Here is a 144,179-nt window from a genome sequence, read left to right on the forward strand (position 1 = left end):
TCATGGAACATCCATGTGCCAGATGAGGCATTTGAATTAACACCTCCAGGGGCTGATCTGTGTACTTACTATCCCACCAGCTGAGGCACTGATGATCCAAGATGGTCTTTCCCACCAATGTCATTCTGCTTTGAATAATTAAACCTATACCAAAGCATGAACCTCACCTGTACATCAGGGCCACAGAAACAATCAGCCAGCTCCCTGCTATTTTTGTCCCAGTAGCTGCTTTTTGAAAGAACGGTGTCACCATGGGATATAAGTGAGAGAAGCCAACAGTAAAAAAGCCAGTTTGTGCACTGATCAGTGTAGGTATAGAGACTTGAAAACTGCTCATCTATGCTCCAGGTGAGGTTTACAAATAACAATACAAATGTACAAAGAGTACTTATTTTCTGGGCAGCAGAATTTAAAGTCCTCATCAGGGTAAAGAAGGATTGACAGATGCCCACTTCTGCACTGTTGGTCAGTCTTCCTAGAGAAGGAAGGAAATTTTCTTCTATTATTAAAGTTTTGCAAAACACTCCTCTAAAACATAAAGGATATCTAAGCTATATTCTCTACTGCAGAAAAAGCAGTCTAAGAGGCTTACTGCAGAGGAGAACAAAGATGAACAGAGATGCTAAAAAATCAATGGTTATAAAAAACTCTCATATCAGAGCATGGGAACTACCAAATATATCCTTAGTGAATAATTCAGCACTCAGTGAAAACTTAGCTTAATTAGTCAGTCAGAGCCAAATTATATAGAATATTCTGAGTTAGAATGGACCCACAAGGATCACTGAGTCCAAAACCTGATTTCACACAACCGAAAAACATGTATCTAAGAGTGTATGTAGCCCATTTAGCTATGTGGCTTCCTGCTTGGCATCAATCCTGGGCAGCAAGGAAAGGTTCTTGTGGAAAATATAATGATTTCCGAGGCATATATGAACGAAGAACATACAGCTGTTGCATCATTTTAAAACTGCTGCTTACACATTGTTTTATTTGGGGGTTTACTAAAAAATAACAAGTCAAACTATAGATATACTACAAAAAATCACTCCTGATTGTGGTTCATGCAATTGCTCACCTTGACCCTGCATTCCAATGATTGGACCTCCAACTTCTGGTAAGCACTAAAATTACAGTGACCTAAGCCATTTAGGAGAAATTAAATGTGTTCACCTCAGCAAAGCCCTAGTAAGGATATTTAAACTTCTTATTTCATCCAAGAGAAGGAAATCAAAAGATATTTTACACTGATAGTTCCTGATATGTTTCTGTTTCTTCCGAGAGCTCTCGCTCAGGATTTGACTCCAGGGCAGACGGGCTGACGCAGAAGCCCACATTTTCATTTGTACCACCTTTTTAATGAGGACAAAAGTGATTCAGCTTCAACATATATGGTGACAAACCCCTTAGCAAGTTTTAAACGGAACTAAGCAAGACAGCATGGTCAATAAAGAACAGTGTTAAATTTTGTTTTAAATCTTATTTCCTTTAATATACAGATAAACAAGGAAGCTGAATACCACACAGTCAATATTTAAAATGTAAATTCTATCATTCTTCTAAAACCGTATACACAGGCTTTCTCTAAACTCACACAATGATGCTCAGTACCCTTCTGAAGAGGAAATCAGGCCACAGAAAAGAAACTATGATGACTCCATGGGGCAGCTTTCTGTCACTACATTACTGTTGACACTCCCTAGCTCCTGGTTCCCTCATGTATGAATTAAAGTAAGATGGCAAGTAGGAATCCCAAACTGAGAATTCAGCATGTTGTACACACCAGTGGATTGCAGCCTATGTTATTTATTTTACCTTTTAGCTCAAAGTTTCCTTTAAAATGGTCTGAGAGCACTCCAAAAAGTTGATTGTGTAATAAAAAATAAAATTCCTGAAACTTTACATACTGAAAGCCATAGGTAAATCTGAAAATTTAAGTGAGGTCGTGTTGCTCTGACTAATTGATTTCTAGGGCACATATGCAGTCAAGCCATTTTACTTTGTTGAATAGCACTCAGGATGTCCACAGCAGAACAGCAAACAGGAAGATTATCTTCATATCAATCCAAAACATCAGTCAGAAAAACATTATTCCAATTCCCTGACATTATTACTGACATTTTGCATTGTTGAATTGGAAAAATAACGTCTCACAAACAAATCATATTAGCATACAATGTTTATTACCTTCTATTAATCTGAAGTCAATAATTTTGATGACTAAATTAATTCTGAAATAAACAGACATTTTTAAATATGTATGAAGATGATGGGCTTTAACATGAGAGTACTTAGTTGATCTGCACTCTTAATCCACATGCAGGACACATCAATCAAATTATTATACATAGCCTTTCAATTTACACTGGTCTATAATACAGCACAATTTCTGAAGGTGAAAGCAGGGAGGAAAGAAATCATATTTTCAAGTAGCCCTTTTATTTAAAAAGAGCATCAATGATATATTAAGCCAATGTGTTTCTCTCTGATTTTTACTTACAGTATACATTTTTGCAAAACATACAGTTCATCAATGATACACAGTGGCCCTTTACTAAGGGCAAGTGATCAAAAAATAAGAAAAAAAGAAATACAACAGAAAAACATTCTACAGATTAGAAAAGCCATATTTTCAGAACACTGTCACTTCAGAGTGCCTCCAACGTTGCTAAGAAAGGTCATGCACAACATTTCTAATGTTGTCATTAGTCCATGAGAGAAATGTCTGCGTGCTTCACATAAACAGAGAAAAGTAAAGTCAGAAAGAAAGCAGCTTTCCCCAGTTATCTCTTAGGCCTGTCTATGTCATCAATGGTAGCTAGCAGCTTCTGTCTTGCCTTTTTGTTGATGTAGGTGCCCAGACAAATATTCACCAGATTGGTCAACTGCTTAGTGGAATATTCCTGCCAAACAAAAGCAGATCATGTTAGGGCAGAATAAAACACCAGACAAAGATAGAAAATTTAAAAAAAACCAGACATACTCAGTGTGGAATTTACAATTGATAGAAGCATCAGTACACAGGGGGTATTTAAAGCTGTAGTTCTGTCATGTCTGGATAGTTTTAATAGATGAGGCAGAGAACAAAACTATATTTTGCTACATGGTGGCTTAAAATGGTAAATGCTTATGACTTTAAATGTACTGGACAGAGTTCACAGAAAGTAACTCTGTGAATATGTATATAAATCAACTTCTAATGCATTTTCCATTCTTTGGGAAGCTTGGTAGGAAATACATATGCAAATGGTTAAGCTTTCAAGACAAAACCTTTTTTTTTAACAAACTGTGATAAGTGTTGGTCATCCTTTTAATTTTTATTTCTCATTTCCAATAAGCTTCTAAATGCTTCTGTCTGCAGAGTCTCCAAATGATTTTGATTTCAATACATGATAAAGGAGAAAAAAAAAGTCAAAAATGTGAAGAAAAGAATTCTTAACACCTGTGAAAACACCATATTTGTCACTATTACCTTTATGTCTTAACAATATCTAAAACACAGCTTCCACCAGTGTGTTTTAAAAAGGGTTTTTCCCTGTAGGTCATCAAACTCCGTAGCTCACAATCTCTCTTGGAGCTCCAGGCAATACAAGGAAAACTCAAGCAAAGACATATTTCTTTCCTCCATTTCTAGTGGGATTTTAAAGTAATCCCAAAATACACATTTCAAGTGCTTCACTTTAAGACTTTTTACTTCAAAGACGGATATCTCCAATAGCATGTGACTATTACACAGATCTATTACAACTGTTAGTTCATGCTAGAGTGAAAGCATCTGAATGTTTTCCAAACATAAATACAGACTTATCTCAGCAAGAAATGCTGATTAAGCATTATCAAATGAAGAAAGAAAAAGCAATGACTCTTCTCCATTGTGCCTTATAACTTGGTTTAAGCAATCTACTACTAAAGGCAACACAGAAGCTAATGGTGTGGTCTCAAACTGTAATTCTTGATGATCAAGTTGTGATCTTTGGCATATTCTGAACAGCTCACAAATGTTTTCAATTTCCCTTTGCTCTAGTTCTCTACACTCTCTGATACAACAGGCAGATGTGACTGGCTTAGTCATCCTCCCCAACTGTCAGATGTTGAACCAGTTCAAACATATACTAACTTCATATGATGAAAAATGAACATGTACATGCATACATTCATTTATATTTATACTGCTTTGTATATAAGTGTTATTACAATAAATGAAAATATACGTATATATGCCTATATTAATTTTTAACATATAGAAAGATTGATTATTTATAGTTGTTAGCATGTTTTTATCATTGGGGTGAATTTTCTCAATAGAAAGGAAATAATGAAAATTTAACTCTTACCCTATGTTCTTTTATCCAGGATTCCATGTCATTTTCTGTCAGGTAGTATGCTTTAATGTAGGTCTCCACAAATTCTTTATCAGGAATAGGCCTAATGTCTGTTAACTTTTCCAGTTTCATTAAGAACTGTTGAAAATCCAGTTGCATCAAGGCACGTCCTTCATTGCTGCACTTCTTTACATTGGCATAACTAAAAAAACAGTGGAAAGCAAGACTTAGAAGTAAATAAAAATTAATTTTGCTTCTCAAAGTTAACTCAGTCTTTTGAAACTTGAGGAGGAGCAAAATTATGGTTTTAAGTCCAAAGCAGACAAGAACTTCTCTTAGGATGCAGAGCTCTTATATGCATTAGTATAACACATTTTAGCCCAATCAAACAGAATCCCACTGTTCCCAGTGATACACAGAAAAATCACACCCTCCTCTCCCAGAAGCCACAAAAAATCTGACATTGAACAATTCACTATAAGTTAGAAGAAAAAAAACCCAATGCTAATTAGCACACTAGACAGCAGCTTCAAGTGATCACAAGCACTGGAGTCTGAAAGGTACCACAGCAGCTTTAGGAATGGCCACCAGGAGCTTGCTGAACCAAGTGGGAGCATCAAAGACACAAAGCTACTTGTTCAAAAACAGCCACGGCAACCAGAGGATGAAGGGTGGCTCATCTCTGTGAGAAGCTGATGATTTAATGGCAACAGACTGACAGCAAACTGGTGACAGGTTAGAGGAGACCGCAGATGAGTTTAAGGCCAGCAATACTAGCAAGGATCACAGTGTGATCACAAACAATCTTTGCAGTTTTTCAAAGGAATAAGGAACTGCATTTTTCAAGATCAAAGGTAATGACACTGCAATGCCCTTAAGAATGCCAGTTTCAACTGTGTACAGAGTATACAGTGACTTGAGAGACTTAATCCAGCTCATCCACCAGTTGCTCCCACAAGTGACAACCCTGTCTCACTCCTCCCCCTCTACCAAATCTAAAACAAGCTCAGTTTTTAACTGGTTCATAAAGTTGACCCTAATTATTATAGACTTCCTAGATTATTACATTTGATGCAAAAGAGGCAGCAGTAACATGCAGCTGGAAGCTGGATACACAGCAAGGTCAGGTTGGAATATGAAGAAATCTCACACTTAGAGGTGGTACATGGAAAGAATTTGCAGAATGCAAAACTAACAGAGGCAGAAACCAGAGAGGACCAAGGCAAAATCCTCTGGAGCTTCACAGAAGACTAGCAGGAAGACTAGCAGATGATTTTCAATAGGCTCAAAAAGCCAGTTGGGAAACAGGAGAGAACACAGAACTAGGAGATAGGGAAGGACAAATTTAAAGAAAGATACAAGCTGACTGCAATGGAGGTAATTCTTCATTCAGTGAAGAGCCTGATGAAAGCAATTTAAGTTCAGCCAGTTTCATCAAGTGGATGACTGGATGAGAAACATCTCCTTCGTGGCTTTTAATTCCATACATTTATTTAAATCAGAGATAAAATAAGTTACGAAGGTATTCAGAGTCAGCTATTCAGAACACCTTCCTTCACTTTACACAGTGGGAAAAGAACCTACAAGATATGTAAAAATTACAGAACTGGCTGAGAACAAGAAATTACAGGCAAATATTTGGGGGATAATAATGAAACTCTTTACACTCTCAGAAACAGTACAAGACAAATTACATCAGGAAAGTATTCCTAGTCCAATCTGCTTAGGCAAAAGTAAAGGTCAAAATTTTATGGTATGTTACAAGCATGAACCTAAACTGCAGCATGGAGCAAGACATACAAATTATGATCTTCAGAGCTAAGGATTAAATGATTCATGAACACTGAACCACAAAAGATGAATGAGATGCAAGAAAAGGAAACAAGCTGAAAACAAACACAAAGGCTGAGGTAGAGGAAGTTGATAGTGACTGACAGGGTTATTGACTTGAAAGGTAAGGGGAATGGGCAGGAGAAGAGATAGGCCTTTGTTTCACTTCCTTTTATTTGAGGCATGGTAAGTAGAAAATAAAATTTCAAAAAGGAAAGCTAGTTGTATAGGCCATATGTCATATGAAAGAACTGAAAAGCCAGAGACAGGTCATGGATGGATTTAGTAACCCTAAACATGAAACTGATCTTTCTAGAGACTGCAAAAAGATGATGGCATGAAATAAAAGGGCATGAGATAAGAAAAATGATGGCTTTATGGAAGCAGTGGAAGCTTATGATCCTCAATAGGCAGCTAACACTTGGAGAAGAAGGGTGTTTTGTTGAGGTCCTAATTTAGAGCGGACAGCAGGGGAGTGGGATGGAAAAAAGTAAAATAGGTAGTAGCGAGTGAATAAGGGAAAGATAACCAGGAAAGAAGTATGGAAACACATGTAGAAGGAGTGGAAAACAGTACATATTCTATGATGCAGAAGTGCTGGTAAGAGCTCCATCATATGTAGCAGGGGGACAAAACCATAAAAATAAATGCAGGGGATGAAAAGTCTACAATACTTAGGCTACAAAACTGAATCCAAAAAGATTGACTGAGGCACTGAGTACAAGAGCAAGGGATGAGCAAGGTGCTAACTAAGGTCCTGACTAAGGTGCTCAAGCACACCAACTAAGACATGTCTGTTCTTGATGAATTTGGAAAAATCATGTTCCATGGCTACTTTAAAAAAACTGATAGTGTTTATAACTTCATCTTTCTTCCTGGCAAAGATAAATGGCATCACCATGGAAGTTCTGACTATTATAATTTAACTTCCTTCTTTGCTCTGCTGGGAAATTATAATTTTCATAGAGAAGTTTCTTTGAAAGAGTACTGCATTTTCAAATGCTTCATTAAAACATTCAGTGTCATTCTTCAGCAGTATCTAGGAACAAGACCACCCTCTTTAGGCTTAATGCTGCACCAGACTGAAACAACCACTAAGGAATGTGTTAAGCACTGATAATTTTTAGGGGCCCTAAAAGCACATGAACTCACAAGGACGCTATAAAATTAGAACTTTTAACTCTATAAAATGAACATTCTTACTACAGACATACCCAAAAGCAAGGCTTTCATGAATACTTACCCTTCCACAAGAGTTCTATTGGCCAAGCGTATGCAGTGCTCCCAAAGGATGTTGGAGACCGGCAATGGAATACGGACTCTCTTAGACACATCATTCAACCTCCTGTTAAATTCTTCAAATTCCTAATAAAACATAAAAGATGTTTATTCCTTTAGGATGAAATGGATCATACCCTATACCTCCAAAAACAGCAACAACTAATTAGAAATGCACATGAAAGAGAACACTGAAAAGAGCAAAGAAGAGAGGCTTAACAGGCACAAACTGTAGACAACTCAATGTGTAAAATAGAAAACATATCACTTTCTAGTATATCACTCACAGCATTACCTCAGTGGTTTTTTTTTTAAGGAACTGCTGCTCTGTTCCCCAGAGCTGAAGTTCTCTGTGAAACTGACACTCTGAAAATGAACTAAGTAGTTTATCCTTCAGATGCCATTTTCATTTCCTCACCCCCTAAACTCATATTTAACTTCTTTAAGTCAAAATACAGCCACTGAAGAAAATCCAGTGATGATCTCTTTATCCCTCTAAACACCCAGCCCACCAGCTTTCAAAGAGAAGCTCAGAAATATTGTAACCACTTCTCATTCTTCAACTTTTCACATTAGATAATTCCTCAGTGATTTAGAAGGAGCTGAGAGAACCCATTGAAAGAGGTCAAATCTAACAGCTTAGGACCACACTGCAGCACTAGATAACAATTCAGGTTCAAGGAAGGCACCTGTCTGCACATGAATCATCAATGGCCTGGATGGATTTCAGCTGATACTTTGAGTGAGAAATTAGTCATAACTGAATGCAATTACTGCTACAATGATTTTGTGACTTAAGGGGAAACAGAAGTCCTCTGCTAATGATTAAAGCCTTTATCACACAAAAAGTATAAAATGACTTCACTATCAAGCAGATAATGAACTCCTCTGTATAACCAGCAAAATTCGTTTGCAGTGCAGTCTTTTAAGACCATACTTGCCCAGCAGAGACTTTATTTCCAAGGCTGTTAATCTAGGGTCTTTTGCTTTTTTCTCACATTTCCTCTCAAAAATTCAGTAAGTGAAGAAATTCTGAAGAGAACCTCAGTAACCAAGTGGCATTTAACACAAATTTTCTGAAAGATGAATCTGGCAACAAGATGCAGGATGTCACAATGTCATGCTTTAAGTGGCATACAACTCATTCTTCTGAAGATGAAGATGCCTAACGCTCCATAATCTATTTCTTCAACAATCCTCTTTCCCCACTTTACCTGCTTCCAGCATACTATGACTGAATACAGAACTTTATGTATACGTGCACACAGCTGAAAGTAGCTGATTATTACTTTAAAAACTGCTCACATCTGATGTTCCTGGAGTCCCAGTGTACACAGAAAATCACTCATTGCTTAGCATCCATTTAAAAGCTTTCGTAGCAATTAGTAATAGCTACAGGATAGAGAGACTAAAACTGGTTTCAAATTATATTAGCTCTGATTGTCCTGAAGAAAATTCATCAGCAGTTGCAGATGGAAGGAAAGGAAGGAAACTCACAGAAGGAAAATGTTTTGCCCCAGAAATCAACTATTTTAAGCACAAACTGATATCAAAAAGTCACAGCAGGTTAAACAAGGATAATCACAAAGATTCCATCAAATCCAGTGCAATGATATATCCTCTGTCAAAATCTTCCTCCTTTGCCTTGATTTTTTTTAGCAGAGAAGAGCTACAAAGTATGAAGGTGTTATCTCAACTGTTATTCCACACAGATGTGTAGCTTTTTTTGGGATTCACACTTTAGACATCTTTAAAATAAAATTTTCAGTTTCTCTGAAAAGAATTAGTAATTAATGTAGTAAAAATAATTAGGATAATTCTACCACTGCCAGAACTTCCCTCTGAAGACCTTTAGAAACATTATTTAGGCATAAATAAAAGGATGAGAAAAGGCTTGTCCCAAGAACTAGTTCTGTATGCCATAAAACATGGGAATTGTACAGTGACATCTACTGAATGCAATTGACAAGCTGGGTGAATAATTTCCCTTTAGTTTCCTTTTCACATGTTAACTTTTAAATATAGCAACTTCAGTTAGATACTGCAGGATTATTGGTGCTGATTTGATCTACAGCTCCCATGATACATCTCAAAGACAATCAGCATAATTATTCAAAACAGCAAATAGTGTGCTTTGGGTTTCTTTTAAAAATGTTATCTCTGGCCACTGAATTTCCCTCAGTGTTACTCGGTTTACTACACATTTCTCTGCCATTCAAGACTTAGACATGAGACTTATTAAACTTTTTTGGTCACTTTCAGACACCATATAGTCAAAAAATCATCACTGAAAACAATCCTTTAAAACCAAGAACAATGACACTTCTGGACAGATCTCATAGTAACTTCCCATTTGTCAGGATGATATATTGTCCTAGCCATGCCACTTGAACAGCTTTAGTGAAGTATTACAGCAATTTAGTGTTTATATAAACTCTAGCACACCATTTCCCATAAAGTATTCACCTTTAAAAGAGCATCTACATATACGTTGTGCTGTGACATGATTTCCTTCACATCCCATTTCACATTAGCCATGAGAAGAAGCATTTGTTCATAATCAATGGCTTTAGCAGCAACAATCCAATAAACTGGTTTACGTAGTTCACTGGCAGTTGACACTGTCTGAAATAGAAAATAAATTAAATTCACTTCAGCAAATATCTGGCCAGCAGGAGCAATACATAACTACGATGCAGAAGTATGTGCAACATAATGTACAAGTTTCAAATCTCCTGTATGAAAATCAGCTGTGAATTACACAATTCTGACCTGAGAATAGAACTGCTGAAGAAAAGGCTTCTTGGCAGCTGGCATCACTGCATCAAGATGAGGCTGAAGAAATTCAAACTGCTCAGCCAGAAATACCCTTTAAAAGCAAAGAAAATTTACTGTGAACTAAGTGCAACGTTTGGCATGTCTCTACAATTTTTACTCTACAGTTGACATATCTGGCAATACCAATATGCAGCCTTGGAAAATTTAGTCCCAAGAAGAACCGTATCAGTTGCGTTCCAGCATATCAACTAGCATTCTCAATTCTGACAATTTTAAAATGCATTTGCAAGAAAATACTTGATTAAAGAGGCTAAGGCGTAAATATCAAGAATTTGTATTTCTGTTTTACTGAGGATACACTGCAAAAGTCTGAGTCAAGGTCTAGTAAAGTCAGTGACCAAGAGTCACACAATTTCCATTGCAGGACAGTCAACATCAATATTAATAAATCCTTCTTAGAATTTCAAAATAACATTCCTAATAATTTTATACTAGTAAATCTATGAAATAGACTTTCAACTCATATTCCTTCTCAGGGGTAGAATTTGTTAATAACAACATAATAAGGAAATATATTTCTAACTAAGCATAAATGAAAAAATATTTTTAAAATTAACTCCTAATATTTAAGTGTCATCTTGTGTGAGGAAAAAAATAATTCCTATCTGACTCTTACTATTATTCTTATCAAGTAAAAATCACTTTGTAACATTTGCATTAATTGGTTATAATTTCTTCTTCTCCTGTGTCATAGGTACACTTCTACCCATTGCAAAGAACATGGTAATTCAAGCCAAACTGATATGAACTAAGCAGTTCTGAGTCAAATATTTAATATAAGGTGAAAATGAACCATACAGATTAAACATTCCCATTAGCTTCTTTGAAATTAAACTTTTCTCCTGTTAGAGTTGGCCATGTATTGTCATAAATTACTGGATCATCTGCAGTAAAAGGTCATTTCTCGTGTTTGCATGTTGCTAGACCAAAGAATTAGACTCCAGTACCATTAATAAAGAAATTACCTTTATGGCTCATATTTAAAATCACACAGAGGTAGGAATTTTTGACCTGTCAAGAAGGCTTTGGGTTGTAACCACAATTTCTTAAACAATCAATAGCTTTCAGTGATCACAAACACAGTGTGTACAGTAAACAACCTACAAGGATTCTGTGGCCACCACTCTCTCTGCCAAACCATACAGCGAATTGCCAGATGTCAAAACTACAAGATGGCTGAGATGTGGGCTTGGCACCTTCTCTTTCCTCTCTTCAGCAGCTGTGAGAGTTCCCGAAGGATCAGAAGACACCTCCTGAAACAAAGAATTAAACAAATTAAACCCCACAAAACCAGCAAGGATGGCTCCAGCTGAACAGTTTCAGATGCCAGATAAGATGAAGGAATGTCAAATTCTAAGGTGTAATTTAAATCAAGCCTATTTCTATTTGAACAGCATAGTGAAGTGGGTGAAAAAAAATCCTATCATGTAAATCAGCAGCCAAGCAAAAAATAAATCAAAAGAAAAAAGCAGCGAACAATCTTCTCACTACCCTTTTAACACCCAAACAGGCTTTAGCCCAATTGCCTTTTGGGAGACTGACTTCTCCTCCTTGGAGACAGTATCTTCAATCTGACAGCAACCAAATAAAGAGACATATCGAAGGAATGTTACTTCTGCATGGGCTTTACTGCTTATATGAGCTGTGGCTAACTCAGGTAAACAAAAAATTGATGTTCTCAATTACACAATCAGTATGTTGGAAGAGACCTTTAAGATCATCAAGTCCAACCCATGCCCCAACACCTCAACTAAACCATTCCATGAGAATTTCTATCCTGCAGACATCTTGATGCTACAAAGCAATGAAATATTCACAGCAAAGGAATAGAATCTGTAGTGACAAACAAGTTATACCAGTGCCTTGTTCCAAAATTAAAGGAAAAAAATAGAGGAAAAATTCTACCCCCACACTTAAGGAATCTAAGTACAGGGTACAGCTAGAAGAGCAATCACAGAAGGAAAAAGTTCCCAGAGCAGGTGTACAAAGGGACACCCTCTGAAGCCTGGCTATTTCCCAGAGGTTTTCAGGGCATGAAAACATGAAAATATAAAGGTAGTTCTGGCTGGCTTGGATTAATTATTCATACCATGCTTATACACAGGCCACAAGACGATGAGAAGTGTTACAAAGTAAAGGTAATACAGCACCCAGAACAGGTAAGAAGACAGGCAGGATATGGCACTCATTTTTGTAAGAGTCTTTCAATAGCTTGGGGACAGAAACCCTGGCCAGAGTCTACCATCTATAGGATGCTACAACATATCAGCCTGTATGTATGGTATGAAGACAAGTAACAGTAACACAGTGACAAAGTAGTGGAAAAAATAACTTTTACAAAAGTAAAATCAGTGGCCCAACATCACTGCTGTAAACAACCAACCAATATGACAACAATAATGCTTAAATATAACATTTATGTTTGGACTCAAAAAAACAAATTAGTATAATTCTGAAATTGCAGTTAAAAAGGGAAAAAGATAAAGCCAAAAACAACATAATAAAAAAAGCACCTTTCAAGTTTGTGAATTGTTTGCTTGTTTGTTTCAACAAGAGATAGAAATAAAAACAGAAGAAATTGCAGTAGTAACTAAGGAATGAGGGAGAAAAATAAACTCAAGCTAACCCCAAGAGTAGCCATTAATTTCTTCTGGGCTTCACAGCAGAGAACAACAGTGAGAAGTGACCCGAAATAGAGAACTTGCTAATCAAATAGGTTTTGTTAAGACACTTTTGCTTAAGGAGAAGAGGAGAGCAGTGAGCACCTGAAACACTGGTGGAAATTAGCAGTGGTGCCACTCATTCTGATGTCAGGGCTGAGACAAAGAGGAATATTTCATTGCAGCCCCTGAAATGCCAAGAGAAAAAGTACTGCACATATGATCAGGTGAAAACTGGAAAACCAACAGGGTGGTTTTTCTGGGGCAAAATATCTGACAGACCCTAGTGCTAGGATTGCAGCAATTAAAGGTAGGCAGGTGAAAATTGATTATGTCAAAATGTGCAAGGACCTGCTGAGAATTTAAGTGATACAGGATGAGCAGAAAGATCAAAACTTTTCTGCTATAGACAAATCAGCACCAGAAATGTGTTTACTGCTTGGATGAATGCCAAACCAAAAGCCACATTAAGAATATAAGACAACTGAGAAGATAATAGCATCTAAGCTGTTAAAAGTGGTTGAGGTGTGGAGGAAAAAAATTCACAAGTTCCACTTTAACTCCCTTGGATTTTATTTGGCAGTTTCCTCCTGTGGTGTGACAGCCCAAGGCAATAGGAGGTGGATTTGCTAAATCAGAAAGGTTCTTTCAGTTCTGCATCTCCAGAGACATCAAACACAAACATAAAAATGGGCTACAGCAGATGGAACAATGCACAGTCTGGGAAAGCAGTTCTCACTAACAAGGGTGAGGAAGTACCTTCAGACTTATTAAAAAATACTGTAATAAGGTTACAGACATAAAAAAGCCAACAAAGCAGGGAATGTTGATGGTTCCCCACAGAAATTCTGACACTGAAAACAAGGACTGCTGACTGAGCAACTCCATCAACACTAAAAGATCTCACAGAAATACATCAATATGCAGAGATAAAACTTCTAAAAGCAGCTTACTGCAAATGTGATCAGATACAGTTGCACTGACCATAGGAACAGTTATAAAGGCTAGCTACAATGTTATGTTATTTGAAAAATTAATTTTCTTTGCTCTTATCTGTGTTCACATTCAGCCAGATAAATCTGGAATTAAAGTGACTAGATGCTTCACAATACTATGAAGTTTGCATTCTGCTGAGTTTATCAGAATGGATGAGCAAGCCAAAAGGCCTGGATATTTGCTGAAGCTCATGTACCCTCTTTCAGAGAGCTCTAAGGTCCTGCTCACATCCACGTTTACTGTGGATAGGCAATGACATCCAACCATCTAGACACAACAATCAATTCTTTAAAAACATTAACTAAGGCAAAGACAATATTAATTATTAGAATTCCCTCTTTATCTGCCCGCTCTTTTACTTTTTTCACTTAATTCCATTCTCAAAAACCCAGATAAAAATAAAAAACCAGAATACAAAACAAAAACAAACTAACTAACTATCAGTTTTAAAGTGTTTACACAGGACAAAAGTAGCCAAACCCGCAGCTCACCAAGCAATGCGGTATCCTTAGGAGAGACAATGAGTGACAGAGCTGCGGGAAGAGTATCATTAGCAAACATTTAAGAAGCTTCCTTTCATTCAAAGACTAATTACAAATTATGTAAAAACCAAATATTATGAAGATTTCATCTTTTATTTATCTCACTTCAAAGTTGCCTGCCACTTCAGACACATTTCAAACATTTTTCTTCTTCCTTTTTGCTTCCCATGAAGGTAAGCAACATCTTTTAAATGCCAAAATTGTGTTGAATCTGAAGAACACACAAGGTACGTGAGAACTGGCTAAGTCAAAGATATGCTACCTTCAGCTAAAGAGTCAAACTCCCCCTCAAATATCGTGGCCAAACAGCATGAGCATTTCATTCTCCTAATTTGCTCTAAAAAGCAGGCACTGCAAAAGCATGTTGATAGCAAAAAAGCAAACAGCCAGTATGCCAATATTCCAAAGAAGCACAGGATCACTCTGAAGGGCCTCAGGGATGCATGTTTTTTTTCCTCCTGCCTTCATTAACAGAAATGATCAAATGACTGAAAGCAGCAAATAAAGGGGCAAAATACACAGGCTGGCACAGGAAAAAAGGCTACAGACTATTTAAAGAAATCAGATGTTTTTCAGTGTACCGGACTTGTTAAAGTTAACCCTTCCAGTAATGAAGAAAATCTGCAAGAAAATGTGTAGCCAGAGATTCCCTTTGTGTACTATAGAAAACAAGCAGAGTCCTGTAAAACTGCCAGCCTCAAGAGGGAAAGGAGAGGAGGGGAGTAGAAGCCAGAAAACTAAATAGCAGCCAGCTGAACTTTAATTTTAAGAAATGTCAAGTTACACTGAGAACATATTGTAGCACCCAGCATTAAGCACGCGGAGAGCAATACCAAAGCAGAATAAACTTGCTTAGCTCCTCCCTGCATCAGAGTAGCAGGTCTTCCTGATCCAGCAGAGCTGGGATATGTCAAAGACATATCACAGCCCACACAACATCTTCGTAAGAAAACTGCATGAAATAGATTTGATAAAATAATTTTAAGGTATATATGGAACTGATGCCAACTGCAAGATGCTCTTCTCCTTCCTCATCAAAAAAGAAAAAACTCAAAGTGTTAAAAAATAAGAAAAAAATTTTAAAGCACCAGACTTATCTGAACAATAACCAAATGACCTGTAGCAGGCAGCAGGACAGGTTAACCTGCAGATACCTATTAATTTTCTTTACCTATTAAATTTTCACTTTATTTCACTTCATCATTTAATTATTTACTCCCATGAAGAAAATTTTTAATAAACAGGTAGAAAAATAAAATCTATCTGTGTAAGGAACAAGCCTCTCCTTTAATCTCTTAGTCTAAAAATGTCATCTGTAACAAGAGAACATTTTCATTTCAAGTTTGGCTGAACCCAGTGGCAAGCCTCTCCTAAGCCTTCCGTCTCAATGGAGAAGAGGAGTCTATAAACTAATTACCTAAATCAGAAGTATAAACTATATAAGCTAATTATCTAAGTTTAAAATGTGACATTCAATTTGCAAGAGTGACATTTTTACAGAGCTGATCTCGCTGTGAGAACAGAAACACTTTTATTTCAGTTATCCAAAGAGTTTATGACTGAAACAACTGATTATCTGCCAATAATGGTGAAATAGCTGACAGTTAATTACAATCATCCACTTCCACTAACTTTAAACAAAAAACAGTAAATTCCATTAATTGTCCCCAGCACATGAAATTCTGCAGATCACACTCATAACCAATAATCTTTTAAAACTGCTCCTCTTCTGGCCTAATAGTTTTTGCACAAGATTTCAGTTTTAGAATTGTTTTGATTTAATATAAATACACAATAGCAAAAATTTTAGGTTTGATTTTGCAGTAACTCTAAATGTTAATGAAGAAATCCCAATCTTAAAGGAGTAAATGGTGTTCAAAAAGCATGGACAAAACTGTACTATCTGAAATGGTTCTGGCAGTAGAACAGTCTACAGCAGCTGTGACACACCAACACTTCTACCAAGAACTTGATGTGTGCTGATGGATGAGGAAAAGCAGATGAACCCCAGATGTTTACATAGGGCAGGATAGCTCTATCATCTCTGTTTATAAAACTGTAATTAATAGTTTCTGTTAATATCATGAGCATCAATTACAAAAAAAACTGATCCAAGAAAGCATAACTTCTTATTGTATTCAAAAGCTGTCTGAAAATAGTTCAACTAACTCCAAGTAGATACTTAATATACAAGAATTTTTTATCACAAAAAATGTACTGAAAGCAACCAATCAAGCTTTTTTTCTCCCATTTGAGCTTACACATCCCTAACTGTTCTTGAAACTGAATGCTGAAAATGATAGGTAGGGCCAATGGCAAAAGCACGTTGCTTTCAAGGTAAAAGTTCTTCTTGAGTATGTTGCAAACGTGTTAAGGTTTTTAAATGGTATTTTACAGTACTCCTACTAGGTTTTAAGTTGCAAGATTAGTCTTTTCTTGCTGAGGGGCACAAAACTTACCAAGCAGGTAATCTTGTCTTAACCCTCAACAAAGTAAATCAAACATAAACAATGTAAACTACTACAATGATCACCACTCTGTAGGCTTTAAGAAAGCAGACCTTTAAAAACCAATCTATAAACCACCTTGAAAATCATGCTATTAATTTTCTACTATTTACAATCTTTTTCATGCAAGTGATATAGCGTTATTGAAGAGCCATAAAAGGGATCCCCAAACTTCCCAACACTTACAGTGCACACGTTTCACATTGTCCCCAGGGCTGACTTGATCAGCATTGCCTCACAGAGGCATGAGGTTGTGATTTCAGGAGTGTGGATGCTCTTTGTCACAGAACAAGCATGTCACAAACCTCAGCTGGGTCAGTCCTTCTGACTCCAGTAAAAGAGTTCAATAAAGTTTGCACCAGAACATCGGGGATCTTTGCATTTCTTTTATTTTTTTAATGTTCAAAGTTAAATGGCAGGCTTTTTGCATAAAAAATTACAAGAAGTTGGAAGGTTTATTTACTATCTTGTCTCAACCAAAGCAACAATGCCCCTATGAAGAACCACTGTGTTCGGACAGCGTGCTGACAGATAACTGAAAAAAATGAGTCATTAACTATGCCCTAAAAAAACAAATGTCAAATGAGACTCCACAGAAAAACACACACACAGGCAGTATTAGAACCTGAACCACAACCTTGCAAAAAAACCATGTAAGCTGATCTGGTCTGCTCATACAGATTTTTACTGCAGCACTTTCTTGCACAAAGAAATTTTCTCAGAAAGAGCTGTTGCTGGTTCCCAGGTGCCCAGCTGTGACTCTGAGGACACCTGCACTCGTCTGGAATGAGCCCATTTTTGGTGCCCAGCAAGAAGAGTCTGAAGTGAAAAAAATGAGATGTCCCAGAGACTGCTTAAAGAGAGACCAAGCACTTGCCAAAACCCAGAAATTGTATCCAATTAAATAAGCTCAAAAACTTCAGTAAATTATTCCAGTCTACTTGGTGATGTAGTCAAATAAACAAAAAAAGCTGTATGAAGAACGCTAAATGAATAACATGAAGAAAGAAAACACCTTGGAAGCCCTAGCATCATTTCAAAGTGCTTGTTGTGTCAGGACTTTGTATACACAGAGTTCTCTTCCCTTGACAAATAATTCATACAACACCTTAAAAATTGTCATTATGCACACTTAGGAATCTCTTTTAAAGAGAGGAAAGAGAAAACACACAAACTGTTTTCTTTTTTTTTTTCAGTTTTTTTTTTTTCCCTTTTAAGCAGCAGGAGACCAAGCATGGATTAGAAATGTTGCACAAGATATATTCAGCCAAATAAAACCTCACCAAGAATCACAGCTACCATTTCACTGAGGACCTTAGCCATGCCCTTTAGGAGCTGCATTCTGTGCTAGGCACAGCCATGTGAGGTAAACAATTCTACAGCCAAGACTCTCCAGAGTTTGTCATTAGTATTTTACCAAACCATATCCCCAATAGGGCACACTACGGAACACAGGCCTGTGATGTGACATTTTAGGTAAAACCAAATTACTTGTTTCCAGCATTGGGACTAATGTAACTCAATTGTACCATTCCACAAGATAAAAGAGTCAAAGCCAAAATGGGATGGGAAGCCAGACATGAAGAAAAAAAATTATGCCTACCAATCTTTATCTTATTTTTACATTGGAAAAATCTACATTTTCTATCTCTGCACCATCAATCTCTAACTTGACTTTGCCAAAATACCTATACTTTCTGGAGAAAGAATCCAAAAGCCAAAGTAAAGACAGATTCTAAAATACATTGACTCATACTCATTTATATCAGTAATTCCTTCCTTCTACACTTCTATACATTGCATTGCAATGCTTACATACTTTACTACACTGATTTATTTTCTACTATTGTAAGACACAGTAACCTTAAGAAACTTCATTCTAAATTCCAGTTTTGCTTTAGCAAACCTGTTTGCAATGAATTATTTATAAGTATTCCATGGTTACTTGCCCCCCAAATTTCTTTTTGCAGTACTATCATTCAAAGCAGCTATTTACATACACAGGATATTCACAAACAAGATCCAGGCAATGGCAGCATCACAATTACATTACATTTTGTGAAGATAAGGAAGCTGCTTAAAAACAGAAAAAGCAAAGAATCAGAAGTGTTTTCCTTCCAAAGCATTAATTATTTCTACCAAAGCACACAACAAACTGATGCCTTGTACCTAGGGGCTTAAAGCTCTCAGTGAACTAATATGGGCATCATTACTGTGTTAAAACACACTCCTGTTAGAAATTACAAACACAAGGACATAATATGGGTAGGTACCTCTACATACTGACTTGGAAACTGCCAGTGAGGAGATACAAGCAACTCAAATAAGGAGCTTGTTGTGATGTATTTAGCCCAACCTAAACCACATCTGAGTGAGGCTGAAAGAACAGCACTTCTTCATCCCCTTTTCAGTCTTTCTGTTTTGTTTTGTTTTGTTTTGTTTTAATACAATCTGCTTATATGAATGAGGAGAGTGTTTGTAGAGTGCTACTTCTGCAGGATCCAGAAAAAATTATTAAATTATTAACTCTGAAGTTGCTGCATAACAGAAATCTGTACGAAAGCTACTTTGTACTAGACATGCAAAGACCTGACTAGGAAGTTCAGATACACATATGAAGTTCACTAATGTAGCCAAATAAATCTTAGAAAGTCATACCATTCTCTTAACTCTCAGAAATGAAACTGGACCCTAAACTACTTTAAAACAAATATTCATAGTGCTTTTATTTTTTATACTTTTGATTTAGCCTAAAGCTATTTCTTTAAGGCAAAGACAAGGAGGTAACATTCAGAAAACAGCTTACTCAATCACTGTAAGCTGTCAATACACTTCCACACAACTTATTATAAGAAAGCAAATAAAGATCTGCTAATTGGTAGGCTGGCCCCTTTTATTTATTTTTTACCAAGTCTATTTATTTACCAAAAGAAATTTCAAATCACACTTAAACCAGTATCTATATTAGCAGTACAGAGTTTTGAAAAGAGCCCTACTTGGATTTCCTTATTATCAAATTTGTAACAGTTTGAGATTGGAAGCATATCTAAAGCATTAGTGTTTTAAGAACCTAAATTGTAAATAAGTCCTTTTATCATTGTCATAATAAAGTCCTTCATCACTGTCATTTAGATTACATGATACAAAACATCCAAATTTTAAGAAAATTTCAAATTAAAAATGCATTTGTATACCAATTACCACCAGCAGGAGCACATTTACTACCAACTGAAGCAGCTTGGTCATTGTTTATTGTTTGGGGTTTTTTGTTTACTATAATGTGGTTTATCATTTATCAGTGTAGGAGAGACATTAACATTGAATAATATGTATCACAGCTGAGGTGTGACATTATTGCCTTGCAAAGTTAACAGGACTAAACACATGTTCACATCTCAGCTATTTCCTGTTCACGCTCTAAAACATTAATCTAAACTGCAGGAAGACTTGCTGCAGTTTATAAAGTACAGTTGCTTTTGCTATGAAGTATTAGACTGCAAAAAACTGTGGAGAAGTGATTCAGCTCTAATTGAATACTGCTCAGAGGGGACAAGGACCTCCAGCTGAAGCAGAGAGAAGCAGGAGGCACGTGATGCACGAGCAGGGATGGAGGGAAGAGTAGAGGAAGTGATTCAAATCGCTGCAGCCTTTTGCACACTGGCCACAGGTCAGAAATCTGACTTAGTCTCTCAGTGGTCCAAATAAAAACCAGGACAGTACTTCTTTTCCAAGTGTGGTTAGTATACTGTCAGCAAAGTATGTATTAAAGGACAGAAACTTCTTGCACTGTAATAATGGGACAATAGAGCAACACCATAAGGAGTTACAGTGAATGCCTCCAATCAACCTCCATACTCTTCATAATGAACATGCTACAGAAATGCAAGAAAGAACACAGTGCTTCAACTTGCCAGAAGTGGAACACCATTTCACATCACTTTTTTGTTCACAAAGGAAACTTAAAATTCAGCTGGATAACTGATAATAAAAGCAGTATTCTACAAAAAAAGATATAAACTAGATAGCGTTAACTCAACCCCAAACAGAAACTACCAGAATTCTACACAAAGCTGGAGGGGGTGGCCACTCAATCCTCCAACTATTCCTCTAACTCCTGACAATGAATTTGAGTAAAGAGGCCTTCATCCACTGATATCTAAAAAAAAAAAAACATGGAATTGAAAAAGTCCGAAAGGAAAGCTAGAAATGATCTGGTTTAAATTACTGAAGAGTCTTGATATAGATCATGTAGCTCAACCTTCACAGACAGTGACAGAGTTGTGAAATTATTCTGATCTACGTGCAAATCTAGCCAAGTTTTGGCCACAGACGGAGAATTGTAAGATTCACACTATCTTTACGGAAATAAAATATTTATGCTGCCATCTGGAACTGAAATGTGACAGAAATTAAGCCCTTAATAAAGTTACCATGGATAGAAGACAAGGCAACAACTTTAAATTCTCAATAGGCCAGGGGACTGAATGCCAGAACACAAACATGAATAGTTTCAGAATGTAATTTACAAAAATTAAGATAGGAGAATCCCTTACGCCGTTCAGAACCATCCATACAGTCTTGAGAAATACCCTTTTTATGACACAATGAAAATGAACCTTGATCTCCACAAGCTCTTTAAAAAAGCAAACAAGAAAGAAAAATACTCAGATATTAATTAACCTCATGGAATGTCTTTAAGTTTATCGGAGTTAGCGAAGATGTCTTTCTTCTTTCAAATCTTACATTTAACATAGCTATTCATTTCAATTGGCAATAGCATTATCTGTTACAGTATTATTAATGACTGAGGAAGAAAACAAACTGCTGTTAATTTTCCATTTCACTCCTAGAAATTTCTTTTTAATTGTTTTAACTGCTAAAAAAATGAAGTCTCTAAAGTATTGTCAAGAACCATCACTACAGAGAAATTTAAAAAATTAATTCCATAACTTGCTATTTTTCCATAATCTTTAACTGATTAATCTGCAAGTACTTCCTAGAATTAATTTTTCTTTCTGCATACACTGCCTTTGAGGAGAATATCAAGAAGCCTTTTTCTCTTTCACAGAGGCCTTGGGTTATTAGTTATCTTATGCTCCCTCTACTGACTGTATAAGAAATGGCCCTCAAGCTCTTTTAAAATGCTTCTCTGAGAGAACAGTTTGGGATTCAATATAATGCTTCAAGCAATCAAAAAAGCATGAAGTACATTTCTGTGGAGTGCCAAATCCCTGTGCAAGTTAGAGTAGAACATCTTTTTCTTCTTTCTGAGACAGAAGCCTCAGAAAATAAAACCTTCCTGTGACATCCATGGTATTAACTACTACACAAGCCATTTATGATACCCTGAGGAAATTTCTTCACAATGTTTCAAGGGTTTTATATTTAGGTGGAATAGGAGAATTCTTAACTTCCATTTCTGATGTAGTTTTTAGCAATATTTCTTTATAAACTCTGCTGTTCAGTTGAATTCACAAAACCTACCTAAAGTCTTCTTTACCATCCTCCTGTGCAGGACAGTAATTTATTGCCACTGTGACATGAGCATCATATTTGCTTTTCACACTTTGAAAATAAATCAAGAAATGACCGATGGGATATAATCCAAAACATACATCAAGGAAAGTTCCCCAAAATTAAGGAAGGTCTTAGTATACAATCTCTATTATCCTGAAAGGTGAATAATCTTCAGGACAGCTTACTGTTTTGCAATGCTTTTAATGAAGAAAAATGAGTCATCTATTTCTTTTTATAAAATGTTTCTCAGTAAGGATAATACTGAATGTCTCTCTTTATTACATGAACCATAATTGAAGATTTAAATACAGAATTTCACTGTTACATATAGCAAAATATATTTAATTCATTTTGCTGTACGTTAGAAATAAGTGATTTCATACAATAATGACCTCTACATCATGAAATGAAGCCTTTATTATTAGACACTGACTGTGAAAAGAGAAAAAACATCAAAAAGCCCTGATGAAATATAATTCCTGAATGTCATATACAGAGCCCTATCCCACTGAGCATTAACAAAATCCAGATACTTACCAGATCAATCAGACTCTCCTGGATTCTGTTCAGTGTGGTGCGTAATCTGCTGCTACTGAGGCCCAGCCCTGTTGATTCAAACTGGAAGAAATACATTCTACTTAAGTTGGGAAAGGAAATCTCATTGGTTTAAATGTTATACAGCAAAACTTGAGCTTTCAAAGACTATCTACAACTTACTTACATTAAAATTTTAGCACACATAGAATCACAACCATACAAAATGAAAAGAAAATCAACAAAGATCACAGCACTCAACACTGCACTGGTGTGAAGAATGATCTAAGCATCTTTCATGAAGATGACAGTGTATCATTCATACCAATAAAACATCCTATATCTTTTATTGTTATAATTCTGTATTTGACTGCAGGTCTCTAGATTTTCTCGTTTGAGTGATGAACCCAGAATGGTGCCCCACAACACCACCTCCGAGCCTTGAATTCACACCACACCCAAGCCAAATGGTTTTCACTCCTCTTTCTAGCTATAAAATCTCTTGTCATTATCAAACATATATATCTTGCATATGTAAAAATTATAACCACTGATCTTTATAAAAAGTAGTTGTTACTTAATGCCTATGAAGATCAACCTCAGAAATGTGCCATCTTCATGTTTATGGCTCAGGATTGCATGGGGCAGATGCTCAGCTGGGATATATAGTTATATATATACATCTATATTAGAGATATGTATTTATTTTATATATACACATCTATATAGCTAGATTAATTTCCTGCTAAGTGCAATGGACTATACCAGCTGAGGGTCTGATTTGACATGCATAATTATTGTAACCTCTTCTACTGTTAATAAAAACCCCCAACAAGCTAACACAACAAAGAAAGTGGAAACAGGGCATGTAAGAACCACACATTTAAATCAACAACGTGGAAGGACTTGAACACAGTTCTGGTATGTGATTCACACCAAAAGGCAATTTGCTGAACAATATTTAGGGCACTGTTGTACACTGCATTATTAGACTTCCTCTCAGTGGGCTCAATCAGGGAAGGAAGTATTTGCATTTATGTGACCTCCTCCTCTCTGCTTTTGAATTCAAACAGGTATAATTTAGGTCTCCATTTAGAGCATCTAAAGCTTCTGATGTAAAATGGCCATCTGCCCCAATCCTTCTATATATTAAATGACAATTTACATCTGAGTTGAATTCCCACTGGAAGTACACTCTAATGAAATCTAAAACCTGATCTAGGAGACATGTCCACAAGAACAGAACCTCATGGCTTCACCATGAACATTTCACTCATCAGTAAATCTGACTCACGTCATGAAAGGTTTTGCTATTTCTATTTGCAGATTTAAGAGATTTTTAAATTCCATAAACTGATGACCTAGTAAGGCTAGTAAGCAGAGCATTAAACAATTTGCAGAATAATTTTATTCATCACCAATTTTGTCCCTTATCATTAACCTCTAACAGTAATTACCTCTTATAGTAACCTCCTACAGTTATTAAAAAAAAAAAAAGTTTACAAATTAGTGCAATGTCCAGTCAAAAAAAAAGAAAGCTCACCTCAGTTTGTTTCCACTAAGGAAAACTATTTTGTGGCATGCTCATTAATGTCTTAAATTTTAGTGAGTAGATGTTAAATACAGGCAATCCTTTTAGTTTTTTCTTGTTCCATAATTTGAGATAAGGCAGGGTTAATTTGCATCCCGCAAATAAAAGAAGTTTTGAAAGCAATGCTGGTTACAACAGTGTTTCATTTTTGGCAATGAAAAAAGCTAAATACCAATTACATAGGATAATGATTCAAACAAGGTCTGGAAAGAGCAACATAGAACTCAACATGTATATTTTAAATCCCTGGTTTCACTGAACTGGCAATGAACTCTGTATAACCAATTGCTCTCCTTATGTGTGCACTAACTCACATACACAACCACAATATTCACAAATAATTTTAAACATTGAAGGAAGTTATACCAGCATACTCTAAGAATCCCATTTGACATTACTTTCTAAACCAAAAGAAAAAAGGAGCTCTGTGAGTGGTCTAAATCACATACCATCACCCATCTCTAATTTCTAAAGGTTTAGAAACACTGTGGGGAGTGAGGACATTTAAGCAGCATTACAAGATGGTTTATTACAATCATAAACCCTTGTAAGCATTGTGTTTCCTATGGAAAACAATCTGTCAAAACAAATACTAAGCACACTACAAGAACATCACAATTTTACCACCCATCTGCTATAACATTTACCTGCCTAGCACTGAGCTGTTCTCTGTTAGAAGCACAGAGTGAGGAAGCTGGAATGGGCTTTAGAAAAACAGAACAGGAGGTGCAAAAAAATAACAATAAATGCAACACAATGCGAATAGCAGAGCAACTAAGCCAACGGAAATCAATTATCTTAACAAAACAAAGCTGCAAACTAAACCACAAACAAACAAACAAAACCCCAACAACAAGAAAAAACCCTCCACCCATCTTGTAAACACAAATTGCAAATACATTTGTCCTGCCAAACAGAATAGTTCAAAACCTTTTAGAATCATATGTTGAGTCTGAAAATTCATTACAATTTGCCAACACACGGTGATGGATCTGGAACCCCTTGACATTGTTACTTGTGGAGTAATTTTGGGGCCAAGATAGGAGAAAGTTTTTTTTTACATGCAGCTATTAAGACAATTCTTTTGAAAGTTGATCTATGTTTTGTAAAGACATTGCCAACGAACATTTTTTCAGCTACAAGATCACTCAAAAAAAGTTGTTTTCATTAATGCAAGTAGTCTGACAGAAGAATACTAGATATGAAAAAGTGTCTTTCAGACTCTGTAAACTTGAGTTACTACTTAATTTTCATGGCCCCCTTTTCCTGTATTTTCCATTCTTATGTAAACTAGAGCAATATACACAGAAAAATTCAATCACCTTATACTGTTTAGGCTCAAACCCTCCTTCTGCAGGCTCCTTTGCTACCCACTTTCTACCACTACCTCTATATATTTCACATTGTCTTTCCTCCTTTTCAACAGTGCTGGCAAAAAGAACAGAGAATCTGTCTATTCAAAATATAATATGATTGATGTCTCACTGACAATAATGCTCCCAGTACTTCTTTCCCATATTGTTGATCTAATTAGCCTTTTCTTAATCCTACATTCAAATCCATTTTGTTGCCACTAATTTGTCTGGGAATTACATATTAGATAGTATTTTAAGCAAAGAGTATTATCCTCTGTATTTTCATTCTCTATGTACAGTGATACTTGAAAATGAAAAATGCTTCCACCTACCATGTCATTTCGGCCAAAAAATGTATAGACTGCATACAGATAGTAATCAAAGAGCTGGGACATGAAGTGGATCACATCAAATGCAATAGGTTTCAGAATATTCATCATCTGCATGTATTTCCCTTAAAAATTAAATACAGAAGATCAGTTTCCTCAGCACAAGTGCTACAAAGACAGTTTGGACAAACTCAAAGCCAGCTTTACCAAGTGTATTATGTAGCCTTCAATGCTAATTAACAACAACTTAGTAATAATTTACAGATTGGAAAGGTTTAAAAATAAAGCTAAAATGATGGCTTAAGACACCACAATTGTTTCAAGACTTCTCAAAATGTAGATGTTAATCCATATCAAAACGTCTTCAACCGTTCTTGGCCTTCTGGTACCCAATTCAAAATATACAACTGTCTGGATCCTCTACAAGTTTCAGCTTCATTTAGGTAAAAATAATAATCTGCTAAAGAAGTCTATGGCAAATGCTATATAGAGCCACTGAAGTTTTTATGCATTAGTGTGTTTATATATGCACATATGGATATCAAGCAATAGCAAAACACAGTATAAAAATGATATGTCCAAGACTGGATTTTACCCAACATCTCTAGGAATTATGTGCTTCACATTGGTGATACAGCAACTTCTGCTTTCCTTCCTATCCTCTGGTAAGAATCCCAAGTAGTTTTAAGTTTGAAATTTTTCCAGGGGGACAGACTATGAGTAAAGCAGGATGTCAGTACCCCGGCACACCCAGGGAGAAGAACAATTCCTTCTCTTCCTTCTTATTCTCTGTTGTAACATACTGGACTTGGGAAAATAGAAATTTTTTTAGAATAATAAAAAAATCCCAGCCTCAGGATCTTCATCTGTATGTTATCTGAATCAAACTGGTCATAGGATTTTTCCCTACAGACTGAATTCACAGGCCCTGTAGTTTTCAGTCATTTTTGTTTTCCAGCACAGGACAAGGCTCTTCATTGGGTCATAAAAGAGCCACACTTAATGAAAACCTTGATATTGCAGAGACCCCGCATTTCCTGCTGGCTGCCTCAAAAATGACATCCTGCTTGCCCTTTTATTATTCTGAAAACACAACATATACCAAACTTTTGGTTATTAAAGTAAGAGACAGGCAGCAATTTTTAAACCAAAACACAATGCAGTCTACCCCAGCACACAGGATACAGCAAGTCATTTCACAAATTGTCATATTCCAGACATGTTTATATGTGACAGGTTAGAAAAATTACAGGAAGGTGCTAAAACCATTTCTTTTTCTTCTAGTCAACAACACTCATCTTCAAGATAATACTATGCCCAGAAAAGTAATTTACTAATAGATTGAGAAAATACTGGTTTAATCAGAGAAACTGGGTAACAAAGAAACAAAAGCTCGCTTTTAATAATGAGGGAGTTATTTGAATTTTTCAAGCAAGTAATTGTTTAGGTCAGCAAAGATAACTAAGTTGAAGAATGCATGATACAGCTACATACCTGATAAAATGGTAGAGCACTAGAGTAAGAACCAAGCAATAGCCTGACATTGCTACCTTCCAGGTTTCTATCTAATTTACATTCCTTACTAAACACTAGACACATGTCTATGCCTCTGTTTGCTAAGACATGCAAGCATATGTTTTGTTATTTTTAGAGATTTGACGCAGGTTGTAATAATTTATATTTGTCAGTTTAGCCCATTTGTTAACTCTATACTGCTTAATTTTTAATGTTTTGACTCATAGCATTATGAACAAACTCAAAAGTGGACTTAAAAATCCTATTTGTCTTCTGAAAGGGAAAATCAAATGCACAGTCCAATGTGGAAATTTTGGGGTGTTTGTGAAAGGATGGTACTAGTACCCTAATTATAGCTAGTGTCACCTTCACCCTCACTATCTGAATATTCTGTATTGAACAGGCTGACTTCTTCCACTTCTTATTTTTAAACTTGCTTGCAACCCAAACACAGTATGAATGATGAGTCACATTCTGCACAGTTAAGGCTTCCAAGTATCTGTGCAGCTGGCACGAATATTGAAGGTAATCTCTTGGGCAGTGTCTTATGCTTTTCCAAAGGACTATGCACTGTACACTGACCAAGTACTGTCCCTATAAAAATCTTCCAGTGCCAAGAACATTTCTCTATTACTACATCACTCAGCATCTTGACACAACAAGTGTTCCAAGAACATTTCCTCCTTGTTGCTCTCTCTAACAGAACACCAATTTTTAGTGTCTACACATCATTACCTACTTGCCCTGAAGTTACGGTTTTGGGTTAAAAAGGGATATACAAGAACATTTCCAAACAGCACAAACACAGTCCAAAGCCATATCAAAATAGAAACTTCCAGAAATACTTGAAAACAACATCTAAAGTTTCAGCAACTGAAAGTAGCTTTCTAGAGGCTCTAGATAGCTTAAACTGATGAACATTTGCCAGGTTTCTTTTGAAGTATTGCTTGCAGAACTCCCTCTGTCCTTAAGGATTGCAAGCAGAGAGCATTCTTTATCAGACTAATCTATACAAAACTGATGCACCTCACAAGTTAGCACACACAAATCTTTGCCAAAAAACCTTTACCAGGCCAACCTGGTAAAGTGAGCTTTAAACTAGGAAAGATGGGGTAAGGTGAGAGTTACAGTGATCATGCATGCAGCAAAATAAGGTCCAAGTGGGGATACCTCCAGCAGGTACAAGCAGCCAAAGACATGACTGTAAGACAGGACTATGGGACATCCCCTTATGGCAGTCCCACGGGGATACTGACACACTCCAGTACCTCTATGAGGTGCCTGTACACCAATGTCCGCAGTGTAGGGAACAAAGAGGAGGAATCAGAGATGTGTATGCAGGCACGGGGCTTGGATCTCACTGCATCTATGGAGATATGCTGGGATAGCTTCCAGTGTGACTGGAATACTGCCAATGAAGGGCTACAAGCTGTTTAGGAAAGACACACCTGGAAAGCACAGGGGTGGAGTTGCCCTGTATGTGAGGCAACACCTGGAATGTACTGAGCTCTGTCTTGAGGTGGATGAGCTTACGTGTTAGGATAACAGGGTAGACCAGGAAGGGTGACACTGTTGGGGGTGTTTGCTACAGGCCACCTGAGGAGAAGGAAGTGGATGAAGTCTTTTAACAGACAAGTAGAAGCAGCCTCATGGTCACAGGCCCTGGCTCTCACAGGAGATTTCAGTCATCCTGACATCTGTTAGAAGAACAAAACAGCAAAGCACAAACAGTAAAGCACTGACAACAACTTCCTGATAGAGATGGTGGAAGATACTAATAAGGAACAGTGTGTTGCTCAACCTTCTACTAATGAACAAGGACAGCCTTGTTAGAGGTGTGAGGGTTGGGGACAGCCTTGGCTACAGTGACCATGAGACTGTGGAGCTCGGCACCCTGCATGAAGGAAGCAGGGCAGCAAGCCAAACTGCAACCCTGGACTTCTGAAGAGCTACCTTTAGATTCTTTGGGATCTTTTTGGAAGAATCCCATGGAGATGGGCTCTGCAGGAAAAAGGGTCCAAGAGAGATGGTCAACATTCAAGCACCACTTTCTCCAGGCTCAAGAATGGTGCATCCTGATGAGCAAGAACTTGGACAAATGGGGCAAGAGACCAGTATGGATGAACAAGGAACATCTGTCAGAACTCACTAAAGCAGGACATACAAAGGAGGTAGAAGTAGGGATAGGCCACTTGGAATGAATACAGAGATGTTGCTGGAGTGAGCAGATATAAGACAAGAAAAGCCAAGGCCCACCTGGAATTAAATCTGGTGAAGAATGTCAAAGACAACAAGAAGAGTTGCTTCAAATATATCAGTAACAAAAGGCCTGCTACTAAAATGGAGAAGGAACCCTGGTGAGGGGATGCAGGAAATGCTGATATACCAAACGCCTTCTGCACCAGTCTTCATTGAGAAGAACCATCCCTCAGGAATGCCTGGCCCAGGTGACAGGGAAAAGGGAATGATGAAAGACACACATTAAGAGCTAAAATGCCACTTTGAAGGAAAAAGTGCAAAAAGTCTGTTGTAGCTAAATAATTTTTAAAGACTGTGTGATTTAGGGTTTTTAAAGTCGCATGAAGTTCAATGTTACGTGACCAATCACTCACTTCAGCTAACAACTTCTGCTGTAAGGTTTGTCGTCACTATTATTATTTTCTTGAAACATAATGGCGTTTAAAGCAAGCAAAATCTAAGAGTTTGTCCTCAATACCCGTTCTTAACACAAGCAAAAATAAGGTCAAAAAAGCATTAAAATCCATCAATATAAGATATACCCACTAAACTAATTTTTAGGTCAGAATTATATTAATTAAGAGATCACTGAATCAACATACACAATGACATAGTCATTAATTATTCTTGTTGATATATAGTGCTTAGTCAAAATATTCCATACAAATTTAACACAGGTTTATTCTTCCTTTACATTTTAAGTCAACACGCAATGGCTTAATAAGAAAAAATAACCTTATAAAATTAGTCTAATGGCTACTTTATACTAGAAAGAGAAGCAATTACCTTAGCTAAGTAACATGAAAAATCTGATAAATTGAACTGTTCACTTGAAATTCAAACACAATTGTAGCAGCTCCCACTTCAATTACACATTAGCAATTCGTCTATGTCGTTTATAAGTATTAAGCTACTTTTTTTTTTATTCTTTTAGCCTTCATAAAAAGCATATAGCACATGGAAATAGTTCAAAATGGCTAACAAACACTGTCATACTCATTCAGTATGACACAATGGATACTACTACTTTCCTAAAAAGTAAGGCAATTATTTATGTTACTTGAATGGGGAACTTAATTCTGCACCTTCATCACTATGACTGAAAAACAGCAAAGAAAAACATAATAAAGAGAGAAAATAGTAATCCAAATAACTACTGACCCACTGCTTTAATTTTTAGGATGCAGAATTTCAGATTTTTTTGAAGCAGGTATGGAAAGGACAGACACAGAAATATGGAGGCAAAATTAAGATAAATCATGGATCCAACAGAAGTGAACTGTATCAGACTAAGCTACATGATTTTCTACACAAAGGATGCAGTACATTTCACCCATCTGGGACTTGGTGAAAGTATTAATTTAACAACACTGCACAGTAAATAAATGAAGCTAGAAAAGGGAAGTAACTAAAAAAGCTACAGGTGGAATTCCCAGCAATCAGCCATCTTTTTGACATTTTCTTTAATTACTCTGGCACAAAAATAGAAGTGATAATAGAAAAAATAAAGAGGCACCATCAGAACAGAAAAGGGCTGGGCATAATGTACAGGAGTACTTGATGATTGTTGTAATAAGAATTAGATGAAATTCAGTAGCACAAATCGTAAATCTATGCATATAGGGAACAATTAATAAAGAAACATGCATCTTTCTACAATAAGCTAGCATTTTATCCCTTGGAAAAAAACTGAGAAAGTGAATGCCCTTACACACTTCTATACAAGGAAGCTGTAAGAAATCAAAAGAGGTGCAAAATGGAAGGAACTTAGGACCATGATGCAATGAGATAAGAATTAGACAATGCAGGAAGATCTCATCCAAAGTATTGCACATGATTGTGGTAAGATTACGAGAGCAGAAAATTTAAGTTTCTGGAGGCTAAATACAGAGGACACTACAAATCTTGGCACTTTGTTTAGCAAATCAAGGACTGAGAAGAAATAGGACTGGTTCCTGTAAAAACGACAGAGCAGCATGCATTGAAAAACAAAAGGATCTGCTAAACCTCAAAATTTCTTTTGTCATAAGATCAAGTCAGCAGAAAATAGGAAGATAATTTTTTATTATTATTCTATAGGCTGACAAGGCTTCTGAAATAGAATTCCTATTAAAATGAGTGGTGGGAACAGAGGTATATTTAAGCTGGAGTTCAAAACAAGCATATTTACAGGCAGTACTAAGTGACATCTTTCTCCTGCAGGAGGTTCCTTTCCAATTCCATGTTTCAAACAGCAGTACTATCACTCATTACCAAAACAATACAAAACACTCCAAAGAGCAAAAAATTTGAAAATTAATAATAATTCCAGAAGGAGAAAAAAAGCACATATATGAGCTTTTAAATAATGTTTAATTTTGGGGTTATGAACATAATCCACAAATAGGACTGCTTACATAAAATTGAAAAACCAGAACTACTGCTTCATCTACTGGTACAGTGTTTTATGGCAGGGACAGAGGCTGGAGTTTGCATGAAAGTGCTATGAGTAGTTTCTAGATTAAATCCTCAGTTTTCTTAGAGAAAAAAAACCTTACAGCAGAAAGCAGCAAACAAATCTCTCCAACCTAAGTCACAGATCAAAGTCACAACAGAATGAACTCTGTTGTAAATATGGTAAATGCTCAAGGAAAAAAAAAACAGTTTTAGCAAACCTGGAAAAAAATTTAGAAAATTAATTCCTGACTTTTATACTGCCCTCAAAGACAGCAAAAGGTGTTAACCAGGTGTAGGAGTAACATTCTGTAAAGGACTTACTCTGAAGTGTAACAATAATTTTCAAACTTTGAAGGCAAACCTCATCAATGCAACACATACAGAATTCCTCTCTCTTCTGCCTACTCAGATAAATTTAGGCAGTTACTTCCCCTTCTCTATAAATAAAACCAAAGTCAGTAGCAGAAAGTTGCTATTGTACAATGATCTAGATCATCACACAGAAGGCATGATCATAAAAAATCAATCCCATTGCATCTAGAATTGGAGTGTTTTCATGGAAAAGTTTGGCAAGAAAAGACCTCAAGAAGTGGCCTAGAGCAACCTCCTGCTCAGAGCAGGTCACGAAGCTGCTCAGCAGCCTCTTCAGTCACATCTTGATGACCTCCAGGGACAGACATTCCCTAAACTCCCTAGAGATTACTAGGATGTATGAGAGAATTCTTTTCTTCTAGTTGATTACTATGCAATAAAAACAGTTATTCTGAGTGCAAGAATTTGAATAATGAAATGGAAAAAAAACCCTATTCCTAAAGTTCTTACTTTTGCAACTATTCCACTTTAAATAAATCATTCCATAAAACACATCAGCAACACAGAGCATTAATCTTTTTGCTTGCCATCTCCACTCTTCTAACACATTCAGTATTTCAGACAAATAAACTACCATTATAGGTTAAAACCAACATATGCATGCAGATTAATTTTCCAGGTAAAAATAACTCACAAGATATAAGCATATTTGTCTATGTAATTAAAAAACTTGTTTAATGCTTAATTTCTATTTTATTAACATTTTCAAAGAGTAGAAATAGAGCCCAACTAGGTATATTTTTCAGGGTCTTAAATATCATTTAACACATTTGCTATAATCCATAAGTTTGCACAAAAATACTTATAAAAAACTACAATTATTCTACATACCAACAAGCCTTATTACATTCAGTGTAGTGTTGGTTAGAATAGGTGCATTCACTTTATTGAGGTTATAATCTGATCTCTTTCTGCTCCTCAGAGTTTCTCGAGAAACGCTTCAAAGAAAACAACAAAATACAGCAAATGTGAAAACATTCAAAGATATACAAACGAAATTTAGCAGAAAATATATTATTCCTCCCCCCTTCTTTCACATGACAGTATGTCTTCCAGTGCAGAATTTTATTTATGCCAAAGCACAACTGGGTTAGGATTCTAACATTTAAGAAAGAAGCCTGAAATAATTTACACTGAATTGTGCTAGAGAAAGCAATTTTTAACTTTTATTCTAATACTGGAGTTCTGCAGGCCTCTGTCTTGTCCCAACATTAATTTTAATCACTCTGACTCAAATTCATAATTCATGAAGAGAATCAAAACAACACAAGTCACAACAAAACAAGAGGCAGATTAGTCAGCTACAGCTGAAAGTTACGAACCTAGAAATAGAAGCAATTTTGAGGAAGATGAAACTAACAAAGTCATTAAATTTTTCATAGATTTTAGTCCTGAAAGACGCAGGAAGTTGGACTCCATGATATTTATCCAACTAGACACATTTTAACTTTCTATATGAGAAACCCTCTGCCAGCTGCCATATCTCCAAATTATATTCTTCCAAAAATTTCAATTCACAGCGCAAACCTATGGACAGCAACTCTTGTTTGCTCCAAATACGGAATTTTTAACTGTATCTTCACCACTTCTTTGAAAGGACGCAGTTTACATGAGGTACCTTACAGAAAGAATCATGCTAACAATATTTTATCCTAAAGAGTTATCTTGTAACTACTCTGCTACTCTGCTTCGATCCAAGTGTTGGCATTCTACTTGTCCTGCAAGCCCTACAGAAAAAAAGTTAGGCTGCTTCACAAAGTCTGAATGTGCATCTAAGTTGTACAGGGTCCTAGACAAAAATTCGTTTTCAGATCCTTTTAAAGGATAGAATGTTGGCTTTTAAATATGAATATACGTGAATAAAATACTTTTTTTATATACATCAAAATAGAATATGTATATTCATTTATATATCTATGTGTGTGTTAAAGAAAAAGAGAATTTAAAATTCAAAAGTACTGCCTTCAAGCTGTGGAAGAATCTAATTATTTTTCTTAACCTGCAGAAGTTTAGTGTTCTGCAGAAGCCCAAAACTCAAAGCATTTGTCTACAACAACTGCTTCTGAAATTACACATATACACAACAGCTGCTATAGAAGGACCTTCAGTTGACATCTAGTCCTTACTAATCAGTTTTCCACTACCTGCTTCAGAGAGGCTATATCTGCTTTCAAAATGTTCCTTTCTTCAGGTTTTGTCTGCAATAATGATGAGCGGTTTAATGTTCCTCCCCTTTCTGGAGATCTGAGTGCTGAGCCTTCTAAATATGCAGACAGTGTGATGTTTATTTGATTATTATTCCACTGTTGTAGATTATGGAAACTGAACTAATTAGAATACTGAGATGAAAAGCATGTGAATCAGACCAAGGACACACACAGAGCCTACTTACCTTTTTATCGGGGCATCTCCTGTCTGCTCATCCACATAATCTCTTTTCAGCTCTTCAGGAACATCACTGTCACTATCATACTCTTGATATGCACTTTTTTCTTGTTCATCTGATTCATACTGTTCAAAAAAAAAAAAAGACACAATAATTGACTACCATTATTTTTCTTATCATATTGTCACTCATTTAATGTTGCACTTTGGTCACTTTTTGGCTTTTACCTTGATTGGGATACAAATAACTTTGCTGGTTGAAAGGCTGCTGACAATGTTCTTTAAAAATGCAAAAATACTAATTTAAGTGGAACATATCTTGCTAACCTTCAGGAATGCTTGACTTCAGTGGTAAAAAAGTACTGACTCAGTGCAAAACAACCTGAACTTTAAACAGGATGCCTGGCTTTTTGGCACTTTTAAAAGCAAAGCAGCACAGTACTGCAGGCAACAGATTCCTGTATTAAGACACTTTGCCATCATTGCTACACAAAACACATCATCATTTACTGAAATACTGTTTGCTTTTTTTTCCTTTTCCTTTTGCTTTTTTCCTGAAACAGTCCATACCCCATTGGAAGCCAACACGTCTTCTGTCTCATCGTCTTTGCTGTCGGCCTGAATCTCGAAGGGGTTTCCTGCGCTGCAGAACTGCTCGAACAGCGTTCCCGACGACGACACCGCTGAGGCAGGCTGCTTGCTCGGGGACACCGACGGGGAACGGGACTGCTCCAGGAACTTAAATTCCTAGCAATAGAAAGAAATTTCTAAATAGAAATTTCTAAATAGAAATAAATATGGATTTGTGAGTCCAGCTCCATAAAAACAAAGGATGACAAACTTGTAGACAATTAACTTTTAGTTAAAGTTTGCTGCTTATTTAAACATGCTTTTCGTGCTGGCTCAAGTTAACCTTGGAAGTGGCAACCTTACACTGCTTGTCTTTGTACTTTTAGAAGTTTCCTGCTACAACATGCAATACATCTGCCTTCTGCAAGTATTTACTGTCTAAAACTAGCTGAACACTAATCGTGTTTTTTATTTCACAGAAATAAGGAGATAAAAAGATTTAAATTCTATCCAGAAATGCAGTTTCTTTACAGAAGTTACCTAGTAATTTACTAAAGCTGAAATTCTCTTGTTGATACTTTATTCTTTAAAAGTTGTCAAAATTTTTTAGTTCTCAAGCCCACCACACAGTTTCTGATAACTGGGTGAGTGCACAAACTTTTGCAAGTGTATGGACCAAGTAGAACCCAACAGACATGATTGTTTTACTTTTTTTTCTAAAAAACACAACTTATCTCAGATGACATACCATTTTTATCTATTAAACTCTAGCTATTAATATTCATAATAGCAAAACGTACATTTTCATTTGATCTAAAGATCAAAACTCATGCAGCTAAAAGGACTACAATGTTAGATTTCTGTTTGCTTAAACAAATCAGTAACTTTCTGCCACTGTCTGCTGCTCCAGTCCCTTGAGCAGTATGTACGGATGTATAATCCCATTTCTTTATTAAAAACATTATATATTTTGCTGCTGGATGCTGCTGAGGGTCCTCCCTTCCTTTCCCTCTCTACTTTTAGTGACCCGGTAATCTGTTGCTTACTTCTACAGTTAACTCCACAGGAGTTGCAAAATGATCTTACTTAAACGTTACTGTGCTCAAACATTTCTGAACTTCATCTACAGCTTTAATCACAGGCATCATGTTTTATTTGGCAAAACAAGTTAATTTCATCCACCACATGCTAAAAACCAAAAAAATCACTTCAGATGATTAGAAGGTGAGTTACTAATTAGTTACACTAATTACTTGCTTTCAGTTGGACTTCACCACAGAAGAGTATTATTTTTCTTTTCCAAATGAGGCCATATGACCTATGTTTCCAGAAACAGATGCCAAATTGGTACAAGCTAGTGAGTGCTCATGCAACTAATTTTAGGCACTCATCTTTTAGCATCTTACTGTCAGATAAATAATTTAGAAACGAAAACCAGACAGTTTTCAATATTAACAGTACATTGCAACATGAAAAAAAAAGGCTAACATTATGCTTACAACTCTAGCATCTTCCATAAAAACCTCTGCCTGCCTGAAACAGAAACATTACTGTTTCAAAACCATTTGACTCCTAAGTTTCTTATATCATAAAGTAAAATTGAGGAGCTTTTAGAAGCCATTAAAAATTTTGTACAGTAGTTCATGGATCTTACTACTTCTCAGAACACTGTGACTCTTAGTTATTAGAGTATTAATACATTTATACATTTTATTCATAGAACGTACATGAAGCTGCAGAATACTAAAACTTGATTTAACAGGACAAAGTTCCCAGGTCTCATTCTCCAAAAACATTCTTAGTTCTTCAAGACGGGTTCTGAAACACAAATAAATACTCTTAATTGGCAAGTAGTAAGAGTAAATCACAAAGTTGGCAATTACTTCACTTCTGCAGTGAAAAACTCCTTCTAAAACTGTATGGAAAGTTACACTTTAAAACAAGTATTGAATCAATTCTTCTAACCAACAAACGACTCAAAAGCTGCAGCTACCACAATAGTGTATTTTTTATGACACGTCTGGAGAAAGATTTTCTTGGAGACTATCTCCAAAATTTGTGAAATAATTTTTTTAGTCAAAACCATTAGAAATTATAGAGGGACACCTATAATTATGCAGAAATATTGGATCTTTCTCCTCTGTAAACTGGAGAAAGCAATATAATATAAACAAACACTCCACTAGCAGCACAACAGATGCTTCCTTCAGACACACTGAAGCCAACAGAGGGCAAAGGGAAGTGGAAAGAACTAATATTCTACAGACATTTCAACTTTTCAAAGAAAAAATATAAACAGCTATTAATCGCTAGTTTTCTTCATAGCTTAATTTTACTTTGGTATCAATACAGTAATAAAGAGAAGTAATCAAGCAATTACGCCTCTGCAGTTCTCCTGTTGTTTTCAATCACTAGAAAAGCCCCCACTCTGTCATAAGCAGAAACATCTTTATTAAAGAAAAAAATTTTGCCACGTAAATGGAGCATACAGGAAAATGAATGTTTTTTTGAATCACACTGCTCTATCTTTTCTTCTTAAAATAGGGCATATTGTTTTGTTTAACAAGTAACAGTTGGCAGATTATGCACTGGGTTTCTAATTAAGCAATAAAATGTTCTAGGAATACCACAACCTCAGTAATGAACTACAACCACAACCATAATTAAAATTTGCTTGCCATGACGAGATAAACAATGTGTTGAATTGTGATTACAGTTTGCTATGCCTATTTAAATTCACCAGTTAAATACAAATAGACTTCAAGTGCTATTTTCAGGGCATTGAGTATAGCTTGCAGATCTCACAGAACACAGAAACAGAACAGAAACAACAGAACAGAACAGATAGAGATGTTGTGAAAACCAGCATTAGAGATTAAAAGTCTTTGTGAGGAAGACTAAGGTGAAAGAGTCATAGAAAAGCAAACATTTAAAAGCCACACAACAGGTTTTGTAGCATTTCAAATCTGAAACCAAGGCTCTGACGGAGTACTTCAACATATGCTCTTAATTTTCACCAGCATATACGTCTAGAAAGGGGAAAGCTTGAAGACCTGATGCATTCATTCTCTGAAAAGCTTAAGTGATATTTTAAAAATGTATCAGTACAAAAAGTAAACTGCATTTCAAAAATCATCTTACTGATGCTCTTTGTGAAAAGCCCATTCTGATTTATTAGAACAATCAACTTGCACCCAAAAAAAGCCTTCCTGTATGCTATAGTACTATGTTCTCTTCTAAGTTTTTTGAATCACACAGCAGATTCCTTTCAATATTTTGTCTATGTTGGCAGTTCTCTATAACACTACACTGCCCAGGAGGGCACAAGTCAAATTACACCAAGAACTGATTACTCCTGGACTCTAGGCATTTCAGCTCTGTATAGCTTTCATGTACTAACGAATTCTTAAAAGCACTCTTGCTTTTTTCCCCCCCTCCAATTAAATTCACAAGAGAAGTGAAAGCTACATTAGCTTGCTCTGAAAAGGCAAAATGCTTAAAGCTTTTATATAAAACCACCTATGGGACATAGCTCTGAGACAGGGGTTTTAATGTTTTTCCTTCTGATGATGAAAAAAATCACCCAATTAATCTTCACAATACCCATGCAGCACAAAACATGTAGAAAGTATTAAAAGGTTTCATACAATTTAATTCATGTCAATAAATATTTCATTTTATTTTCACAAGAACTACATTATCTTAAGAAAACACAAGTAAAAATTACTATTTCTATACATCTTCCATCAATGTTCCTTAACCTTTATTTTACTCAAAGATAATTCAGAAAATTAGTCTATGATTCCTTAAGCTGTTAAACATAAGCAGAACCATAACAGTCAAAACTATATTTACTTAATCTAACAAGGCATTATGTGATAAGTCAGTGTAGTAAAAGATGGTTAGGTAGACCAAAATCGATTCATGAAATTCAGTTCAGGATTCAGAAAAATTTCAAGAAATAAAAATATTGTCTTGTCAGGCATCTCCTGGCAAGACATAATGTAGATCTGATTAAGGCTCAAGTTTTTCAGACAGCTGGAACTGAGGTCTTCATCAAAAGGCCAGAAATAATTCCTAACTACAAACTACCAAAGCTGGAAGAAATTCCAAACCACATTCTCAGCTTCTGAATTCAGACACTGTTTCGTGTTCTCCTGCCCTAATTTTTATACTTCATGGATTTTAGGCAGAAAGTCTCAGACTTTTCAACTGGCTCTCGATGTATTAGTTGCCTGACAGCTCCCAAATAAGAGGACAACAGACCAAGCCTAGGAAAGTAAGCATTCCCTAGAGCATGGAAGACTGTATTTTTTCTCATATCTTCCTAGTTTTTACACCAGAAAGAATTTAATGCCAGAAAACTAGAATTAAAAAGTTGTCAATCACCCAAACCAAAACATTTGTAAAATCAAGGCAACTGAAAGAAATAAATAGAAAGGTAAGTCTTGCTGCTGTTATAGCCATATATCATATCTGGGCCTAGAGAATGCCTGTCCATGACAACATATGACTGGCCCCAGATACGACAACAGAGCTGACTGAAATGTAATTAGATCCTGCCAATGAACAAGTCCTGAAAACATGACACAAAAGGATAAACTCAGTTCTAAATATCTCACTTGATGCAAGACAGAATTGCATATTGAAAAAACATTTCATAGTAGTACATGATGAGTCTTCTTAAGCAATAGCATAGAAAAAGAAGACACAATTCTGCTACAAAGTATGAACTTCAGGGGCATTCCTCCTCAGAATGCCAGGAGACAAGAGGCAGCCTAAAAAACTACTGAAATTCTAACACTAAGAAGTTGTTCATCTTTATCTGGCTTCCCTGCTGCAGAACTATGGTTTTCCACAAACACAGCAGAAACAGGCTTCTCAATCCTCTCCCCTTCTCCAGGGTTCAGAGCCTTATTCTCATCAGGAAACATACTCTACTGTCAACCTCAGAGCACAAACATTATGCAGTGGAATTCCTTTGGAAGGTGTTTACCCAACAAAAATAAATAAATGTCATTGGAATCATCCACTGCACATACAATAGTCTCACCTGTGGTATGTTTTGAAATAGTTAACGCTTTGTTTTCTGATAGAGTCTTGTAAAACTTCAGACTTACTGCCACAAAATTCTTCTCCAACCTGCATCAGCCTAGAGTAATAAAACAAAGTTTAGACATATTTATTGATTTCTTAATACTGCTGTTCCAGCTGTGAGTGTAGTTGTATCTTCATAAATGCAGAGCACCAATGTTACACTGCAATGTTAAGGTTGCATTCCACAAAAGTCCATGTCTCATTTTCCTTCAAATCCTATCACTGTGTGCCATATACACAGAGACAATGAGCCATAAGCCAAATAAATGTATTTTTGAGAGCCCGCTACACAGGGCAAGCCATCAGTTCACAATCTCAATCTGTCATTTTATTACCAAAAGAGAAGGATATAATATGGTACAGGTTGGCAGTACTACAGTGTTTTTTCTGCTTGACTCAGATTCCCTTTAAAAGCTCTTAAAAAAAAATTGCTAGACTTGCACATCCCATATCTTAAAAGGAGACAATACTGAAACATATCACAATTAGCAGCAAAGTGGTTCATGCTACCTCTCCTAAATACATCCTCATAAACTCTCACGTATAGAAGAATTGCTCCTCAAGCTATCAGCACATTTGAATGAAATTGGCATCAAAATGCAAATATCAGTCTTAATCAACAGTGCCATCTTATCAGAGTTTGTTTGTGGACACATACTTAGAGGTCTTACGACCACACCAGCATACCTGCTGATAACATCAAGTACAAATATGAAGTCATCATATTTGAAGTTAGACAGATCTGTTCCCAGAAGATATGTTTTCACTTTCAATTGAACATCCTACAAAACACAAACAAGTTTTTGTATCCTTAATACACTGAAGACAAAAAGTGAAGGCTTGGATGCCTGGTTCATTAACACTTGTTGGTTGCTTGCACTTGTAAATTCTTTTTTTGAGATTTAGAATAGAATTCCATTTTCTGTAACATGGGTAATTTCTCTAAAATAATTTTATAATCAGTTTCATTAGCACTCTATAACACAGAGTCATTCCTAGATGTTTTACTGTCAACACAAAAACAGAACTCAGCTTCTTCATCATACAGTTTGGATGACACTGCACACCAAATGTATCCAGCAATCACACTGGGAATACCACGAAACCAGTCAGGTTCACAAGGCTCCAGGTTCTACCAAAAATATAAAGCAGGATACAGAGAAAAGCACATGGAAAGAATATAGATTGTAAAAGAAATGGGGTCAGACTAAAAGTCCTCTTACTATGTTTTGTGATCTTGACTGAGTTTGGAAGCATCGCAACCACTGAGTCATAGAAATGATATTTCTGTGGTCTTGATACATTCAAATGAAAACAAATTACTTAAAAAAAAAAAAAACCTGGAGACATTTCTTTAAGAAAATGAGCTAAAATAGAACCATAACTAATATAGGAAAAGTGGAAGAAGAGGGGAATAAATACTTAGGGGAAACAAATTTCAAAGCCCATACCTGCCATATTCGTGAAAGCCCATGCTCCAATTTCTTTTTTACATAGTTGCGGTCAAAACTGTTCTCTTCAGTTCCAATCACATTGTTGCCATCTGAAACTTTAGGTTAAAGGCATTGTAAATATTTCCAAAAGCTTTGAAAGTTATCCTACACAGAATCACATTTCCTTAGCTATTGCCATATTATTGATAATGCAAACTCCAGAAGAGCTATTTTGCTCTAAACTTTTGAATGGAAATGAATAATTATAACATATAAGCATTATATGCAAATGCAGACAGCAGAGTTTCATCACCTGCACACCAAATACTCTTTGTAAGTAGAATAGTGTCATATACATTGATGATCTGCTCATCAACCATCTGGTTTCTGATTTGAACCTTTCCAGAGTATGTTTCTCAGAAAAAGAACTATGGCCTATTATAAGAATGTTTATAGAAATTTAACGGGAACAACAAAAATATGACATCTTCTACATCTGCACCTCCATTGAAATTCAAAAAACAGATGTGGGAAATATGAATACTGAGAAAGATGCTGGCCTTACTTGATTTCTTTCAGCTGGAGCCATAAGGTATGGCTGGACATGTTATTAAATTATGAACTTTACTGAACACTACTGCTCCAGTCTATGGGGCTTATCTGAGGAACAACTTTAGCAAAATCTCCTGAACTGCCTCCCTGGTTCCCTCTGACATACATGCCCATTCTCCAGGAATTTTACTCTTTGACTTTCCCACATATCACAGCCATTAGATCAGTAAGTATGAAATGAGAATTCCATGTACAGTTTTAATAATTACTGTAGAATAAGCACTTTTTTTTGAAAAAAAAAATCAGTAGATATTTATAGTCCCTGTGAAATTAAATTGTACTTGTAAAACTCCCTTCTGTTATCATTGCTGAGGTATTTGAAAAAGTGATTCAGCAGATAACTGCATTTCAGTTGTACATTATAGCTGAGCCATATCTCCAGGAAATTAAAAAAGGAGTGACAGAAGGTTAGTAGTAAACATACCAAAACACTCTGGCATGCATTTAAAAGCAGTGCATTTAAAATTATGCATCTAACTGTATACATCACTTTATTAGCCTTAATGGTTCCTGTAGAAGGCTTTAGAGTGCAGATTGTTTTCTTTCCTCGGGCTATCACAAGTAATGACTCTAAGGGAAATTCGTTTTATAAGTGCATATGTGACTGAATTAGGAGTCTACTGTGATCATTGTTCCATGATGTAAGTTCTCTATAGTACCTGCTTGATTTTACATCTGCAAAAACCACAGCAAAATGGGCACAAGAGAAGAAAATGTAAATATCTTCTTTAAACTGTAAATGTAAATGTTACTGAGAATGGGCAATTCAATCAAAACTTTACAATCTTTCTTCACATAGTGCATCACAAAAGCAAATATTTCAACTCTGAATTTTACATCTGATATAGCTATAAAAACTTTCATCTCAAGGAACGGCTTCAACTGAAAAAACAGCTCCAGCAATGCAAAATAGGTTTTAAATAATATTAAAATATTTTTAATTTTTTTTTAAGATTCCACACAACAAGGCAAGGACATTTCTCCTAAGCTCTGTTTAAAATAAAATCGTTTCCATCTCCAATACTGGCACATACAAATATTCATTAAAAAATTAACCTTATATTAAAGAGTAAAACAATCCAGTAAGTGCTTTAGTCCTTAATGCACACTATCAGGAAAAATGCTGAAGGCGCTGAGTCAAGACCACAAAGACACTAACACATAAATTAATAACTCAAGTACAAGATAAGTTATGTGCAAATCCCAGAAGTTTTGTTTCCAGGATTTTCTTACCAGAAGACACAACTGCTGCCACATCTTGGTCGTGGCTCTCATGCCACTGCATGGTGCGGTAGTAGCTGAGCATGACCTCCCAGAGGGCTTTGCAGAGATCAGCAAGGCAGGGGATGTAGCTGTCCGATGTAATATGCTACAGAACAAAAAACAGCACTCTGAAACTTCAAAACTGTGCTCATTTTTTGCTGCAGCAACACAAACCTTAACAAAGTCTCCAAACTCACAGCTGAGCTGAGACATATCAGTATCATCTTCCAATGTATCCTAAGAAATGACAGATTACTGATTTTAGTCAACTAATCTAATGCTGTCCAACAGTACAAAGTGTTTTTGTCAGCATATTTTTTTTCATTTTCTCAATTGGCCTGTATATTAACTACCTCTCATATTTATTTCACAGTGGCACAGATACAGAAGTAAGGCCATCTCACTATCAGAGGGATGCAGCCACCCCTGTGTGTCAGTTCAACACACACTTTAGTACTTCAGTGCTACAGAGAAGCCTTCCTGGCAAATACCCCACTGGGTACAATGACCTTTAAAGAAGCAGTTTAAAAAACAAAAAAACTTGCTAATTCAGCAGTTTTCTCTATTAACTTACCAGGAAATGTTACTCTTACTGTATTTCAGGGCTTTTAGTATCTAAAATCCAAAGTTTGCTTATGCAAATCACTATATTTGAAGACATACTGACTTTCAGGTGGACAGGAAAAACGGATTACTTATTAAATATCAAAATAATTCAATTTAAACTAAGGAAACAATTGAATTTCTTTGAGCTTATACTAGAATAAAGAAAATCAAAACTTGAGACTGAAACAGCCAAGCTTTGCCCCGGTCCAGCAATATTCAAAAAGAAAATATGTAAAATCATAGCATATTGCTAAGAAACACTCAACAATGAAACAGTGATTATGAGTGCACAGGCACTAATTTTCATAAATGCTTAAGAATTTCTGAAAACATTATTCTTTTTTAAAAGATTCACATTATATTATTATATCCAGTATCTAAGTTCTAAAAAGATGAAAACAAAAGAAAGAAAAAAGCCACTATAGTCCCCCACTACCCATACAGAGTGGAAATAAGAGAGATGAGTTTATTTTGACAGATTTTTAGAAATACACAGCAGAATATGTGCCTCAAAAGGAATACTTCAATTTTAGATGACTTCCCTTGCTTAATTAAAGTATCCCATAACCCTTTACATGTTAAGGGCATCCTGGCTTAACTGCTTAGGCAGCCTGAAGAGGGTTCTCACTTGAACTAAATGAAGAGAAAGAAGGTTCATATTCCAGTCTTAAACAATTTATTATCCAACAACTGAATGAATGAGATGAAAATTTGCTGTTTTCTCTACAGGAAATAAGAAATTGAATTGCTATGATAGTTCATCTTATTCAGCACCCTGGTTTTACAAATGCAATATAACAGGTAACAACCAACACTGAACAGGATGGTTTGTAAGAGACCAAAATTTCCCATTTGCAGCCTGTCCCTACATATCTAATGGTCAACAAGATAGTCATGACAAATTTAACAAGTAAATTTCAATGCAAGTACAGCAAGATTCATAGTACAATAAAGTCCCAAAATCTGAGTACCTTCCTTTATACAGAATGCCAGCTATTGCAGGGTCACAGTAACTTAAGCACCATCTCATTAAGCATTTGCATAAGTAAAAACTAATAGAAATAATGAGGTAATAATTTTGTAACCATGCAGTTAAAGCCACCCTCTTTCTGTGTATTACAAAATGGGGTATTTCCAAGTATCTGAAAGATCCCTCCACATGCTCAAGTATAAGGACAAACAGCAACACACAAACCTGTACTTTAAAACTGATCAGAAGCAGCTCAGTAGTAGTTTGTAAGTGTAAATAAATGGGTTTAGTATCATTAGTATCAGCAAGGAATGAGAAATAAACTGAAGGACATACAGAAGTGTAAAGCAAAAGAAAAAAAAACCTTGGAAGAAAAGTTCATCAGAAACTAAGAAACAAAAATAAAAACACACTCTGAAAGCTTATAGCAGAGAGATGAAAAGACTGCAGTCTGGAGAACAAAGATCAGGGTTTGCTGGCTTTCTGCAGACAGAATTCATCTCAGTGAAGTGGAAATACCAACTATACAGAAACTTACACATTATGTCCATGAATACTTAAGTCAATTATTCCCAATAGATTTATTTTGCTTATCACACTTTTATTTCTATGAATCTTGGATTATGTAAGCTTTTTAAGTCAAAGAAGCACCTCTTTAAAATCAAATGATTTACAATGCAGATGTGTTTTTTACTAGTGACAGCTACATGATCCCCGGAGATAACAGAAGTGAAAGAACAGAAAATGGATCAGAATATGAACTTTAATGTCTTTGTGACTGTATTTTAATTCAATAAATTGCAACGGATGGGATGGGTCCTTAAGTTGATGAAGTATGATGAGGGCTTAGTCTGTGACTTGAACAAAAATTGTAAATAACATTCAAGATAGAAACATAATTTCAAATTGTAATTCAACATTAGAACCACCAAAAATATCTCACATTCTTCTTCCCTGAAAAACTTCACTGAAGTTTTAGAAAATTTCTCAGGGCATAACAGTAAAATCCCAAGTGAAAAAACTAAAAGAGTGAACTAAAAATGCTATTCAAACTACAGTAATTTATTCTAACAGCATGACAAAATATGCAAAAAACTGCACTTATAATTTGTAGTAGAGGAAAATACATATATATTTCCCAGCCCATGATCTGCCTATCGTCAGGCTTTTGCATCTCAATATTATAGCTGTCCTTTATCCTGGTATCAAAAGTGCAAAATTAAATGTGAGAATGAAAAGTGAATGATACAAAGTCAGGAATAACGGGAAGACTCCAATTAAATCAGAATATTTATAAGAATTCTTACTGAAATGCAGTATCAGAGAAATTGTGAACACTACCTAAATGCACTGGAATAACAATCAAAGATAATACTTATTTCAATACCTAGCATATCACACTGAAGACACACACATTTTGAAATGTTGGTCTTTGTTAGATGGAATGCACAATAACTCCAAGGAGCTAAGATTTAGTGTAATCAAAATCAACATTAAATTATGAGTAACAAATAGTTCAAACAGCCATAAGCTATATTAAGGAAAGTGTTAAGAATCTAGAGCAGATACAGGGTTAACAACTGACTCCCTACTGACAAAAGGCATACCTACAACAGTGAAAAAATTCAGATTAAAAACCATATATATATGCAAGAATTACATACTGTACAGAGGTCTTTGTACTGTAACTTCTGAAACTTGGTGTCTGTGTTTCCTGCACACAGCTCCACATATCCAAGGACTACTTGAAACACAGTGTTGTGAATGGCTTGGGTGAAGTGCATATGTAACTGGTCCATTGCTGTCTGAAAGAAATGGAGTAACATAAAATCAAAGAGCAAAATTCAATTTGTCATATGCCATCATCTTTTAGCCTTCATCTTTTAACATATGTCTTTTTCAGTACTGAACACTTGTAAGCATGCCCTCCAATCTCTGTCTCAAAAATACCTAACACAGATCGTAGCAATATTATAATATTTAATATTTAATTAATATAATAAAAGAGTTCAGGAATTGCAAGTAAAATCAGTTTTCTCTGCCATTTTCCCTCTGTAATTTACACTTTTTTGTACACTGTCCCTAGTAAATATTAATATCATATTGTTAATTATAGAATTTACTCACACATTTATTTACCCTCCCAATCACTGATAATGTGTTAAAAAGAAATTGAGATTCATGCTTTTCCGACCAGAGGAAACACTGCTAACTAAATCAAAAATATTTCCTTTGTAATCATTAAAATTAAAAGCACGATTACTAAGTCTTCATCCACTTGCCAGAGTGAAGAACCCAAAGTACAATTAAGTATTACAGAAAGCCACGCACATCATATAAATAAATTTCCTATAAAACTCCTCTTTTTGGTGGAAAAAAAAAGACCTTTGTTTAAAAATAAAAAAGACTACCTTTTCCAGGAAAACGTAATATGTACTAAGGACTAATGACTATGATGACTACGTAACATACTAGTTTTGCCATAATCATGTGAGAGTTTCGGGTCAAGATTTTTCCCAAGTGTCCCTGTTGTTAATAAATTGTATGTAACATTATTCCATTTCAGAAACTGAATTTTCTCACTGTTTTCACATGCATGTAATCAGCAGGTTTGAAAGTGTTCGGTTTCACTGTTTCCTATTTGACATTTTTCGCTACTGACAAGAGCTGAGAATTCCATCACTCCATAAGAAATGAAGTAATTCTGCTTAAATCCTACTGAAAACAGCCCATCTTTTATAGCTAGTCCTAACATGAATTAGCCAAAGAAAACAGAATGACAAATGAAATAATGAAAAGTACTGAAGATACTGAAGGATCTTGACATTTTGTTTACTGACAAGAGGTCAATATGGGAGAGATCTGAATAACAATACAACTAAATTATTTTCAGGACAAGTTCAAAGTACATACTTTACTTGTAATAAAATGAGTGTCAAAACCAAGTCACTCTATAATGAAGCAAGCAAAACCATGCAGAAACAAGTAACACTTTTGTTTTGTCAGATACTTCATTCCTCTCCAAGAAATATCTGCCTTTCTCAACATGTCATGCACTTGACATGCAGGATCTATTTTTGTTCAGTAAATAAGAAATTGAATACAGTGCGCTAAAAAAAAAAAAAATCTAATTAATCCTCTCCCCTGATCTTAAGTTGCATTCATTGGGCATTCCAATAGATCTGCACATTAACAAAGTATTGGAAGATAAATCCATTTCTATTCTATTGCAGAGCATACAGTTACTACAGTCCAGCCAGGAAAAAAAAGAACCTAACTTTGCAAGAAAGGTTCTAATTAGAAAGAAGCAAAACAAACAAACATTTTAAACAAACCCAAGAGAGGCAACTTTATATTAGATATGCTCCTGAAATCTGGAAAGAACATTAAAAAAGCCAAGCATAATAAAAAATGATTGAGGTTCTTGTCCTATCTTCATCAGGGGATGGGTGCTTTGACTTGATCTTTAGCAACTAAAGCTTTCTGGGGGAATCTCTTCCCTAAATAAATCAATCCCTGTTACACTGGCACCACCACATTCTGCCTGTATTATGAGCACTGATCACTGACAAAACATGCCTCAAAGATTTTCATGTCTCCTTATGCCCTTTACTTCACAGGACCTTGATATTAGCTCCCATACTTCATACCTTCTGAAGGAAACTGGCTACCTGCCTTCTCAGAGAAACAAACCAATATGAAGCCTCAAGGCAGTGCCCCAAGCAGAAGAGAACTCCATCCTATGGGAGAACTTAGGTCTACTCTTATATACAGAAAATGCTCTAGGCACACTCAGATGTAACTTTTAAGACACATCCACAGTGAGTGTTTGACATGACATGGGATGTATTTTACTGCAAAAATCTATCTCCTCACATGTTCCATTCCCATCATGTTAACAGTACAATATTAAGAGGAAATACTCAAGGCAGAGGTTGTACACAATCCAGAAGACCTAGCTATAAAAAATAGTATTCACATGACCAAATAGAATGAGTAGTGCAAACAGCAGTATAAACAGAGCTGAAATGTGCAACTGTTACAGTTATAACTTGTCCAAAAAACTACATGTTGTAGTAAACATACAGCTTACCTTTAGCAAGTACTGTTCATTACATGAGCATTATAAAAACCTTTGTATACACATATTTGGGAAGATCCCTTCAGCATTAGTGTGCTGGGTTTGGGTGGCACAGTTAATTTTCTTTACAGTAGCTGGTATGGGGCTGTGCTTTTGATTTGTGCTGGAAACAGTGTTGATAATTCAGGGATGTTTTGGCATTGCTGAGCAGGGCTTACACAGGGTCAAGGCCTTTTGTGCTTCTCACCCCAACCCTCCAGAGCAGGCTGGCTGTGCACAAGGAGTTGGGAGGAGACACAGGCAGGACAGCTGGCCCCAAGGGATAATCCACAGCATGTGGTGTCATGCTTAGTAACAAAAGCTGGGGCAAGAAGACAGAACAGGGAGATGTTTGGAGTGATGAAGCCTGTCTTCACAAGTCACTGTTACACATGATGGAGTGCTGCTGTCCTGGGGATGACTGAACACCTGCCTGCCCTCTGACTTTGCCACTGCACCAAGGAGGAGGAAGCCAGCAGCTGGGTAGGACTTAGCTGCCACCTGGGATTAAACCACAACAATTAGGAAAAGGAATTTCTATCACAGTAGTCAAAGCTTCATGCTGTGACATGTCTGTTCTTTGTGACTTCCTCAGAAGGTAAGTACTAACCTGTGTTTTTCCAAGCAGCCTGTAAGCCTGCTGAACCTTTGTATAATGATTGATATCAAAATTCTTGCATATTTTGGAAAGTGCTACGTCCAACTGTTCCTATAAAAATGAAAGACAAAATGTGTTAAACACAAAATAAAAACAGGCCAACTAATACATTACTTGAACAACAGCAAGCGAGGAAGATGTTTATATAACAGTGTGATAATTATGGTTGTAAAGTAAACAAGACTGTGAGTCTCTGGACTGTTATGAGGTGCTTAAGTGTTACTTCTTGCAATGTAAACATTTCAGTGTCAGCCAAAGAGTTCCACCACTCCCAAGAACAAACAAGAACACTGAAGTCAAATTCAAAGCGATGTTTACTTTGAGAAGGCCAGAAACCTCAATAAGAAAAACCCTGATCTGGGGGTTTCAGCTCAATCAATTCAATTATAGACTTCCTAACCCTCTGACAGTATCTCTTAAATGGAACTAACAGGATCTGAATTAAAAGTTCTTTGACAAGACAGCCATTTATAGAATACTACATCAGCACAACAATTAGGACCTGAGAGAGTAAAAAAAAAAAGAGACACACAAATATGGGTTCTGCCAGCAGAGCTGTGTCTGAGCATACTGAACAGCACTGAACAAATGAAGTTCACCCATTATGCAAACTAAGTGAAAAAAAAACTTCAACAGGAAGGATCATGTATTTAACGGCTAATAAAGCTTTCAAGGATTTGACTATGTAGCTTAATAACATAATTCTCATGTAGATGCTGTAATATATTCAGATACACAACCTAACTCTAGTTATTTTCAACCAACAATGCAAAAAATAAAAATAGAATTAATCAATAACATATAATAACATACACAGCTAACAAATATTTTCTTTCCTTGCTAGATACTAAAACCATTTCAATTCTTATTATTTAATGATCTTGCAAACCAGTCTTGCTCTTCGAAATAGAAACCACAGTAGAGGGGCTTTACTCTGTTATGTATTTTTACTTCAACCATTGGAAAACTTTCATTAATCACATCATTAGCCACAAAATATTTTTGGTGTTAATCCTCGACATTTGGTGGGAGTTGTTTGTTGCACTTTCTTCCCTAAGCCAAATGGTAAAAAGACAAGTAAACTAAAGATTCAGAACTTCTCTAAAACATTACTCAGCAATTTGAACTTCAGACAAAAAAAAAAAAAATCCTTCTGCTGTTTCTTGCCAAATAGCTGTACAAAGAGAAAAACTGGGATATCAAACTGCCCATGAATAGAGCCCTTAAACATGGAATGTTAATATTTTCTGTTACATTTTTCAATAGTTCCTTCCACTACAGCTGTCTTGCATTTTATTTGTAACATAGTATAAAAGTAAGATCTATATTAAACTCTAAATTAAAAAAATACAAAAAAAGGAAAAAGTAATGGACTTAAGTAGAGGCACTCAACTATTGAAAAGACTCATTATTGAAATTCTAACTAGCAGAATATTACTCTATATTAATTAGACCATATATTTCTCAGCAATACTCCATGGACCCCAGGATGACTTATGTTTCTTCCATATGCACAGGCATAACTCCAGCAGAAAATACTTTCACAGGAAGAAAGTAAAATGGTTTTATAAATTCACAAGTAATAAATAAAAATCTTGAACGTGATTATTTAGCTAGCTGTGAATTGCTTTCACCAACCAATACGGCACATTTTATCATATTTTGGTAAGACCAGAATTTATTCTTCAAAGCTGTTACTGGAAGGAAGTTAAGATGCACGTCTCCTTTTAAGCAACATCAGTATTTGTTCACAAGGAAAAAATGAGTGGTCACTCTCACAGGGCCTGTGTTAGAGTGGGAAGAAAACTGTCATTCCATCAGCTCTTTTGAACCAGCCATGCTCTGAATAAAGCACTATCAGAGAAAGACTAAAGGCACAAAAAAACCTTTGCAGAAAAGCTGAAGTACAAAGACATAACTGAAGGAAATTGACAAAGTTTTAATTTTACAGGGAATTAAATAACAAGGTAAGATAAAATATGTGCTAGTCTGACTTTCTGAAGAACATATGACAACGGATGTAGACAGCTGCTCAAATAGGTTCAGGTTCCTGCTAAACACTGCATGTGTATGCATTACATGCATCACACACACACTATACATACCTACACTGCTAGACTTCTTACAAAAAGCTTGCCAAGTTCCAGCTCAAAATTACCTAGTAGTGGAGCCAAAGAATTCCTTTTTTTTCCACCAGCTTCCAGGAAGACACTTAACATTTTATATTACTTTGCTTTTGTGATACTACCTACCAACTTAAACCAACCTTAGTCTCATCCTTCACAGCCATTCAAGTCTTATTTCCTACAGCTTAGCAGTGGTCCTATCCAGCAGTTCCAGTTTGCTGACCTCCAAGGTTTTCATGTGATCTCTTGTATAGCTTATCCAAACCTACTGGCTTGCTAATAATTTACTTTTCACAACTCTTTACAAGTTCAATACTTCAAATGTTATGTGACTTTCTTAATTTGACTGCTCTAACACAACAAATGGACTGGGTCATCATATAATAACATATTACAGAGCATTTAGGTTGATTACACCACTAAAGTCTACAGGAACAGGAATGGCTACAGCATCCAAAGAGAGTCTTTGAAAGAAATGTACACATTCTATAATTGCTAACAACATTTTACTAGAAAGCTCTAGTTAGTACTTAGAGATAAGATACTAGCACATACTTAGAAGTTAAGTATTAACATACACTAAACATCAGTTATTAATTCTTACCTCTATTTGTTCCAAGGTGTCTTGCAGTTTTGAATTTAACTCACTATTGATGAATGAAAAAAAAGTTTAGAATAAAACTGCTGATTGTATAAACTTTTCAGACCATTCCTCATTTCCAAAAACCCTGCTACTGAGCCACAACACAGGAATTCATCATAACCATTCAGCTGCTGTTGCTGTGTCACACTATCACCATCACCCCACTGCCATGTGGAAAGGCACATTATTCCAGGTTCATAATGCAGCAGGGTTAGGAGGATCTAGACAAGACTCCATCTTGCTAGGATTTCACCAAGAATTCAACGACATCCCCAACCCCCAAGAAACTTGCTTTAAATGTTGTGGTTTGGCACTGTGGTCTACAGCAGAACATACCCAGAAGGGTGAGGGCTGTCAAGTCTTTGCAAACTACAGTAATTTTTACTCGTTGCTCAGGAATCCCTTACAGAAATGCTATCAGAAAAAAACATTAAGCTTTCTCAGAAAAAAATTTAAAGTTGGTATAAAAAATTAACAAAAATAGCTACCATAAGAGAAACTATTTAAGACAAAGAAAGGCACCACTGCAACTTTGCAACAATCAGTTTTAAAAATTTCAGAACAGCAGCAATTAAAAAAAAGACAAAACAAAAGACTACTATGTTTTTGTTTGGAAGGGTCAAAGCAACAAAGAAATAGGTAGGATAGTCTCTTTTAGCAGAGAAAGCACAGTTTTCATTAAATAATCACCATATCTGATTTTAGACAACTTCCTTCTGTGCTGTGAATTTTCTCCTTAGGGGCCTACAATAATTATCAAAAGACAGATTCTAGCATCTCTGCTTAATTCTCTACACTTAAATGCTATACCCATCACCCTCCTTTTTTGTTCCATTAGATAAATTGGGTACAACACCCTCCACAGAAAAGTTTAAACATAAAAAATAGTTCTTTTCTTCAAAAAAAACTGCCATTAAACTAAAGAGAATAGCCACTATTTCTTTATTGTTTCTCCACATGCAATGAACCTTCAAACAGAAGGGCCTCCATAATAATCTGATGTTACTACGTCTCCTGCTGGAGTTTATGGGCATTTCCTGCTATTTCTGTTTTGGTTTTTTTTTTAAGCAATGGAAACATTAAGTCTTTCTAAGTTAGAAACTGCAGATATTTGGATTAGTTTCGGTTCTGAAAGCAATTTCTTCATGTCAGCATGAAACTCTGCACTTGCTAATTTCATTGACAAGAATCAGGGTAAGTTATCCTGCAGAACCCTATCTTGCTATAGGGAAATTAATTCCAGAATAAAAACTTCTCCTTAAAAAATCAGCTCAGGTATCTTTAGGCAGGAGGTCGCAGCACAGTCATAATTCACTTTAAGTTGAAACTTTACCTGCCAACATATTACAACAGTTATAAAACAATTATATAGTCTAAACGTTCATTATGTGCTGTTATGACTGTGAAGACTGGTTAGTCATGGTAGAGGGAGGTGGGAAACTGCAGAGGATACTTATGCTTTTATAACTGCCTCAATTTTTCTTTTCTAAGCTGAAAATGACTTTTCAATTAAACTTTCTTTAGAGAATGAGAATCAATGATCACTGTTTTATACCACTTACAAATAAAATCATACAGAAGCTGACGTGCACAGTGTCACCGTACCTGATACAACTGTAGTGTTTGAAAGTGCTGGCAGCTTTCTGGCATTCCAAGCACAGCTGAATAGCTCCTGGATAATCCTCTTCCTTAGGATAAAAGACAATTGAAAGCTTATCTGAAGCAACAGTGCAATATTTTTGCTTGTGTGCTTATGTATATACATTAAGAATAAAGTATTTTGCCTCTCCTCTTTGTCTATATAGTAAAGTTAAAGGAAAAGAGTGAGGGTCTACTGCAGCACTTAATGTGCAAGTAGTTTATAATTGCAGCCTCTGAAAACACTAGGTATTACATGACTTTATGCAAATAACTTGCTGTATTGTTTCCTTATCCATACATAAAAAACACATCACAAGGTTTTTATTACAGAACAACTAACATCTCCCAGTAATCTATTCAAGAGGATGGAAAGAGGTCAGTTCAGGCACTGGCAGGCTGTTCTCATGGTTTATGAAACATAAAAGGAGACAAGGAAAACACTCCAAACATTATGTCCAAATAAACACTTTAAATTGACACATCCAACTCATTAGAAATTAATTTAAATACAGTTGACTCACAGAAAGGCTCAGGAAACAAAGAACACACTATGGATACATTGGCCTAATATATATGAAGAATATCTAACAGGTAGACAGCTCAGTCAGGAAGTATTATGAGGACATCAGGAGAAAACAAAAACGTACACACAAAAATGTAAAACCCAACCAACAAGACAAGGGCATTGCCTCAGATATACCTATTATTTTTGTATTCTGTTAGACATGAGACCAGAAAGAATCTCAAGAGAAACCCTCTTTAATAGCTAAGAGCTTCTTGTTTTTGTCATTATCACATCTGTTATATTATGTGCTTTAGAGAGCTCAAATGCAAAGCAGTTACTGGAATTTCAGTCATTGACTGAAGAGTAAAAATGCAAGGGTAATTTATATTCAGCTATTATCATAGAGGAGTTTCTGAAATGAAATTGGTTTTAACAGCAATGTTCTAATGCAGATCAAATTTAACCAAAAAACACAAAAAAACCACCCCAAATACATTATCCATTAGATGAAAACAGAACAGTACACTGGTCTAAAAGGACTGCTGTATTATAGCTTTTTACATCTCTTTCCACTGGAAATCTGGTACTAGCTCCATTAAGTCTAACAGGGCTCAAATCAGAAAGCCTGCTTGCATAAGATGTGCTACTAATATATTCCACATGCAGCTCAGCCCTGTAAGCTACTGTAGCTTCCTTGCAGGTCTTCTTTAATTGGGAACCCTTTCAAAATGCTCTTCTGTGTGTGGTTAGTAAGAGCTCTCACACATATTGCAACCTACTAACTTCTTGGAGTAGAGAAATTAAATGGGCCACTAGCTCAGATAACTTATTGGGAGCAGACACTGAGCACAGCTCTGAAACTGCACTCTGTCAAGAAAGCAGTTCCAGCCCTTAAAAAACACTGACCAATTATAATATCAGACATTAGGGTCTGTGTGTGAATACAACACCCACACCTCCTCAGGACAATTGCTGCCAGTAGACAGTGAAGAGTTAATTGCCTGTGTAGCAAAATACAGCACAGAAATGAAAAGCTAATCATTGTCCAGGGCTTACAGAGCAGAAAGCATTTCTGCCACCTGAATATCAGTGCAGTTTTGCTTGGTAAAGAGTAAGAAGGTTTGCTGACACAAAGTGACTTACTCAAGATGGAATTAAATTCACAGAATCTTGAAAGTTAAAACCAGTAAGATTCAATTTCCAAATTTAGTAACTGGGGATTGTCACCGTGACATTCCATCCAGTATTAGCTGTAAATATTTGGCAAATTTTCAAGTTGAAATTGTTACACTACATATACCATAGCTGTCAGTAAAATCCTGAGACTTTCTTTCATACAATTAATCACCTTACAATCTTATTTTCTTCTGTGCAGTATCTACTGCATTTTTAGACAGAATACATAACAGCATCAGCATTTTCAGTGTCATGGCCTGCATGCTGCAATGTTTTCTACAATTGAATTAAAAAGCCAAGCCAATGAATAAGGACAGAAGGCTACTACATTTACAAATAAGATACCAAGCAGGGAGACCATCTATAAATTTGTATAGTAATATATCTTTATCCAGACCCAGCATATCAACTATCAGCTAAATCTCATCTTTTTCTCTTTTTTTTCCCAAATATCAAGCTAAAGAAAAGAGGTGTAAGTTGAGAGCAGGGATAAGTGAAGACCCCACAACATTTTTACTGAACTAACTCAAGCTTCAGTGCCCAGATCTACAGGCAGGAATGAGTTTTTGACAGAAAATACTTTCCTCCAACAGAGGGGGTATCTAATTGCATACAAAGTTTTTCTCAATTTAAAGGAAGAATCAAAATATAATTCCATCCCATGCACACACCCTGTTTGCAAGAGGAAAGGAAGGAACAAAATTAAGATGACTGGCAAATGTAGACTTAGAACAGCTTCCAATTATACCAGTCTGGTAGGGACTTACCTCCAACATCTCACTCAAACGCACATCAGTTCTTTGCTAAAAAAAAACCAAAAAAAAAAGTCAAAAAAAATTCCAGTCACTACTATGCAGAAATGAGGAAAAACATTTGTCACTGAACAAAAACAACTCTACATACCAGTGTTTTTATTGTTCTCAGAGACTTTAGCAGTCCAATAAGCAACTGTCGTTTCCTCTGGTTTGCAAGGAGCCCCAAACTAGTTTGTGTGAAGCCTTCCTTTGCTGTATTCAGGTGCCTGCAAGGTAAAAATTAATACAAAATAAAATAAAATAAAACTTACTTCTAATCAATTCTAACAAGTCCAACAAAATACGGTAGAAAATAAGAGGGACACTCAGAAAACAAGATTGTACCAACAACTACTAAGAAGGTACATCCTCCCTTCTGCACTTGTCTGTGGATCAGTGGTGTATCTCCAAAGCTTACTGCTTCAAAGAGAACTCCCAGTTGCAAAAGTGAGAGCTGCAGGAGTTTGCAACTGTTTCAGTACCTCTAATTACTACTGCTAATAGTAGCACATAAACAGGAAATATCATCAGCAAGCAAACTTCCTGGGTTTACAGATTTCCTGTTAAATACTTCCCCACTTTCAATCTCTGCAGTTCCTTAAGCAAGATACCTTCTTCCATTTGTGCAAATAACCGCTGCTAACTGAAGGCCACTCTGCAATGATGTAACTCGTTCAAGTTCCTACAGAGAGACAATGGGTTAAATAAATATACAAGTTAAACAAATATACAAGTTACACACCAGTGAGGACTACTTATCTCCCTTTCAGAGAGAGTAGATTTCTCTTCAGATGTTATAAAGACTTTCTAGAGTTAGTTTATATATTATTTGTTTCATCATTTATATACACTAAGCACTGCAATGTAAAAGTAATATAAACTATATTTTGAAATACAATTCTCTTTTGAACATAAGATAGTTGAAATCCATTTTCATTGCAGTGGGACCCTCTACATTTATATCTTGCACATTTAGCCTAATGGTTTCTATACCATTAATGCTTTACAACAGAATGATCAAAGCTTCAGGGATAGAAGAACATGGTTTAATTTGCATTAATATGCCAGAGAGCAGCAAAACAAAACAAAAAAAAAAAACCTGTTTCACACAGCATTTTCTTGTTTAGAAGCACTTGTGTTCCACCAATTTAATAGATGTCACATCATAATGAATGTTAATTATATCCTGTTGACTTTCAGCTGAAAACTCTTCAGCAGAGGTGACCTGAATTTAGCTTGATTTTGACTTAGTGAAGTGCCTAGCGTAATCTCAACTCCTTGAAAAAAATAAATATTTTAATATAACAATTAGGATTTCTTTGGTTAGAACAGCTCTGCAGAAAAGTGCATTCTTTCCCCAGGCTACAGAAAAAGAAATTTTATATGTTTGGGTTTTTTAAATTCTATTTTATTTTTTAATTCTGCTTATCATTTCAAAACTTATCAAGTGCTTTCCATGAGAGGGGAGATTTTCACTTTGAAAGCTAATCTCATTCTAATAATATGACAAGCAGAAATTAGTTCAATTCAGTTTTAGATCAGCTGCTGGTCAGTCTCCAAATCACTAAGCTGCATCATCCACCAAACCATGCTCCTTTATGTTACCAGTGTTGCTTTGTATAAATGACAGCCTAGCTGCTGATATGCAAAATATTTTAAGAAACCAAATTCAAAGATTACTTTCCTCAATGTTTACTTCTCTCTAAAAACATACTTTGCAAATACCAGAGCTATTCAAAAAGCCATTGTTCCCTTGTTCATGAGGAAACACGCACAATAAGGAGCAAGTCCACTCCAGTCTTGCCTCTTGCAAAGACTCTACAATCTCTCCTTTGAACACGACTTTGAACAGATGGAGAGGGAAAGGGAGAGTGCAGTCTAATGCTCCCAAAGAGGGAGTCTTCTGCCCAGCATTTAGGAGGCTGAATACAATATTCCTCTTCCCAAAAACCCACTGGTTGTTCCTAAAGCATGTCTTTCTCCCAGCAACAGAAAACTGTAAATCCCTTTACCTTGTGTCTGTGCCATGCCTCTTGTGGCCACAGGAGTGCCTACTAAACCAGTACTTCATACTAGGCATGGGCTTCAAACCATGACATCCCTAAACTACACTTTGCACAGTGAAAACGTGTCCAGGAGATGTGTTCAGTTGCATTGCTGGTTCTTGTAATGATCTGTTACTGTAGTTGAACACTGAATGGAGCTGCCATTACAAGTTCACACAGCATAGCAGGAGGTTCCTTTCATGACTCAGTGGGAAAGTGAGACCTATAATGCCCCCAGAAGTCTCCAGTACATCTACTGACAAGAACAACTCTGTGCAGGCCTGTGCCCATAGGCAACACTGAAGGATTATTAACTTCATCAGGTACAAATCCATTTAAGAGAAGTTTTTAAAAGATTTTTACTGCCACTACAGATTTTTAACTATCCCTTTGGAACATCTGAAAGCACTTCTAGGTATAAAACAGGTGCACCTCACTAAGATGTCTGCAATAAGAACATTAACATTATACAGCAAAATGCAAGAACATTTGCTGCAGTTCCATTATGCAGTGAGAGGTTTTCAAAGTGAAGCTGCTGGATTCAGAAAAAGCAGCACTCACTCAAAACTGTCCATTTCAAACCTACACAACAGTAAAATAATACCAGAAGATTTTTATACCACACAATTACCCTTTCTCCCCCTTCTACACTATTTTGTGAAGACTCAACCACAGCAGTAGTACACCACACCAGCCTCCTTCTGCAACAGCCTCCCACCTCACCTCTTTAACTAAAACTGAAACAACTTTACTGTTACAGCCTTTTTCTTCCACCTGCTATTGTAGGAGATAACACAATTTTCTTTGATGGTCACTTCTCCCCTTTCCATTGTTCTTTAAACAGCAGCATTCCTTTCCCCAGGCAATGATGCCAGAACACAGCAATCTCACTAAGGCTGGATGCACTGGCCATAAGAACAAGTGAACAAAAGAGGATGTTGTGTCCTCTGGACAACAGGAAAATAACTGCAGCTCCATGACATCTACCACAGGTTAATAGCCAGGAAACCATCTTTGTTCTTCCACACTTTCTCTAGCTTCTTGCCCAAATTAAGAATTGCCATAATCACCAATATAACAATGGTGATCTGAGGTGCTGTACACAAACAGAAGTATTCACCACAGGATCATTCTCACACTAACCTAGTAACAATCACCATTTTCACTCCACAGAACTGCTGGAACAGTACTCCTGGGCACAGGGTACTTTTGGGGACAGTTCTGTGCAGGCACAGGAGCTGGACTTGATTCTAGTGGGTTCCTTCCAACACAACATATTATGTGACTCTGTGATTCTCAAAACTGCCTGAGATTAGTGGCAGTTAAGTGATCTTAAGAAAGGTCATTACAACTTTCCCTTATGGAATAAGATGTGACCACTCCTAAACAGGAGCACTAAAGCAGCTCCTGTTTCAAGTCCATTACAGGTATTAGCCAAGCCTGTGAATTCATGAATTCAGAATTCTTCAAAAAGCCTTGTAAAATGACCATAAGCCAAAACCTTTATCATTCTAACGACTTTCAACTCAATGCACCATTGGTTTTCACTGCAGAGACAGAGCTTTAGCATACAAAAATAGCTGGCTCCAACCAGGCACTAGCACCCCTACTACAAATTACTTCAAGATGTCTTACCTCAACATATGCCGGCTGTTTCTCAAGGATTAAATCTGCAACTTTCTTAGATACCTTAAAAAGAAGAACACTCCATGTCATACATAGCAATCTCAATTAAGTAGGCCCGTACTAAAGTTCTACAAGTTTGTGATTCTCTACCATTAAGTTCTGCATTTTTCAAATTTATCAATAAATAATCCACAACAACATACAAAAAATTGCAAAAATTATGATCAGCTTTCCTTAGAACCAAGATAAGAGAAACATTCACAATTCCATCTAGGGATTAGTGGGCATTTTTACACTACTCACTTAACTCTCTGCTTGTTAAGGAATGTGCTAGAAAAGCAAATAAAAGTAATTTGGGACACTGCAAGTGTTTACGTTTTGCTCATTCTATTGCTAGAGTACACATTTAAGTCAAATACACAGCATGGTGTGCTGGCTTGGGCTGGGGTATTCCATTTTCTCCAAAGTACCTGGTATGGGGCTGTTTTGGACTTGGGCTGAAACCAGTTTTGGTAACACAGAGGTGTTTCAGTTGAGCAGTGCCTGCAGAGAATCAAGGCCTTTTCTACTCCTCAAAGCACCTCACCAGCAAGTGGGCTGGGGGTGCACAAGCTTTGAGAGGGGACATAGCTGAGAGAGCTGATCCCAGCTCACCCCTAGGATACCCTAAACATGTGGTGTCGTGATCAGCTTATAGCTGGGGGAGAAGCAGGAAGGGAAGGATGCTCAAAGTGATGGCATTTGTCTTCACAAATAACTGCTACACATGATAGAGCCCTGCTCTCCTGGAGAAAGCTGAACAGCTGCCTGCTCATGAAAAGTGGTGAATTAATTCCTTGTTCCTTTAATTCCTTTGCTTTACTTGCTTTTGCTTTACATATCTTTTAGCTATTTCTTCTGCATTATCTAGTTCTTCTCAACCCACGAGCTTTCTCACTTTTACTCCTCCCACTCTCCCCCACCCATGGAGAAGTGAGAGGCTGCGTGATACATCATTGCCATCTAGAGTTAAACCACAACATATTTAACGTAAGGACACCTACCTTTGAGACTGATACTGCATTAAATTAAAACTTTGTCAAAATGACTACGCACCCTCTACATCTTATACCCTTTCTTTAGAATACAGCATATGTATATTTTAAAATTTTCTCCACTGCTCTGAGTATAATTCTAAGTAGAATGCTCCTGAGACCTTCTGTCTGTATTGAATTTAAAAACTGGGCATTGCTACCTTAATCAATCTCTTGTCCACAAACACAGAAATTTAAAAAGAAATCCAACAGTACTAGTCCTATAAATGCCAGCTTGAGAATAGTGTATTTAGTTTTGTTTTTCATCAGGGACTAAAAATATTTAAGAAATGGTTTCAAACATGAAAAAGAAATCATTGGTATTGCTCTGTATTCTTTTAGGGGGAACAATACTCCCAGAAATGGAAATAAAATAAAACTGGCTGTGACAGCCAGCCCACAAAGCACTACTGACAAAGAGAAACAAAGAGGTTTTTGTAAGGTTGACTGCTTAGGCAAACACAGCACAAAGCTGATCTCTTCAATCAACATTCCTGCAACAAACTTGTATTGGCTCCACCAGCTCAATTCCCATCCTCTGGAAGAGGATGCACATAAATGGTCTTTGAAGTATTCCAGTGTCATCAGGGGGCAATGTGGACAAGGGGCATATACCCAGCTAGCCTTTCCTCCTTCCTTACCAAAAGCAGGCCAGAACCACCAAGCAATTTTACAACCTTCCCGTTGTTCTTAGTCTTTTAGTTGTTCCATAACTAATAAAGCTTTCCTCTGCAGGACAGCAAACAAACCACTACAGAACAAGGTGGAGTCAGGACAGGATATTCCCAAGCCAAAAGCTACACAAGGCTACATGACCCTGGGGCTCTTTAAGAAATTTTGTTCATTCCGCAGTCTGTGCACTGTGAAATTTTCACCTTCTTTATTCAACACATTCTTCATTCTAGCGCTGTACCTCTTAAAAACGTTAGAACATGGATATACCTGCTAGTTATTCAATGCTCTACTACAAACCTAACAGTTTTATTCTTCACTGTTAAACAATGTTCAAGCAGTACACATGCATAAAGACACATTTCTATTCAGTTTTTGCACTCCTTTTGTTTTGCAAGTCCTCAGTTACCCTTGACTAATAACAACCTCAACATTGACTAGCACCCGCCACAGGCACTTTTTTTCTTTCCCAGAACTTACTGATACTACTTTTCTTTATGAAGCTCCAAGCTATTCTCTCAGGTATTTTTTCAGATGAGCAATATTATCCCCAGTTACTTCATTGATTTTCAAACTGTCACACCCCTTTGGCATCTTCCATACAATTGTGCTGTGCTAGGTGTTGGAACCCTGAGTCACAACTGCGAGTATTGAATGTGACTGTGGTTATCAATGTCCGCCAACAACGTTTGCTGAAGGGACAAACAATCTTCTCTTTCCTAATCACATCACTTCTATTTTACTTGCAGATACTCTCCAAAAGCCACAGTTAATAGATTTGTTTCCTGTACCACGTTATTCATCTCAAAAGAGTAAGGTAACAACAATTAATACATGAATAGAAAATTTCAAAGTCTACAATGTAACAAGCACCTTTCAAATGCTGCAAATCCACTTTCTCCTCATTCCTCATAGTTACTGCTCATTACATTTCATTTGGTTTATTACATAATAACTCTGGATCAGTGGTCACCAAAAACCCTTGTGAACAATTAGCATATTGGCAAATGAAAAGTAAGAGAAAATTCCATTTTCACTCCATTTTGTTTTACATTGCCAGAAATTCCTCAGAGATACTACTCTACTATTCAGCACTGTGTTGAACATTAGAAGATAAACATTCAAAAAGTCAAGTTTCTAAAGAAATAGTTAGCACATTTGCTCTCTTTTACAATACTTAACACTAAGATTTACCTCCATGATTTCATATGATTATATAATTTAGTGATGATTTTCCACTACAAAGGCACACAACATGATGTTAAAAAAATACTTAGTATCTAATGTGTTCAGAAATCAAATCTTTTTCAGTTACACTTCTTGCTAGACTTATATACAAGACAACAAATTGTGTTAGGCTACAGAGGAAAAAACTTACAGCAGCTTGCTGTTGTTTCAGTTTGTCTCTGTACTCTTCCAATTCCTGAAGACTAAGTACTGGAGGAAGCCTCTGCATTTAGATAATAAATTAAAATCAGTGAGACATTAACAATTGTTAACTCACACATAGTATTAGCTAGGCCATCAGTTTCATTAAAGAAACACTCTTATGGCTTCTGTAATCTAATTTGCATAATTAATCTATTTTTTAAATGATGGATACTAAAATCAATTAGTTAAGATATACAACATATGATCATAATTGCCTCATACAATATTATAATTACCTCAAAGTTACTTTATTTTACCTCATATATGTATACACATAACCACCCAATCACAGAAACTGTCTCAGTATGCTAAAAAAATACACAAAAAATAGAACAGATTTGTTTCCTCAGCTATCTTGACTTTTTCACTACAGTTTAAATTATGAAATGCCTGTTAGCACATTCTACCACATTAAAAGAAGAGACTATATACTGGATATATGCACCAATACTCTGTGCTAGAAGCTCCACACAACTGCAACATGATGTAGGTGAATACAGTGCTGTATTAATGCAAGATCCAAGAAATAAAAATAGCTCATTAAAACAAGTATACTTTTGGTCTTCACTTTTTGTTATGTTGCCATTTTCTCTTTTACAATGACAGCTTACCTCTAACTCATACTTCACAATATCAAAGGAGTCATTGGAAAAATAAACTTCTTCAATGCTGTTAATTATTTCCTGTTGTGCCTGAGGATCAGTTGGTTCTTCATGTAGTTCTCTGAGCTCCTCCTGCACAAAACAAAAAAGAATTTCCATAAAGTAATAACACATCCTAGGAAGAACGTTTTAACAAAACAAACATCTTTCAAAAGCCACTTCCAACACTAGCACAAGAAGCAATGGCAAAATACAGAAAGACCAGTACACTGTGGCTTGCTCTTCCTAATAGGAAGAGCAATTAGGGAGAGCAAGACATTTAAAACTTTTCAAAAAACATAATGTAGATTTCAATGTTGCAGCCCACTTAAACACTTCTTCATCGATACATTCATGGCACCAAGTGCATGTTGGGTGCAGTTTTTTCCTCCTTAACTTTAGAAATTCTCATAATAAATTAAAAATAGCAAAGACCTTCTGCGTCCCAGTCACTATAACTTAAAAGACTGGGAGGCAAAGACATTAAAAAAAGTTAACTGATACTACTCAGAGAAAAAAAAATTCTAAACAGTTTCTAATCTAGTTAAAAGCTGAAGATCAGCAACAGCCTATGCACTTTCAACAGGAGATTACCAGGGGCTAAGTCTGTGCTATCCTCATTTGGACACAGCCTCCCTTTCTGTCATGAGCCAAAAACACACCAATGAATATGCTGCTGATTTATATCCTCCATTCTGAACATGGATAACACCTGTGCTAAAAGCTAATCCTAAATACCAGGATGAGGGCTGTGCACAAGAGATTCAATCAGCAGGAATACTGCAACACTGCACCACTGTGGAACAAAAGAAGTATCAAAGCATTTGTAAATATATATCTGTATATACACTCATGCAAACATAATTTTTAAATTTATCCATACACAAAGATATATTTAGAGATTATATTTGTCTTATAATCACAGAATCACAGAATACACTGAGTTTGAAGGGTCCCACAAGGATCACCAAGTCCATCACCTGGCCCTGCACAGGACCATCACCATGTGCCTGAGAGTACTTTCCAAATGCTTCTTGAACTCTGTCAGGCTTGGAGCTGTGATCACTTCTCTGGAGAGCTGTTCCAGTGCTCAACCACCCTTGGGTGAAGAACCTTCACCTAGTATCTAATCCAGTGTATGCATTATAATACATTATACTGTATTATACTACAATAGATCAGTATACATTTCATATAACAATATAACTATATATTATAAATTATCTAATATATCTCTATGTATTTTACATAACAATTAACATCTATAACATCATTAAATACAATTTTTAACTGGATCTATAAAATTACTTTGCTTTTCCTCCCTGCCCCTCCCTCCCCCTTCTCCAGCTAGGGAAGGCAGTATCACAGAGAAGTTTGTGGTATTACCTATCTTTCATATTAAATGCCCAGAACCTCCTTTTGATCTTTCCTTGTTCAACATGTATAAAGAGTACTTATTAAAAAGCTCTCACTCTACCAAAACAAACATTATACTTTGACAGTAACTCTCCTGATGGAGAGAACAACAAAGGTTATCCACAGAATACATCTTAGCCACACTACTATTTAATACCCTCCTGAAAAGCACTCAGTTACTCCTGGGGAAATAGAAACCCACATCCCTATATCGATAGGAGAAATATTTAAAAAAAAATCAGTGTTATTTACCATGATAAGCTACAAAGTCAAATAATATTCATATATTGCTTATGAGCTGATTATCATCAAAATAAACATAACCTAATTCAAAGTCAACTCACCATTAATCCAACACTCTTGAATTCTAGCATGCCAAATACCTACCTCAGCCTTTTGTGACAGAATCTGCTAAACAAAACTGTTACCAGTTTGGGAAACAAAAAGAACAGAATGGTTCAAAAAGATGTGTTTCCCTGGGTAATCAGGGTATGCCAATAAAGTAAGGTATCTCAGTTAAAATAGATATTTTGTCCTTCTACAGATGACTTTCTCTTCTAGATATCATAGAATCATCCAAGAATCATCAGAGAATCATCAGAGAATGATGGAAGATGATTCTGAAGATCATCTAGTTCCAACTCTCCTGCCATGGACACTTTTCACTCGACCAGGTTGCTCAGAGCTCCATCCAAGCTGGCCTTGAACACTGCCAGGGATGGGGCATCCACGACTTCTCTGGGCAACCTGTTATACCCAGCCTTGCAGTTCAGATTTGGCTTCTCTACAGACTTTATCACAGACTCAAACCATTATACACTGACTTCCCACTGAGATACTTCCCTGTGTGAGTGAGTTGGCTGCATGAGGCTGTATTAACAATGAGTAAAGCAAGTTTGCTGGTGATTTGCCTTCATATGACAAAAAATTGAAAATTTTCAAAATAGTTGCAGAACTTTGTGGAGTACCAGTTAACATCAGTGAGTATGCTCAGGTACTCACTAAAATGTCCAAATGCCTAACAATTTCATTGCCTAAAAATAAAAAATTGAGGAATACAGTCATCACTTCATCACTTCAGCAAACAGTCAGCAAATCAACAACTTTCAGATCTCAAGACCCAAAAGAATTTTTTTTGTTCTGCCCTCAGGGGATGGAATGTCAGCATATTCTCCTTCCTATCCTCCATATTTCCCATTTGATCTCCAAACTAGTGTGATAGTCATTCATCTCAAAAACCATGGATTTGTACCTAGGACTGGCTAACCAATGCCTTGTGCTTTTACCAGTAATTCATCCTGGCCTTAATTCATGCTGGCCCTGCAGCCTTTCATTCTGTATACTTCTGTACAGCTTTAATGCAGCTTTTGAATTTTTCAGTAATATTTGCCCTAAATCAGTCTGGAGATACCAATTTGAATGTGGAAGTGGGACAATGAAAGTGCAGCATCATAATCATTCTGTCATCAAAAGAGCTTGAGACTTTCATGATTCAAGAGATAAATAAAACAGTTATTGCCACATAGTGTAGACTTACCAGACACATCACATCAAACCATTACAGAATGGAAATCCGGCCCAAATACCCTACACCTAGTTTTCTCTGAAGAGCCAGCTTGGCAAAAAGACAGTTTGAAACTGGTTGCTCAGGGAGTGGCAGGAATCTGCAATTGAGAAATCTAAGCCATGGAGATGTCACAGTTTCTTCAACATTGCTGCAACTGAATATTTTGGTCTTTGATATCAATATATTGGCCACTGTTTAACAAAGTGTAATGTACAAATTCAGAGACTCTTCCTTGATTTTTTAAATCTACAGCAATGCTAATTTTCTGATCTGCCTCAGCACAAGCAACATATTACACAGTACTTATGCAGAGACAAAGAAACACAAGGGGTCTTTTGGTTTGATTTTTTAACTATTGTAAAATAGGTCATCTAAATTCAAGTCAGTAATTTAAGTATCTTATTGGTTAAAGGCAAAGATCAATTCATAGAAAATAACAGACAACAAACACAGAAATCTTGTGAATCCTCCCTGCAGATCAACAGGATGTGAGGAACAGTCAATTATTGTCACAATTGTTCCCTCACACACAGATTACTCAGCATTACTTGTGAGATGACAGTGAGCTGGCTTCATCTAAATAGTGAGACCCAAAAATTACTAAAAACTATTGCTGTTATAAAGATATAATTTTTAAAGTAGAACATTAAGTTAATTATATATGCTGAAGATTAAAACTATGAAATTACAAAATATACTTAGAGCACCAAAACCATGAAGGAACTAAATGTTAAGACTAGAACTATACAGGTTATCCACACAGCATCTACTTTCCAAAGTAAAACTAAAAAAGGCATTTTTCTTTTTCCTTCTTTTTTTTTTTAACTTTTTTAGCAAGAAACCTAAATAATATTACGATCAGCATCCAGTGACAAGTGAAAAGTTCCAAGAAAAAGATTTTCATGCAAGTTCATTTGGAGGTGGTGAACTGACTGGTCTCACTGCTATTAATTCTTTCATTAAAACACTCTAAAGATTTTCAGCAAGAAATAAAACTCTGAAAAACAAACAATAGCAAAAATGGTGTTAAGGGGGAAAAAGGACACAACTAGGTGTCATTTAACTATAAAATGAAAAACTAAGAACCAAGGGAGTGGGAAGGGAGGGATGTTGTATCATACCTTAGTAGGAATCCGAAAGTTTTCAATAGGACTGAGGTCATTAACACTCTCCTGAGGACTTCTTAGACCCTTTAAAAGAATTTTAATAATCAGTTAAGTTTGATTCCTTTATGTATCTTGCAATCAAGTCTTACCTGATGTTAAATAGATATCTACAAGACCCTTAATAAATACTTTGACGTAGCTGGAAGGCTAAGACATTCTAGAAACATTTAAGCAAGACCATTGATATATAAATTATGTTCCTCAAACATCTAAGAATTTCCAGTTTTATACTGCAATATGTTCCTTTTCAGCACAGTTCACTAACATTTTCTTTATAAAACTCTCTCACATCCTCCTGTCAGTGTCCAGATGTTATTTTAAATTTTAGAACAAGCCTGTGTCTAAAACACATTTTGAATATACTTTGTTTCACTAGCTTAATGATTTAATGGAATCAAACAGCCAAATTCAAGGTGCCACCTACTCTATAGCAAGATTATTTCTGCTTGATGGCATATTTTTCTACTTACCATATTCCACTACTAGGACTGGCTTTCCCTATGTATAACTAAACTGAAAAGGTTGCCTAATCCACATTTGCTGCTTTATATAATTGTTACTCCTTAAAACACATACAGCCACATAAATAGCATGTATGTTTGTTGAATATCAAAGACGTACACAATTTTCATAGAAGGTTTGGGTCTGAAGGAATCTAAAGATCATGTAGTTCCAAGCCCTGCCATGGGCGGGGCACCTTCCACTAGATCAGGTTGTCCAGGGCCCCATCCAGCCCGGCCTTGAACACTTCCAGGGATGGGGTATCCACAGCTTCTCCTGACAGCCTGAAACAGCATCTCACCATTTCAGGCAGCATTACCACAGAACAGGCTGCTTAGCATATTTTCTGCCAGCTCCCCAGGCAGAAATGAATCTGCACATTCAGGTTTCAGACATGGTTCTGACTCCAGCTTCCCTTGAGGCTTCAGGGTGTTCCTGTGAGTCACAAGTTTCAGGCAGGCTTCCTTCCTGCTCCTGTGATCGATGTTAACAGTATTTTTTCCAAGCCCCTTTCTGGCCCTGAGTACCTATATTTCTAAAAGGACCTATACAAGTAGTATGTTAGTTTATGGTGAGAAAGTTTGTATTTATTCCTTGAAACTGACAAAGTGTTGTACATCACTTTAATAGTTACTACTACATTTTGCAACTGTTTCATCTTCCCAAGATGCAAAACCTCTCCATTTTGGTTTTGATTCCCAGATTTTGTTGAACATCATTTCAACTCCCTCTACAGTTGCCACCATCAAAGCTGATTCACCTCTACGCACCAGAAATTCAATGTAAAAAACAAGCAACTGCTGCAGTTTCTCATACTTCACACAAAATCTTCCCCAAGTCCTCTCAAAAATACACAGTTCTAGTGACTTATCTCCAGAAGAAATAAAAGGTTTCACTTATCAAATGGTAAATGGAACCTAATCCTTTCAAATGACTGAAAATTGCCTAAGCTGTATCACTGGCAGAAAACATCATCTTCCCAGCACTGCTCCAAGTCAAGATGAAAAATTAATCGTGTACCCCTCTACTGAAGCAGAACAGAATATTATTTTGCCAATTCCACTTTCACACAAGTGTTCATTTTTAAGCCCCACCTCCTGCATAAGGATCACAACTCTAAGGCTATAGTTTTAGGAAAAAAAAAAGTTTCTGACTTTCCCATGATTTTCTATAACTATTTAGAATATCTGATGTGGGAGACACAGTGATTTTCTTTAAGTTCTCCAATTAGACAAGATAAACAGGCTTCTTTTCAGGGGTGTCATATGTATGTGAATAATTGGAATGTTCTGCTGATACAATTCCTTAAAAAGACTCTCAGCCTCAGAAATACTGGTCCAAACGTGGGCTTAGATCTAAATAACCCTGGAGACAAGCGGTACAAGCGGCACACAGCAGCGAGCTGACACACACTGGCACACACTCACTGTGCGCCCACCCAAACATGTCCCTGGCACCTCCTCAGCCTCGCCTCCCTTTGGACCAAAAGCACTTGCTGCCAGACAAAGCCATGTTACAGAACCACAGCCCAGCGCTCAAATTTATACGTCAAAAAAAGCAATCTGACACAGGCCCGCCCTGTCATCTTCAACAACCATTTCTCTGTTGTGACACGAACTACGCGTCGGCACCTGCGCTCGCTTCCATTTCTCGGCGCAAGGAGAAAAACAAGGTGGATGCGTGTGCAGCAAGAGCTCCCACGCCCCAAGCCTTCCCTCCCCGGCCAGGGCAGAGGGCGATACCCGCGGCTCTCCGGAGTGCCGGCCACGGCGGCCCCGAGGAGAGCCCGGGCCGGCCGCGGCGGTACCGCGCCGCCCCCGAGAGGAGCCGCTCACCTGGCGGGTCATCAGCGACTTGATCTTCTGCATGATGGCCCCACCGCCGCCCCGACTGCGCTCAGCGGCCGCGCAAGGTGCCGGCCCACGGCGGAGCCATGTTGGGCGCCACCTGACCGCGCCCGCCCGCGGCTCCCTGGGAGCGGTAGTTCCGCACTGCCCGGGGCTCCCTGGGAGCGGTAGTTCCTCACTGCCCGCGGCTCCCTGGGAGCGGTAGTTCCGCGCCGCCCGGGGCTCGCCGGGAGCGGTAGTTCCTCACTGCCCGCGGCTCGCCGGGAGCGGTAGTTCCTCACTGCCCGCGGCTCGCCGGGAGCGGTAGTTCTTCGCTGCCCGCGGCTCGCCGGGAGCGGTAGTTCCTCACTGCCCGGGGTTCGCCGGGAACGGTAGTTCCGCACTGCCCGCGGCTCCCTGGGAGCGGTAGTTCCTCACCGCCCGGGGCTCGCCGGGAACGGTAGTTCCGCCCCGCCCGGGGCTCGCCGGGAACGGTAGTTCCGCCCCGCCCGGGGCTCGCCGGGAACGGTAGTTCCGTCCCGCCCGGGGCTCGCCGGGAACGGTAGTTCCTCACTGCCCGGAGCTCGCCGGGAACGGTAGTTCCGCCCCGCCCGGGGCTCGCCGGGAACGGTAGTTCCGCACTGCCCGCGGCTCCCTGGGAGCGGTAGTTCCTCACTGCCCGCGGCTCCCTGGGAGCGGTAGTTCCTCACTGCCCGGAGCTCGCCGGGAGCGGTAGTTCCTCACTGCCCGCGGCTCCCTGGGAGCGGTAGTTCCGTCCCGCCCGGCCCGACTACAAGTCCCGGCAGCGCAGCCGGCAGGGCAGGGCGGGCCTGGAGCTGCGGCTGTCCCGGCGCGGCGGTGGGGTCTCTCCTCCCGGCGGGGTGCGGGAGGGGAGTCTGAGGACTGAGGTTGGCCTGTGTAGATTTGGAAGCGGTTAGCTCCGAAGACAAAACGAGGCTCCGTTTTTGGAGACGTAGACGAGGAGAATTTCCCGCTGGTCTCGGGTTATTCCGGGCGTTAGGCACAGAGCGCGCCTGGCCTGGTCACGGGGATGGATGTAGTTCTGCGTCGCCAAAACAGGCTTGTGTCACTCTTAGTTGTATTGATAGCAACTTAAAAAGACCACACACACACCAAAACCCACCAGGTAGCTTTTTAAAATCTACTTTGTATCAGCACAAGTAAAGAAATAATATGTCCTGCAGTCTCTGCTTAAGCGGAGACAGCATTCGACGGTGAGACTGGCGGCACATGCACTGTGGCGCGGTTCTACCTTTGGAAAATGTTTTTTTTTTCCTTCTCGGGTGCCCGGAGGTCAGCTCCGGGTGTTTCCTGGTGCTGTGGGTGATACCCAGCTGCTGCTGTGTTGTTGCAGGGTGGGGCAGCAAGAGCAGGTGTCTCTGGAACCACACACCGACAAGGGACGGCTCTGCACCATCGGTCCCGCCCTGCCTGCTTTAGCAGCAGCTCAGTACTTTTGGCTACCATTGGGATTATCGTGCAATTTTGTGGAAAACTTCTAACAAGTTTAGCACATAATAAAGTTACTTCTCCTTAATAAAACAACTCAAATTTTCAGCATGTTGGTGCTGCAAATAGTGCCGCTTTAATATAGTTGCTTCTATTCAAAAGAAGGGAGGTTTGATTTGTATTGTCTAAATGCCATTTAACAACTCGCGTGAGCTGCAATTCTACAGAAAAATAAATCCCTTCTTCACGTGCACGATATTTGTGTGAGTTCTTGTAAAAACTTGCACTATATTAATGACATCAAGAATACACTTAAATGCTGGAAAAGACAGGACACAATTGAGAAACATAACTGTGCTAGTCTGTTCCTTATTATTATTATTATTATTATTATTTTCTTTGCCCATATGGGGAATTTAAAGTGCCAGCACTGGTTTTATTCCAGTGCTAAAGGTCCCATTGTTTCAGTTAGAACTTACTCAGAACCTATGACCAATATTTTATTGCATGGTGAAATCAAGTAGATAATAATTTTGAACCTAACTTTTGTGTAAGGCTGCAATTTGATCTATCAGACCCACAGTTAGGTGGATTAAGCAGGTTATAAACAACAACATTAAGCTGGGAAGGACAATGGAGCTGGAAAGCTTTTGGGAATATGTGAAATACCCTCTTCATCTCCTGACACATGTTGGGTGGTTATATTATTTGTGGTGAGACCACTGTACTTCTGCTATATTAACCTGAAATAAACCTTGTGTTTCTTATATTGGACCTGGAAGCATCTGAGTGTTTTCACCTCTCTTTAACAAAGGTAAAAATTGAGTGTTCAACCCTTCTGATGGGAGCTTAGCACTTTGCTGGACCCCTGCTCCTAGCACACAATGAGGGGGAGGCAGTTCCTTCCTACCCGTAGCTCCTGCACAAAGCAGGACACAGTCTAGCCTAATATTTGTTAATCAATAATAGGCTGCCTAAGTGCTGTTTAGTGAAAAATATTGTGTGGTTTTGTATGGATAAACCATCTCTGTCACTAATATTTGCTGTTGCAAACTGTTACTGCACAGCTCTGGGAGGGTTTGTCCAGTTTGCTGCTGGTTTGTATGGTGAGTGACAGCTTTGGACAAAATCCAAACCCTACATTAATATTAATTTAAACTGATGTAAGTTAATGGAGAAGAAACAATAATCAGCAGTTAACAACTGTAGTAAGCTGTCCACTCTAGCCATGGGATTTTCATTTCAAAGATGTCTCAGACACACTTGACATTACATGTTGTTTAGAGAAAGGGAATTAGTTCTTTGCTGAGTTATGTTAAGCAAAAAAAATACAGAAAAATTATGGGCTTGAAAGTGCGAAGAAAAAAATTAGTAAGACTCTTTAACAGCTGTTTAATGGGGTTTTTTGTAACAGAAAATAAGAGGCTGCCATTAGAAAAGTTCTGAAAAAATATTTTGAATACTAATTTTAGTTTGAAATAAGCATGTAGCATCATGGTATTTTTTTATGAAACTGTAACCAAAGGAAGTTAATAACGGTATAACCTGTTCACTTGGTGCGTTTACTTACTTCTATTATTTAAATGTACTTTGTATTGTGTGCCCCATTTATTACATTGTGTCATATTTTCTGTGACTGCCGGGGAAGGGTTATGATAAAATCAGAGGCAATGAAGATGGGTCCCCATCTAACAGGTGCTCCACTCCCTTTGTTCTTTGTATACACATATTCAAATCACAGAAGGCAGGGGACAGGATAGAACCTGTTAACTCATTGCTGATTTCCCTAGCAAATAAACCAGCAGCTGCAGGTCCAAGCCCTGGCTTAGTGCTGAGAAGGTGGCATTTGTGTGGGACAGGATGCTTTCATGGAGCCCTTTAGCCAACTTCTTTTGGGACTTACAGTGCAAAATATATTTTCTGCTTGTAGGTAAGACACAGTATGAATTATATTTGATTGTCATTGGGGAAATTTTAATTGATTCTGTAAGATTTATCATTATAAATTTAAAGATATTTCTGTTTTATTGTCAGATGTTTGATTTCAGGAAGGTAGCCTAAAAGCTTGTCCTCAGATAGTGGCACCTTGTTTTATGAGTGAAGTTAAAGCAGCTGAACATAAATGAATGTTATACATAATCTCTATGTAAAACTTGGCATTAATTAAATATGCATAATCTACATGTAAAACATGGATATTGATTAAATACATACTATTTCATATTATTGAGTAACATATACATTGTGTATTCTTTTTAACAAGTAAGGCTGGACGGGTTCTAAACCAAACATTATACAGAAGCTGTTACACACTTCTTTAAAGATACATTGAGACAGCACTGATACATTATTTTCCTTTTTTATGATTAATTTATATGTAATATGTAAATGCAATTGGTACTGAAACTAAATTAAGCTTTTAGTCAACTGAAGAATATCTCCCCATTAATAGTGCATTTATTTGGTGTCTGGATGCAGTTTTTGTAAGTGTGCATTTGCTATCCATGCAGTAGATAAAAAATAGATGTTCTATGTACTTTGACAGAAATATCCTGTGATCAAACGTTAGATAAGTTTATTTCTACAAACTACTGTAATTACCTTTTTCTATATTTTATTGTTTTTGTAAATGTCAACAGAGGAAATATAATATTACAAATGTAGTGCATCCTCATTTATGTATAGGAAAAACTTTTATCTTCTTTGTGAACCTCACAGTCCTAGCTTGTTATAGAGTCACCTAATTACCTTGATTTTTAGCTAAATACTTTTTCAAGACTTTGGGCTTCATAATGATTGATGTTTTATATGACAATTATTGGCTCTCTTCTTTAAAAATTAAAAATATTGGGTTGATGAAAAACAGTGATTTTGTGCTTTATCTACTTTACCACTTTATTGGATATTTTTCATTAAAATCCTAGAAGAGTTATTGTCATGTAAGCAGAGAGCTTTAGAGTACTGGTTTATTCACCGAGAAGCCTTACATCCTTACACAGATATACACATTTTCTGGTAAGGGAAATGTGCTGCTCACACTTCATATCATGATGAGAATCAGGTGCATTGAAGACATGACACAAGGGCCACTGAAGGCACTGACCTCGGCAAATAAAATTAAGTCCTGTAACAAAGCTCAGTGGAACTTTTTCTTGGGCAAAAATCGCAATCCAGGGAAGAGTATGCCCAAATTTTCTGTGATATAAATGGAGGTATAGAAATTGCAGCTTTCCTGGACCATTACAGCTGGGTTGTTTGATTGTTTTTTGGTTTTTGGTTTTTTTCCACAAATAAATTTACTTGTAAAAAGGGAAAAAATAAGTTTCATTGATTTTGCGCCAAGTTCAGGAGAGCTGAAGGGCTAAATGAACGCTCTGGTGAAAAGCAGTTGAGAATCCCAACTCCCTTTGACAAGGAGATGTGCATGTTAAATTCAGAGAATGCTAAAACCTCACTAAGCAGGTTTCAGTTGATGTTATAAACTCAAAAGTTATGTCATAGTTCTTAATTTAAACTAGAACTGCAGCCCTTGTTTTATGTCAACAACAATTCTGTTGTGCTTGCTAATACTGGTGATAGCAAAGTGAGATGGAAGCAAAGCACAGATCACTGAGCTCCAAATGGAGGTCGTTGTGGTACAACCCTTATGATCATTTTACAAAAATTAGGTTTTGGAATTCCATTGTCGTGGAAAAAAGAGTATTATATTTGTAAAACTGTATGGAGAGGCTTAAATTTTATGGAATTTGGGCCTGATAAGTATGAATTTAGTTTGACACCTTCCCTTGATTTTGCTGTTAACATTAATTCCAGGATTAGTCATAACAGTGCCCAGTTTAAATTAAAAATCAAAATTATTCTAAAACAAGTGAATCATAGAACCCTTTAGGCAAAGGAAGACCCTAAAGAGCATCAAGTCCAGCCATAAACCTAACACTGCCAATTCCACCATTGAAGCATGTTCCTGAGCACCATGTCCACACATCTTTGAAGTACCCCCAGGGAGGGTGACTCTACCACTTCCCTGGGCGTCCCATTCCAATGCCTGACAAACTTTTGGTGAAGAGGATAAACCTCTCAATGAAAAATATTCCAGGCTGCAGAAGACACGATCTCTGCTAAGACCAGGATACTTCCATCACTGTTCCTGTGAAAGCCCTGCCTTTGACAGAACACCATTATCTAATAACTTGTCCCAATCTCAACCTGCCTTCTCCCTTGTCCTACCAGCCTTGGGGACGCTCCTGTGAAATGTTTGCACTCCACAAAGTCACCCTAGCAAAGCCAGAGAGAGCAACAAGAACTGGGGTTATCCAAACCCACTCCTGAAGGCACTGGGGGGAAAATGGGGTTTCTGCCCTCAGCACCTCTGGTCCTAGCTAAAAGAATTTCCTTAATTGCAGGTCAAAATGTCTTTCCAAGACATTACACAGAGCAAATTTCCCCTGTGAATTAATCAGAACAAAGTTAATATACAGTTTCTATTCCAACAGTTTTTAGCTGCAAAGAAAGTAAATTTTTCTGCCCTGATTTTCTTTTCATTATTCTATTATGCTTCCATACTGGTGGTCCCTGGTGCTTGCAAGACCTGCTTATGTTATGCTAAGTTTTTGCACAAACACATCTGTGAGAAATATTATTTATTTTCCATATTTTATGATGGCACTGCTTCTGTTACTGGCATGTTGTCCAACAGCAAAATCACCTATTGACAGCTAAATAAACCCAAAAATGGAACAGCATCCTACATAAAAAATGAGTAAACATATGTACAGATCTTTTAATTACTGATCTCTCTGTGCCTGAGAGATGTTTTTTGACTTTATTTATTCCAGTCAATCTAAAAATTAAAATGGGTGATTATATAATTGGCAGGTTATATGAAATAGATCTGCGGCATTAAATAGTTCATTAAGGATTCTACTGAGGAGCTACTCTCTCTTTTTTTTCCAAGTGGACAACAGCAGTTTAAAACTGATTTGTCCTGTAATATTGTCAGGGAGCATATTAACATCTGAGAAGTGTTAGAACAACCAACAAAATACTTAATGTTCTGTTAAGCAGAGCTTAGCAAGCCTTGAGGAGATTGAAGTGTTAGAAAATTGAAAGAACAGCAGGCTACAAATACTGTTTAAAAGGGATAGGGGAGCAGGCTTCAGTTGATGTGCATCATCCGTTTTAGGTTTTTCATCTAGAAAGTTAAGCATGTAAACATCTCTGTCTTATGTATCCTCCACTTAAGCCACTCCACTTTTTTCCTACACTCTTCCTGTTTTTTACCCCGTTCTCCTCCTGTCTCAGCTGAACCCCAGCCAGTCCTTTGCAAATTAAAGTCCAGCTTCAAGCCCTCTGCCTGCTTCCTCCTCAGCCCTCACTAATGGGGGCTTGCCAGACTCTCTGTCAAATGGTTTCACTGTCTGTTTGTATATTTGCCTGTTAGTATTCTGCAGCATTTTCCTTTGGCTTCCCTGCCATGCCCTCAGAAATTCTGTTAGCTCCCTTTAGCTGAGGCTAATATTGCTCAGCTTTCTGAAAAGGGAAGCCAGCCACAAAGTTACTTTTTTGGGGTAGATTCTGTACAGCACTGCTGGCTACCCATGAGCCAGTCCACTCACACTCCTTCTCTGCTCTGCCAGTTTTCATGTCCTTCCAGAGTACCTCTGACATTAATTACTGGCATTACTGCTGCATCTGCACCCATCCCCCCCTTCTTGTGTCCCCACCCACATCCCCAACAAGTTTGTTTGCTGTTACCTCATGGCAAACAACTGTGGCAAGCTGAAAATTGATTATTCTAACCCAAAAGACATGTACAGATACCATATTATGCTGCTGAATTTCTTTTTTTTTTTCTGTCACATAACCTAGGAACTTAGGTGTAAATGAACCTTTAACAATTTCTGTCATAAAGAATAATGATATGGAAGTAGAAAATTTAAGAAACAAAGTTAACTCTGCATTATATTAATGAGCACAGTCACATATTTTTCATACATTGCTCCTTCTACCCTTCCCTACCCACGCAGGTAGAAATGTATTCCATGTACATCAGCTGGAAAATTACGTTTTCATTACAGGTATTTGGAAGCATGTCAAGAATCACAGAATCTCAGGTTTGAGGGACCTCAAGGATCATCAAGTCCAGCCAAAAATGATCCTTAGCAGGAAAAGAATAGATGGTGCTCTCATTGAGTGTTGTCCTGGGCAGTGCATTCTCAGTCTCCAGTGTGTTCTTATGCAGTAGCAGATGGATTACTTAAATCACAGTTTTTACATTTCTTACTTACGACAGGTTGCTTTTTTTCCTAGGGTTTTTTAGCACTTGCAGCATGCTTTTCAGCAGTATTGAACACAAATCTGAGAAATCAAACCTGCAACTAGAGTCAATTGGAGTTGCATCTTGAACATACTAAAATGTTTTCATAGATATTTTGAAAAATCATGTCCTTAGTATTTCAAACTGATAATCCAAAATGAGTCTCTATTTTTGCCGTTAATTTTCTCTGGCCTTAAATTCTTCATCCCTAAAGTCCTATCAGTTAAAATGGTATTGTGAGATCAGTTTATTAATGTCAATTCTTTAAATCATTGCTGTTCTCACGAGTGCCTTGGAAAAGTTAATGTGAAAATCAATCACTTAGTCCCAAGACTAAAGCTTTAATAGTGTTCTATAAATATGTCTTAGGCCATCACAAGGAAAAACGATTTCTAAAATGTATGGGAAAGACAATGATTAACTGAGGAGTGGCCTTTTTGCACCATAACAGAGACAGAATTCTTGGAAAACAGAATTAATCATGGGGCTGTAGATTTGACTTTTGCAAGCTTTGTATTGAATTTAGTCTTACAGGTACAGAGCAGTCAGCAATAATAATGATATATAGTTTTAGTCAAAATTCATGGAAGTGCTGCTTGTCAGATTTTCAGTCAGTTTCTCAGCATAACTGGCAGAGTACCTTAGAAGTTCCTCTGTAGCTGAACCAACCCAGAAAAAATCCCAAAAACTGAGTTTACAATCCAACACTGTTAGACAGTGTAAGACCTACAAATATGAAATATTTTAAAGGGTAGACATTTTATACATTCAGGTAAATGTACATTTTTGTCAGACTTTCAACAGTAAAAGATCCTTCCATTGTTTTTTTTTGCATAATTTGAAGCTAGAGCTCTGTAGCTAGATCCAGCTTCACCACAGTCAGTGATGAGCTCTTGCTCCTTTCGTACTTAAAATCTGAGTTACAACCATGCAAAAACATGCAAGTCTTAGCTTTGAGAGTTTTTTCACTGTGAGAATTTCTCATTTGAGTTTTCTGGGGTTTCCATTTGTGTTTTGGGTTTGTTTATTTGTTTGTTCTTTCATTTTTGTGCAGGGATTTGTTCTGCCTTAAAATTGACAGTACCATCTCATACCATCCACGGTATTGAGGGGCAACCACTTCATCTTTCTGTTGACTACAATTTCAATGCTACAGCCTCTGAAATCCAGATAATTTGGCTTTTTGAGAGGTCTCAGGGTGATCCAAAATACTTGCTTGGCTCTGTGAATCAAAGAGTAGTTCCAGACCTGGAATACCAGCACAAGTTTACCCTTATACCACCGAATGCATCTTTGAGGATTAATCCATTGCATCTCAGTGATGAGGGCAATTACATTGTAAAAGTCAATGTCCGTGGGAATGGGACCATAGCTGCAAGTCAAAAGATTCGAGTAGCTGTTGATGGTAAGTTAGTAAAAGATAGTAACTTCATTTTGAAAATAAAATTACAAGAGTTTTGAAGGCCTGGTTCTTAGTATCCAGTTACAGTGGTGTCTCATTTAACACAATGTACATGAACAAATGCTAGCATTTAAGTTATGTTGTTTTCTATGCTGCTGGAGGGAATACTAAAATATGTCGCCTTTAAGTAAAATTAATATATGGATTGGTGTTTCTATATCATAAGTAAAAAACTGACGAGGTATAGAAACATTTAAGATGAAATTAGACAGATTTCTAAAAAATGAGATTTAATAAGTTCCTGCTGTGCTATTGTGAGGATGCATTGAATTTCAAATGGTCTTTTTCCCTGAGCAACTTTTCCTCCTACAACAAAGAGGAGCCATTGACTTTTGCTGGTGACTGTAGCCCTATGTCTGTAAAAGACACCCAAATCTGAATTAATAAAGTACTTGATTTCCTTCTTTAGAATCTGCTCTTTGTATTGAGGACTTTAAAAAAATGGAAACAGGAAAGAATTATCTAAAAGGATGACAAGAAGCTTCTGTGATTTATGGATTATACAGAGGGAACCCTGTAGCTGTTGGGCTTGGAAGGAATGAGATGAATGACATCTTGAGGTGACAAAGTTGAAGCTGACATTTGACTTCCAAACTCATCCCAAACTACAGACATCCTCATGTCAGACTGCCCAGATTTCAGTGGTGCCCAGTGTGGGCGAAGCTGTGGGCAAAGCTGAGAGGTCACACGTGGTAGGCAGTCATGCTTTGTGCTCTTTTCATTTTTGTGGACTCAGTGATTTGTATATGAGGCAAGAGGCCATAGTACACACGACTGCAGCCTTTATCCTATTACCAGTAACATAAAGAGTCTGGTTTTATTTATGTCCCATAACAATTCTTACAGTCACCAGATGAGAATACGGCCTTCTTTTTTTTAACCTTTAACTACATTTAAGAGATTAATTTTCAGAGAGAATGATGATTGCCATTTGAATCATCTTGACCACTGTAATATAATGGCTTGTCACTTTAACAACTCTTCATATCTCTTCATTTTACAGTTCCAGTCACAAAACCAACTGTACATACCGAACCATCTTCAGGAGTAGTGGAGTATGTAGGGAATATTACCCTAAAATGTAATGTGGATAGAGGTACAAGGGTAGCTTACCAGTGGATAAAAAATGGGAAGCGTCTTCATGCTGGTCCTAATTATACCTTTTCATCAAACAATGCTACACTTCTGATTGTTCCTGTAGTGAAAGAAGACATTGGGAATTACAGCTGTCTGGTATCTAACCCTGTCAGTGCAATGGAAAGTGAGATAATAGCACCAACCATATATTGTGAGTATATGAAATATTCATTATTGTCTTTGTATGAAAGATTTTGCTGGAAGGAGTGCCTCCAAATATGAAAACAGGCAGAAAACGGTTGAGTCGATATTGTATGTGAGCTTGCATCCAAAATGAGCTTGTTTGTAATAGCTCTACCTTAAAAAGGGATAATAAAATTATTCAGTGTTATGTAGTTGTGAAGATCAGTCTCAACTGCAGAATTCAAATAGAAACTTCAAGATTTCCACAGATGTCTTCAGATGTGACTCAAAGGAAAAAAATAATGAGGTCGTTATACATGAAAATGTTGTTATAAATTTAGATACCAAATAGTATCAAAAAGGTAAGCACAGAAAGTACCAGGCTGAAGGACTGGTATTAATGGGTTTCCTCAAGATCATTTCAGATCCAGTCCTTTTTAGTACTGACATTAATAGCACCAGAAAGAAGACAGGGAGTATCTCAATGAAGTTCATTTATGACATTAAATAGGAGGACTGAATGACTTTGACAGAGTAATAGAGCTGGGATGAAGTTTGCTAGTAAAAAATAAACGGGTATGCCTTTTCAGAGAATAAAAAACATGAACTTCTGCTGATAAGATCAAGACTGATTAGCAAATAATCAAGGCAGTGAGCCTAGAGGTTTGAGCTGTCACAAGATATCTATGAACTGACAGCGTGATTCAGGCATGAGAAAGACATTGAATTCTAGCAATGGATAGAAGTGGGCAAAGAATTTCCAGCAAGGAAACAAGGGGAATGCAAATGGCACACAGAAGATGACACCACATGAACAACATTTCATGCAGTCCCTGCAGATCCCAGAACGCTGATCTTGAACTGGAAAGAAAGGAAGACAGGAATGGAGAAGAGACTTCAGTCACGCTTAGCAAAATTAGAGCTGAAAGAAGTGATTATATTTCACATCAAATGGGAAACATGAGGGAGCAATAAGAGTTGCATAAAGACCATTTTTTACAGAAGAGTAAACCATAAGGTAGCCAGGTATTTTGACTGGAAATGAAGGCACCTGAGAAACTAATTGAGTTGGAGGAAACAAAAGAGCGATTTAATCACCATTTGACAATTATACGACAAATCTTACGGCCTTCTCATTTTGGTCCATGTCAGGAATTCCCAGTGCCTCCTCAATTTTCAAGTAGCACATGCTACACATATGTGACTGAATCATCCTTCTCAGGGGAGAGCTGAAATTTGAAAGGCCAGGACCTACTTTGCCACCAGTCCTACTCAGATATAGCCAGTTTACCCAGTGGGCCAGTCTGAAGGGACACTGCAAGGACTGGAACTGGATTCTTGTCCAGCCAAAGGCTGGTGCTCATTCCTGCTTTCTCCAGGCTCTGGCAGCTAGCAGCTGGTAGACAGCTCATGCTCAACTTGTTATGACTGCACTACCAACATATTCAGGACCTACATCTCTAGCTCTCATATTTTCCTCCTCCTTTCATCTCTGATTACCTATTCTGCTAGTTGTTTGGGGTTTTTTGTTATAAATTGGGAGAATTGGATAAGGGGATGATTTGCATCTAAAGAGGGGGAGGGAGGGCAGTGTGGTCTCTATGCTGCATGAGGAGAAAAGGACTGCCTAAATTAGCAAAGATTAACAAGGACATTGTTAGATATGAGCTGATATAAGATTATGTGTAGCTTATAAAATTGACAGCAGTGCATACTTGAAGATGAAGAAGCAGTTGCAAAGAGTCCTAAAGAAGACAAATATTAATTGAGCTTCCATCTCGTTAGGCAGAGGAATCAAGATAAAAAAGGAAATAACCAGCACTGTTAGAGTTTTAATTTACCATTACTGTAGTTTTTTGGTTTTTTTAAAATCACATTCTTTCCTCGGGGTAGCACATTTTTGTATGCCTGCTTTTGTAGAGTCACAATCTCAGCTCACTTATGTGCTTAGAGTGCTAAGAATGAGACCTGAAGGTGTATGAATGCAGTTCCTCTACTACGTTTCTCAGTTTAATGAGCTGTGAATTGGCCTGGTACAGGTCTGTCTTCAAAGAATACCTACACAGAACTTGGCTGCACTGTATCCAGCCTGACAGCCTTCTTCCCATGCAATAAAGTCAAGTCGGGCTAGAAAAATATCTGCCACTCTTGCTACCTTTCAGACAGCTCTGTTTGTTGCACAGCCCATTGAGATTTGAATTTCTGACCTGTTACACTTGGGATAGTCTCCAAAGCACTGATGGCACTGACGTGTCTGGGGCACTTGCTCTGACGACCCGTGTGCCCTTCAGTCCCAGCTCTGGTACTGCTTCCTCCTCTCTGCCTCACTCAATTGCATGTGTTTTTCTACAAATTTGAAAAATCTTTCCAAGTTCTAAACTAGAAACCTGGTTTTGATATATTGTTTACCAGAATTTTAAAATCTCAAAGTTACTTAAGTGTCCACATTTCTTGAATCTTTTGCTGTTTAAATGGTTGTGATATAGAGCTCAGTCAAAAACCTTGAGATTCACTTTTTCTCCATGTGTGTAAATATTATTGTATATGCATTTTCAGAATGTCATTCATCAGAACTGAGGGTTTGCTTTGTGCATAATAAAAATCTGGAAAAAAAGTATTAAGAGCAAACAGTGCAATGCTGAAAGACTGCAAATGCCCATGGTATTCTCTATATCCAAGTCAGTGGTGGGAACTGGGGTCTTACTTCCTGAGCTATATGAAGTCACCTAATTTGGTGCAACCTCTGCCTGCAGAAGTACTTTGTCTCCCAGCTCCCAGCTGTCAATAATCCAGAGCAGGCCCTGGGATCTCTCTTTGCCATATGCCATTGCAGTGGGGGAGTTACTGCAGGTGGTAAAGAAAAGGTCAGCCACGGTAAATACCTGCCATCTGCTTGGAAACTGTAACCGTCTCGTAGTGATGGGAGCAATTGGAAATATTCCCATGGAGCAGTGAAGTGTTACTCAGAAAGATTGATTTATTATTTTACACGTCATTTAGCTAACTGGTTTTACTGAGGCAAGAGGTAGTTTTCTGTAGAGAACAATACTGGAAAGGGAAAATAGAGCTGAGGGATACAAAAAGGCTGTCATTGTGGGGTTTTACTGAGTATAAAAAGTGGGTTTTAATTTATGTCTTATTAATATTATCCTACTTCTCCATTAGTTATGATGATAATGCAGCCTGGAAGATGGCTATTGCAGCCATGTGACTCAGAAACAAATTATTTCAGGACTGGAAGAAGACAAGTATTAAGTGAGTGTAGCCTGAGCTAAGCCTAGCACAGATCCAGTTATTGATCTGTGAAAGCCTTTTCATTGAAATTACTGAATGCCAGCCATTCTAAAGGCTACTCTAACTTAAATAATCTAACTTTAGAGATACACTTCTGATTAGATTTTAATTATATACTTTGATATTCATTTTCTCACTGTTTTTCCCTTTTTCTCCAATGCAGATGGACCTTATGGACTTAGAGTAAAATCAGACAAAGGTCTGAATATAGGGGCAGTGTTTACAGTTGACGTGGGGGAAGTTGTGCTGTTTGACTGCTCAGCAGATTCAAATCCACCAAACACTTATTCATGGATTCAAAGGGATGACAATACCACTCAAGTAATCAAATATGGACCCCATCTGGAAGTTGTATCTGATAAAGTGGCCCAGAAGACAATAGATTACATGTGCTGTGCTTTCAACAATGTGACTGGGAAACGAGATGAAACTCACTTCACCGTTGTTGTTATGTCTGTAGGTAAGAGTGTAACTTCATTGCTGTAAAGTGTAACATGTGAGTGGAGCGTCAGCCCCAGAAAAAGGAAATCATTCTTAAAAGATGTATCAAAATCTAGGTCTTGATAAGAATATAGTAAAGGGGCTTTTGGACATTCCATGGGATACAGGTTTTACTTGCAGTATGGCACAGCTTGGAATGCAACCTACTAAGATTCTGAAGTTTGTGGGATTTTATTACAGTTTTCATGTAAATGATTTCCTTGTCATATTTGTGAATCTCTGGATTGATTGCTGGATTCTGCAGAACACGTATCTTTATTTGTCATACACTATAACCTCAGCTCCTGTATGATTGTGTTCAATAGCACAAAGCATTTTTTTAAAAAATCTCCAGAATCATAGAGCAAAGAACAAGATATTGAGGAAGTCTGATCTCTCTTCTCAATACAGATGGATACAAGTATTTCCAGATAAGGAACATATGCTATTAATGTTCAACAAGATAGACTAGATTGCCTGCTAGAAAATTCAACAAAGCAATTTCACTTGTGCTGAGCAAAGAGCTAACAAATTTGTTAGTCTGGTAAACAAGAAGAGATGTGCATGATTCAGGCTACTTACTGATTCATCATGAACCCAGGGCTTTCAGTATGCTGGAAGCAAGATGGGTGCAATTTCATAGTAAGAATACTGCACTCAAAAACTAAATATTGTGGTTAGTAGTGAAAGAAGATGCAACCAGAACAATGTGTTGATAGAAATAAACATGACATTTCTGCAGGAAGTTCATGTAAGATATGATATTCAGCTGAGATTTCCTTTCAAAGGCCAAAAAGGAGGGAAGGCTCCACAGCTTCATGTTTAGTTGCTCTTTAAATAATAGATATCCTAATTACAAATATATTACTTAAATCTTATTAAAACATTTTATCCTGTGCATTTAAAATATAAAAAGATCATTTTCCTCCTCTGCAGCTGTTTTCTTTTTGATGAGTGTTTATTCAAATAGCACAAAATGGAGATGTCAAGGCTACACTTTGCAGAGCAGCACTGACTGATTTTAACAGACTTCACGCACAACTCATTCTCAGCGATGCTGCTCAAGCTAAATTCTTATTGCAGCTGAATAAATATACTAAGTAAAGACTATGAAAATTTTCCAGATTCCTTTTTCTTACCTCCATAATCCTAGATACAGAGCCTGGACTATGGCATTCAAAATACCTGAAACCTCATTTTCAGTAGCAACAGGAACTCTGATGTGTCAGAAGACCTTACACAACTTCCCCATGGGACAAAAATTCACCTATATGGTGCTATAGACAGCTGCCTAATTAATACTAAAGAATATCAAGAAAACAATTATTTTAACAATTTACAATTATGTCAATAGTTGCACTAAGTTGTTACCCATTTTTAGCCAAGATTCTAAAATAAGATGAAGTATCTCATACACCAGTCATTGCTCAGTTTTCAAGGTTAGTCAGCTTGAATGTGTTAAATGCATGCTAAGAGCATGTCTTTGTTTTCTGCACTGATATGTCTATGGAGATGTGATTTATTGAGTCTACGTTTAAAATTACTCACTTTAAAGAACAGTTTTGAGGGCCCATCTGATTCTCCAGCATTTGGGCTTTTTCTTCCTAAGGAGAGCAGTACACTGAAGGACTATTGAAAAAATCAGTGAAATTGCAGTGATTTGTTTTCCCATATCTTTAGGACACATCTGGCTAGAAATCCTCATATTTAATCTGCATGAAAACCACTGCAAATGTAGCCAGCACAATACTAGTGAATTAGATGGAGGTCTAAGTAGATAGAAGCAGTTCTAGCCCTTTGCATAGGAGTTCATCAACAAAGGAAACACATCCAGCTAAATAATATACATTTTAATTGTAGTAATAAATCTGGCACTAGCAAATACACAACATTAATTTACCTGTACGGATTGTGACATGTCCTTCACCTGCACAATTCAGAGCAAAAGGAGGAAATTAAGAGTGCACAAGCAAATATGTCTGGCATTTCCTAACTTTCTCATTCTTGTATTTGAAAATTCACTTCAAATGTTTTCCATGTGCTTTCAAGTATGTAATTATATGCAATTTGTGTTTGTGTTGTATCAGAAAATCCTGCTGGAAAAGTCCTGCTAATGCATATCCCAGCAAAAGACCTGAGGAAAGAAAAGAAGTATTTTCAATATATTTAGATGTAAATATAAACAACATGGTAGAGTCACCATCCTTGGAGGGGTTTAAGGAAAGACTGGACATGGAACTTAGTGCCATGTAGATCTTTGGTCATAGGTTGGACTTGATGGTCTCAGAGTCTTTTCCAGCCTAACTGATTCTGTAACTCTGTGATAATTTATTCGTTTCTGATGTGGTTTGATAAACAACAAGACTCTCAGTAATCTAAAAGTCTTTAGAAAAAGTCTAAAGGATCTTTTGTCCTCTCCTACTACTAGGATGATTTCCCTCCAATCTAGCACAAGTTGCTCTCTCATCCTCTTTTTTGGTAGTGAAGTGTCTCTATGCCTCAAGTTACAATATGCATCTCTTTTTGTGATGCTGTAATTTGTGGATTACATTTACTGACTTTCATTTAGCTCCAGGCACTAATCTGCTTTGAAGTGTTTTCTGATATGCATATCATTGCTTCTTCAGTTCAGGTGATCTGTGGGGAAAAATGAATATTACCCATTCACAAGACCCAAATTTTGCATCTGTTTTGTATCCCTATGCAGGTTTACTAGCTTCAGAATAATTTTAAAAGATGCATTTTTCAGCATCATTGTAGCACATTATAAAGAACAAGGAACTAAATACAGTACTCATCTTCTTTGTCACAGGGTTGGAAAAGCTGGCCCAGAAAGGAAAATCTTTGTCTTCTCTTGCAGTAATAACGGGGATTTCATTATTTTTGATCCTAGCTATGGCCTTTTTATTCCTATGGAAAAGATATCAGCCACATAAAGGTATGTAAAAGTTAAGTAAAGTCCAGCTCTTCTTTTGGACCATTGGAGCAAAAAGAATAATTTTTTCTTCTTCTTCTTTTCAGTGATACAACAGAAGCTACAGAGCAGGTAGAGAAATAATTCATCCTAGATCTAAAAGTACTTTCCATCCAGAGAATTGCATTTTATCATATTAATTTTCTTTCCTTGGCTTATGATGTCAAACTGAGAAACATGTTTATGTTTTCTAGGGCAGAGGCTGATTACAGAAAGGCACAGGCATTTTCAGGTAATGGTAATGAAATAAGTGTGAGCAGAAGATCAAAGTCCATTCCTGAAAAAGAAAAATAGCATCTCCACATACATTAAAAAAAAAAAAAAGGAAAGGAAGAAAAGTGTGTTTTTATGTTGTGTTGCACACCTCTACGATAGCTTAATGAAGATAAGACCTAAATGAGAAGTCAGTATGGGTTTAGCTCCTGCCTGGAGCTCGTAGCAGTATGTACTATTGTCTTGAATTCTACCTATTAATCCCAGTATGCTGGGACGGGAATACCTGTATTCTACTGCTGTCACCAATATGACTTAAATCAGTGTTATTCTGGCAGTAAGAGGTGATGCACCATGGGAGGACTACAACTGAAAATGTTCATGCATCAACTGTTACCAAATTCATGAGTTAATGTCATTGCAGTATACATATATAACCTTCTACCATATTCTGTACTGCCTTTTCTGTGTTATCAGGACCCAGAGTAGTTTTTTTCCCTGCCTCTTTTCCCTCCACAATTCTTCCCACATGATCCTAGGAAGGAGATGCTAGAGACCAGCCATACTTTGAGAGGATGTCACTTTTATTCCCATTCCTTTCTACCAAAGTATCAGAGCAGACCATAAACTGCTACATGCACAAGTATAGAGAAGCATGTGAAGCTTCACCTGAACACAGGGGACCCATCAAAGTCATAGCAAAGGATAGAATCTCAACACTGTTGTTAGTGCTGCAATCCTTGATGTGAAATGATGCCCAAGAGATAACCAAGAGCCTCACATCTCCTGGACAGTGGGAGGGTAGAGAAAGAGACTAACTACACCTAAATACAAGCTGTATCTGAAGTCCCAAATAATCATGTGGCCAATAAAATCTCTTGGTACCATGTTCCCTTTTATTATTCTCAGAATTGTAAAACATGCAGGTGGTACTGCCTCACTACACTGTAGATGTGCTGAGTTTATTAATTCAGCCTCTCCTCTAGGGAAACGAAAGTCAATTGGTCATTTTACCCTTTCAGAATAGAGAGTATGAATGTCTCTACCAAAATTGTTGCTGAGGTTAGCAAGAGGCTCCTCACTTGGTACAAGGCGTGGGAAATCACCAAGTACTGCGCACTCCTGCAGCTGACATCTGCAGCTGTCCTGCCTCCCTCCACACAAGTTTAGGAGCTTGGCAGGGAAGTGGTCTAAAGCAGATCACATAAGCAGAATCAGGTGTTTTAAAAACTAGGGCAAAATACTTTGCCAGTCATTATTTTCCAGGTTCATACTACATCTCTTTTTGTAATCTTTGTTCTAACTTTAGGACATGAAAGTGCTTCGGATGATTTTGGGATATACGAGTTCATCACTTTTCCAGATCTTACCAGTGGTTCTAGGGTATGTGATTTTACATCATAAACAGTTTCTTTTCTGTTTCTCTAGGTATACTAAATATCTGTACCAGAATCCTTCTGTAGGTTTGCTTCTGTTGCTTCTTATGGCTGTATAACACCATATTCATGGCTGTTGTTTACCCAGTACTTGCTCTTTCTTGCCTGTGTTACTAGTTCAGTACTTCATAACCAACACAATGAAGAAAGGAACAACCAAGGTCTAAAGATAGCAATCCCCATTCAACTACTCTATCTTAAAAGAATATTAAAAGAATATTAGTAGTGTTGGGTAGTTGGGTAGCACTGAACCACTTGTGTCACACAGGCAAGCGTACTATTGTGATACCATTTTCTCCCTTGACCCTAATATTTCTGCTCATGCAACATTCAGCCCTGGCAGTGCAGAAAAGTCTCAGGGGGTTATTTAAATTCTAAATATAGGTAAGTCTCAGCTGTATTTCACAAAAACTATTTTGTTGGTTTCATGTATTGTGGGAGAGGAGTTAAGCAAAGGAATTTTTCTAGCAGAGAAAGAATCCTGCAACATTTGCTCCTTTCTTGCCTTATGTCTTTGCTGACGTTACTGCATAGCAGTTGGAGATCATTCTGATACGGTGTAATAAGACAAATGAAAAATCAGAAACAAGGTAATAAAATTTAGGAACAATGGTAAAATTAGAAGGAAATAAAAGAAAGACTGTCCCTTTGCTAGGGAAAACTGCCAGCAATGTAATCTTGTACCATTTGAGAGCATCAATCTGGTCAGGTAAGGGAGCATGATTACAGGGTCACGTTGTCACACCTAATTTGTTTTTATGATTAGCACTCATAATACATGATGTCAAAAACCAGTCATAGATTAATTTATTATCTTCTCTGATGGACTTAGATGTTTGAAATATCCATTTATATGGCTAAAGTGCTACCGCAAATGTTAGTGGAGAAGACAGACTTTTACAGCAGCAGAGATAAAAGACTTTTAGAAAACAGAGCAGCTGATTTGCTTCTGTTATATTTTGTACCAGTAAGAGGCTTATTAAGTTTAGAGATCAGGCTCTAGATCATTACACCCTTAAGCATATTATACTGAAGAGAGTATATTTACATTAAATAAATTCTTTACTGTGAGGATGTTCATGAAACTGGGAGTTGCCTCGTTTGCAGATGCCTCATCCCTGGAAGTGCTCAGAGTCAGATTGGACTTTGAGCAACCTGGTCTAGTGAAAGATGTCCCTGCCTATGGCAGAGGGGTTGGAACTGGATGATCTTCAGGGACTTCCAACCCAAACCTTCTATGATTCCATATCCCTTAAGCTGATCATATCACAATATAACACTCTTGCAGGATCAGGGCCTTAGTAGGTCAGGAGGGAGAGAGCAGTGACAAGAACAACAGGATGGATGTACCAGCAATGAAATCTACTGTAATTTCCAGTAAAATTTCAAGGAACAGGAGAAACTCCACTGGTTTATGTTCAGCTACTCAAATGTATACCATTGCAGATAAAGTCAGCATTTGATCCACTGATTCATTTTAGTCAGCAGAGAAAGGGGAAAATAAGAAAGTGGAGATAATGAATGGAGGTTGGGTATAGGCAGATATAGGCAGAAAGACTGGTAATTCTTTATGGATGTGGAGTCTAGGTAAATCTGTTGTCATGACATAAGAGAAAATTAATATACTTAACATGCTGAACAATCAATATTACTTGATTTTTGGAAATTCCATGCACTTTTCTCTCTTCGACAGGTCAGTGGGAATTTTATGCTGAACACATGCCCAAATATTTACTGCTTTTTTACTCTCTTGCTTTTCTCTTTATTAAATGTTCCTTTCTTGACTTGTGGTACATTAATATAACATATTTGCTGTATTAAATGCAAAAGCTGCATCCTAAATCTTTTAAGGGACTAAATTAATTTAAAACTATTACTTGCCTTACTATTAATGTGACGAGAACTTACCCAAAATGAAATGGAAACTAGCAGAGATTACCTGTTCAATCCACAAGCAAAACTTTGATGAAAAGTTTAAAGAATTGCATGTTACATTACCAGTTTGATTTCTATTGAATATTTTCGTATTTGTACTTACAGTAGGAATACACTTTGCTGGTTTTAGGTTTCAAGTCAATCTGTTCCTGGCCCTGACTCTGTCACAGCCCAGGATATGCTAAGTACGGTTTATGAAGTTATTCAGCACGTTCCTGAGCAGCCACAACAAGACCCCCAACAGTAAGTTACAGACTCTGTTCACTCACATGGTAGCCCAGAGAAAAATTTTTTTGCATCCAGAACAATTTACATTTTGGTGGCTGTTTTTTTGATTCCACTGAGAGGGTTATGGAAAGAAATATATAAGCTACCTTAATTCCTCCACCATTTCCTATCCAATCCCCCACTTTTCTTCAAGACTCCAGTCTGTTATTTCATTACACCAGTTTTGTTAGAGTGTAAAAAACAAAAGGTAAGGTCTTCAAACACAGCTTTGTTTTAATTTAATAGAGCACTGAAACATCAGCACTTCCTACTGAATAGGTTAAATATTCAATCAAAGCAGTTTAATTCCATCTGGTAGCATGGCCTCCAGACCTCTGAGCCATGTGCCAAGTAGAGTTAGGGTGGGGGTTCTTGCAATATTGAAAGTGGTCAGCTGAATAATAATCAGTGGTTGTTAAAATAGTCACTGAAATACTAACAGACTAGTACTTGAGTAAGCAGTGTCTCTATGGCAAAAGAATTCTATTTTTGTGGTACCATGGCTGGGAACTCCACAGAAACCCTTTTGCTGAGTTAAATACCAGGAAGCCCACAGCACATTGTGCTTATGTCTCACAGACCTGGTTTTGTTCAAGTCACCAATTGTATATCACTTCCTAGCATGAGAAGGGTGAATACACCGAAGTTTTTACAATTGTGGTATAGCAGCTATGAATCTATTGTGAATATAGTTCTTCCTACAAATTAAGAACAGCACACAAGACCTGATTTGGTAACAAGCCAATTGTATCTCATTTTCCATAATTTTTAGTGTGTTCTGTTTCTTTTATGGTTGAAAAGAAAAATGCACACTCTTAACAATATGCTAATCAGTTGACTGAGTAATCACAATGTTTATGTGATTGCATTAGCATGCAGTACTTACACTACAAAAAATTTCGTTATATCTCAGGTTATGTCTTCAACTCTGTGTCCAAGTTATGTATGTAAACACACAGCCATGCTTGTCAAAACAAGCTGGTCAGTGAGAAAGCAACACTGAATTGCTAATGATGTTTTGTTCTGCTCAGAATTTTTCACTTTGAACCCTAAGATTTTTAAAGCCAGCTGTAAAAAATACCATTCATAAAGTATGTATATTCTTGCTCTTCCTCTTACATGTCTTCCTTCTCAACTTTCTCACTGATGCATGACCCCTCTGAAAAAAAGAATAAATGCAACAAAGAGGTAACTTGAACTTTGTGACAGTTCAGATTTCAGCTTAAACTTTGCAAAACGTATTCTGTAGTTGTAAAGAACTCATTTGCATAAACCAATTTTGCTGCTTTTTTCATATTTTGTAATTTGAAAAGGAAACAGGAAAGTTTTTGCTAATAGCACAAAATCTGCTAAGCAGGGTACTGGGAAAACTACTCAGATTAGAAGGACCACAAACAAGAATTTTCCAGTTCCTGACCTGCTGAGAAGGAGCACTCTGAGTGATAAATAAATAAGGATGACTAAGTCAATACTGGTGCTTACAGCAGGATGTTTCAATTTCAGTATAAGGGATAAACAAAACACCACAGAACAGAGAATGAAACTGGGAAAGTTATTGCAAACTCCTGTGGTGCCAAGGAATGGTCACTTATGGATGAATCCCACAGACTTAGTATGCAGTCATCTGTACAATAATCAGCAATATTCACAGAAAAATGATACAAAACAGAGTGCAGAGTCTGCACTCTGTGGCAAGAATCTCTCTTTCTACAAAGCAAAAGAACAAATATTACGGGAGCCAAACAGATTTGTTAGTTAAGTGGTCACTTTATTCTTATTCCCAGTGCTTCTAAATGGAACTGCTGTGATTTCACAAATTTATTAAAAGAAATATATAAAGCAAAATCAATCAAAAGCAATGCTTAATTCTCAGATTTACAGTCTGATATCTTTCAAATCCTGTCTTTGAATGTAACTGCACCAGAATTAGCTGTTGTTCTCTCTCTTGCTCCTAGAAATCCCAGTGACAGTACCAGCAAATTTGCAGACTAGCCAATACCTAACACCTGGGAATAGCTTTTTCCACTTTTCATTGGGCTTTTATCAGCCTTTTTATCCTTTCATCCGCACATGCACATGTGCCTTTGAAAGCCTACATAACTACAAAATTTTAGATGCACCCCTTAAAAGGTACAAATACCACTGGAAAATAATTAAATTCTTTAAATCTCTTGGGTTTGGACTGACAGGCTTATAACTTAACTGCAGTCAAAACATGAGGTGAGATGATAGCTGGCTTTTCACTTTTACATTCATAGGCCTCCATTAGTTCCTTTTCACAACAGCCTTTGCAGACTCACCTCCTCTGCTCCTCCAAAGATTCAAAGGGAAAACACAAAATTAGATTTTCAGGGAACTTTTCTGCTTCATCTCTGGGCTCTGCAGACACAGGGAATTACAGGATTGTCACATACTCCAGTATTTCATCAAACAGGTTCTTTTAAGCCATTTTGGTTTGATTCTTTTCCTGCCTGTGGACATTTTTTTTAGACTAAATGTAAATCCTTTGACAGACTGACCAGGTTCTTCCATGTATGGAAAAATCCAAAGGTGTCTGCCAAGGCTAATGAGCAAGGGGTTTAGCCAGCTTTTACAGATAAGCACTGACAGCTCATAACTGTTCCACTAAAAACTGTTCGTCACTTAGGTTTAATTTTCACACCAAATGAAGATAATTTTACATCATCTTCCTCTCCTCTGATCCATGCTGTTTCTCTCATGTCAATCATTAACCATTTCACAAACTTCTGCTTTGCCAGCTGTTAAAGAGCAGTAAGGATGCAAAGCCTTGCCAGACATTTCAGCACAGGGCTGTACTGTGGACTGCACTGGCTCAGTCCATGGTTACCACCACCCTTTAGCAATTATATATTCTTGTTGTACAATATAAGCAGCTTAAACTATCTGTACAGAAAGAGCAGCAATGCAGGATGCCATATTAGCGATTTTGTTATTCATGGCTCAGACCTATGCTGTCTTTTAAAAACTAGACATACTATGCATACTAAAAATTCAGTCAAAAATCAGTGTGCTGCAAATATGGGCCCAGAGATCTTATTCAGGCTGAAGAATTGTGTTTAGAGCTGCTGGTTTGCTTATATGCTTGCAATAGTTCTTTTAAAGAAAAGAAAAACAGCATTGTGGACAAGTGTTATATATATCTATGTATATGTTCTTTCCTAGATGTATATGAAGATACAGGAAGAGGAAGTCAAAGTATCTGAAAATACCAAAGTTACTTCTTTTTCTTTATAATATATTGAAGCAAACACCTACAACTCCAAGAGTGGCAAAGGCTTATGCCATCTTTTCTTAAAATAGCAGTTTCTCTTCAGACTGACAATCCCTTTTCTTGGGGTGCTCCAAATTGCCCATTTCTTAATTATTTTTTCTTTTTTGAAGTAGTAATTTCTTGGGATATTTTTAATTCTTTTTTCTTTTTTCCTTATCAGTGAATACAAAAGACAAAGAGATAGCTTAAAAAATGCACTATAAAACCTGCACCTTTTCTAAAACACAGTCAGCAGAGGCACAAGAAGGAAAGGCCCCAAGATGCTATCCATGCTTGTTTTATTTAAAAAATAGCAAAAAACAGCAAACAGAGGATTTTTTTATTTGGGTTAACTTTCACAAGAGAAGACCTCCATGCTGGCATGAAAAGTAATAAATGCAATATGTCAGATTGCAAAATACATTTGAGGTTTAGAACAAAGTCATTCTTTTTATTTCATTTAATATGACATAATTTTCAAGCATAGAAATAGATCTGTCAGGCAGTTACAAAAATGTACATATGTATATTATTCAGAATAATGTGTTCTCATTAAATTCCGTTTCCTTTGCATTTGAACTGGTTTTCTATTTGCTGTTGAAGAGCTTGTTTCTCATTGACTAGAAGAGTAAGTAATATTCAAGTTATTTCCAAAAGCTGCAAAAAGTTCAGGCTATTTGTACATTTAAATAGTTCTCCAGTGCAAATGAAACCAATCTTTCTCTGTTTAAACAATGTGCTGCAAGTCCCTTTGCAAATAGAAGAATGTTCTTCCAGAAGCTTCTGTTAGCTGGTTTCTGAATCCTGTAGGAAAATTCACTATTATTTCCACAGGGTCAGCTATTAGTTGGTGTCAGTTAGCTGCAGTCAGTGAAAAGAGGAAATATGAACTGAATTAACCTACAGGGAAAAAAAAGTTACTTCAGGAACAGTTAATTGTGCAGAAAATCATTATTACAAGTAATGAGAAAGCATACAGTGTGTCCACCTTTTAAGACAGGCTGTAAGGTATTATTTAAAGCACTCTGTATCATGAAAAATAATTTGCGCTTAATTAAAATACCTCCTTAATCCATATGTACTAAACATTCTTCCTGTCTTCATCTTTCAAAGACAAGGAAAAATAGCATGGTTTTCAGTGAGCATTCTGATCCTGTGAGGCTGAAAAAAAAAAAAGGGAAAAAAAACCAACTGCACCATTGCGTGTGAGGAAAATGGGATTTGGGATTTCACAGAGGCAGCACATGAAGCCCAGACATGCAAGTAGTAGTGACGTGATCTCAAAAATAATGTAGTCACCAGATTTGCCTCCTAAGAAATAGACATCCGATATGAAGGCATCAGGCAGAGGCTCTAAGTAGAAACATTTGGGCAGAACTCTGCAAGACTGAGAAGCTTAGAGAGTTCTCCATAAATTCCTCCATTGTTCAGTCAAAGCTGACTTCATGTGTGTTTCAAATCAAGACAGCTCTTTGGGATTTGCAAAGTCTGGTTTTCACCCTCTTTTCTCCTCCTCTTCTTGCTGGAGTGATAATTTTAATTGCTCTGAAGGGAGTATGCTAATTTCTGAAGTGTTTGAGACCATTCCATCTTACCACATTGGATGTCACTGCAGGCCACAGGGCAGGAAATGCAGATAAATTAAGAGAAAATAGTTTCTCCACCTCTGGACTCTGTATTTAAAACTGCCAAGCGTTCACAATTTTTAAGATTTTGTGGGGAAAAAAAAAAAAAGTCAGGTCAATATCAGTTCCATTCTACATTCTTTTAAGCTCACTTAAGCCCATGCCTAAGTACATTTTAAAGGTCCCAAAACATTTGGTTTCAGAATCTGTGCTCATGTCTCAATAATAGATGAGCAAACTGTTTTGGATTAAGCCATTTGTCAATAATGTGAGATGACTTCAGTAGTCCAGCACAGAAGTCCACCTTAACAGTCTTTTGAACTTCTGAAAAGTGCTTGTAAAAATAACTGTAAATTTAATAAAACAATTTTGTTTATGCATCACATAATGCCTAATATTTCTGTGGGTCCATGCATTTTCACTTGAAAGGATGCCCCTCATTTGGTTTGTAAATAAACAAAAACCTGTTGTGAGTAAAATGTCCCCTAGAGGCCCTGTATGCAAGTCATGCTGCCACATTTCTACTCTTGACTTGTAACAAAAATTTACAGAGTAAAGCTCAACTGCAAGGGAAATTTATTTTACTATAGAAAGAAGTAAAATTGGCTTAAATAATTCCTCTAGTTATGGCAGCAGAACCACCTCTGAAAAGAGGAATATGTTTTTGAAACAGACAGAGGGGAAACACAGGCAAGTCATCTTCTGCTTATAATATATTGTTCTCATCTGGTTTTGTTTCATTGTGTCTTTTGTATTACTGACTGTTAATCAAAAATACACATGCATAAATTCCTATTCGAACTGTGCTAATTCTTTACTGTTCTTCCAAAATTTGCTCAGTGCATTGAGCTACTTTTGGTGGGGAAATCTATTTGGTGGAGGTACAAAAACAATAAACTATAAGGAAAAAACTTTGCAAAGCAGCTACATTACTACGATGCCATCATCCACCTGCTTCTCTATTGATCAGGTGCACCCAGAGTCAGTCTTGCTATACTTACTTATCTACAGTGACAGACAGTGGGAGGGTTTCAAACACGTGTTAGAGGGGCTAGAATGCTGGCATTATCTTGGTTGCCCAGGAGTATCTTTTATTCTTCATGGACAGTGATTAAAATTCTAAGAAGCAAAGTCCTTATCTTGGGAACCAGGTTGTCCTTCTTACAAGAAGCTGGGGTTCTTTAGTTTGCTTGCTTAAGCATGACTGTTCAGTATCCAATGTAAACTATGCCTATGCTTTAAAGAAAGTTAATAACATTTTATAGTACAAAGATTACTTTTAATTTGTATAGTAGAGAGTGAGATTTCCCTAAAATGCTGCTTTGAGCAGGAGTTGGACTAGATGATATCTAGAGATGCTTCCCAGTCTCAGACATGCTGTGATTCTGTGAGCTCAGGGAGGGAGATGATTAGTAGGTAGATCTCAGCAAAAGTGACACTAGCAGTTACAATACAATGAGTTCATGTTAAGGGAATGTATGCTTCCTTAAACAACTCCTTATACATGCAGGCCAGCTAACCAAGATATGATAGCAAAATATAAGCACAATGTGCATGTACCTCCATGCTTTACCTGTAGAAAGCTGAGCCTTGAAAAGGAGACGCCTCATTGTTTCATGATCTCAGGCAAAAACACTTTTTAAAGTAGCTTTATTCTTTTTTATTACTTTTTGCCTTACTCAGATAAAATACAATCAGATATTTTCTATGGACTTTCTTCAGTGTTAGCACGATTCCTTTGGAAATCTGTCACCAGTATGGTCCTATCAAAGCATTTGTATCATACGTCTTTCTGGGAACTAGAGGGCAACAGCTTCCTACAGGACATGGCAGGAGTTTATGGGAACTGTGCTTGGGACAGTGAGAAGGAGAAAGGGAAAGGAGCTAATACTGGTAAACATTAACTTTCTGACAGATGTGCAAATCGATTGTGTCCTGTGTGACTTGCACATTTGAAGGGGGACTGTTTCCTCAATGCTGTGTCCTGCAAGAGGCGTCCTGATTAATGGAAGCTACTTTCTAGGTAGATAAATATCTGGATTGAGAATACTTTTGCATCCAACCAAGTATTTTTTAATATCCTTGAACAGTCAGTCATGATGTATGTTTGAGTATATTCTCTACTTGCACACAAAAACCTTCAGAATGTTGTTAATAAGCATCTCTTAAAAGCTTCAGTGTTCAGTACCCAATCTTAACATTGGCTGACAATATAAAAGCCCATGTCAGTTTGTACAGAAATGCTTTTCTCAACAAGCAGATCTTCATAAAGAGTCTTGAGTGTATGGAATGAGCCCAGCTCTTCCAAAGGAGCATACTGCCTTTCTGTGGAGCCCACAAGGCTTTTGTAGAAAGAGACAGAACTGTAGCAAAAGTTTCCAAACATTTCATAGACAGACTTAAAGAAAGAAAGAAAGAAATTTCTTACAATTTTCATTGTAAGAAATGAAACTGCTGCAGCCTTGCAATGGAAAGTGACAGTTGTATTGTGTCATTAAATAATGAGGAAAAAAGCGGAGGATCATTTCTTGATTAAAATCTGTGGTAAATATACAACAGACAAGGAGCGAAAAAGACAAATAAAGGATTAGACATCTAAGGAATCCGTTCAAGTGCATTTCTGTGTCACAGTTTGGTTAAACATGAAATGCAAATACCAGCATGTTGGAAATCCTGCTCCACCTAAAAAGATAATATGTATGTATCTCCTCAGGCTATATGCTGTGTTCCAGGGCAAAGTACAAACTGCTGGTCACAGAGGATGCCGTGGCTCAGATACAACTAAGTGTACGGCTATTAGGGCAGGGCTTCTGAGCTGGAGTACCTCATTACAATAGCATACCCCAAACAAATATAACATATCTTCTTATTAAGGAAAGTACTGTCCCATGTCAACACTGATATGTCTTCATCAAGCTATAACTTTTATATTGTAGGGCTAAAAAGTAGCTTCTATATAACTTTTTTCATCCTAATAGTAATGGAATAAGGATGTCTTGCAAAGTCAAGACAAACACTTACCTGGGAGAAAACAAAAATTGCATTGGGCATTTTCCTCAGAGTGACACTCTTCTTTAACTTCAGCTTGCTGGTTTTTTGTATGCTGATTTATCAAATCATAAATACAAAATTTGGCTTTTAATCACTTTTCAAGTCCTTTAAGTCAGTCATGCTTAGTCCCATCCACAAGTTGTATCTAAAAGTACAGTAAAATCCAAGTACATTCAAATATTCTGGACCTCTATTCTGAACAGCAGAGTGGGACACTGAAAAAAACTGGATTCCATTTGAAACTCTTTTCTAGTGTGTCTGAAAGATACAGCCAAATGCAGAAAGCCTTTGAGAAGCAAAATAAATGAGGAAAAAAGCTTAGAACAGGCCTAAAAATACTTTATTTTCCAGACAGCTTCAGCACTGGGGCGATCACCCTATCCCCCACCAACCTCTGCCATTCAGGGGAGCCCAAGGAAATGCAACAAGTTAGAAAGTGTAGCAACTGTGATGGAAATGAAAAATGGTGGGAAGAAAGACATTTCCCCATGTTTGCTTAGTTGTTTGTCTTCGTGGTCTCTCAATATGACAATCAGTAGTTAAAGGTTGTAATTGGCAATAAAGAAAGTCCAGCTCTCCAAGACAGGACTGTTTTGCCTGCAATACTTGTACATTTACTAATAACCTTGGGATCTGGCACAGTGTATTACACGCTAAACACTGCACTCTACCTTAGTTTACAGAAATTGAGATTTTATTATTTGTATACAGTAGTTTGCTTGTTATAAAACTGTATTTCTAGCAGTAGTCCAATAGGAAATGCAGATGTTTGATAACAATCACAATTGCACAGTGTGGAATTGTATTTGATTCTATATCATAGAAAAAGACTGGGAGAATTTCCTATTTTCTTCTACTTTGTAAGACGTTTTTACATGGCTTGTGAATTTATTGATCTTTGTATTTTGAAAACTAAGCTGTCTCAGACCAAATATCTACCTCAGACGTGTTTTGTGTTAATTAAAGCCAAAAGGCTCGGTAGCCTCCAAATGTGAGGTCAAGGAAAAAAATATATTGTATTGCCTATGTTAAACAACTGTACCAGCTTTTCCCAGCATGCTCAGGAATTCTTTGCACCATGTTCAAATAAGGCTTTACTCTGCTAGAAGAAAAAAGATATATGTGAGAGGAAATTTGTCTTCACAGGCCGAATTTTGTCAAATTGCAAGGCCAGAAAAGACTGCTGTTCATATGCAGGCTAGGTGGGCATATGCAAACTCAGGATTTAACAGCAGGGTCTCTACACAGGTGACAACCCCAGAAGTCACAGGTCTGGGCTGTGATGGGCCAGGTGAGTGCTAAGAGCTCAGCCCTGCACTGTCAGCCCTGAGTCTAAAAACCTGCAGGAGACATTTAGGTACATGGCGGGGCTGAGGGCCTGGGGGCCGGCAGGGGGCGCTGCTGTCCCGCCATGGCGGGGCTGAGGGGAGCGGGGACCGGCAGGGGGCGCTGCTGCCCCGGTACATGGCGGGGCTGAGGGGAGCGGGGGCCGGCAGGGGGCGCTGCTGCCCCGGTACATGGCGGGGCTGAGGGGAGCGGGGGCCGGCAGGGGGCGCTGCTGCCCCGGTACATGGCGGGGCTGAGGGGAGCGGGGGCCGGCAGGGGGCGCTGCTGCCCCGGTACATGGCGGGGCTGAGGGGAGCGGGGGCCGGCAGGGGGCGCTGCTGCCCCGGTACATGGCGGGGCTGAGGGGAGCGGGGGCCGGCAGGGGGCGCCGCTGCCCCGGTACATGGTGGGGCTGAGGGGAGCGGGGACCGGCAGCGAGACCGCGGTCATCGCGGAGTGTACAAAGGAACACGAGGAAAAAGGGGAACGTGCTTCACTCGGGCCGTACACCTTGCAGAGGTATGCTCCAGGTGTATGGCTGAAGGGGTGCTGATGGCGAGACCGTCACTGTCTGTAATCACAACGGCCTCTGGAGGGGAAAGCCGCGCTCTTGCCATGTACTTTGGCACAGAGAGCCCCCGGCCCCACGTGGGACAGAGCGGAACCCGCCATCCCCGCGGGGCAGTCCCACAGCCCTGGGGAAATCGCTCCAGGGGCTGCACGAGGCCAACCTCGAGCGAAATCCATCCTGGGCGGGACAGGGCCCTCCCGTTCCCGCCTGCATGGCGAACCCGTGAGAGCACTAGCGCTGGTGCCGAGAGCGGTGTGGGCGCGGAGCTGCGTGTCACCTGTGCCAGGGCCGTGGCAGATGGCCTCTCCATCGCTGCCACCGAGTGGGCAAAAGCCGAACAGGAGGACCAGAGACCGGCAGGGTTGCAAGGAGTGACATGGTCTGTGTCCGGCCACAAACATCCGTGTTGGGAAGCTTCACACGGGGCCCGATCCTGGAGTCAGTGTGGCACAAGTTAGTGCATCCTGAGCTATGAGAGTGGCTGGGCCCAGCTGGACGGACTCGCCTTGTCGAAAGAGAGTGAGGAGAGCCAGCACACAACAAGGAGTTTCTCACTGGGCTGGTTCCAGCTAGAAGCATCAACCCACCCTTCAGTGACTGGACTGTTGGCTGTGACAAATCCATATTGCTTATTTAATGAGTCTGCTGCAGAAAGCTATTTTTTGTTTGTTTCCCTTTGCCTATTGGAACCACAAATCTTCACTTTATGTAACCTGTCACAAGATGACTTTTGACTTCCCTTTTGTAGGCCCTTGCTTATTCCTCGCTGTTGCTTAAGAGCTCAGAACAAAAATCATTCTTTTCCTACTCAGTGGTTGTGTTCTCTGAGAACAACTCAGGGCTCCACCGCTTCTGCTGAGCCAAATTGTAGCAGCAGCTTCAGTGCAGCTATGGTTGCACTGGGAAAGGTCTGGCTTCACGGCACAGGAAGACTAAAGGAGAAGGTTGCAATAGCAAGGAATATAATAACAGTTATGAATTAATAATGGTGATAAGAAGTGAGGAAGAAGGGAGACCTGGTTTTGTGCTAACTTCCCACTGTCTTCAGTGATAACTCCTGTGTGTAAATCTCGTAACTAAGGGAAATGAGAGAAGAACACAAACTGACTGGTTTTAGTACAAGCAGTCAAGATGGATCGAGTTTATGCATACAATGGGATGTGTGTGCTCCAATGAAACAAAACCTAGGAAGACTTACAAAACATACCTCAGACATGAGTTACCTCCTCATGATAGACTGCCCAGTGGACTACAGAGAGCAGAAACATGAAAAAAACAGCTGAGATCCTTTGTAAAACTACTATTGGCATCAGTGTATAGATTTCAAGATAATGATGATCAGGGGTGCTGATCATTGGTGAGTTACATGTTAGTATATGGGCCTGGTCTCCCAAAAAGCCAAGTAGAAGGCAAAGATAGAGCAGGAATCAGAGTCTTGTTAAAGGGAGGGTGTTTTAAAGTCCTGCCTAGTGAAGCTGTTTATAACTAGGCTCGCAAGTAGGGTTTCTATATTATAACAAATTATCTTTATGGTTAAATTTCTTCAATCTGCAGTTGCCATGTTGCCATGAAAAGGCCAGTAGTGAAAGAAGTAAAATAAGCATAATAGCAAAGAGAAATCATCTTTTTTGAGAACAAGCTGAAATGTCAAAGACTTAGGGCCTACAGTGTGCTGATAAGACACACTGTTGTGTGAACTTTCCCTCCCAGAGCCATCCATCTCTATTATCACAGCCTGGAGATGGTTCTGTGTCAACTTTGCATCTGCATCAGTAACTCATTCTGTTCAGCCATCTGTTCCACAGACATCAAACTGTTAAGAAGCCCCAGTACGGCACAATCTAGTCCAGTAACACAGAAACAGAAAAGAAAAGATCTCATTACCATTTGAATTCACAGGCTCTCCTGTGATACACATACAATATTTTCTTATATTGACATGAACATGGTAATTTGGTAAGTAAATTCTCGGTTATAACAAAAAAAATTAAAATCAAACACTTAATATGCAACAGCTTTATTCGAAGGCAAAATAGTTCTTAAACTAAGATTTAGGTAGTTGTTTCTTATTTTGAAGAGTTTAACAGAATTAGGAAAACACTCACGTTAACTAGGATCACTATTACATATTGCCTGTTTTAACTTCTGAAGATTTCACCACTAATTTATGGTCAAAATGAAATAGGCATCTAAAAGCTAAGGTCTCAGAAGAAAATTATGACAGTAGATTGCTGACAGTGCAATTTGAGATTCCTTGGTTTATTTTTATTTATTCAAGTCCATATATGATTGAAACTAAGTATTTTTAAATTTTGATTTGCTGTATTGTCTTTCTAAATTAATATGTCCCAAGAACTTGTAAAGCTATATCTGCCTCATTCATTGTCTTTTGATATTTTTTTCCTGGGTTTTTTAGTACTATAGAGCTAGGATAATTAAAGGCCAGAGAGCTGGATTCCATTCTGGCCTGTAAATCTTCAGAACTGGTGCTGGAGTTTCAATAACAAAATCATTATTGTGAATGATTACTGAGCCAGAGAAAACCATTGATTGACATTCAGATTCTTAACTGAATTTGCAGATGCTGCGAAGTGAGATTTGGTGGGAGGTCTGTGAGTCATTGAGACGGGATCTTAGTCTCACAGTTTTAGAGAGCTCTCCTTCTCCCAAGAGCACTGCACTCCAGCATTGCTTTTGGGTTTGGGGAGACAGGGACTGAAGAATCATGCACGAGCAACATGCTCAAGCCTTGTTCAAAGGAACATGAATGCTGTGTTTAAAACAGTAATCCCTTTCACTAATTAACGTGTGATCTGATTGGCAAATTAGCCTCTATGAATTTTTTGCTACCATATCTCAAGTATTTTGAGAACCTAAGGGCTTTTATTTTTAAAAGGAACTCTCACAGGAGGGAGGCAAAGATACATTTGACCCCCTTTTAACTCTTAACAAATTATGAAATGTAATCATCTGTTGTGACATGGTCTCCACTGAAGAGCTGGATATACAGCCGGATACAGCCTGGGACCGTGCAGCGTGCATGCCATTAGATATGCTATACTCTAAGCCATGTGTTAAATTCTATTATGTTCTAAAGATTTAATACAACCTTTTTGTTTTCACACGACACTCTGATCTACTCACATATTTTTAGTGCACAGAGCCTGTCTTTGGAGCTGAAACTTGCTCAGCCTTGTGGTGTATCTTTCATTTCACCTCTATCTTTGTTTTATGTAACTCTCCCTACACAGTCTCTGGGGAAGAAATACACCGGACTTGTGTCCCCCAACAGAGCTGTGGTCTCTAAGGAAACTCGTGCATTAATTAAGGAATAGTATAATGGGTATGGTTTTGTTTTGTTAACCAGTGCCCCAAGGAGCATCGTTTCACTTACGTGAGTATTTTACCCCCTCCCCCCACTAGCAAATATCAGCATATTTCTGTTAACTGTTCTGTGGCTATGTCCAAAACAATACATATGAAATAAAATTTTGTTTTTTGAAATAGCAGGCAAATTGGCACATGAAGTTAATTTCTGTAGTAACTTGGCACTGTCTTCTCCAGTTACTGGTTGTTGGCCTCCCCCTCAAAATGTTCTAGTACTGAAGCCAACACCCATGGCCACACACTGGGTGTGCTTGGCAGCTGCAGGGCCCAGATGCCAACCACTGGAATGCATTTTACGTACCAGTGTCTCTGCCTCTGGCTTGGTTTCTTGGCCAGCCTTTAGCAAAGTCTCTTCTCTGGGCTCCTCTGACTCCAGCGCCTGCTGCTCTTGCAGCTGTGGAACTGAAGCAAAAGCAATTTGCAGAAGATCTGTCTCACCGTTCCAGGAACCGCTTGCCTGCACCATCTCCCAGCAAGGTACTTACACTGAGACCCTTTAGCATGGGAAAGGAAGATGTGCAACTGGCCTGTACTTACTGTAGAGGATCGAGAGTATGGATTGACAGGGGTCTGAAAGGGCACAGCACCCTGGTAAACTTGACAGACACCACTGAAAGCTACTTTTCAATGTCACACAATTTCTGTATCAAATATCTATTTCAAGTTTCTTCTAGTTAAGGCCCCTGAAAAGTACAGTATTGGCTCAGCATCAGATATTCTGCATACATGACTTGCATCACTTTCTCCAGCAATTAGTGGTGATCTAGGCATGGATTTATCTCTGCTGGGAAGGAAGGAGGGAAGGTGTGGAAGGTGCGGAAAGAAGGAAGGTGCAGAAGGTGCGGAAGGAAGGTGGGGAAGGAAGGAAGGAAGGAAGGAAGGTGCGGAAGGAAGGAAGGTGGGGAAGGAAGGAAGGAAGGAAGGAAGGAAGGAAGGAAGGAAAGAAGGAAGGAAGGTGCGGAAGGAAGGTGCGGAAGGAAGGTGCGGAAGGAAGGAAGGAAGGTGCGGAAGGAAGGTGTGGAAGGTGCGGAAGGAAGGTGCGGAAGGTGTGGAAGGTGCGGAAGGTGCGGAAGGAAGGAAGGTGCGGAAGGTGCGGAAGGTGCGGAAGGTGCGGAAGGTGCGGAAGGAAGGGAAGGAAGGGAGGAAAGGGAGGAAAGGAAGGAAAGGAAGGAAGGAAGGAAGGAAGGAAGGAAGGAAGGAAGGAAGGAAGGAAGGAAGGAAGGAAGGAAGGAAGGAAGGAAGGAAGGAAGGAAGGAAGGAAGGAAGGAAGGAAGGAAGGAAGGAAGGAAGGAAGGAAGGAAGGAAGGAAGGAAGGAAGGAAGGAAGGAAGGAAGGAAGGAAGGAAGGAAGGAAGGAAGGAAGGAAGGAAGGAAGGAAGGAAGGAAGGAAGGAAGGAAGGAAGGAAGGAAGGAAGGAAGGAAGGAAGGAAGGAAGGAAGGAAGGAAGGAAGGAAGGAAGGAAGGAAGGAAGGAAGGAAGGAAGGAAGGAAGGAAGGAAGGAAGGAAGGAAGGAAGGAAGGAAGGAAGGAAGGAAGGAAGGAAGGAAGGAAGGAAGGAAGGAAGGAAGGAAGGAAGGAAGGAAGGAAGGAAGGAAGGAAGGAAGGAAGGAAGGAAGGAAGGAAGGAAGGAAGGAAGGAAGGAAGGAAAAAATAAATACAGCTTATTTCCATTAGTTATTTACTGAGTAGCTTTTTAATAGAATAGTTATTAATGTTTTATATTTTCTAGAATTTCCAATCTTAATTCTTTCATTGTAGCATTCCATGTGGTTTCTTTGCTACCCTCTAGACTTCCACACTTGCCTGGAAAGCTGGCAGCTCTCTAAAGACATGCCAAGCTGAACACTGGAGGTGTCTTTTGCTACACACCCACAATACCGAAATTGCCTTAGCTGGATTACATACCTCTGACTGCACTAGAGAAACACACAGCTTCTGGTAAGAAGCTGCAGTAATCTAATGTGGATTTATCAAATACTGAAGCACTCGCCAAGCTGGTACTGAATTGCAACCGTTGACTGAATTACTTTTAAGTGTTTATAACACTACAGAAATTAATTTTACATCCTTAATTTACACTTGCTTTGGTGTGTACAAGGATAAATTCATTGAAGGATAAATTCATTGAAGGTTAATCTCAGCTCCCCAGGTTGTATTTAAGAATGGCTATAACTTGAGAAAGTGGACCATTATTTCCACTTTTGAATTGTATTTAAGAACTATTATATCAACGGTAGAAGAACACATCTAGTACATACATTTTAGGACCATGTGTGCACATACAAGATTTAAAAGATATACAAAATATTAATAGATGCTCATCTGGGAGCTGTCCTTTAGGGGAAAAAAATAAATGTATGTTATAGTCTTAAAATAATATTGTTCAAAAATAGAACCAATTATTATGGAACTGATTGTGTTCTACCTTAGCAATGATACAACTACGTCTTATAATCATATTTACTTCTGTGCTGTATTTCCTTTGGCATTGGAGCCACTGGGAACACAGTTATGTAATGATGTTGTAAGCCATCGTTGTGCTGATTTCTCAGCATACCTTTTTCAGTGACTTTTTTTTTTAAATAGCATTAAAATATAAAAATTGGTTAGGATTCTCTAAGATTTTATTCTAAGTGAGAGTTTCTGTCTTGATGGAGAAAAAGAGAATAGTCTTATGACTCAGTACAAGTACTGGTTAAAGAAGGAAAAGGTGCAGTAAAATGGCAGGAAGCTAGTGAAAACTTCGAGGGGAAATAAGAAAAAGTAGAAACATGACAACATAGAGGATTCAGTGTAGGTGTAGGTAAGCCAAGAAAATCAAACTACTTGTGCTGGTTGATGTGCTGTGAATCTGCTGAGAAAACCTGTATATTACTGCAAACCAAAAAAAATATCCACTCCAATTTTAACACTAATTGAAAAGCAAGCAATATATTAAGTCACTCTAAGAAAAGCTAAAAAATTAGCTTTTCTTAAGAATTTCCAAGAATTTCTAAAAAATTTGCTATTATTGAGAATAATTTTGGGGCAATTTAATTTAGGCAGAAGAGAGGGTGAAGTGTAGAACATGATGGTGTAGCGAAAGTCAATTAGGCACCGTATTTTGCTTCTTATGTTCCAAAGAGTACATCCAGTCAAATCAATAATAAAGAATGAGTATTAGTGAGAGATGTTTTCTATATAGTGAATGCCTGAAGCATGCTACCTGCTGGATGCAAAGCCTTGCAGTATTTTTTGTAAAATGTTTCAAACATTTATTTGCTTCATATGGATGTTTTCTATGAGGTCAGGCAGGACAAAATCCATCAGACGTATCCACCTTTGTAAGAAACACAGAATCTAGTTATGGGGTATATTAGTCACAAAGGTCTGTTATGACACAGCTCTCAATCATCAGTGTTCTCCTGGAGAATTTGATTTTCACGATATTTAAGTATATTGCCAAACTTGTGAACCTGTTTATCAAGATTTCTGTTACACTCTTTCTCTGGATTTTAATGCCTGTAAAAGAAAAATATAGATCTATATGAACATAAGGTTCTTTTCACTAGGTTAAAATGAGCTCAATATAAAATTACTTGAGGGAGCATTAAGTCTGCTTGAAGCTTGTGCCAATTGGTTGCCCAATAATTTCCCTTTGACAAGACGGATAAAATAAGTAAAAAACTGAACAGTGAATAATCTCAGGGAACTTTTTTTAGTTACTCCCCAGTGACAGAAGGGTCAGAGCTTTCATTATATAAGCTTGTTGTGGTTCAACCGTCACAGGTTCCCTCTCATTTTGGTATTTCAGCATTTTCTTGAGCCCAGTTGCATCTTCTCATGCACAGAGGCATTTGACACATGGTCTAGAGTACTTTAAGCAGCAGGAGAGAAATGGAGAACTTACAGAGATATTATAGATGTTACAGAGAAAGGTAAGTTTAGATTGCAGGTGTAGTCTCTTGATTTCTGATATTAAGAGAGCTCAACTCATAAGCAGGCCTACTTAATATTATAAATAAAAACCTCTGAGAAACTGATATTCATGTTTCAGTGAGTAGTACCCTGACATCATGCCATGAGTTAGAAAACAGTTTCCTTGCTGATGGGAGCCACTGTAATGTTCACAATTACATTTTCTGACTAGCATATAGAATGGAAGCCTAGAATCAGCAATTTAATAATGCAGTATTTCAACCCATTTAAAAGAGCTGATCTTCACTTACAGTAGTATCTTAACACTTCCTTGCTTACAGTGTTGTTTCATTTTCAGTAATGTGAAGCAGTCTTTCCATTCACACATTTGAAAGAATAAAACAAAATCCCACTAGCATAGGGAAATTGTAGAATGAAGACTTCAGGGTCTCCTTGCACTATTTTTACTTCTGTGAATGTGCATTATTTCAGTAGAAGCAATCCTGGTTTCACGCTAGTTTTCCTCTGAATTAGAAAGACTAGTAAAAACAGGCAGTGCATTTCAACTATATGTGATAAAAATCAAAGTGGGTGTACCTCTTTTTCATCTCTATTTTTCATACAAATTATTGAGGCATACAGTACTGTTCATGTTTGAAGGTGAGCATTCTTGTTTCTTGTGAATAATCATGAAGGCTCCCAGGTGAGTTTCTATTACAGTAAAATTTTCTTGTGATCCCTAGACAAATTCTCTTTCCCCAGTAAACTGCACAGGTATCCATAAGCAGTTGCATATACATGCAACGTAGATGTAAACATTCATAGATATTGTGTATGTGATGTACCTACATACAGTTTCCCACTATGAGGATAGATACTGTGTATACATATAGTATTATCTTCTTTGATATGTGTACAACATCTTGGTGCTATTAGCTAGTATGGACAGAATATAGTCTGTACGTTGTGTAATGAAGGGATGGTATTACATGGTGAATATGAAATTTGTTGGACTTACAGCACAGTCAGTTGCAGCAGGACAGCTTGAATCCATCTCCTGTTTCTTGGAGGCAGCAACAGCGGTGGGAGTAAATCTTCTGACAAGTCTCAGTAGACAAAGATTTTGTTCCCATTCTTTCTGCCTCATCCCTGCTCATTTTACTCCAAACTACTTAGACAAATTACTAATGTTTCACCTTGTCACCTTATCCGTTCCTTCCCTGAACCTTAACTGGTTTTTCATCTTCTCTAATATTCTTGGAACTTTCTGCTGAGTGTACATGGGTATGCATTTGTGTGCACACGTGCAACTGCCAGAAATGTTCCTTTACATTTATTACATTATTGAACCTTAGAGATAAAATGCCTGTTAAAATGAAGGGGCCTCATCTAAGTGCAGTCTTTTAGAGCACAGCATGGGTTTTACAGCTCACAGAAGCATGAAGTCTGACCCTCTTTTTCTCCTTTCATGGAGGAACATTGCCTAGCAATTGGTGGTTTTGTTTACTGAAGTTCACATCTCCCAAAGCAGTTCAAAACAGAATGCAAAGGAAACTGATGTGCTAGCAGAGAAAAGAACATGAAGAAGTTAAATAGTTAATTTTTAGTAGGCACAAATCACATTTCCATCAAGTGCAAGTAGTCAGCTGTTATTGTAGGTCACTAAGATACAATGAATTATTTTCTGCAGTTCGTGGAAAACATTAGGCAGCTGTAATAAAGTCAATGGTATTTCCTTCCTTACTGAACATTACTTCAGCAAATCCCCCTGTTATGTTAAAACACCATTTCACGCTTGATAAAATTTCATTGATTTCTTCTTTTATATATTTTTTAATTTCTCTTATTGATTGCTTCATATAGAGAAAACACTGAGGGAAAAATATCAGAAGTGACTTTTCATGTTCTGATGGAAGACAATTGATCTAAAGGAAAAAGATTGTAAATGGAAGGGGGAAGGGAGCACTTCAGTGGCCTTTATATAACATAGATATTCAGTCCAGGAAACATACCACAATATGTCTTTTTAAGACATTAAAGCTTAGCTTAAGCAACAGCTAGAGTATTTATACCATAGTTCACCACATTTGTTCTTCCTTACATATTTATCTACGGTTTATCTGTAGTAACATACAAAGTTAGATTTTCAAATTTTATCTTGCTTTATAAGCATCTATTTAAATCCTTCATGAAGTATCTTTAATACTTCAATCATTTGACCAGATAGTAATACATAATTTATTCTTATTTTCTTTTAAGAGCTGATGAACAGGAACAATTGAAGGGTTCCTTGGAATCAAATAAGCAATGGTAAGTTTTCTTTTGAAACACTAATCTGTGGTGAATGTCTCACAACATGTGAAATGAAGAATAGACCTTGACTGTACGTATGCAAAAACTGTTCAGCCAGCTGGTTGTGCATTATCAGGAAACACTTTTACTTTCTATGGGGAAACAGCAGTCTCAGTGTTTTAAAAATATGCACTGTCCTATGCATTGGCTCACAAACAGTAGCAGCTGGACCTCAAGTTAGGTACCCACACTTTAGTAGGGAAACTAATACTACAGCAGAGGAATGAGAAAAATGTAGGAATTAGTAAGGGTTAGAGGAGCATGTTTGAATGGGAGGTTATAGCATTTTCACTATCTGGACAGGGACATGGCTTGAAAAAACCTGCAAGGACTTTTGTAAAATGTTCTATTAACAATTTCATACTCATTTTTCTTAACAACACTGTATTAATAAAACGAAGTTTAACTCCCCTCCTCTCTTTCAAGCTATATTATCTACCTCAAATATATGTCCAACTGAATAAGAGTTTAAAAATGCCAGATCATATAGCCAGTCTTCCTGAAAATTCAGGAACAGTATCCTTGATCCTGGAGAACTAGTAATGTTTTATAAAAGTTTTTAAAACTAACATTTCTGAAACTGATAGATGCTGGCCCTCTCTTAAGAGGGATTGGCTAATTCAGAAGATATAAAAAAATGGTGAATCATGCTGTGAATTCTGGACTAGACATGCATCAGGAGCAGTAGTGAATTAAGGGTATATCAGTGTATGCATCATATTCAGATATGTTTTCTTCTGATCTTTGTACTGACTGCTGAAATATTCATTCCCTATTACCAGAGTTCTGTTTGTGTTCATAGGAAGTGGTCGTGGTAAGTGCCTCACTCTGTCAGTGCTACTTTCTGTGTGCAGTTCCTAATCTGTTGCATATTTTACAGGACCTTGAAGGTATATGTGATGAAATTAGCATAACCAAACATACTTCTGCAAACCTTTTCTGCTCTTTTTTTCTACACACCATTCAATTTCCTACTACCTCGCTGAGCATTGTATATATGAATACAGCTTGCTGCAGTTTCTCAAAAAGAGCTGATCATTGGGATGTTCATCTGCCAATAAAGCAACAAACTCCATTGAACTGACCAGTTTCAAGGCTGGAGAACTAACAGACTTGAGCCTAGTATAGGGGTCTGCATGGAGATACACGTACTCTGCTGTACTCTAAAGCAAGCTGAAGAGGTACAACTGTAGCTCTCAAGGCATAATTGACAAAGCTGTGCCATGGTAATACATTAATGCATTAACAGTACAAAACACTGCTTATCTTTACCAAACATTTCCAGAATATAGGCAAGGGGTTACTAGTCAACTATTTAGTTAAGTCAAGCCAACATGGGAATTATCTGACCTTTATTGCCTTCCACTTACGTTCTAGAAATTATTTTTCTTATTCTCTATGGTCCTTACCCTATAATAAAACACTGTTTGTGTCATAGCTTTGTCACCAAGCAAACTCACAACAAGCTGAGAAATATACCTCTGTAAGAAAAAAATGCTATTAAGTAATATGTAATAAACTTTAAATAACAGGTTTGCAGCTTGTCTTAAGTAACTTTATTTGCCAATAAGCATGCTTCTATTCTTATACTGAGAGCATTTTGATGTCAGAGCCTTATCTTTCCTGTAGTTAAACTGAGAAACTCATTGTCTTGTCCAGGTTAAAATCACTAGAAGTCATTTGACCATACAGTCTAATCAGTATATCACTGATATAAGAAGGCCAAAGGCCATTACTTTTTAGCCATTCACCATTGTCCTCTGTCTTGTCTTCAGCTAAACCACATATTCTAAGATATGTGATTGTTCTTCAGGCAGATTTCTCAATTTCCCTTAGTAGTTTCTTCCCTATTTAGTTACCACCAATGCATATTTTTTGTTTTTCTAGTTCTTCATTCTAAGAAGTATTTTTTCAGCTAATCTAACCTTTTAAATCTGATTTTTTTTCTTCTGTTTCACAGACAGAAGGTGGTTTGTCATGTCTTCTTATTCTATGTATATTTTCTGTGTGATGTAACAGAGCTCTAGTCTGGGAACTATAGAGGACATGCATTCTTTCACTAGCTGTCTGTAGCTGTTTTTATATTAAATCTCTTTAGTAGCAATCCTTATCACTGGTCTTGGTTTTAGGGGTAAGCAAATAGTGAAAGTTAATTTACACCATTTAAAAAAATAGCCTCTAGCAAATACTGTGCTTAGAGCAATGAATATAAAATGAGCCTTTGTATAGATATGTTACATACATACATAATTTTATTTATTCCTTTTAGAAGAAAAAAAAATCCACACACAGGTATGTGTTGTGCTTCAACAAAATGCAAAATTCAAGGTTTTCCACGCCTGCTTACTCAGGGGTCAGCCTGAAGTGGTTTCTTCTTCAGTCACGCTGCCTACAGGGTTACTGATATTATTGCAGTGTTATTGTAGTAATGGGAAAGCAGTGGTAGCTCCAACAGCACAAAACACCTTTAAAATGTTTTTTATATAGAACTTAATCACACAAGACGACCATACAAAGTAATAAACAGTAGTCATTTTTCAGGAATTCACCCACAAAAATCAACTGTTAGGCTGGAGGTCCCAATATTTTACCTCACTTGTGTTGTGGCGACTGGGTTTTAAATTCTCCAGTTTCAGTTTCTTGGGTACCTGGACAGTCTCCTAGGGCTTCCTAGCAGCTAGTGAAGAGACAAGCCCTCTCAGAGGAGTCAAAGTGTGTATTTCAGTCACCGTTCTGCTGTGATCAGCCTCTGAAGCATCCCCTCTCATCCAGTTCTTGCTTACAACAAGAAAAACACAACTCTGCAGTGAGCACTGGCTTTGGCGAGGTTGTCCTTGGCCTGGGAGTCAGTCACAGCTCCACTCAGTCACATCGGTGCAGCTCTGATATTGGAGTAGCTGGAAGTGGAACGTCCTCTGGAAAACTCCACTAAGAGAGAGTGACAAATACCAGGGTTGGTATTTGTGGTCAATACTCCTTCAGGCAGTTTGTTATCAGCAGTATAAGGTCGTTTGGTCTAACGGGTCATTGTGATGATTACTTAAACGAAAGAGAAAACAGCAGTTTTCCGCTGTGTAGGGACAGACCATGCAAACAAAGTGTTTTGTTAGAATCAGTGCACTCTCCCCCTCACACACAGCCCTGCAGTCAACTCTAAAAGTATCAGAAGGCCTGTCAGCCCGGATAAATGCATTCAGCAAATCTAAACAGAAGGTGACCATCATCCAAAAGCAATAATAGTAACCTAAGGACTTCTAGAGAGCCAGAAAGTCTTTATTATTTCAATTGTTCCTAGAACAGGATGTTGACTATTCTACAAAAACCAAAATAATAATATCTCTTCCCCCCCGCCTGCCCCACCCCCCCCGCCCCCCCTAACAGAGCAATCAAGGTGAAAAATATGCCTGGTTAGGAAGCAGAAATTTTTAATATTCCTAAAACTAAAAAGTTTACCGTGGCAATCTTTAAGAGAGATGTAAAAGCCCAGGTGTGTAAATGTTAGTCACACTGCCTGAAAAGTATTTGCACCTGAAAAGAAGCTAACTCAGAATTGTGTGTTTCATCTTCTGTGCAAATATTTTTTCAACTGTTTTTCCTTTTTTTTTCTCCTTACAGTTTCTTTCTGGACATATAGGAGGAAAATAGACTCATATACCAACAGGCAGAGCAACTACTTCTGTACAAGTACAAGCCATACTGATGTCCTTAGTCCTAAGAGGGCTTAGGTTAAAAAGAGAAATGTTCACAAAGAGCATAACAAATTTATACATAGAGAGAGAGATAACATTAACATTTTTGGGTCCTAAAACTAGGAATCAATCTTGCCTCTTGGCGGATAGGCTGAGTGCCTAATCTTGAATATAGGCCCCAGCAGACAGTTTAACTTTTGGACACCCTCCATTTAAGAGAAAGGCAGACTTAGACTGTTGCTACATGAAGTTCTTTTCTTTGCAGCATTTCAACTGGAATTTTACACAGCTTGCACACATCCTTTCACTGCAGCTGTAGTGGGTAAGGCTTGCACAAAGTGAAGTGAAAGCCACACACCTATTTCAGCTCACATGTAATTGCAGAAACATACTTCGTTTTTTTCCCTCTGCCTATGACTTTAGCATAACCCTCATTTATCACCACTACTGTGACTATTCAGGAGGCATGTGGGTGCCATGCAACATCATAACACAGATGTGTCTTAATTTCTTTGTATGTGACGATTCTGTTCACTTGTATAAATTGTGTCACTCTGCCTGCAGTGTACTGCAGGAGGAAGACTGGGAGTCAAAGTCCCCTTTGTCACAGAGCTACTCCAAACAGTATTTGGGGAATAGGGAAACAAGTCTTGCATTTAGGAGGTGAGGATCCCACAGCTGCAGCACTGACATGCTGCAAAAAGATGGACTATCTCAAGCTAAGGGTGTGCACTGAAATGTGCTTATCCCAGCTGCAGTCTGGCACTAAGACTCTTGAACAAAGCATGGAAACGACCTCCCTTCTGCTCCATACTAAGACATGCTGCAAGGATTCTCATGGGGGTTTTTTTCTTACACTTGGAAAGAGAAACTTAGACCTAAGCTGTTGTTTTGCAGCTTGGCTAACTCACCAGCCACTGTCTCACATGAGGTATTCAGAAATCACCCTGAGCCAGGGAATTTGCCAAAACCTCCAGGTGCATTCCTTATGGTCAGTGCCAAGCAACTAAAGCCTTCACTCACCTCCAATTCATCTGCATCTTCCAGGTTATTCCTACAGAAACCAGTTAAGCATTCAGATCCTTACACAAGACATTATCCGAGCTGTCTTAAACAGCTTAACACCTTAAACAGCTGTCTTAAACATAAAATGCAACAGCTTAAACTGAAGTTCTGCAGAGGTTGCTACTACAGCTTATGTCTTCTGTGGACTAGGGTAAAAAGATTTTCATGTTGCCATTGTAGAAGTATTTAAGCAACAAGAAATAAAGGGCTTTTGCACATGCTTTTTCATAGTTGTGTACATTGCACAACTGTGTACATTCTGCTGAAATCTTAGTAATATGTGGGAAGTATCAGATTCTCACAAATGTAATGAAAAAATAGAGAGCTTGTACAGAAATCACAGTTGTCTTATTCCAATGAGTGAACAGTTCATAGTGTTTAGTATAAAATGTGAGTCAGTCAGAGATTCTTATGTTCAAAGCTCATACCAACAGTGAATCCTTTAGGAAACTGCTTGGTTTTTTTTTCCCTGTGGCAATCTAAAAGCTTCCTCACAAATATTTATCATCCTTCCAGCATGAATCTTGGAAATAACTGCTGTAAACAAACTTGTTGGCCTGGCCTACCAAGTCTGCAGTGTTTGGACTATTTTGCCTCTTTTTATGTCATCCCATCAATCCATATGGTTCATCAAACATGCCAGCCTGTCATTTCCAGTTATCTGCTGCTCTCCAATCTGTTTTCCACGCTTTCCTCCCCGGTGTTTCCTATGTGTAATCTTCACAGGCTTTGTTCCTCAGCTGGGTCACAGAACCTTTATTTTCTGCACTGATACTTTGCAGTACAGTTTCCAGAACAGTTTCTATATCTGCAGTAAACTGTTGAAAATAGCAAACCTGAGGAACACATTCTCAAAACTGACATTGTCAAGATGTATTTGGTTGCTATTATGGCTAGTTTGTTCTTTTTTCCTGTCTCTTTAATATATCCTGGCAGTCTTTAAAATAGGATACCTTATCTGGTGTTTGTATAGTATTCATGAAAACAAATTATTGTTTGTTCTAGTAAATATGAAAAATAAATAAATAGTTATTATAAATAAACACACTACTGTAACAACCCTAGAAAATGCAAACTCAGTCATTTATATGGAATTCATAGAAAGAATAGTAATTCAGAGCCTTCAGTTCTAAATGTGGTTTTATGGACTTCCCATATTACATTTAATACTGAAAGAAACCTGAGCACCACACAAGATCAGGCCTTTACATGAAATCAATGTGACAAATTTATATTTGGCCAAATTTTGTGAGTAGAGTTAGGCCAGATACAGAGTTGGCTCTGTGTCTCTAGTCCTAGCCTGCCTGGAACAAAATTCAGAAACCATAACAATTTCTGTTAAAGGTCTTGGATTTGTCTTACCCATGTTCAAATGCAGCAAGAGGCAGCCATTTCTCTGAAATAACAAATAAATGAATTCAGCATTAGCATTTCTTCCTTCCAATTATAGGTCTAGTGTAAGGATTTCATTGTCTTTATGCCAGTTAATTCTGTTGAATTCTATAAATGACATGACTTTAAAAATCATTATTATAGAGAAGTTATACTAAACACTCTACTAAACTAAAATTTCTTTGAGACACACATATTACTAGTTTACTTGCTCTCTGTGTTATTTGATGCTGTGTTGACATTATTGCAGCAAATTTCATATGATCATTTTTGCATATGATCATATTTGAAAATGTGGATATTTTCTGTGTCCATCACTCTTAAATAGTTTTAATTTTCATCAATATTTTCTTTATGTGTTGTAATGTTAGTTTTTCATGGTAGATTTTTTAAACATAAAAATTAATTACACTGCTAAATAAAATGGTCTTCCTTTTACATTGCACTTTAGGAAAGAAGCCAAAGAATATGGCTGTAGCCAGATCTCTCTGGCTGTTAATTGATGTTTGATTCGACAATGCAAAGGGAAATTGAGAAAACTGTCTCTAAAAATCCCATGTCATAACAGTTGGTAGTTGAATTTAAGGAATCATTCTTTAATTAACTGGAGTGAAACCCATATCACTCAAGTTCTGTGGACATCATTCTCCAAGATGTAGCTGAATAAATGAAAATGCTCCCTATTTTATTCTCATGTAAATATTGAACTGAAAGCAAATATGTGTCTTTTGTGGCTGCTATGGAGCTGTACACATTAGAATTGAGTTGGGATTTTTTTTAGTTACTTAATTTCATTCACAAGAGCTTTGCTGTTCCTGTTTGCTGTCAGAAATATGCAGTCAGATTTCTCACAAAACTGTCAAGAGTTGCACTTGAGTTTTCCAGGCAGGGCTACATGGTTTCAAACAGCGAGCTAGATAAGTTTCTTCTGTGTTAGACAGTTTCTTAAAAATATGGTATTTTAATATTTTTTTATACAAACATTCAGCCAACATGTCTGTTAATACACAAATCTCCTGGAACAGCTTTTACCAGCAGATACTTGGCACATACATAGCATCATGTTTAGAGACCAATAGTTTAGCAGGACTTTGAGGTTGGTACCCTGATAAAGGTTTCCAGTCTACAAATGCTTCATAGGGGCTTGCATTTTTTTCCAGGCCATTTTTAGGCAAGACTGTTCTATATTATAGTAAACTGAACTTGAAGCACGTAGTCAAACGGTGAGCTGAGCCACAGTTGTGATGTAATCTATTGTCACATATGTAATCTATTTTGGCTTCACATGTCAATGATTCTAGAGGATGAAAAAGTGTGTGATAAGAACCTAGTGACACATATGAGTATTTTAAACAATCATTCACTGATCAACCACCGAGACATGAAGCATGCCTATCCTACTTCAGTGCATGATCTTCAGAGTCATTTGTATTCACAGTCACCATTGACAGTGGCTACCTCCTCACACTATTACAGAAGTAGTATGTGTCTTTGTCTTTTTGGGGTGCTGTGCAATTGCATGTAATGGCAAGTTATCTAAAACTAAATATTGATCAGCTCTGTGTGAGCAGGGAGGCTGGACCAGGTGACCCACTGTAGTCCTTTTCAACCTTACCCACTCTGTGATTCTGTGATTCTGCATGACCTTGGACCATTTCTCTCATACAAAAAACCATACTGGTCTAAAAAATAATGATCATCTTAGACAAGAGTGAACCTTCGTCAAACACAAAACTGACTTTGGGCCTGGCAATCAACAGAATTATTGCTGAAATGGACACGTTAACATGGAGACACAAGATGGGATGGTACGTGCCTTTTTCCACTGAGCTCCACTGACGTTTAGAGACAGTGGAGAGATGTTCAGCTCAGCTCCAGACGTCATAGGGAAGTGTGAAAACACCAGTACCCCTGTGTGCCTACACTCTGCCTGATTCTGCCCAGTGTTTCTCATTTCAATAACTAGCCCATCTCTCCTCTGTTCCTGAGTCCATCTTCTTTCCCCATCATTCCTGGTACGAGTCCCAGCTGTCAGGTCTTACTTGTTCAGCTGGTCCCAGTTTCTCATTATGCTTCTAACCTTCCTGATTCCTGGTCTTGGTCTTATAATTTCCTTCAAAGGCTAGACCTATAAGCCATGAATCTTTTGTTTTCCTCTGTGGTCACTTCATCCAGGGTGTTCCCTGAATAGTATAGGCAGGACCCTGGGAGGCTGCTTGCCTTGGTACCTAGCTACAGCAGTGAAAGCTTGAATTGTCTGAAGCTGTGGTCTAATTCGATCCAAGCAGAAGATGCTCTTGATCATTATCATGGGCATGGTTTCAAGCACGATCAGGTGAGATTATTTCAAAAACTTAAACAGAGTCCAGGTTGTTCAAGTTCTTACAAATTGGCATAACTTGGTAAGTTTTTTCTAGACTCTAAAATTTATGCTCCTCACACATCCCTGGTGCAAAATATGACACTTGGATCTGTTTGTTCATGAAGGCACTTTTGGGTATTTATAATGCAAAGATAATGCACTGCTGGTGAACTATTTCTTGGAAACATCTGAAATGTTTCTGCTGCAACATAGACTAACCAGACTGAGAGGATATGGATAGTTTCACTCCAGAAGTCATATTTTAATGAAATTAAACACCACTAGTAGCAGTCATAAAGTGTCAGAATAACTCAGCTGTAGGTGGTGTTGTTAGTTCTGCCTACAGTGCTGACAAATCTTGCTGTAGTTCTGTTCCCATTAAATACCAGCTAGACCACATGATATAGTGTCAATAAAAATTAAAATATTGCCTCAGAAATACGAATTTTAGACTGCAATTGCTTGATTACACAGATGATGAAACTTTTAATCTTTGACAGCTTTTAATACACTGAAGCTGAATTGTAAAAGCAAGCAAGCTTCTAATAAAAGATTTGAGGTTTATGGTATTTTTTCTAACTGTGTATAACATTTCTACTGCTCTACCTAAATCCAGGTGTAGCACATATCACTCCGGTTTGTAGCATATATATAATAGTCATTATTCATTTGTTGGTCTTTATAATCCCTTTATGAATGTTCCCTATTATGCAATATGTGAAGAAACTGAAGGCTAGATCATGAGAAAGTTTTCTTTGCTTCTCCGTCATGGGTTGTGTTTGAAGAACTGGAAGTGACATGCAATTTTTAAGATCTTTTTAGAAGAATTTTGTGGTTATTCTGTCCATCTCTTTACTTTCATCTTCTCGTTTTCTGTGTCCATATTCACTTCCCTTCCTTTTCATTTCTGTCTCCATATCTCCTTCCCACTCAATTCTAACTTATGCTAGACAGAGGGATAGTGAAGGACCCTGGAAAGATTCATGTCAATGAGGTTTTGTTTACTTTTTAAATGCTTGGGCCATTATTAACAAGTTGATCTTAGACATTCTCTCCCAGATAGGAGTTTGTTATTAAATTGATTTTCAATATGAACTAGAGTACAATTGGTTTTTTACTCAAGTTAAAAATAGGACTCTGTTGTGTTCTCTGATAATGACAGTCACCCTGGAGACAGGCAGCCAGGTGGAATTGAATGGGCACCATCCCTGCCCCCTTTACATTTGCTGCATCCTCTCTGTTCCCTTCATAGCCTTGTGTCCTTTTGCATCTCTTTCCCTAATCTCTCTGAAATCAGATCAGGTTAAAGCAAAATAAGGCAGAAATGTCAGGCTGAGTGCCACCTGCTACTTTCTCAGCAGAAAGCTCTCACATGATGAAAAACACGAGAGCACTCTCAGAATGGGTCCCTGTAGAAGAAAAAGTCAAATTATATTCTTCTGCCTATCCATTCAGAGAAACTTGAGAGGATCATATTCAAGATTGGCATCAGGATAGCCAAGGTCAGAATCAGGGTTTTGCTGTGCTCTTTGTAGTAATTATTGTCCTAGGCTAGCTTTCTTATGGGAAGACCATTTCCTGTCCCAAAACAGTTCTTTCTGTAACAACCCACTCAGGTGCAGAAGGAGATCTGAGTGTTGAAATTTGCAGATTTTAGTCATATGTGACACAGAGGAATTTGTGAGCCCAGTAGAGAGATTGGGTCTGTGATTTAAAATTAGTAATAAACAAGCAATAGGATATGAGTCCATTACTACTGAGATTGGGACTGTAGAGGAAAAAACAAACAAACACCGCCAAACCACACCCCCCAAAAAACCAAACAAACAAACAAGCAAAACACAACAACATTTAAATATAACTCCAAACCACAAAATGGGGAGGTGACACCTTTGTCTTCTTCCACAGAGTCCAACATCTAATTTTCAGATCCCAGGCTCAGAAACTTCTGGCTCTGGTTTATTGATTTGTTTTTAAAAGTAGGAAAATAGAATATAAATTCATAGATACAATATAATTTATACTCAAATATACATTTATTATTTGTGTCTAGATTTTGAGCCAAAATCCCAAATTAAAATGTATTGCCATCATATGCAGTCTGTGTCAATTGATTCTTGTCAGGTCATGGAGAGTAAAAATAATTGGTTATTGTTGGATTCTCTGCAGTACAATGTGTCCAACACTGCACTGAGATGATGTCAGAAAATCTGCATTTTTTCCCAATTATGAAATGAATTATGAGGAGCTAGCTTACCACAGGCAGAATTGTTAAACCAGTTCTTTTGGCTGATACACTGTTGTCCTGCCAGAAAACACAGGTGCTTTTGTTTTAAATTTTTTAAATGCTTCAAGATTACATTGACCATCTCTTCCTCACACTGTTCAGAATCTAAACAGTAGAAGTCCTATATGTCGAGAAATATCTGAAGAATTCAATTATCTACTATTTTCTAAAAGCAGATCAAAGGAAAAGTTACAATTCTGATAATATCTGTGATGACCAGGGTAAATTTCTCTCTGTTTGGATGAGTTGTCAGGGTTATATAATAGTTTTTAATTATTCTTTTAGGGGGTGATGGTGAGGTGTATTTCCTCCAGTTTGACTCACAAATTCCTTAAATACATGGCATAGGTTTGTCTAAACACCCTGAGCCGTGTTGAGGCCACTGTAATTCCAGAGACTGAGAGCTTGTGTTGGAGTTACAGCAGACATTAACTCCAAACTCAGTGCTCATTCAGATGGTTTCAGATCAGCAAATTCAACGAGTTTCCAAAAAACTAGTGTGCATGTTCACTGAGTTTCTTCTTCTTTTAAGTTTTTAAAAGTGGAAATTTTATTTTTCATTAGCTTTCAATCATTCTTAAATGAGAGACCCAGGTTGGGTTAATCCCAGCCGGAATTTGGCTAGCTCATCCAGCTATGTAATTCTGAATCACATATTAGTAGAATATTCAGGGAATTTAAATATTTTGTTTTCATCAAGGAGGGAAGTATGTCCTAGTGTCTCCCTAGGTAAGGAGCACTGGGCAAAGTTTTCTGTGCTCTACATCAGCACTGATCAGGATCTATTCTACATCTCTGATTTGTAGTACCATCTCCGTCTTATCATTATCAATCTTGCCAAATAGCACAAAAAGAACACAGAAAGGGGAGCGGTTGTCTGTACTAGCAGATGGTGGCTGCTGGGGATGTAGGCTACAGTCTGAGACACTGTTCTGCTGCCTCACAGTGAATGAGACTGTACATACAGATCATATAAAAGAAAGACAAATTCTTCAGTTTCAGCACTCTTCTGCCATTCTTTAGTCTCTTTTTGTGATATGTGAAGATGTCTCAGAAAAAAAAAATTCTTTGACCCACAAGTGCTCCTCCAAAGAAAGTCACATCCTTCTAGCTGAGTAATGCATAGGATTAAATTCCTCTGCTCCTGGGGATAAGACAGTGTCCTGGTCAGTTAACAGACATTGAGGCTGAGGTGAGGCTGATTATGGTTGCTGTCTCCTGCAGTCCTGTTTTTAAAAATAATGAATCATCTGGTTCGTTTTTATCCTTATTTTATTTTTTTTCATTTGATGGTGAGGTTTTCTTGTTGTTGCTGGTTTTTTTTTTATTTTGCGTACATACGTTTGTTTGATTGATTTGGGTTTTTTAATTTGTTTTCATCTTCCAGTGACTCCAAATGGAGTATATTTTCCTAAAACTGTGCCATTTGTAGAAATCCCATGTAAAACATCTGGTCATTCCCTCTTCACTTGCTCAAAACTTCCTCATTCATGTTTTACTCAGTGTAAGGAGCAAACCCCCTTGTACTTGCCCCAGCTCTCCGATTCTGTTACAATGAGAAATTAGTCCAGCACCAGCCATGGGGCCAACAAAAAGACACATTTAGAGACGAGTTTTATCTAAAGTGCACATTAACTCAAAATACCAATCTTAATAACATCTGTGAAAAGTGGGAGACTGAAATCGGTGTAAAGCTCCAAATTTGCACAGGCAGTGAACACATTTGATGTCTACTTGTAGATACATCCAGGATATGTTTTCTTACCTGCCCCAAATAGGAAAACAGCATGCTCTCCTTGTGAAATAGGGAGCTAGATATCTGAATCCTAGCTCCTTATGTTTTTCATGTTCTGAACAGGGTATCTTGTTCTACCTGACTAATACAGCAGTCAGTTGTGGAATAAATTGAAATCGGAAGTTTCTCAGATCCCTTCTCTGAAAAAATGATGGCTGAAATAGATGGCAATTGCCAGTGTTCCTGCAGGGGGCATTCTAATACATTATTTATACTTTTCGTGTGGGACAAAAGAAAGCCATGAGGATTTCTGGTTTGTAAATGAAAGCCAGGATTTCTGGTTTAAACCAGAAATTTAAACACAAAATAAGTTATTCTTCTACCAACAGTGTAAATTAGTAGGAAGAAAAAAAACGGAATAATTTAAAGCTTTCAATAAAATTTATTTAAGTCTACAAACCACACAATCAAAACCCAGATATTGAAACTCTGTTCAGAGAATTGGACTGTTTCCATATTTTGTCAAGAAACAACCCAATTTGGTGATTTACTGGATTATAGATATACCCTTAATAAGAGTGAGTTGATCAAAAGTAAGAAAATGAATGAATACATAATGCATTATCTGTAGATAATGTAGATAATATCTTCCTACAGGAAGATACTGCTAAAATGCAAAAGATGAGGACATAGCAGACAAGGAAAGTAATGAAATTAAATTCAATAAAGTCAGGAACATTTCAGACTATATGGGACCCCAGTGATTTTTTATTGGAGTTACAAAGTGATGGTAATGGCTGTTCTTAGACAAGCAAATCAGGGTTGGATGATGCACCCTTACAACCTAAAATAAGAAAAATCTTTAAATAATTCTAAATACTGGAGAAATGTGACAGCTATTTGCTTAAGAAAATATTCACTTCCATTAATAAGTGCATACCCCAATCTACTGGCAGATAATTTCAAAGTTTTTAAATATTCTCCAGTACTTTTACTCATCTTAACCAAGTAGAATTAATTTATAACAGGCTGTTCTGTAATGCTGCAAAACAAATGTAAAAAAATAATCCATAACCCGTAAGTGTTGTTCCCTGATCCTGAAGAGGCATTTGAATGAGTCAAATTAAAGTTTGTCTTCTGCATTTTACAGTGGATACACATCTTCTGGTGTCTAGTTTCTCACAAGAATTTCTTTTATATGATTGGGCTCCTATATAACAAGTATGTTCATGTGTATCTGCAAAGAGGACAACACTGAACCCTTTAATTCTTATAGAAGAACATGCCAAAAATGTAACTCCTTCATCATAATGCTTTACCTAGCCATCTTTTACATGTGAATAAAATTATTGACTACAGAAAATTACCAATATACTTATAGCTTTGATATTATAAAAGTGAATGTAATATAAAGGAGTAACATAGGCCAACAACACTTAAGAAAGTAGAACAAATATTTTCCAGAGAACCGGGTGTTTACAAATTAATTGGACTGTATTAGACATTTTGGCAGTCTCCAGTGCTTAAAGATATAGATTCCAGCTCAGTTTGAAGCAGTTTAAGGTATCCTATTTCTCAGAAATGATAATATTTACTAAAGTATGTTGTTTTTAGAGGATAAATGCAATAAAAAATGCAAGGATCTGCTAAGGCAAAAGGTATTATGACATAATCCTTACAGAGGTGAATTTTTTTGTATTTCATGGAACTGGTTCCATTTTGCACTGGATCTGCACCTGGCTAATTTATATAGTCCCAAGTAAGCTGAAATCTCCTTTCATACCTCTTTACAAATTGTGCATTATTACACGAGGAAATGTACACTGGAGATAAACTGACCACAACTATTGAATGTGACAACTCCACTGTATAATGTGATTATCAAATGATCACATGTTAATTTTACAGTAGTTTGGTGCTTGCAAATGGTTAGAAAAATGAAACTGGACATTCAATGCCTTTCATATTTACTTGAAGGGTTCCTATGAAATAACAGAAATTAGTGATACCTTCAGAAAATCTTTTGACAACCCAGAGGGACTCCTAAAATTATTCTTGGGTTAACAGATTTTTTTTTTCTACTACTAAAATTTCTAGCAATTCAGGAAAAATTGAGCCAGATGTCAGTTGGATGTCCTGCACTAAAAATTCCACTCTTGAATTGGCAGTCAGGTTCAGGGAAGATTCTGCTGTGAAGAACACCAGGAGGAGCCTTTGAATTAAGCAGCTCACTGCAAATGGATAGCACTTCTACTTCTACAAATACTGGTGTATTTGGAATACACCAGGCCAGAAGCCTGAAACTGAAACTGGACAGAGAAAAACAAAACCCAACTTGTCTTTCAAAAGAAGTCAACCCTTTGGGCAGGGTTATGAACTTAGTTATTTTCTGATAGCCTTTTGTTGTGATTACTAAAGAAATACCTATTAATAAAGTGACAAAGGTGGACTTCTTTTCAGCAAATGCAACCACTACAACAGAAATCTAAGAACACTACATTCTTGTGAGAAAGTAGTGCTCCTGAAATCAAGAATTACATTGCATCAAACAAACTACCAGCCAGGCTAGGTCACAATTTGCTTTACTATAATGTCACAATGAGTGCAGTTAAATAGAATCAAAACCATTTTCATATATAAAGATAGGAATTGCACCTGAGGAACCTCCTCTTTTCAGCTGGCTTCTCATGTAAACTCTTTACATACAGTTATAAGGGTTTTTTTTTTTTTTAGTTTGTAGTCCTTGCTGATTTCAAATATTGCTGTTCTTTCTCATGGTGTTTTAGCTTCATTCCTGCTGAAACACATCTAGCAGAATAGAGTGCTGCTGCTTTTGTTTTATGCACAAATGAAAAACTGTCTTTTCTAAGGCCATTTACACACCCTTGGAAAATTGGATATCTGGACTTTATGGTGTAGGAATAAGGAATACAAGAATAGCATTGTTGGGAGCCATAAAATCAATACCAGAGACTAGACCATAGGTTTTTCACTCCTGCTTTATTCTGACAGACACACATTTACCTGGCTGGTGAGTAAAGATTTCCATGGACTGCATTTGGAGCCTGCTCTATGGCAGAGCAGTTTCAGAGGGTCATCATCAACCAGTCTAGAGGGGAATGCAACCGAGTCTCTTTGGATGCCTTCAGGAGACAGTGTTAACTACAGGGTCTTGCAGGAGATGACTTTACTGTCTCCACCAGAGTTACAGTTTTCCAGGTCTAAAGTATTAGTGTGTAACTTTGTATCTCGGAAGTTGGAACAATTGCTGAGTTGTTTGAGAAAGTTGAAATAATGCCAGTGCTTTTGTTTTAAGAGTTTTGCTCTAGACCTGTGTGCTAGACCAGTATACAACTAGCAATTAGGAAGACTGAAGCTATTTTTTCTGGGCCTTATCACATAATACATTTAGTTTTAAGTCAGATCTTACAAATGAGTGACAACAAAGCTTGTCAAAATTAAAAGAGAGCAAGTAATACCTATCACTCATGAGTAGTCACCTCTTCATTTAAAAAGTAGGACCATGTTCAAATTGCAAGGATTGAGTGGTATAAATTATCCCCAGCTTACTTCTGTCTGGAACAACTACATTCAGCAGAGCTTGCAAGACAAGTGCAGAAGATCCAGCATGTAACTAATGCAGAGAAGACAGATGGATTTTAATTAAAGATATGGAAATATTTGTTGGCATTGTGTGGTTTTGACAGCTCTGCAAAAGTGGCTACTGCTCCCAAATTCACACTGTTAGTTTTGCTATTGAGCTGTCTATAGAAACCACAGCATAATGTAACATTGCTTGACTGGGAGCTGAACACAATGGACTAATTGCTAAATGCATGTGAGAAGAGGTCCAAAACTAGAAAGCTATCTACAGACTTGAACTGTTTCATGTTTCTGCTTTATGTTTCTTTAGGAAAAAAAAAAAAATTATTTTAGGAAAAAAAATCAGGAAAAATAGCCTAAAATTTTTTTTTTAAGCTAAAACCTCAGACAAGTGACATCTGATGGACCTCATAGCCACATACACAGAATAACTCATTTACAACTATCAAGGCATTCAGACTACTGAGATGAAAAATGAGATAGTGTTTGATCTACTTGTAAAAAGTTTAAATAATGTTGAGAGAATTATCTCTCTCGTATATCACTGTCTAAGGTGCCTCAGATTTTGCAAGGCTTATAAAATAAATCAAAGAAATCTATCACCCCTCCTGTGATGAGAAAATTGGTATGAAGAGTGAAAGAAGAAACAGAGAGGCTAAAAGGACCTAAATCTGAGAAAAAGGAAAAGCAGACTTCTGTCTCATGGGGTTGTTTCAGCTTGCCCCAAGATGATCACCACAGATTATGTAGCTTGGAAATCTGATTAAAACAAACTGGTACTTCCCTCCTATGCCCTATCCCCTCCTATTTTGAAGTCCTTTGCCTAGAAATGAAAATCTGGAGACTGTCTATGATTTTGTGCATAATTCAATAATACACCCAAATGGAAGAACACAGAAGTGCTCTAAGAGCCTCAGCTAGGGTTAGTCATCATACTGCTTTTGGTTTCGAGAAGTTTGTTGGAAACAAGAAGAGTTTCTCTTCTTTTTTTTTTTTTTTTTTCTTTTTTTTTTAATATCCCAGAGAATGTGATGTAGGCAAATGTTGATTTTTTTTTAATATTAACTGATCTAAAAATTAATCCAAACTATTTAACAGGCATGACTGTTCCCACATGCTTGCAGCATCTTACTGGGCACAAGGAATTTCCTTCTGAAGGTTGTCATTCCTCTCTAGGGAGTCAAAGAGTGCTTTGAAGACTCTCTTAAAATAGACACCTCACTTGGCCAAAGTCAGGTTAAATAAAATTTACCCATGACTGTTGAGACACAGAGCAGTGAATTCATTAGAGAGATTCACAAAAACCAATAAAGCCAGCAGGTCTGCTTAAAATTAATCACCTGGCATTAGTTTTCACGATTAATTTTAAAGGCAAAACTGTACAGCACCTTGTAGAACCATTACTTGGTTTACACCTAAAGCATATATAAAAAGGAATCATACATGAATATTTATGTGCTGAAGAAAGATCAGGTCATAAAGACTTACAAGAAGTAGTGCTGGAGCCCAGCTGTCAGAAACTCCTGCCGAGCTAACCATCTGTCTGTAATCACACATCTATCAGTTTTCTGTCTCTAATTACATGTCTGTCAATGGCCTCCTCATCTCAAATGCAGACTTCAAAGAATTCAGGTTTTTTCCTGAAAATCTGATCTTTCCTCTGCTTCTGCCTCTCTCCCCCAGCTCTGTGTACCTTGATTAGTTCTGCTTTTTGTTTACTTGGGATAATTATGCTGACATCTTACAAATGGAGATATCTGTATTTATTCTAAGGATTCAGGATGCCAAGATAGCATTTGTTGGTAAGGTGTCATGGACCAAATGGATTCTACCTTCTGCTTGCAAACAACCTGCTATGAAAGCAATTCTCTGCATACCTGATGCCAGATTTTAAGCAGCTCTCCAGAGTTTTGTTACATTGCACTAGTGCTTTACAGGCTCTCAGATTCAGAAATGTGAAGGTACTAAACCAGTGCAACATGAAGGTGTACTGGGAGTGTACAGTTGTGAGTAATTCATGTAATATATACCATTCTAAGTGCTTGCAGGGGGTTATGCCTTATAAGATAAATATTAAGGAAAGCCACTGAAAATAATAAAATAAAATCCAACATATACTGGTTTATTTTTACTTAAAATATCTACTGTTTGGAGACAAGACCTTCCAGAGGCTTTTTCTTTTTCATTTAGTTGTCTCCAGGTTGCTCAGTCAGAGTAGCTGGTGTTTCTCCAGTACAATATTAATACAGCTGCCAGGGCCACTGAAAAAATCTGAGTTTGCAGCACCTACCATGTTTCCTCATGCTCTTGCCCAGTAGTAAGGATGTGATTTCAGGACTCAGTTTCAGGTCTCCCAGAAGACATCTCCTGGCTTTTTAAAAGAAAGGGAAATAAACTTTATTTCCTAATTATTTGTACAGGATTCACACTGAGAAATCTCATTTCTGTGCTCACCACTTGGATTCATTGTTCCAAGAAACATAAAAAATGTCCTACTTTCCTTTGCTCTAGATCCACACTCTTCATTAGCTTCAAAAGTCCTTTTCAATATCCTCCGCATGGATGTAGTCCATTCATGAAATGACTGCAAACATTACTCTCTCTTCTTCAAGGAGTATCTTCAGCTTGAATTCCTCCTTCTTGTTAGAGCCTCTCAAACACTTCCAAGAGACACTTCAACACTTCTAAATGATGCGTTGAAAACTCAAAGAACTGAGGAAACAAGGGGGAAAAATGAAGAAAAATCTCAAAATGTTAAATATTATCTAGTTAGGGGTAGAAGAGCATTTAGAAGTGAAGTGTAAGAAGCAAAGTGAAAACTAGAATGGTAGACTGATTTATTTAAAATAAAAAGCTGGAGGAAGTACAGATCAGGCCTTTATAGTGTGGTAGTATGCTGAAAAGAACTTCGTTAAGAAGTTGTATGAGATTCATTCACTCTTTGAACTGTACAACTCCATAGTGCTGCTCAGGAGATACGGGATACAAGTTTATAATATGTATAATTGAAAAGATTCCTGTCCTTTTCCTCATTTATTCTCTCAAAAGAGAGAGAAAATATCATTCCCTTCTTTACTTGGAGCTGCTCTTCAGCAGTCTGAACAAGGAGACACACATGCTTGTGTCAAGTGGCATCTACATCTACCCCACTGACAGGATTTTTTAGAGCTAGGCACTGAAAACTCAGCCTGTGGGTTAAAAATAATTTAGCTTCATGTAGGAGGGACACTTTATGCTCCATACCTGAATAAGAATGTTGCTGTTTTGTAATGAAGCTACAAAACATGTTCCTGGTATGGGTGAAGGAAAAAAAAAAAAGTGGGAAAGATTGGTAAAAGCACTTTGTAGAAGTGTTGTAGCAGGACTTTTTAGTTCCTAGAGTACCTCCATCCTTCCAGTATTTCTCCTTCTAGGATCTGAGGGTTCGAGTAATGTTACACAAAATATTGCACAGTAATGTTACAGAAAATGATAGAGACAAGTAAAATGTCAACTCTAAAGAAGAATTCTTTTTTTTTGGAACACAATAGATCATATCCTGATCATGCTATGTTTTAAATCTCTCTGAGAGTGGGACTGTCAAGACTAATTATTGATTTAGATAATGAAGGCATCATTTTACATGTGCACATGGTCAGGAACTGCCAGATTACAAACTTGCTGTCACTCCCCACAGAACAGGGGTTATTGTCCTCATTTCCTGTCTAACACTGCACCTGTTTGTCAAACTACCAAACTGATCACCTTGACTCCAGATTGCTGCTTTAGGTTTGAGTTACATTGAACTTTTTAAATCAGCACTGGAATGCTCTTGATGGAATACATTTGTCTGGGTTCACTACATCTACCTTTAGCCACCTAGGAATTGTGTCTAGTCCAAGCTCATCCTTAACACTTCCTCTCTGGTGAGCGGAGAGAAAGAAGCCCCCTAAGGTAATAGTGTGAGGTGGGCTATATAAACTACCTTCAGGAGCTACTCAAGTTTTTGTGTTGCCTGTAGAAGGACTCTAAGTGCCTGTAAAAGGACTCTAGATGCCTTGCTACAGCCAGGTACAGCTCTGAAATGGCTGAAGCTAGGCATGATAAATACCATCAATCTCTGCACAGTAGTTGAAATTCATTACTGCTGCTCACTGGGAGGAGGTTCACCTCATGTTTTGCAGTTTTGCTTTGTGATAATTAGGCCTCTGGACCTCACTCCTCCTATCCAGAAGCAGACAAAACCTTCAAAAGTGCCTGGGTAGCAGCACAAATAATTATTCATTATGTAAAGAGCTCTACAGAAGTACTCCTTGTAGTATTAACTCAGCTCTGCTGCTATCTGTACATAAACTGACTAAATGAGTCAGTAAACTTTTCTGTATTATGTTTTTAACATCCCTCACACTTGAAAGGTTGGGCTATCTCTGAGGAGTAAAACCAACTAAAATTCCATGCCTGTTTTTGGATTTTAACACAGAGAGGAGTGCCAGAAAATAGGTGGATTTGTGATGTGGACACTTGGACCAGAATACATATTTAATTCTCCTGCTGTATGCTCATTAGATAGTAATAGCTTTCCATTGATGTTGCACTCTGCTACACACAACTCTGTGACCTGGACCAGAAAGTCTTCACAGCTGTCTTCCAGTCCACAGTTACACATCATAGAAAAAAATGATCTAAGCATGGAAAGGATCTTAAGAGAAAGAAACCAAAAGGCTGTGTGTGCTTGTTTGCAAAAGTGTGCTTTAATTTATTTGTGTTGCTATTGCCTTGACATTAAATCAAATTGCTAATATTTGTTAAGCCAGCCTTCTGTATTTTTGTCACAAATGGATGGAAAATGCAAACCACATAAAAAATGAGATGCAGACAATTTTAATTTTCATTTTTTTTAAATTTTCATTTTTAGGTCTACCAGAAGAAATGTGCTTTGTCATTTACAGAACACACTGTAGTTCAATTTAGATTGGTGGAGAAAGCATTGTTTTACAATGGAGTGCAGGAAGATGACCATGGTCCAAAAAGCATGATTTTTTTTAATTGGGCACTTCAGTAAAACAGTTTATTTTTCTGAACCTTCATTATCCCAGGCCTACTTTGCATGTCATCTCATTCTTTTATATTTCTTTCAGTGTAAAAACCTCAAAGATTTTAAATAAGTTGGCTCAAATACTCTATATTCAAACAGTTGGGTAGAGAAAAATGAGGTGAAGTGCTCTGTAAGCTATGCTCTTCTTGGTGCAGCTGATTTAATACCTGCAGCTGCTGCTAACAAAGAGAAAACCGGTCTCCTTTGTAATGCCATTTTATTGTATGTCAAACCGCAACTGCAAATATTTTTTTTAAGTAATCAAGTGCAATCTGATATGCCTGAGCAGCAGCACTTTATTGACATTTTATCAGCCAGAGTTCCTTTGAAGGGATACTGGTGACCAAGGAAATTTGCCAGTTCAAAATGGCTATAATTGTTCACTTATTTAATCATGTACTGAAACAATGCATGTAATTGTACTGCCAGTGATATATTATTAACAAAATATTTTTTGATATACAGTTCTTCCTACTTTATTGATCGTTCTTTTCTATCTTAGATTAGAAATAGGCCATGCAAGAAAATCTTACTTGCATGGATGAACACATTTAAAAACACAAGATGCCTATTTGCTTTATTGAACAGAGTAAATCTACCTGACAGGTTCATCTTCCTTGCTTTTATGTGTTTCTGTTGACAACCTTTTCCAGCCTCGGTCTCTCAGAGTCGTCGTGTTATATTGCAGGTAGGTCGTCACGGGCTTCTGCAAAAGGTTCCTGACAGCAGTGGACATTATGTTTTCACTTTCCCCTGTGATTTGATGGTCACACTGTAGGGTTACTATTGTGAACATGACAAGGGTAAAAGTGTGTTGTTTCTCTAAAATTTGGAACTATTGAGATATTTGAAAGAAAAATCCAACCACACCAAATACATTCAGAATCCTCCAAAGCACAGTTCGGATAACCTCACCTCCAGCATAGCTATCTAGGTTTCTTCTCTGCATTTGCATAGAATCAGAGTAATTAATGTTATAAAAGGCCATTAAGATCGTTAAGTCCTACCCTCGTCTGAACACCACCGCGTTCACCATAAACCATGTCTTCAAATGCCATACCCACACTTTTTTTGAATACCTCCAGCGGTGGTGTCTCTACAGCTTCTTTGGGCAGTCTGTTTCAATGCTTTTCAACCCTTTCCATTATTTTTTTTTTCTCAGTTTTTGATCTTAGCTTTTCCTGTCTCAGCTTGGGGCCACTTCCTCTGGTGCTGTCATTTGTTACCTGGGAGAAGAGATCAACCCCCACCTGTCCACAGCCTCCCTTCAGGAAGTTGAGGAGAGTGATAAGGTCTCCCCCGAGCCTCCTTTTATCCAGACTAAGCACATCCAGCTCCCTCAGCCCCTTTTCATAGGACTTATGCTCCAGACCCTTCACCATCTCCATTGCACTTCTCTGAACTCACAGTTCAATGTCTTCCCTGTAGTGAGGGGCCCAAAAGTGAACCCGGTATTCAAGGTATGGCCTAGGAAGTGCTAAATACAGGGGCACAGTCACCTCCCTGGTCCTGCTGGCCACACTATACAAGCCAGGATGCCAGTGGCCTTCTCAGCCACCCAGGCACTTTGGCCAGTTGAACACACACATTTCAAGTCACATTCTCCAACACTTTAGAGGAAGGAGAAAGAGTTCATCACAATAAAATGAAGTATTTTTCATTACTCCTTGTCACTGCAAAGTGAAAACAATAGCTGAGGTATTTACAAAGAAAATAATGTCCTTGTCCAGAGCAGCCTGGAGTAGGTGTTTGTATATGCTGGAGATTACAGAGAAGCAAGGTAAATGGACATTGAATCACCAAAAAAGGGAGAATTAAACAGCATAACTCATTAATTCTTCCACCTTTACTTTCTTACAATTAACTTTATTTTGTCTCACTGGTTGCTAACAAGCCTGTCTGGAGAATATGCAAGCTGGTGTGGGGAAGACCTCTGGGAGGGCTGTATTTTGAGGAAGGTTTACTGTGTGAAGAGTTACTGGTACCTCATGGCTTTATAGAGGGATGTCTAAAGACAAAGATGAAAAAGAGGGCTTAAAGCATGGTTTACAGACAGAGCTGGAACAAATTCTGACTTAAGAGAAGTGAAAAAAAATCTAACAAGAGAAGTTAAAAAAATTAAAACTTGTGGAAGCGCTAGTGTAGATTGTCCTGGAAAGTGTGAATCCCTGTTGTTGAAGGAAAAACAGGTTAGACAACATCTGGTATTGATGGGACAAGTCTATCTGATGCTGCTTTGAAGAATGATTCTTTTAATGATTTTTTTAATAAATAACTGCACAGTGATAAAGAGGCTTTACTAAGGCCCACAGCTCAAGAAGTTGCCCACTCTTCAGCAAAAATTTGTATTTTTTCCCAACTTTTGCTCATATTCACTTTTGAGTAGGCTATGATCTACCTTCATATTACTTTGGAAGACACGAGTTAGAAAGTAGGCATAATATTTTTTTTTACTTCTGTCTGGTATTGCTTCATTTTTGGTCTATCTAGGGACTAATATTCACATCATGAGTGTCTAGAACTCGATGTTGGGAAAATGAGAAGAATTGGTTCACTGTTCAGATTCATTCTAAAAGTCCATTCTGTGTGTTTAATTGTTCATGTTCATGACTATCCAAAATCTCTGTGTGATTTCAATCCACTGCTTCTAAGTAGTGCTCATTGCTGAATTTTGAAGCCTGTACAAAGAAAACAGAGTAGGCTGTCAATTCTTATTATGATTCATGTCATTCTAGCTGATTAATTCAATGAAACATGGCATAATCACACTAGGCTAGACATATGTCAGCAAAACAACATTTGGGAAAAACACAGGACAGCCCCAGCTTTACCCTGTTTTGGGGGGTTTGTTTTTGATGGGGGCTGGGTGAGTTTTCCTACCTTCATTACTTTCCTGGCCAACTCTCGCCCAAATAGGGAGAAAATTAGCTTCATCACTCTCTCCAGACTGATACTTTTAGTGAAAAATAATAGTTTCTTACATACAGCAAATTTTTTTAGGTATCTTTATCTTTTCTTCAAGGCAGGTACAGAACACTCCTTTTCCTAAAGCAAATTTTGAACAGGGATAAATCAAAGAGACCTCAGGATGACAGGGATAAATCAAAGAAACTTCAGGACCCTGCCAGATTATTTTTCAACATTTGTCTTTCCTTCCTTTCCACAGCTTACACAAGGAGGATGTCAAAGGTGACAGCTATTGGAATTTCCCAATTAAATTCTTGTAATGTAGAACCACCTCTTTCATTTCCAAGTTAGAAGATGAACATTTTGTTATAAATTTCAGGGTTCAAATGGTAATGGTGTTGGAGAAGAATATTGTTGATGTCCTAGTTGAAATCTAACATTAAAGGTCCAAAAAGGCCAGTCCAGAACCCACAGATATTCCTTTTTCCTATAGAAAATTAAGCAGAAATTCCAGGTTATTTGTTGGTTTACTCTGTATTAAGAGCTATAATAACCATGTTTGTTCTCCTTTTCCTATCTCTTTCTCTACTTTTAAATTTAGTTTTAAAATGTGATCTTTAAAAAAAATCAAACACAAAAAACCCCTATTGTTCCTAATGCTTAGTGCTTTGCTACGTAAGAACTTTAAAACTTTTGACTGTCATTTGCCCTGTGTACAGCACAGACAGTAGACAAACTGTGACATGCAGCCATTAACATATTCAGGGAACTTTGGGTAGTGCAGTGGTCAGCAACGCAATGTCCTTATGGAAATCAGTGATAAGTAGCGTCCCTCAGAGGTCTGTGTGAGGATAAGCACTGTTTAATGTCTTCATCAGTGACAAGAACAAAGATATTGAGTGCACCCTGAGCAAGTGTGCAGATGACACAAAGCTATGTGGTGCACTTGATGGATGCCATCCATAGGGACCTGGACAAGCTGGAGGAGTGGGCCCATGTGAACCTCGTGAGGCCCAACAAGGCCCAGTGTACGGTGCTGTACCTGGGTCAGGAAAACCCCCAGCATCATCCCTGCAGGATGAAGGGACTGAGAGCAGCTCTGCTGAGAAGGACTCGGGGTGATGGTGGATGAGAGGCTGGACACAAGCCATAAATTTGCACTTGCAGCCCAGAAAGCCAAACGTGTCCTGGGCTGCATCCAAAGATACATGGCTGATAGGGTGAGGGAGGGAATTCTGCCCCTCGACTCTGCTCTGGTGAGACTCCACCTGGAGTCCCTGGGGTCCCTAGCACAGAAAAGCTGTGGACCTGTTGGAGCGGGTCCAAACAAGGCCACCAAGTTCGTTGGGATTGGAGCACCTTCCCTATGAGGAAAGGCTGAGACAGTTCAGGTTGTCCAGTCTGGAGAAGAGACAGCCCCAGGGAGACTTTACTGTGGCCTTTAGTTCTTAAGGGGGTTTATAAGAAAAATGGGGACAAGCTTTTTAGTGGGGCCTGTTACGGCAGGACAAGGGCTAATGGTTTTAAACTAAAAGTGAGTCAATTAAGATTAAATATGAGATTTTACTTTTTTTTTTACTATGAGTACATTGAAACACTGGAACAGGTTGCCCAGAGGAGTGGTGGATGCCCCATCCCTGGGAGAATTCAAGGTCAGGTTGGATGGGTCTCTTAGCAACCTGATCTAGTTGAAGATGTCCCTGCTGACTGCAGTGGGGATTTGATGAGATGACCTTTAAATGTCCTTTCCAACTCAGAGTATTCCGTGATTGACTCTCTGATGCTCTGAATGATTCTCTGAATGGAATCTGCTTACCTTTTTAGTGTTATACTAAAGCCATGCTTTATTTCTTCTGGAGTTTTGTTTAAGCAGGTATGTGCTCCTTATTTGAGCAAGTAACATTTTTTTGATCATTTTTCTGATCATTTTTGTGACTGCTTCTTTGCAGGTAACTTTCTGGAGGTAGATCCAATCACAAAGAATGATTTACAAGGTCCTCAATAATCACTGAAAATTTAAGTTACTGATAGAAAACTGATGAGATCAGATGATTTCTTCTTTTTCCTGGGATCTCTTTTTTGTGTCCCTGGAATATTGAGATATTGTTCTGAGTCCCTGGATTGTTGTACTTCTGCTTCTATCTCAGAAGTATAATTCTGAGATTGAATTGTTACTTTTTTTTTCAATACTAATATTATTTAAGAAAAAAAATGACATCTGGGTAACATTTTCAAAAGCACATCAATCACGTCAGAGTCTGAAAGGAAGTATGTCAAAGGCTCAAGAGACATATGGGATACAATTCTCATTAACATTTAGTGGACACATATTTAATTTTTGTTCCTTCAAAAACATTGCATTAGTTTCAGTAAGGCGAGGGGCAAAGGCAAAAGTGAACTGGGACATTGTATTTGCATATTCACCTACATGGTGCTCCCTGTTCATGGATTCAAGTATTTTCTGTTTAGACTTCCAGAGGCACTCTAGGTGAACTTGTAGTTTAGGTACTCATGAACTAGAAGTTTCCAACTAAACTCCTCAGTGACCTCTTCTTTCAAAATTTAGTCTCTGACTTAAGAAATTAATTGCACTAAATTTAATTTCAGAGTTAAACAAAATTTTTAAACCTGCAAAGATAAATTCTAGTTCACTTCTACATCTTGGCCAGTTTCAGAAGCATTTATGTTTTAACAATTAATTTCAGGGAGCACTTGTAGACTCCAGGTTTGGTCAAATTTTTACACATGCTGTATTGGTTTTGTATGGCCTGGTTTATGGTAGTGGGGGTTCACAGAGGTGGCATCTGCAAGAAGCTGCTAGAAGCTTCCACCATGTCGGGCAGAGCCAATCCCTGATGGCTCCAAAGATAGAAGTTCTCCTGGCCAAGGCTGGGCATATTAGAAATGGTGGTAATATAGAGCATTCTTCTATATTTAGGAACAGTCTAAAACACCTTAGCACAGAGGAGTTACCAGCATTTCTAACCCTACTACCAAAACCAGGCCATGCAAAACCAATACATATGCTAAGAATACAATTTAGCTTTGTGAAAAAAAGTTACAGAGCTTAAACTCCTCTCTGGTAAGTTTTAGTAGCTTTTAAAGCCTAGCAGTTGAACATCATAGATTAAAAGAAAAAATCTACAGATTTCAAATACAGGTATTAACTAATTTTCAAATCTTGCAACATCTGAAAAGCAATTCCTGTGCTTCCTGCTGAGGTGCTTGGCATTGTGGCAGTGGTTCTCTCTCACCATCAATGCAACCTGGAAAAACAGCAAACTAAGTTTCAGTGCATGGCAGTAAAAGTAATAAAGGAAAGAAGGGATTGATTTCTAAGGGCATATTTTTATATATAAATAGAGCAGAAAGGATGATCTTCATTTTAACCAAAGTGGAATCAGGCTGCTGACACTAAAAATAGAAAAGGTCAAATATTTTTTAAGTTTGAAAGAAAACTGGCAAGTGAGGGGGATTTTGGAATGCTGCATCCTCTAGATAGGAAGTTATAAACACCTGTATCCTTAAATAAAAGATAGAACAGAAGTTGGTACAACTGAAGAAGAAAGTGGCAAAGAACATCTTCAAGTAAAGTATTCTTTAAAAAGAAGATGTAAAAACAGATGTGCAGGCTAACAAGAAACTTTTAAAATATATGTTACAAGTCTAACAATGGCTGAATGAGCTGCAATACTGAATGAGAAACTAAGATACTAAAAAAGCAGGTAGAAGGCAGAAACTGGTGAAAGCCACAAGAGTGAAATATTAAGTGTGTAACATAAGGTCATTCCCACCAGTCACCCAGCTCAGAGAGTAACAATGGCTGTGACATGGGAGGGAGACACAAGGGAGGCAAAGGAGCCAACAGGACAAAAAGCATGGCAATATCTGCAGAGTTTATTTATGTCCATGCAGACTGTGTAAGAAAGGTTGCAGTGCAGAGGCTGGATTTTTTGTATTCCTCCTAGACCAACTAATCAGCAATTGATAAGAGAAAAGGCTACTGTTGATGTAGTTCTAAACAGTATAAAGAGGATCAATGATGAACCCACTGAAGAGGAGGGATAACATTTTTTAATTCAAAACCCTTTTTGCAGCAAGACTGAAAGTTTCACAGAATCACAGAACAACTTGGGTTGGAAGGGACCTGAAAGATATGCTACCCTCTTCAATAGCATTTCATTAAATTGAGGGCACTTCCAAAAATAAAATCAAAAACTGTAATCTAAAAGGTTTGTATGTGGCATGGAGATTGTTTACTGGCATCATATTGTAATCTCAAGGTGACTGAATAATATCAATCCAAAGAGATTTTTGAACAGTCACACAAAGAGCCTGACTGACCCTACCCCACAAAATCATCACTTAAACAGTAGATGAGAATATTAGAAATTTAAAGACAGCAGTCAGTCCTGCAAAAAGTGGAAGTTGTGTTCAGGTAAGGAAAACCTTAGAGTATGTAAGATTGGGCAAATAAAGTCATAATAAACCAGGTCAGATAATATTTTGAGGAATAGGTAATTGAGCAGATAATAACTAAGACTACAAACTTTTTCAAATATATCAGAAGCAGAAAGCCTATCAGACCCTGCCAAATAGGTGATCACAATTTAAAATAAGCACTTGAGAAAGATACAGCCATGGCAAAGTTGCTAAATGAGTTATTGATATTCATCACAAAGAGCCTTAGAGAGAATCCACGCTGCCTTTCTTCAGAAGGGAAGAATTTGAGGCACTGTATCAAATTGACGTGTCAGCAGAAGTTTCAAACAAATCTATCCAATAAACAGGAACAAATCACCAGAATCAGATGTTGCTGAACTATAAGATGTACTATTTAGCTATGTCATCACTTAAGTTCCCCCAACAACAAACTAAATTAAAGGAATGAAAGTTGGCCAATATTTTATTTTATTATTTTCAGTTTCAATTTTTAAACTGGTTTTAGTCAAATCTGAACAAATGTTCCTTCAGCACCAGAAAAAGGGCATGAAAATATTGAAATAAAATATATTAGAAGGTATCAGAACAGACTTTGACAAACCTTTTGCAGAAAAAATCATATCTTTTCTCGCCATTGAAGATTTTTGCCAAGATTTTAGAAAAGATCTGGTGGTTTATACAGCTTCAGTGAACTTCCAAAAAGTCTTTGACAGTGATTCTCAACAGAAATTATTGTAAATGCCATTGGAGGGAGGTGATTCCATGAATTAAAAAGTAACTAGCCATTAGGGGACAAAGGTATAGGTAAATAGTTAATCTTCACTACCTGCAGTCTCTATAGAGTTGTAATACAAGGAGGAAAAAAGAATGTTTTTGGGATATTACTTCATAAAGTAATTGTGCACTAAAAAGGACACTGAAAAGAGAAATCTTGGACTCATTTTGGTTCCATGCCTAAGATATCTCAAAAAAATCAACAAACCCTTAAAAACATCTTGGGAAATAAAGCAAAAATAAAGTGGGAAAACAACATTATGCTACTATGTTATCATTCTATGCCAAAAAAATGTGAGTATTGTTTACTGTTCTGGGAAGTATTGTCTAAATATTTATGACAGAACTAGAAGAGGAACAGGGATATAATGTTGATAATCAGAGTACGGAAAGAATTCTATACATGGAGACATTGCTCAGGTTAGGACTTTTAGACCTGGTGAAGGTCTAATTTATGCAGGGTGAAGTAGAAATTCAGAGGGTAGTGATAGGAGCAGATGCCTAGGAACAATAAGTTTCTCATTTACACCTATCCTAAGAATAAAGAATCACCAGATAAAATTTTCAGACAGCAGATTTAAAACAAACGAGGAATATAAAGCATGTAATTACATCACATAGCTCATTGTCCAAGGATGCCTAAAGTACCAAAAAGTCTTAAAGGTTTCACAAAGCTCCTACAGACAATCCATGATGAAAATACATCATATGGATCAGGAATATCAAATCCACAGATTTCCAAAAGCAATAGTGCCATTATTTTCCACAGTTCACACCTTTGGCTATGTGTTTTGTGAGACCGCTGATTAACCCAATGTCCTTATATATTTCTGAGGGATCTCCGCACACCAGGATGTATACTGAAGTACACATTCTTTATTGCCTTCCATCTTTCAGGTGGCACTTTCTTACTAGAGGCATTCTATGTAGCTAATTAATCCACAAGTGGGCTTATGTATTATCTTGGTGGAAAATAGAAAAAGGTCTCCAAGGTTACTGGCTGCATTTTCAAAAAGGAAATTGACACTACCATTATAAGTTTATCTTATAAATTCTTTGGAGAAATAGTTGCTTTTTTTTTTTTTGCTTTTGACATCTTCCATGCAGGAGGAAAGAAAGCACCAAAACAATTCTTCAGGGTTCAGAGGAGAGATGTCTCTGCTCCTTCTCCTCCCAGGTAGCTGTTCACTTCTGAGTGGGGACCTCCAGGCCTTAGAAGTGTCTGTCTTCCTATGCCATGGCAATACTGCTCAGGGATTTCAGAGATTGCCACACAAGCAGAAGTATGTAGAGACAAATCTAAAACCAGACACTCTTGAGTATTAGGTTTTGTAAACCTAACATGAGCTTTTCTTCTTTTAACCAACCTAATCTGCTTCCATAGGAGTATATTTCTGTTTTACTTTTGGCCTCCTTTAGCTGGCTGAACTCCCCCAAATTAAGCCAACTTGTTGGAGGGCCAGCATCTTACAGCTTCTGAGACATCCACGGCCAGAAAATCATGTGTCTTTTCTGCTTGCTCTGACCTTAAAATGAGAGGAGAAGGATTAAAAACAAGCAAATTACTCCCCTAAGAGAGAAGGGAGAAAATCCAGCTGCGGGCAGGCACAGAGCAGCAGCAGAGCAGGAGTTTTCTCCCCCTGCCTTGGCCCTGGGCCCCTGAGTGAACACTCAGGGTGGTCCCCAGGGAGCTGGTATGGACACCACAGCCCAGCCTGAACAAGCTCACTGATGCTCCCACAGGACTGGCAGCACATTTACGGGAATAGCCATTGTCTTACATGGTGGTGATTTTTATCACTGTGTCTAGACACAGCAGAGAGAAACTGATCAAAAAATGTAATTAAAGCGTCCAGCACTGAGAACAGGTGAAATTACAGGTTTCATATTGGCACTTCTGCCAACACATGTTAGAGAGAAGGTATTTCTAGCTACCTCCACACAAAGAAAAATCAGAACATAGATGCAATAATTTTGATTTAAACGTGTCTTGTTTAAATTCAGGAAGGGATGTTAAATCTACAAGACAAATGCTACTAGACTTTGCCAGTACCGTTATCTGGGAATATCCATATTTGAGTAGGAATCCAACCTTATTTTTTTCTGCCAAATAGGCCTTTGGTACTGTTCTCTTAATCAATCCATCCAGAAAAGACATACACAGGGAAAAACTAATCTCATGTAGATGCACCTGCTTCAATGAATGATGACTTTGTTCCATTATTTTATCTCTACACTTATCTTTATTGCAGCAATGAAATAATTCTTGCAGAACAAAGTAAATTCTTGAATTGACTAAATATTTACAGTACATAAAACCACTGAGAAATTTACCTGCTGATTATCCCAATCACATACTTCAATACTTCTTTAAATACAACAGGCAAAGATAGAATATAGCTTTTACTTCATATAAGACACCCAGTGTTTCCAGCTGTTTCAAAACTATATTTCTTCTCCAGCAACAACATGCTTTTATGCCAACTCCTAAATAACCATAAATTTCTTTTTATATAAACCTTAATGAATACTTGGACAAGATGCTGTTGGCTTCTACCTTTGAGCAGAAATGGAAAAACTGCACACTGAGCAAAATGGAAAAAGAGATCACAGCAAGCCCAATGTTGCATTTTGCAGTTAGTGTGAAGCAAGCCTTGTTTTCGTGGTGTTGCAGTTTTCAGCGTTTTTAATCTTAAAGTGGCTGATCAATTTAAGGTAAGTGGCAGGCATCTGGCCTAATTCCCAGGCTCAGCTTTCCTCCCAGAAAAGAAAGGATTCAGTCAGACACACAGACAAGGGGCATCATCGGGTGGCTCTCACATTCCAAGCATTTTAGCACA

General features: G+C 37.6%; 2 protein-coding genes across 2 annotated transcripts; one reads left to right on the top strand and one right to left on the bottom strand.

Annotated features, from left to right (window-relative positions):
* Nucleotides 1-2,161: 2,161 nt before the first annotated feature.
* Nucleotides 2,162-71,663, bottom strand: VPS50 (VPS50 subunit of EARP/GARPII complex). Its single transcript, XM_063412226.1, has 28 exons — nt 71,433-71,663; nt 69,052-69,120; nt 64,918-65,040; nt 64,254-64,325; nt 61,140-61,193; nt 58,071-58,141; nt 57,569-57,686; nt 57,433-57,468; nt 54,949-55,031; nt 53,305-53,347; nt 50,527-50,625; nt 47,461-47,601; nt 44,191-44,326; nt 42,364-42,461; nt 41,600-41,694; nt 40,869-40,967; nt 37,543-37,633; nt 35,816-35,992; nt 35,253-35,371; nt 33,692-33,798; nt 26,303-26,424; nt 23,028-23,108; nt 11,373-11,521; nt 10,203-10,299; nt 9,897-10,055; nt 7,396-7,517; nt 4,335-4,524; nt 2,162-2,903 (listed from the first exon to the last, which is right to left on the bottom strand). Exons 1-28 carry the CDS (start codon nt 71,463-71,465, stop codon nt 2,784-2,786), a joined length of 2,904 nt encoding a protein of 967 aa, XP_063268296.1. The 5' UTR covers nt 71,466-71,663; the 3' UTR covers nt 2,162-2,783.
* Nucleotides 71,664-74,635: 2,972 nt separating this feature from the next.
* Nucleotides 74,636-96,374, top strand: HEPACAM2 (HEPACAM family member 2). The gene is made up of 10 exons (XM_063412239.1): nt 74,636-74,823; nt 80,264-80,614; nt 81,675-81,959; nt 85,389-85,685; nt 88,518-88,643; nt 88,727-88,751; nt 88,874-88,911; nt 90,202-90,275; nt 92,394-92,506; nt 95,714-96,374. Exons 1-10 carry the CDS (start codon nt 74,754-74,756, stop codon nt 95,721-95,723), a joined length of 1,389 nt encoding a protein of 462 aa, XP_063268309.1. The 5' UTR covers nt 74,636-74,753; the 3' UTR covers nt 95,724-96,374.
* Nucleotides 96,375-144,179: the final 47,805 nt, after the last annotated feature.

This window comes from Prinia subflava, chromosome 1, assembly GCF_021018805.1.
Source record: "Prinia subflava isolate CZ2003 ecotype Zambia chromosome 1, Cam_Psub_1.2, whole genome shotgun sequence".
Classification (NCBI taxonomy): domain Eukaryota; kingdom Metazoa; phylum Chordata; class Aves; order Passeriformes; family Cisticolidae; genus Prinia; species Prinia subflava.

What these genes read in the sequence shown, in the direction of transcription:
- VPS50 (XM_063412226.1), bottom strand. Translation starts at nt 71,465, where the DNA reads ATGCAGAAGATCAAGTCGCTGATGACCCGCCAG. An exon ending in GGCAGCAGTTGTGTCTTCTG is followed by an intron (nt 42,462 to 44,190) that starts GTAAGAAAATCC and finishes TTTAACCTAAAG; the next exon opens with TTTCAGATGGCAACAATGTG. An exon ending in ACGTGTTGGCTTCCAATGGG is followed by an intron (nt 35,372 to 35,815) that starts GTATGGACTGTT and finishes TTTTTTGAACAG; the next exon opens with TATGAATCAGATGAACAAGA.
- HEPACAM2 (XM_063412239.1), top strand. Translation starts at nt 74,754, where the DNA reads ATGCTTTCATGGAGCCCTTTAGCCAACTTCTTTTGGGACTTACAGTGC. An exon ending in AAAGGCACAGGCATTTTCAG is followed by an intron (nt 88,912 to 90,201) that starts GTAATGGTAATG and finishes TTCTAACTTTAG; the next exon opens with GACATGAAAGTGCTTCGGAT. An exon ending in ATCTTACCAGTGGTTCTAGG is followed by an intron (nt 90,276 to 92,393) that starts GTATGTGATTTT and finishes TGCTGGTTTTAG; the next exon opens with GTTTCAAGTCAATCTGTTCC.